The 144,179-nt window shown below is 42.1% G+C and overlaps 4 protein-coding genes across 8 annotated transcripts in view; 3 read left to right on the top strand and 1 right to left on the bottom strand.

Moving 5' to 3' along the window:
• rps6kb1a (ribosomal protein S6 kinase B1a) overlaps nt 1-8,632 on the top strand; it is a 10,109-nt gene extending 1,477 nt beyond the window's left edge. For both annotated transcript variants that reach the window (XM_086131382.1, XM_086131383.1), the window contains exons 2-15: nt 414-457; nt 785-905; nt 2,027-2,095; nt 2,732-2,879; nt 3,014-3,071; nt 3,582-3,682; nt 3,958-4,048; nt 4,276-4,366; nt 4,449-4,556; nt 4,655-4,717; nt 5,094-5,171; nt 5,257-5,364; nt 6,355-6,467; nt 6,620-8,632. In XM_086131382.1, the coding sequence (XP_085987508.1) occupies nt 414-457; nt 785-905; nt 2,027-2,095; nt 2,732-2,879; nt 3,014-3,071; nt 3,582-3,682; nt 3,958-4,048; nt 4,276-4,366; nt 4,449-4,556; nt 4,655-4,717; nt 5,094-5,171; nt 5,257-5,364; nt 6,355-6,467; nt 6,620-6,851 (1,425 nt within the window). In that variant the 3' untranslated portion in view covers nt 6,852-8,632. The remainder of the gene's footprint in view (nt 1-413; nt 458-784; nt 906-2,026; nt 2,096-2,731; nt 2,880-3,013; nt 3,072-3,581; nt 3,683-3,957; nt 4,049-4,275; nt 4,367-4,448; nt 4,557-4,654; nt 4,718-5,093; nt 5,172-5,256; nt 5,365-6,354; nt 6,468-6,619) is intronic.
• A 428-nt stretch (nt 8,633-9,060) lies between these two features.
• Nucleotides 9,061-13,836, bottom strand: rnft1 (ring finger protein, transmembrane 1). 4 transcript variants are annotated; one of them, XM_086131840.1, is made up of 9 exons: nt 13,606-13,836; nt 12,467-12,906; nt 11,773-11,849; nt 11,573-11,673; nt 11,315-11,468; nt 10,563-10,721; nt 10,427-10,492; nt 10,159-10,260; nt 9,061-9,895 (listed from the first exon to the last, which is right to left on the bottom strand). In XM_086131840.1, exons 1-9 carry the CDS (start codon nt 13,629-13,631, stop codon nt 9,761-9,763), a joined length of 1,260 nt encoding a protein of 419 aa, XP_085987966.1. In that variant the 5' UTR covers nt 13,632-13,836; the 3' UTR covers nt 9,061-9,760. The 4 variants fall into 4 exon arrangements, with proteins under 4 accessions (XP_085987966.1, XP_085987965.1, XP_085987967.1 ...); XM_086131839.1 differs by having other exon boundaries at nt 12,467-12,909; nt 13,606-13,835; XM_086131841.1 differs by having other exon boundaries at nt 12,467-12,811; nt 13,606-13,831.
• A 27,951-nt stretch (nt 13,837-41,787) lies between these two features.
• Nucleotides 41,788-124,854, top strand: med13a (mediator complex subunit 13a). The gene is made up of 31 exons (XM_086130800.1): nt 41,788-42,174; nt 42,289-42,391; nt 59,350-59,584; nt 75,427-75,595; nt 89,271-89,416; nt 94,497-94,697; nt 94,813-95,007; nt 95,140-95,302; nt 96,324-96,434; nt 97,126-97,878; nt 99,864-100,080; nt 103,351-103,381; nt 103,733-103,854; nt 103,969-104,059; nt 108,316-108,527; nt 109,106-109,302; nt 112,499-113,418; nt 113,540-113,707; nt 114,286-114,509; nt 116,290-116,479; nt 116,714-117,098; nt 117,226-117,457; nt 117,570-117,761; nt 118,261-118,484; nt 118,788-118,930; nt 119,015-119,173; nt 120,389-120,577; nt 120,746-120,891; nt 121,737-121,901; nt 122,716-122,816; nt 123,813-124,854. Exons 2-31 carry the CDS (start codon nt 42,326-42,328, stop codon nt 123,943-123,945), a joined length of 6,480 nt encoding a protein of 2,159 aa, XP_085986926.1. The 5' UTR covers nt 41,788-42,174; nt 42,289-42,325; the 3' UTR covers nt 123,946-124,854.
• A 1,720-nt stretch (nt 124,855-126,574) lies between these two features.
• ints2 (integrator complex subunit 2) lies at nt 126,575-142,596 on the top strand. The gene is made up of 25 exons (XM_086131777.1): nt 126,575-126,896; nt 127,480-127,780; nt 127,864-128,002; nt 128,765-128,867; nt 129,838-129,951; nt 130,653-130,783; nt 131,073-131,243; nt 131,840-132,060; nt 132,325-132,450; nt 132,611-132,682; nt 133,467-133,581; nt 134,047-134,115; nt 134,317-134,451; nt 134,546-134,722; nt 134,863-134,977; nt 136,187-136,291; nt 136,442-136,606; nt 137,191-137,392; nt 138,624-138,749; nt 140,080-140,281; nt 140,402-140,683; nt 141,044-141,151; nt 141,276-141,381; nt 141,607-141,783; nt 141,907-142,596. The coding sequence occupies exons 2-25, from the start codon at nt 127,488-127,490 to the stop codon at nt 142,080-142,082; spliced, it is 3,630 nt and encodes a 1,209-aa protein (XP_085987903.1). The 5' UTR covers nt 126,575-126,896; nt 127,480-127,487; the 3' UTR covers nt 142,083-142,596.
• The last annotated feature ends 1,583 nt before the right edge of the window (nt 142,597-144,179 follow it).

Here is a 144,179-nt window from a genome sequence, read left to right as displayed (position 1 = left end):
CCTCCCATGTCCCTGACCCCTAGGACACCCATCATCCAACACAAAGTAGTTACAGTTCAAAATACAGTATGAGCATCCATGTATACCTGGTGAAGACTAATAGCACCTTGTCAAGTTAAACTTTGAATATACCTTTGACAAAAATGAAGTAATCAATGTTTCGGTACATCGACATTGTCATTCCTGCAAACAGTTTACCAACACACGATTTCTAACAACTCTTTCCTCTGAACAACTTTAATATGACTACTGTTACTGTTTACACACAAAAGACCAAAACAAATGGTGCACAGCTAAGCCCGAGGCACGTGTTCCAGTTTCCATCCTACCATGAAAAGTCACATAGTAGTCCTGCCTTGCCTTTTTAAAATGTTCACATTTTCTGAAAGGTTTCCTGTTTTCTTTATTTTCAGGGTCAGATCAGTGAATACATGGACCAATGCAGCGGTTTTGAATTGTGAGCATCAACTGGTACAAAAGGAAATGCCTCAATCTGTATAATTAAAGCTGTGCAAGTATTACAATGTGTTCATTGTTTGCTATCATTTGCTTTTTTTAATTTAAAAGGTACGATTATTTGATCGGATCACTAACCGAGATTTGAGAAAAGGTGTTCACATTCGTGTAATGACCTTTAGAGCCAGGCAAAGGCAGTTTAGTCTACCTGTTCTGTCCGCATGGAACGCCAGCCAATCCTAGCACATATCCAGTGGTAATTCTGCCGCAATGTAATTTGTTTTTAATTTCTCTGCCCCACCCCCTTTTTTTATTTTTATTTTACCAGTAACATAGATGACTGTGAGAAGTTTGAGATTTCCGAGAACAGCGTGAACAAGGGAACCGAACAAATCAGACCTGAGTGCTTTGAGCTGCTGAAGGTTCTGGGAAAGGGTGGCTATGGAAAGGTGAGCCGTTATGTTCATCTCTTTCATGAAGGCAATGGAAATTGTGCCTCACTCCTCAATGCTGTTGGTCATTCAGCTGTTCCAATTCAAATACACACCGACTGGTCACAGCAGTATTACAGTGACCTCATTTAAGTACAAGGCAGTCCGAATATTACACTTGGCTCTCAGTATGATGCAGTACATTTCTACACTCGGCATAATTAACATATTGTTAAAATGGATGCCTCTTCGATGTTGTCAGGCAAAAATTAATCTTGTTTTACTTTTGTAAAGCCATATTACAGCTCCAGTGCTTTTCGTGAAAGTAAGCAACTGATAATAATGTTGTGTCTGTAAAGTATGCAGTCCCAACCCCCCACCTATTCACCATGTTTGCAATTTGCAGATTTTCAGGGGGGAACCACCACTCTATAATTTGCTGGAATAAACTCACATACTTGCTGTTTTTGCGCTCAGCCAAAGCCATGTCTAATACAAAAATTCAGAGTTTCTTTGAGGCCATTTTAAGGCCAACGAACTATGTTGAAGTGAGGGAAGAGCGCTTTAGTCACAGTATTGTCTTGTCTGTGAAATAGAAAAAAAATGTTTTCCACCATTTTGTGGCATTTTTCCGCAATCATGAACATTTTTGGGGGGGAGTCATCTGCTTTACAAGGAAATTTTGTGAAACTATTTTCCATTGCTAACTGTCATATCCATTTCGAGAAGTTAACCACAGTATACGAAAACAAAAATACATTTAAACTGGTCATGATTTGAAGACAACTTGACAGACTCGGGGAGGTCTTTGCAGAGCAATACATCACGTAGTGATGTTTAAAACGCAAAACTGGAATTATGTATGCTATGTAAACACAATTTTTTGTCATTTTGGCCTCAACTGTCAGTCTGTCGCTGTAAATTCACTAAGAGGGTCATTATTATCATTACCATATGACCATTGTTGTCACGGATATTCTTCTCCGATGGCGCCACAAAAAAAACAAACACCAAAAAAACGACAAAAAGCCAAAGAAGTGAAACGCCGGTGGAGTCGATCCTTTAGCTGCTCGATTACTTGGAGCCCCATGAGGATTGTTATGTTGTGTTTTGTTTGAATATTTTTTGTTTTTTGTTAGGTTTTTCAGGTTCGAAAGGTATCAGGTTCCACCTCTGGGAAGATATTTGCGATGAAAGTTTTGAAAAAGGTGAGGACGAATCCTTCTTTGTTTCTCATTTTTGTTTGATGTGCTTGTCCTATGATGAGCCATCGTGAGCGCTACTGCCCTCTTGTGTACATCCTAAGCAGAGCAGTGTCATCGGGGTGGCATTATGTGAGGAAACACAAGCAGCCCTTATTTGTGGAGAATTAGGTCCCTTAAATACGTAACAGTTAAAAGCACACCGCCACCTAAGCACATATTATGTTTCACATATACGGTATGCCACAATGTGCCCCTTTTTCTGTCTCGGTGACAGATTTGTGCATTCACTTGTGAAGCCACATGCGAGTAGCAGACCACCCAAAGTAATGGAAGCAGGCTTTTTTCTTTCTCTCTCTCTTCTTGAAACCTCATCGTGGCTTTTATGCTCCGCTTAACCTCTTAGCTTCAGCTGACACTAAACGATTGCCTGACTCCTCCATTCCCAGCAGTTTGAGGCTTTGGATAATGATGTGTTTATTGGCTTAATGAGGCTTCACCCTCTCCCCTCACATATGGTGTCTGATTCCAGCGCTGTCACTGGTGCGGAGACTTAATGCAGTTCTAGCGGGGTTAAAGTTATAGCTGGGATTCAAATCATCCCTTGCTTTCTGTGTTTTTCCCTCCCATCCCCTTTGTCAGGCCATGATTGTTCGCAACGCAAAGGACACAGCGCACACCAAAGCCGAGAGGAGCATTCTGGAAGAGGTCAAGCATCCTTTTATAGTGGATCTTATTTATGCCTTCCAGACAGGAGGAAAGTTGTACCTAATCCTGGAGTATCTCAGCGGTGAGCATCCACAAGCATCAGCACAGCCTTGCTCAGTAACATAAATGGATGCAATCCACTTTTCATGTCCGAGGATCGAATGGTGCAGCATTTTCAGTGTTAACACACTTTTTCTAAAGTGAATGCATTTGCAGGTGGGGAGCTTTTTATGCAACTGGAGCGGGAGGGCATCTTTATGGAAGACACAGCGTGGTAAGTTTCATGTGTACTCAGTTAACTTTTTTTTAATGTCTTTTTTTTTCATAATTATACTGTACAATCTTTCACACCCTCTTAAGGGTTTTTGAAAGATATTTATGGTTGAAAATGAGTTTGATGCCCTTTTTTGCAAGCTGTTTTTGTTGGTCTGAAATTATGGTTTCTATCGATATTTAAACCTGTTCGTCCAATTTTTTTTCATTAAAAAAAAAACTTTTACGGGAATATGGTGTCTGCATTTCAGGCATCCCGTTAACATTAAAATTCGTACCACGTGATTGTAACGTGCCATCCTTTTTAATATATAAATGTCATTGTTTCCAGAATCCATGTTAGGCTTGTGAACAGTATTGTTGTTGGGCATTTTAAGTTACCGGATGTATGTTCGTAAAACACATTTTGAAATATGCAAATCCTATGTGAGATGTGATCGTCTTAAAGAGAAATGTCTCATGCTTTTTTTTTTTCCTTTTTTTTTTTGTGCCCGTCTTCTTCCGTTGGCAGTTTTTACCTGGCTGAGATTTCAATGGCACTGGGCCACTTGCACCAGAAAGGAATCATCTACCGAGACCTGAAGCCTGAAAACATCATGCTCAACAACAAGGGTGCAAAAATCTTGTCTCTTTGTCACACGCGGCTCTTGTACAATATTCTTGTGTGATCGCTGAGAAGCCACCCTTCACAATGCGTGTTATGTCCAAAACATTTATTTTCAAGGGGACCAAAAAAAAAGAACCCCCACACACATTTCAAGCTTGTAAATATTTCGGATGGGAATCTATCACTTTTGTCAACTCTCGTGACTTTCAAGATTGACATATTGATATGCTATCGGAAGACTGTTTTGCCAAGCTTATAGTTCTGTGATTTGTACTTTCAGGGCATGTGAAGTTGACTGACTTTGGCTTGTGCAAAGAGTCCATCCATGATGGGACGGTCACCCACACCTTCTGTGGTACCATCGAGTACATGTACGTCCTGCTCATTACAATCCTACAGGCCAAGTAACCGGCAGTCCAGTTTAGTTCAGTTTGCCGGGCAATAGTTCAGAACAGTGACAGACCGGGCTTGGATTTCCATAGATTATGGGACCTTTTGCAATTGCACTGCGAAAATACAAGTAGTCGGCTGAAACACATTTTGTGGCACTGGGGCCCGCTTCTGCCGTTCGGTGTTAACCGCATCACCGTTTCCCAAGGGCTCCGGAGATTCTCATGAGGAGCGGCCATAACAGAGCAGTGGACTGGTGGAGTCTGGGGGCCCTCATGTACGACATGCTGACAGGAGCAGTAAGCGCACACGGCCGCGTCCGATTTTCTGCCGAGTCAGCCGATTCTGTTCGCTAAGATCTTTTGTCTTGTTCTCTCGCAGCCTCCGTTCACTGGCGAAAACCGAAAAAAGACCATCGACAAAATTTTAAAATGCAAACTCAGTCTTCCACCTTACCTCACTCAAGAAGCCAGAGACCTCCTCAAAAAAGTGAACCTTCACTGCTCCTCCTCTCCTCCACCAACCTCGTATTGCACAGCTTGTATCTGCTCAACATGACGTTTTTTTTATTTTTCCTCTTCTCTCAGCTTTTAAAGCGAAGCGCCTCAATGCGACTGGGGGCAGGGCCAAATGACGCCGGCGAGGTGCAGGTAATTTTTTGAAGTCAACTTTATTGTCAAATGTGCTACATGTGCAACATACAGCACAGACGAAATGACATTCCTCAGGAGAGAGAGGAGCCGCTGCGGGTGCCCGCGCTACCATCAAAAGAACAGTTACAATTCTTAGAATCATAACTGAGGCTGAACGAGTGTGAAACAGAATCTAATTGCAACCCCCCCTCCCCTCAATGTTGCGATTAAAGGTGCACTCAAATCAATTATTGATTAATCAATCGATGAATCATTTCAAAACAATGTTAAATGAAAAATTGTCCAAATCCTTGGAATTTCAGCCTCTCAACAGGAGACCTCAAATTTCTGTCGTCTCTCATGGTATCTAAAAAAATATATTGATTTCCCCCAGGCCCACCCTTTCTTCCGCCATACGAACTGGGAGGAGCTCCTAGCACACCGAGTGGAACCTCCATTCAAACCTTTCCTGGTGAGTTCATCCGGCATACAGTGCCGCCGCGCTCCCTGACCCGAACCCAAAACAATCGTCTTCACTGAGCCGCTTATTTTGGCAGCGATCGGCCGAAGACGTCAGCCAGTTTGACTCCAAGTTCACCAGCCAGCCTCCAGTGGACAGTCCGGATGATTCCATGCTCAGCGAGAGCGCCAATCAAGTCTTCCTGGTGCGTCCCGGTTGTGTCATTCTTGCCTCGTTATCCGTTGTTGTCAAAGGTTCATTCATCGCCGCACCAGATCGGGGTTATAACAGTTTCAGAATTTTCAGTTGTTTTTTTTTTTCCGAGTTTTCTTTTTTAAATGCAGAAATTTCGAAATTACTCTTTAGAGCGGCTTTGTTAGTTTAAAAAAAAATTTGTTTTAGTATTAGCTTTAGTTTTTCAAAATTGTATTTCTTGTCTGCAATTTAAAAAAAAACATCACAGTAAGTATTGTGTCGTAAAAACTCAACTATATTTTAAAAACAACCATTCATAAAACAAATAACAGGTAGTGGAAAACAGTCTACAGATTTTGAAGTACAGTAAGTGTAGTGCATGCTACTTCTTTGGACGCATCACAACACCCATGTTTTAAAACGAGGAGGGATTTGTGTCTTGAATTCTTGTTGCGAAGTATTCCATATGTAACACTACGAGCCACTTACCTACCCACTTGATTTTATCTGTCAGTCAATGCCAAAGTGGATGAAAGACGGATAGATGCATAGATTAGATTAGATGATTTAACACTGCAAATACCCACCATGCAGAATCGCTGATTTGGTGTGCGCAGAACGAGAAAAGTTTCCTTGTTGGGCCAAGTTCTGAAAACGTTACCTGGGCTTTCCTAGTAACAAGCTAACGGAGTGAGATTTTTTTTTTTTTTTTGGCTGTAAATAACATCACACAAGAGACATTTGACGCTGGAGTACTTAAGTACTTAAAATAGGTTTAAGGGGAAGAAAGTTGTGCCTATTATCTGCACACAAACATATTTTTTGTGCAACCGGGGCAACCTGTGGACGTTTTTGTCATTTCCTGTTCAGCAAATATGTTTTACCAGAATCGGCTAATGAGTCCCATCTGGTTCAGGAGTCCTCTTCCTGGAAGCTTCCCTCACTGTTCCGCCACATTGCTGGCATTCAGTTGACTGGTCATTTATTGGCTTTGTTGCAGGGTTTCACATATGTGGCTCCGTCCGTGCTGGAAAACGTTAAGGAGAAATTCTCATTCGAGCCAAAGGTCCGCTCGCCTCGCAAGTTCCCGGGAAGCCCGAGGACGCCTGTGAGGTGACGACAAATTATAGCTTTCCTCTCTTTTGGGACACACTCGTCACCCCGCCGCTTCATGTAATGTAGTAACATGAAGCGGCGGGGTGAAGAATTGTAGTAACAGTCCTAATGTTGGGAAAAATAACAGCAGCTAATTTCCCCTGTCGCAGCCCGGTGAAGTTCGCACGGGGAGACTGTTGGCCGCAGGGAGCCTCTGCGGAACAACCCATGGAGGTGTCCACAATGGAGCAAATGGACACGAGCAGCGGCAGCAGCGGCGCGTCGGAAGCCTCGGCACCGCTTCCCATCAGGCGGCCGTCGAGCGTCGGCGAGCAGCTCTACAAAAAACAAGCCTATCCTCTGAACTCCAAACGACCGGAACACTTGCGGATGAACCTATGACGCTCGGCGCAGCCCCTTCCCCGTTCGCAGAAATAATGGGCCGTCACTGTTGATGTCATCACCAGCGCTTCCATCTCTTGGCCTTGCTCCAGAATCTTGCTTTTGGTGCGAGTCACCAATGTCCTTATTGACCGTCAGTTTGGTTTCATGGTGCTCTTCTTTCCTCAAAGGAAAACTTTGAACAAACATGCCACCCGGCACCAGCTGTTTGCTATTCACAATGAACTTGCAGCGAAAAAAGTCACGCAGTTTCTTTGTGGTAAATGTAAAAACACTATGAGGTGCCGTATGGGCCACGAATAACATTTACCTCTTACACGCACCCAAAACCCTCTCACATTCAATACGAAATGCTCACCTATATCAAAAAGACAAAAAAAAGTCACACAAAAAAAAGGCACCCAAAAAAAACCTCAAACACACCAACAATCTCACTACAAGAAAGTCCCTCTCAGATAAACCCAAAAAAATACCCCAAACACTCAACAGCAACAGACAGAGGGCGGGACTTACTGCATGGCAGAGCCAATCAGCATTTGACATTGGGGAGTGAGTTTTGAGCTTCTTTTTTTCACAAACACATTTTTTTTACTTTGGCTTGAGGTTAAAAGGGCCTCATATTGTGTGTGTTTGTATGTTATGGATTTTTGGTTTTTTTTGGTGAAACTTTGTTCTATGTTTCAGTTTTTGAATTGAATTGAATACAACTTTATTGTCAAATGTGCTGTATGTATGTGTAACATACAGCACAGATGAAATTTCTTCCCTCAACATAAAACGAGGAGTCGCTGCGGGTGTCCGCGCCGCCATCAAAAGAAAAGTTAACAAGTCAGGGTTTTTATTTTTTTGCTCACTGAGCAGTTTTTTGGCTGAGTGTGAGTTTTTGGAGCGAGTATGAATGTTTTTGGTGAGTGTGAGTGGTAAATGTTATTTTTGGTCTACACGGCACTTGATGTTAAAGCCTTTGCATTTCTACATTGACTGTTACCAAGAACATGAATACTCGGTTGAGTGTGAACCATGACGCTGCTGGAGGATTGAAGCCATTGGATGCTTTTTTTTTTTTTTAATGACTCTTATTGTTTTGTTTTTTTGAATGGCTGAAATAATTGCCAACCAAATGCTTTAAACTTTTCTATAGCGTTCAAAAGATGGATCAGTGTTCAATTGATTTTTCTTCCATCGGCGGTAAAGCATCAACTGTGAATTTTTTTGCGTCTTCATTTTAGGGCCATTGGCTCACACTATGCAAACTACGTAGCTATTTATTGTTTAGTTTTATTTCGACAGCGTGACAGTATTTTGGAAGAAAAGGTTAATTGATATACATTCTCATGTTTTTTTTCCTCACAAAAACAGTTCAAATGGCCACCACAAACGCAGCTTTCAATCAAACACCTTTTCCAGTATGTAATGATTTTTGTGCAGCAATGTCATTTTTTAACAATATTTTTTTTCATTCCATATTATATGCTACTGTTCTTGACTGAATGAAACTTGAACTTTTTACTGCGCTTTGGGCAGCATGCAGAAGGTGGAATTGCGTATTTAGTCAAGAGTCCTTAGATTGTGATTGATGTGAAAGTGATTTTTTTTTTTAAGGTTGAGGATCACGAAATCCACATTTGAGATGTTAGGCAAAACGATCTAGGAAATCTATTTTGCTTTTAATCACTGTTGGGCAGTGACGAGAATTGAGTTTGTAAAGTTAGTGAATGTTGACATCTGCTTTTGAAGATGTTCTATACTGTATATATGAATAGTAAAAACATGAAATGTTATTTGGTTCGGAGCGCATTCTGTCGTTCATCCGGGGTTTGACGAGACCACCTCGAGCAGGCAAGTCCAGCTCCGATCCTCAAGAGCCGCCGCCCTGCCCGTTTTCCCATCTCTCCCTGTTGCAACACACCTGATTCCAATGTTCAGCTCATCAGCAAAGCTCTGAAGAAGCTTGATAATGATCCTGATCATTTCAGTTATGTGTGTTGCAGCGGGGAGAGATGGAGAACAGTCACGACAGCTAACATCGAGGACCGAGTTTGGACACCCCTGACTCCGAGACCACTTTTTGGTACGTTATCAAATGAAGTTACTCTTGATAAAAGTCAGATGTATTTTGACGTTCCGACATAGCCCACCTTAAGGTCCAAGAAGACATGCTGGCTCGGTTGGTTACAGCTGAAGAGGAAACAAACTCCACACACATACCTCACTCAAATGTAAATTTTATTCAGATAGTTCATGGACAAGAACGGTGACATTTTTTTTCCATTAGATAAAATATATTTCTCCAATTCTTTGGTGTTTGTAAATCATCTCTGTAAAAACATATTCCAAAATTTGTGTAAAATCTTGCTGAGCTGCAAAAATAGCGATAGCACCAGCTTACACGTATACAGTGCCTATCCCATCGCCTGATACAGGCTGCTGTTGGAGCGTTAGTAGAAGCGTTTCCAAAGGCATCGCAGTGTGCAATCTGCCAGTGGCCCCACAATTCAACTTTAACCCTTCAAGATGAAAGATGCGTCTTCACCAATCACTCCAGGTCGGAGGTCTGCGCACATCCGCGAACCTTCGGCCGACATGAAAGGATCAAATGTAGAGCTGGAAAGATTTTACACACAGCCCGTGAAACCTGAAATCTAGCAAATTGTCCAAAAATATTTTCTTGTATTTATAGTAGAAGAATAATTTCAAAGAAGCTCAACGTGTAGGCCCATGAGGAAAATAATATCATTAAAAAAAAAAGGGGTTGGGAATGTAGAATATACTTTGAGATATCAACACGGGGAAAACTACAACTAAAATTTCATGACCGTGAGTGGCCTCAGAAAATTCATTGACCAGTGTTGTACAAATTTTGACAATCAAACAACGTAACATTCATCAACGCTCCCAAATGCGTGCGATCAGTAAATCTGCAGGTGCGCCGATGTGGCGCCGTCCTTCCACTTGTACACTTTTTCCGTGATCACGGTGCGGCAGAGGGGGCAGCTCTTCTCCCGGTTGAACCACAGAGCGATGCACTGGTCACAGAATATGTGCTGCGCAGTCACAGACACAGCGGTACAATTTATTACACGTCTCCGCGTCGGGGCTGTCAACAATCAAACGGAAATCAACTTTTCCGCGTCTTAACGTAACAGTACGTTCCATCTCGTGATGCTAGTCATGTGCTGCAATAAATGCCAGAGTGGGAAACACTGCTGGCATTGACCTCTGGGGGCAACCTGGATTCAAATCCCAGTTGTTAAAATCCACCCGCCTCCAGAGCCTGAGTAAAGGATAGAATTGACAAATGTTTTACCTGACAGATGAGCGATTGAGGCTCCCTGTATTCTCCCTGGCAGATGGGACACACACCACCGGCTTCCATGCACTGACTCCTCGTGGCCGCCGTCCCTGTATGCTGAAAGGCAAGAAAAACACCCCGGTTAGGACAAGCAGCATTTCAGGTGAGTGGTAGCACTTAAATTGTTTTTTCTTAAATGACCAATCGATCAGAGAGCAATAACAAAAAATGAGGAATATTTCATTTGGGTGAATCAAAACATCATCAGGGGGTTCAAACTGACCTCGCTCTTAAGAACAATCCTCACAGTTTTCAGTAAAGACTTGCACTGCCTGTACAATCCCAAAAGCTGCAAAAGTACAGGTAAATAGTTTTGAGAAGATATTTGGTAGTCATTTGATTTTCGAGAAGCGTCATACCTTCAGTATGAGGTAGAGCAGAGCCAGCAAAACGCCCACAGTGAGCGCCGGGTTACCGTCGGCTTCCTGGTAGGTGACCAGGTAGCGGAACCAGAGCGGCGCGGGGGCGGCGGCCTGGTAGACCTGAGCCAGCTCCTCACTCAGCAGCAGCCAGCGTCCCTGCGCACAATCGCCGCGTTACGAGACCGTCGAGACAAGTCAAGCGTTTTAGAGTACGATAGTTATCTCATGGCGCACGTCAACAACTACACTCCTGCGGTGCTGCAACGGGAATATTTCAGTCGGAATTCGCGTTGGGCGCACCACGTTATTTACGGCGACTCGCACAAACACGCCCTTCAATTAGTTGAATTTCTGCAGGACAAAGGGAACATTTTAGGGATCAGTCATTTTGTTGTCCTTCAAAACTTGATGAAAGAACCTTAAAAAGAAAATATCCACGCTGAGCCTTGATGGAAACGGCAGAATATAATTCCATCCATATTACTGTACAGCCATACATTAAGAATGACGGTCGAACGGCTGTTTGAAAATTCAAGTTGACCATACTTCATCATGCAATAGTAAACTTAAAAGGAAAAAAAATAATTAGGTCACTAACCCACTCAAAAAAATGAATTGAATTTAAAAAAGAAAAAACAAACAAAAAATGTGCAGGTGAACTGGACCTAACCCAGCTGACTTTGTGCGTGAGTTCATCAGCCAAATCGCACACAATGTGACATTTTCCAAACCAAGTCACTTGCTCTCACCTGTGCTTGATAGTTGAGCAACCAAGCGGGCAGCAGCAGGAGAAGGCACTTGATCCCCAAACAGAGGAATTTGATGATGAAGTTGGTGATGCCAACGGCCCACAGGACCTCCCAGAATCCCAGTGGCTCAAAGGTTGGACTGAGGAACACAAGGCTGGGGGGCACGAATTAAATTAGGGTCCAAAACATACTTAACTTGCGTAAACAGTTTGAACATTTTTTAAATCCGAGCGTGTGCTGCTCCTACGGGGACGTTACCAGTTGTAAAGCGTCTGAGGGAGAAAAGTGTAGTAGAGAAGGAGGGTGGAGGAGACCAACAGCAGCAGCAGCCACACACAATGCAACTTGGCGTGGCAAGCCTGAGTGGGGGGGCGCACAGTCCAAATGCTTTAGAGGACAATGATTCTCAAAAGCACTGCTTTCCTACTCGCTCTTTTTTGTAACTATCCGGCTCTTACCTGAAGAAATACTTGGGTTTGGATGCTTTGATTGACATAGAGAAACGTTGTGAAGAGGCCCACGCCAACTGCAAGCCCTTTGAGAAAGAGAAGTTGTTACATAAGCCGATTGGATAGAAACAGCTGGTCACCATAGAGCGGGATTTTCACAGCACGGTTCAAGTGGCATGATTGAGAAATCTGGCATGACGGCGCAAAAAAGAAAAAACCCCGCACGGGGTTGGATATATTTAGACTTGAATCAGGCCTCTTCCAAATGTAGATACAAACCAGATGCGTATCAGATATCTGCCAATGCGAGTGAAATACAAACACGGAGGGGATTTACACCGTTAATGTGAACTTGGCGTCATCGAAAGTGAAATTGGAGACAGATGGGTGCCTGCTCCCAAAAACACAAATAAATGAAAAACTGCGGAACAATGAAATGGGATAAATGTTAGAAGTGGGTCGATCATTACATAAGCAAAATAATTGGACGTCATTCAAATCAATGACAAGAACGAGTCAGCCCAGGGCCAACTATACACTTTGTATTTATATTAACGATGTATTATTGTTTACTTCTGTGTTGCTGTCACTCCCTGCTGTTTGACGCTTGGGGCGTTGGTGCAATTTGAGCGTCAGATCAGATTAAGTTGGTCTTTTACAGTTGGTGCTGCAGAGTACAGCCTGTGAGTCTGTTTACACTTACCTAGCGCATGCTGGAGGACCAGCTTAGCGCTTAATATGATGAGAAAAGGAAGACTCTTTTGGAACCAGCGAAACAGGCAACGTAGCTCCGAAAGCGAGGTACTGGGCTCTCCGGAGTCCAGGTCTGCGGAGTCTGTTGGGTCGGCATCAGAGGTGGGCTGTCGCTGCCCGCGAGTGTGTCCGTGGGAATGAGAGTGGCTGTGAGGGTTGATTCTGGACCTCCTGGACGAGGCGGCTCCGCCTGATTCGCCCGGCGCGCCGCCGCTCAGGGCTACGCGCACCTCATTGGTATCGGAATGGATGGTGCCTGCGGCGCCGGAGGCTGTCGTCCTGCTGGGAACCTCTGCTTGTAGAGTAAGGGACAAACCATTTCTCAAATGAGTACCTTCCTGGCTGGAATTAGGCTGCATGACAGTAGGAGACTCCCTCACTTTCACAGCTCTTCTGGACACAAAAGGGAAATCTTTTTAGATTTTATATTGAGTCCTAGCATTGGCACATTAATTGTTTTTTTTCTCCCTTGATTGTTTTATGATCACAATAAGTGCAATCTGAAATCATTATTACATTTAAATTAATTATTCAGGCAAATGACGAACTCTAGGCTCCAAACGGTCGTCTCCTCGGCACAGCAGGAAATGGAGCATGGACTACCTCACTTGCATGAGAGCGCCTCAACAAAACTGATTTCAGCAATACAAGAGAAGGGTGTGTAAAGTGTACAATAATTCTTGTTTTGTTGTTGTTTTGGGGGGGGGGGATTGGCCACAATTGTCAGGCGTGAGGGAATTGTAACGGAATATGTACTCTTTAAAGACCAATGAATTATACAGTAGTGGCCTCGTTCTATTATACTTATGAAAGAATGTCTTGAAACAGAATATTGTACATTTAAAAGCAGCCATGTTGTTACACAAGAGATTAACAGTCGCACATAATCTGGCTACTTTAAACTGAGCTCCTATTTGAACTTCAGGTACCATAACGTCTGCTCCTCTGCAAACACAAGTTATGAAGACTCGTAATTACTTTTTAGTCAGGGAAAATAACAACACAAGAGTTCGCGAGCTGGCGACAGTGAAATGTCATTAGCAGTAGCGCTCAGATGTTTTGTGAAAAGCTACGAGTGCATTCACTTACCTGTCATTCTGCAACCGGAGTTTCATGGTAATCTTTTAGTCGCCATTTAATCAAATCGACCAAAACGCCAAAAGAAACAAAAGCAAAAAGAAATGCACTAAAGATGTTGACTTTCGAGCTCAGCTATAAACCTCCAGTTGACGTCACAACAAGCTTCCTCTGTGTTGTTTTGTTGTCAAATGCCGCATTATCGCCACCTAGCGTTCAATTTGTATACCTGCAATGTGTTGTAATTTCAAACGTGACACTCTTGAAGCAAATGATAACCCGATGGTTTTGAAAGTCTTCATTTTGCTTTTGTTTGAACAGAGTTTGTTCTAGATGTAAAAACGAGAGAAATAATGGTTAAGATGGTTTCTCATTGAACGGGAAGAACTCTGAGACAAGTTAAACAGGTTCAACCGGTTCTTTGTTGCAAATTTTGATTCATCCAGTTCTCTAATCGTCGTTCATTCAGTGACGCTCAACCACCAAATTGTTTTCTGAGTCATGTTGAAGGGAAAAAAATCGTCCTTTGTGCTGTGTAAACTATCCCAGCGTTTCCATTTGTTTTGTGTTGTACAAATATTTTATTAAAATATTATTCAATCCAAAAATATAGAACCAGTGTATTTTAAGTCCACCCATTATCTGATCCGCTTGTCCTTACGAGAATCACGGGCGTACTGGAGCCTATCCCAGCTGGCCGGGTACACCCTGAACTGCCAGCCAATCGCAGAACACACATAGACAAACAACCATTTACTTACAATCGCACTTGTGATCAATTAACCTGCCGTGCAGGTTTTTGGAATGTGGGAGCAAATAGCAGTACCCGTAGAATACCCACACAGGCATGAAGTGAAGAGAAATCGACAGGAATCAAACTCATGACCTCTGCAATGTGAAGTGGACGTGCTAACCAGTCGATCACTGTGTCGCCTGTCTGTTAAGTGTCTCACAAAAAAATAAAATGATGCCATAAAAAATTTGGAAAGTTGCACTTAAATACATACAGTCTATCCGGAAAGTATTTATTGTGCTTAATTCACTTCCCTCATATTTGGTTTTAACGCTTTGTTCTAAAATTGAATTTTAATGCAAATGTGTACATATAAATAATAGAAACCTAAGAGACTAAAATATATTTATAGCCTTTGCTTTTTTGTAATAGTTTACATTTGGCAAAAATAACAGCTTATCATAATGTCGGTCATGCACGTCGATTTTTGAGTGGGAAAAAAAATGATTCCAGTTTAGAAAAAGGAACAAACTAGCCCTTTTTCCAAGTGTGCACCGTATGTAAACGACGTTTTAAAACCTGTTTCCAAGTTCGTTGAAAATGATTTTCATTATCCAGCAGGTGGCGCCTCATGATAACGTCAGGAAAGCATCTCACCAAATGAAATTGATCTATCTTTAATCTCCGATGCTAAAACGAAACATGAGCACTGATGAAGGCCTATTACGTCATCATGCATGTAGGATGAAAGATGAACTTTTTTTTTTTTTGGTCCCATTGTAATTTGGTGCTAATTGGCACTCATAAATGAGGTGAATTTGTGCCAACAACATTGCTGGCGGTAATAAAGGAAAAGTGAAGTAAGACCCTCAGAGTACACAGTTGGTAAACATTTCATTTCAAAATGAACATTTGCCTGACTTCATGTTCAGGGCCTGAAGCCATATAAACCGGTTTGTTGCCAGTCCAAAGGCAAGTTGAGTTGTCCTCCTTGTCTCTTTCATTTCAACAGAAGTGATTCAGAGAGAAGGAAAGAAAAACGCCTCTTCTCACTTGTTGTTCATGCGATCAGTGTTTACAGGCTGGATTGAGGTTATTTTATTCGTGAGGACGTTCCCTTTCTCCTTACTCTCCCATCACCGCTCATATCCTGTTCCTCAACTTAAAGCTCATGACCCGAAACATTGATTTCACTGTCACAATGTCAAATGCGTGCCTTCGGGGAGTGAATTTAATATTTTGGGGTAATGGCTTCCAATAGCGACACAGTTTAAGGATATAGAGCCCCTTTAATATTCTGTTCTCTGCCGGAGCTGCTTTTGTTCCCTCCTGCGCTGGTCAAACGCCACAAGCCAGTGCTGCCAGGCCATTCCTAATAAATCCCGAGCACAGGGTTGTAGTGACTGCAGCAGGCCTGTATTATTCAGGAGCTAGCACTTCCCTGAGTTGCGGCAACAGTTGGCCTGGCTGGGTGGGAGTGGAAGAGAGCAAGTGAGGGCTCCCTGGTGACATGGAGCCCGATGTAAAAAAACTAAAAAAATGCCAGCAATATTGGAAGTGAATCTACTCGCGCTCCCTTAAAACTTGTCTGTATGAGTGCAGAGGCAGATGTTGGCAAAAACAGGACATTACCTGCCCCGCTTTTAAGGACATTCAGCTCCGTCTGAGAAAGCAGAGGAAAGGAAATGCCTTGCAGATGTGCACGCCGATGCGTTCATGCGTCAGCCAAGGGCTTTTTGTTAGCTGACATTTATTTGTTTGTTTGGTTTTTGTGTGCGTGCCACTAGTTGATTGTCAAAGTGATTTAAAGGGGTGCTTATGTCCTAAATAGGAAAGGGTTTTGTGCGATTAAATGGCTGACACATGTCTGTGTGCAGGGCTGGGGGGGAGACCACGAATGGATTCCTCGCCGCTGGTCTCCCCTTTCAATTGATTGCTTTTATTTAGCTCATAATGATTAGAATGCCCCCTGCCTGCAATTAGCACGCGCATGTGTACGTGCGTGTACTGGTGGTCCGTGTTTAATTACAGCAGCACACGAATATTGTTCGGCCCAGCGGGAGGCTGCAGAAATGGGAGCATCCGCAACTGTGCTTGGCATCTGACACCACGCTACTGTGTGTGTTTTTTTAGTGCCAAGACTTAACCGAATACCTTCCTACGTCCGGGGCCGCTCTGCAGTGTTTTCACCTTATCACTCTGGACTTTACTGTTTGACCTTGCGCATTGAGTTCTTAAGCGGGGTCTGCACTTTGTCAGGTGGAATGCACAGTACATTTTGAAATAAAATGTAGCAGACGGCAAATGCTCGGTTAAAGGTTGAACAAAATGAAAAGGGTAGTCTGAATCGGTCAGGCCAGACAAGTAAGAAAAGAAAAAATCGAAACGAACACGGGAGCCGAGCAGAAAATGATTTTTTTGTGAGCCCCATTGGGTCCTCTCTGTGCTCAATCGCATTTTAAAAGACAAACAATAACAGCATGATTATTTTTCAATTTATCTGCTAGTATAGAAAGCATATTTAATAACTGGCTTATCTGTTTGTTTGAGATCACCGGGCATCATTAATTGAATAACCAAAATTTGTTGCTCAAGAAAACTGGGACAGTTTTTGCCAGATTCTGCCATTTAAAAGTAGAGTCACCTTTAGTAGTCTTGATTTTTAAACAATAGACTGAATATGAAAACATTATCCATTCCTGCCTTTATTTCACAGATATTGTAATCTGGGTCTGATACACAACAGACTAGAATGCTTTTCCATTTCCCCCCTCCCTCACTTGACTAAAAGTACTGGAACATGATGTGGCGGGCTGGTGAGTTTTGTTATGTGGGGTGCCCTTTTTATGACTGAGGGGGAGAGAGGGGGTTAGGGGGGAGAGAGAGGGAGGGAGGGAGAGAGAGGGGGTGAGGGGGGGGGGAGAGAGAGAGAGAGACCTTGGCTCTCTTCAGACATTCGGAATGTCCTGAAGAGACCCATTAGTTACACGGGGGGAATGGTGTGTTGAAATGACTCCATTTTATTTTGTCAAGTGGCAGCACACAATAGAATCATCTGGATTTAGATGCATTTTCATAGTTGACTTAAAAAAAATGCTCTGGATATGTATACATAATATTATACTAAAAAAAAAGCAATAAGTAGACCATATAAAAACCTTCATCACACTGATATCAATATATCCAGATAGTGAGCTACAAGAATAATCTGTTTTCGATTTAAACACATTTTCCAGTTGCCCTTATTCATCTTTGTGTTTGCGTTTAGTCCCATCGTGCTTGCTCATCAGCAAAAACAGCTTGGGCGTCTCCTCTTTGAGGATGAGAGTAGCAGCAGCAGGTCCCTTGGGGCGCGGTGGCGGTGGCGATGGCTGATGCTGCTGCTCTCCGTCTGTGGAGAATGCAAATGAGGCTGTGCTCTGTCTGATATACACTCTCTGTATACCCGGTGTGCGTTGTGCATCGCTCCCTCACACTCTCTCCTACACGGTTCCCATCTATTCCAAGGTCCTGCGAGGTGCGCGGCATCCTCCAACCTTTGCTTTAAATCATGATAACAAGGTACATTTAATACCCAGCTGTCAAGCCAGTGCAGCAAAAAAGTGGCTTTATTGCCGTATTGGCGTGCAAGTGACTTTGGGGAACATCCCTGTTCCTAATCTGAATGAAAATTAGTGTTTCGCATCACCCTTCTAGATAATACTATATATATATATATATATAAAAAATTTTTTTGCATATCAATCGTGACATTTTCCACTCGGCAGAAGTCCAGGAACCATTCATTCATTCATTTTCCGATCCGCTTTATTCTCACAAGGATCGCGGGGGGTTCTGGACCCTATCCCAGCAGTCTTCGGGCAGTAGACGGGGTACACCCTGAACCGGTTGCCAACCAATCGCAGGGCACACAGAGACAAACAACCATCCGCGCTTAAACAGGGGTGTCAAACTTGTTTTTGCCGCGGACCACATTGTAGTTTGGGTTTCCCTTGGAGGGCCGGTATGAATTTTGGGAAACCATATAAATGTTTAATCCCCTCCACATTTTACATACACAGCACACCACAAATTGATGAATAACTAGTTTTAAAATCAGAAGTCAAGAATAATGACTGTTATTGTGGATTACATATGACAATTTGAAATTTTGGTTCAGACTTTAGCAAGCATCATGGAACTTGACATGCTTGATTTTCTTTCGCGGGCCACATAAAATGGTGTGGCGGGCCAGATCTGGCCCCTGGGCCTTGACTTTGACACCTGTGATTTAGGGTGTTCAATTAGCCTGCCATGCATGTTTTTGGAATGTGGGAGGAAACCGCAGTACCCGGAGAAAACCCATGCACACCCGGGTAGAACATGCAAACTCCACACAGGGAGGCCGGAGCTGGAATTGAACCTAGTACCTCTGCACTGTGAGGTTGACATGCCAACCACTGGACCACCATCCAAGAACCACAACAAAGATTAAAGTTGGTAAAGAGTTGAACGGCAAACCACAAAGATATGTGGGAAACAAACTAAATACCTTTTTTTTTTTAACTTTGTTTACACATCATTAATAATTGAATATGTTCTTCAAAAGCTCCCGTCCCACTGGGCCTAACCTCCACCTCAACTTGATTATCTTCGGCGCTAATTTGTAATGCAGGATCCTTAATGACGCTATGTGTTTGATCACTCTAAAGCTCCTCCACGAGGAGGATGGATACAATTTGTTTTCCCCAGTCATTAAGCAGATCATCTTGTGTTGATTGCCAAAAGCTAATTACAATAACCATGGCGGGAGTTCGGTGCAGTGTAGAATCGAACAGCTGTCCAGGTAGCGTCGAGGGCTTTTAACACAGATAGCCCGCTGTTCCCTTTTCCCCCCTACACGTCTTTTGGATTGCCCATAAACGGTGCACACTGTTTCCGGCACAAAATGAAAACTCAGAAGCGCTTAATTTTTATGCAGCTCATCAACTTGCAGCTCATCAACTTGTACGGGTCGACATTGAACCCGTACAAACATCTGTGTGCGGTGGTTGTGCAAGGAAACAAAATAGCGCATCACAACACCATCGACTATTTATGATTACAGTATCAAGTAAAACCGGCATTATTACAAGCCTTTCCCCTTAAGGTCGCTTGCTATTTACAGTAAGTAAAGGCTGAAGAACGGAGGAGGGCCTGACACCATTTGGTTGTATAATACCACTGTAACATTCATTGAAGTTTAAATGGGTAATAAAAGCTCATTGGAAGCGCAGTTCATGCAAAGCGAGAGTTACTCCAAAGGTTGAGGCCCTTAACGTGGGCGCTAACCTTGCAAAGCCTTCCGTTCTTCGACAAAACACCCTTTATGCTTCGCGTGAAGTCGAGACACATAAAATATGTCTCTGCCCTTGCTCCTCCAGTCTGTTGTCACAGGATCGCAAAAATGTTAATATGATAAATGACCTCCAGCTCCACCTGCGACTGCAGGGGAAAAAAAAGACACAAAGATGACTGCAGGGCGGAAGATGGCGACTCTTTGGATAACGCCACATGGAAGAAAGCTGCTCAATATCGTCTGTGCGCATGAATAGAAAATTTTTAAAAATGGTTTTGCATTTGCCTTCCACCACATTTCATTATAAGACCTTGATATATTTAAAAGTTTTCATCCACTCACATTTTTTAAGTCAATCTATATTTGAAACAGCCTGCATTAATTCTATTTCAATGGTTGTCGCTAACTCTAATATTTTATTTTTTATTTTAATATTTGGGGGCGGGTCCATCTTTAAACTGTGTCCATATCTGTTTCATACCATGTTTTCCCCCCCAAGCATCTACAATATTGGACATCTGCTGACAATCATTCATCTCGCCAGCTGGATACGTATGAAAACATGACGTAATCGCGCATATCTGTCCTCAAATTTATACGAGTTTGCTTGTGGTCCTTCAGAAAGTAACAAAGTGTTGAACAACTGCAAACTCTTAAGCCATTAATGGCGGCGCCTCCTGAGATTGGCGTGGAAACTGCAACGGGGTTTTGTCACACCTTGACTGTAATTCAAATGATGGAGATATTTTTAATGTGTGTATATATATGTATTTATGTGTGTGTGTGTGTGTCTAATCGCCTGTGGCTGCTTTTTTCCGGTCGGTTTCTTTCACAGTCAGTCCAAGTCTCCTTTCCATTTCCCTCCTTTATTGATAATGTAGACTAAGGGTGTCAAACTCATTTTTGTTGTGGGCCACATTTTGGTTACCGTTTCCCCTGGAGGACTGTTATGACTGAAACTGTATAGAAAAAGTCAATAATAACGGTTTATTCAACTATTGTTTAAGTTACTGGAATGAGAGGTTTGGTCACAAGAAAATGCTTAAAATATGTCTCTTATTTATTACATTATACAGAATTTTACATTTTGGTAAACATTTTAGTAAGCTTCATGGAAGTCAACATGTTTGATTTGCCTTTGCGGACCACATAAAATGATGTGGCGGGCCAGATCTGGCCCCCGGGCCTTGGGTTTGACACCTGTGATGTAGACTATTCCTTGACGCAATTTGATGACATAGCGTATTAACTTTTGCTGTGTACATAATCACAGGCCTCAGCTGTCGTACCTCCCCCCGTTGTCTTCGGGACCAAGACATACATGATGTTTTTATGAAAAAAACCAATCACACAAACGAGAATATTGAATTTGGATTGATGCTATGACACGACATGTATGACAACACCCACATCCAGCGAAGACGACCCAACGCACGCACTTACCACATACAGTGTATCACTAAACACACATTTTAAGGTCTCATTTATGCACCCGCTGATGTTAATTTCCATATATTAACATAGATCGTGGCACAAGGTCATTGTATGCAGAACCTCCTCTCGACATCGCAAGATAAGATTCTTGCCGCTTATACATTTACATTCTCCTTACTGTATCTGTATTTTGGTCGACGACCGCTCAAGTATGCATGAACCTTTATAGTCGCATAACTGCATGGGGGCCCCCCCCCCCCGAGTAAAAATGCCATTCTTAGGATAAGAGTCCTGAAAGCTAAACTAAGGCCTCTACTGCCAGTGTATAAGTAATAGAGAGGAGGAATACAGGAGAGGAGACACTTTACAATAACAACCCAGAATATCCATCCACCCATCCATTTTCCGAACCGCTTAATCCTCACTAGGGTCGCGGGGGGTGCTGGAGCCTATCCCAGCTGTCTTCGGGCAGTAGGCGGGGGACACCCTGAACCAGTTGCCAGCCAATCGCAGACCCAGAATATCATTTTAGGTCTCTCCACATAATGTGCCCGAGAGCATGATGCCACCACCCGGCTCATATTACGTATTACCAATGTTACTTCTGTCATTGTGACCATAAAACTTTTGCCCACAAAGCATTTTGTTTGTCCATGTGGGTAGCTGTAAATTTCAGTCCAATTAAGTTCAAGGTGTTGATTTTGAAAACAGGGGTTACGTTCTTGCTCACACTCTCTCAGCGCATGGAGATAAAAAATCTCTTTAGGGATGTGTGTAATGCGTCATCCGCACAAATCAGACTTAGGCATCATCAAAAGTCCAATATTCGCTTCCCATGGGGGGGGCGGCGCTCAAGTGTCGAGAGCCTCCTGACATTGTCCGTGAAACTGCAGTTGTTTTGATTAACTGTTGTTGTCGTTGCATTAGAATTTCATTGAGTCCCACTTGAAATGTGAAGCAAGTGGATATTTGTGGTCATGGTATTACTTCAGCCATGCAGACGGTAGATTTAGAATGTGTGGATTTAGTAGATTTCTCCATTAAATCCGGAGATTGAGGAGCTTTGCTTCCTATCTTCAAAATATTTCTACCTCCTCCCACCTCACTATTGAAAAAAATGAGACCCACACGGGTCCATCTTTAATTCCATCAACACTGCGCTATGGGATGTATTTTTTATTTTTGGTGCACATCACTTGACGTCGTGCTTTGTGCGCATGCGTGTCATATAATGGACGCTTTGCGTTGTTAGAAGTCACCTTTGTTTTTGTCATGTCAACGAGTATGTGAAAAGATTAGATGTAACAAAAAATCCAAATCGGGCATCACGCCTTGCGGTGTAAACGTTGGCTAATTTTTTTCCAAATCTGCAATGACTGCCAGGCAGCATTGCATGGCGAAACCATCATTCAATAAAATGTTAATGGTCTGATTCAACATTCCTTCTCTTCATTCACATCATTTGTTCTCTCGTAGCCACTTAGTTGCCGTCGAGAAGTGACGGGCAGCAGCAAACACAGAGGCTACTGTAAATAAATGTATCATTAAAAGCCCCGCATTAGGATGACATTCACGCACATGGTGCCTGTATGTAAATTTCTGACCGCAGTTGTCCGTGCATTTTATTTGCCAGGCCAGCTGGCAGTGAGTCATGCTCTTTTGGCTCATGGCCTGTACTCGCGGCTCCAGCTTTGGATGTGATGATTCTCCAAGATGGCAGCAGGTCAGGGCCCACTGTTTCGCTTTGCAGAGGGAGAGAGTGAGCGAGCTGCAGATAATTCACCTCTCCTTGCCCGCCTGTGTCTTACTGGCGCTTTTTATTTATTTTTTTGTACCTATATCACTGAAAGCATTGTCTGGGTCTGTGAGCGTGTGAGTAGGAGGCAGTGCGCCTGAAGCAAGGAGTGGATCGCTCTGCGTCTTTTAGACCGGGCCTGGTGAAGCAGGGGAGGAACATAATCTGATTTAAAGCATGTCAAAGATTCAGAATAATTTCCTCATTACCGCCACCCGCTTGTCATTTTCAGAGCATATTTAATTTAACAAGAAGAGAGAGGGAGAGAGAGGACGTGTGCGGTTGGGCATGTATTTTGTTGTTGTTGTTTGTTGTGTGTTTTTCTGCGTGTCACATCTGTGTCAAACACTGTCTCCTGTCTTCCCGCTAAAGGAGGGGCGACTGGCTCCCTCGCTTTCCCTCCTTCACTCTCGCTGACCCCCTGAGAGCTACAGCTGTCACAGTGTCACTTTTCCCCATCTATAATTGAGGAGTGCACACTGCACAAAGCCCATGAAACCATGTCAACCACTTCCAGTTGCTCCTGTTAAATAATCAGGCAGAACCAACAGTGGGGGGGGGGGGGGGGGGGAGATCTGCATGTGTTGTTTATATCGCCGGCTTGTGCAATCATTCAGCCTACCCGCTCAATCCAAAGCATGCGGGCGCACACTCCTGCTATCCGCTCACTTCTACACGTTGATGGCCCAGTTGCAGTAATTGCCCTCTGCAAAGTAGGCGATTGCTGTGACTGAAGACTGACCTAGGGGGAGGCAAGCGGGTCTCGGTGTCCGGCAGACAGAGATCAACACCGGTTCGGTTGTCAAGTCCTCAAAGTGAAAACAATCGTGGATGAGGAAGCACTGTTTGCAGTTATTTGTCTTGATTCAGATCCATCCCATTAATTCGACCACCGCGAGCAACCATTTACCAAGCCGCAAGGTGGGGCTCATCTCATTTCATCACGCCGTGTCTGCACCCTCCCTGGTGTCACCCCTCCCTGTACTCTTCTCTTTTTCCTTTCCCTTTTTGCTTTTATTCTCTTTTCTCTTGTTTTTTTTCTTCTCTTTCCTCTCCTTTTTTCTTCTCTTCTGTCCTCACTTTCTCCATCCCAGTGGCAGCTTCTCACTGCATCTCGCATCGTCAGGAATCAAGGCTCCCAGAAAAGGCATATGGCCGCACCTTTTCACCCTTGCGTGGATCTATATAATCAAGCATCACCTCCTTCATAGTGGGAATGAAATGACTCACGCTGTCCGCGTGCAGAGCCTCCATTAGTATCACACTACTACCTTGACGATTATCTGAGTCACACAAAAACACGTGCGCACTCTCACAGCGAGGTTGGTTATTGGAGAATATGAGGAGTATGACGGGTGGAGGGACGGACGGACGGGGGGGGGGGGGGGGGTGCTGGTTAATATGCGGTGCAATGCACACATGAAGGCAACCACTTTAAAATGCGAGAGAACAGCTTCAAGAATGGGAATTGGAATTATACAGCAGCAGGCAAGGAGAAATTGCCCCGCTGCGATCACAAGAGCTGTCAGGACACACCCGCAACTGAAAGGTAGATTAGTAAGAGGCTTAGAAGTGAAAGAAAGACTAGTAATTACTGTACTACATAGTGAGCAATGATAGTGTCCACCCACTCTCCAAGCTTTTGACAACCACAAAGCGCTCTCCAGAAGGGCAGGCATTTCTTTGTGTTATCCTGGGAGGTAACAAAAATATGTTTCGATGATCAGTAAGCAGAAAAGAAAGACTACATAGGCAAATAAAGAAATAAAAATCGGTGAATTTGGCAGCAGGCTTTCTTCCCAGTCATTCTTCAGAATCTGTTGTAGCTGCCCAGTTTTTAATTTATTTGAGACATATTGGACTTTGTTTATTTGGGTCAACATGTGTTGCCGGTTTTTAAAATAAGCTTGTAATGGTTGTAACGATGAAAATGCCTATTTTGATGTATTTACTTGTTTTCTTTAGATGGTCTAATAATTTGATTTTAGTGGAGATGCTACTTTCTGCTCTTTGATATACCATATTGGCCCGAATATAAGACGGCCCTGATTATAAGACGACCCCCTCTTTTTCAAGACTCAAGTTTGAAAAAAGACTTTTTGAACACCAAATTAATTTTCATACAGAAATTAATTACAGTACATCTGAAACAAATGATTCTAACAATATATTTGAGAGAAAAAGCATGTTATTTGGCCTCATTCAAATCTTAATATCTGAACATTTAAATATGTCAACTAAAGTGCAATCACATTCGTAAATGAATGGCTTCTGGTTTTTGAAATGTCAATTACATCATAACTTCTCAGCTGCCGGTTAACCTGGCCGATCTTCGACCCACTTTTCTCCAGATTGTCGCTACGTTTCTCCATTTTCTGTCATCTCTTCTATTATTTTCTTCTCTTTTCTTTCTTACCGCTATTTTTTATTTTTCTTCTTCGTGACAGGGATTCACTTTGGCCTGGGGAGTCAAGTTCAGCATTCGCTTCAATGATATCTGGCGCTATCTAGCGTCGTGAATGGGTATAATGTCTTGACCCCGAATATAAGACGACACCCACTTTTTCAATCTTATTTCAATGCAAAAAACACAGTCTTATATTCGGGCCAATACGGTATGTATTAAATTTTGCTGTATCAATTTGCAAATGGAGGTGAAATGCAGCAGTGCTCAACCAGATCCAATAAATGGACTGAGAAAAAAAATCGGTTTGTTTGCGCACAAAAAACAGTTTCAGACTCTTCCGCAAAGTAGTGGCGAGTACGGGTCACTCATTACACAAAAGATTTGATCAATTTTCTGGCTGCTTTTTGGCTTGTGAAGAGGTCGATATGATCCTAAGAGCAATCTAAATCCACATTTAAACAATGAAGCAGACGGACGGATTCTTCTCGGATTCTCCACTCATGGCAAACTTGTCCACCGTCTCTTTCCAGCTTTGAGTTTGAAAGCGTGTGAAAAGCTTCAGTTCACAAAGCTATTTCTCCACCAAATGTGCCTGAACGCGTTACAATTCCAGTTGTTAACTACTTTGGAGTTTCTCCAAAAATAAATCGGAAACGGTTTATTCCTCGACTCCTCTGAGAACGGCAAGTGATATTTTAGACGTTGAGCATTGTTACCGTCGGTCAAATTTTCCCTAGCACATAGTTGACGAATGAATCACTATCCTACGTCGCGACGACAAACCGCATGCAGCTGATGTCAACTTTAAAGCATGTCACAGACCCATTTGACGTACGATATGCAGAAAACAATGGGAGGCTTTCCACTGCTCATTCATTCCCCACTCCCACGTCCCTGTATTCGAACTTTCTTCACGTGCCGCATTCTGCTGAGCCCTCTGCAATGCCTGGTCTAGTCTCGCTGCCAAGTCACCACTTTGTTGATATTTGCAATGACGCGTGCACGGACTGGAAAAAGGTCAATGGCTGGAGAACTTCTAGATCATTACCTCTGTATATCTGTGAGAGAGAGCCTCAGAGGGCAGCGCTAGCTCACTTTAGTGCGTTTAGTGATTCGCATTGAAGTTGAGTCTAAATGGGGGATTTAAAATTGCACGGAGACGGCTGTTTTATGTTAATGTGGTATCTCCAGTGAGAGAGGACTATCGAGGAATATTAGAATATTATTGTTTTTCTGTCACTCGGTCTTTGTCTAATAGTCTTGGGCACCGAAAGGAGGCGTGAAACAAAATGCTGATTCAAAGTGTGCAGGACTGACAGGGGCTCAAAAACATTTTTTTTCCAATTCGTCGCATTGATGTGGGGCGGCTCAAGTGAGTTAAAAAAAAAAATGTTTTTATTTATTTTATTTTATTGTACAAGGCCTCAATTCCCAGATGAAATTTAATACTCCTGTCCTGAAGACTTTTCAATGGCTCCCAGTCAGCTTTACAATAGATTTATCGAAATTATTATACTGGTCTATAAACCAGTGAAGGGCTTAGGTCCTGCGTATTTATGGAATATAACTCGGTAAGGTTTGGAGGTCAGCAGACTTTAAATGTTTTGTAACAATGTAAAGGACATTGAGTTACCTTGTGCATGAAATGCGCAATACAGGTATAAATAAAGCCTTGCTTTGCCTTTGACAATCGGTGTTGCATCATTAGAAATCCCTTGCAATGACATCCTGTTGAGATTCACTTTTCTTTTGAGTTGCATGATGGATGAGAAGAGCGTACGGAGGCGAGGGACTGCCGATGTGAAGGAAAGGTTTTTCACTGGCAAATACCAGTATGTTGGATTGTAATTGTGAGTACTTTTGAACATGTTGCACATACGTTTGAATGTATTTAAATACACGTTTGTGAGTACCTTGGAATGTACGTGGCTGAATGTTATGAACATAGCATCCCCCCCCCATAACGCCCTACAGGGTATTGACTTGTGCACTGTTCGGGGAAATGCTGCCCAGAAACCATGCACTGGAGAAATAAACCAAAGTTTTCTTTTTAAATTTTTTGAATGTATTGGCATAGTGTCGTCACACACATGGTTATAATGGGGGTGGGGGGGGGGGGCACGTACAGTATTGACCAATTTGACACTTCTCATTGCACACTGTCAGCGACTCTCAGTTGGGTGTGGAAGATTTCGTATAGCTTGGCACATCCACCTCATGCTGGTCACCAGCTTGGTCTCATTTTGCTGCCGGATGGCAGCCAATTTCTCAACAAGGAGTTGTTGAAGGTCAACCGGCGTGGGTTGTCATGGTCACGCCCAACATCATCCATCTGGTGCCAGTCATACATCTGCGACTGGCACATCCCTGTCAAGAACAAATACCAAAAGAAGGAATACAGTATTGCGTGGGACACATTTTTAAAGCATCAAACACACTTGCAGCTCTTTTGATAATCCATCCATACACAAAAATTACAAACTCCACCATATTCTGATAAATACGTTACATTAGCTCTCTGCTTCCACATGTAAAATTAAGCATACAAAAAAAAAAAAAAACAACAAAACGCCATACCGACTGTGAAACATGGAGCAGGGTTGTTACAGTATATTCTGGTACCGCTTTGCTACATCCAGCACAGGGCGTCTTGAATCTGTCGTGTTCAATGACACCTCCAAGATATCAAAGGCTTAAAGCGTGCTGTCCATCATCAGAAAACTTCGTACCGCCTGTCATGAGTGCTCCAATAGTAAATGACCCGTGCTCAAACACACACAAAATACTTGGAGGGGAAAAAAACGGTCAGAAGCTTAGGATTTGTCAGAACACATATATATATACACAGTGATCCCTCGCTCTAACACGTTTTACTTTCCGTGGCTTCGCTGTTTCACGGATTTTTTTAGTGCAGTTTTTTTCATGCTTTTATACAGTGAATTGCGTTTTGCATCCTGATTGGCTAAGGCACTGACCAACGTGAACAGTCTCCGCACCTCGTCTTTGTACATACATTCAATGTCGACGGAATGTTCAAAGGCACCCGAGGACGCGCTCAAGCAATATTATTTTACAGTACAGTATTTCCAAAAACTATTATAGTTATATGTTGAAAACGTTTGGGGTGGGGGGTTTTTTGTGCTTGGGCCTGAAAACAGGTTTTGGTCTTTGGTTTCATTGTATACATAGTTTAGTATTATATAATAACTGTAAAAAATAAAGCTCACTACTTCACGGATTTCACCTTTAACTGGTTCTTTTTGGATTAACGAGGGATTAGTGTGTGTGTGTGTGTATGTATGTACAGTATATATATATTTGTACATTTAAAAGAGTACACCATTGTACGTCATTATACCTTTATAAATTAAGCATGCTGTGTAGCGCCACTCAAACAAATACTATTTACTATAAAACATGTTTTCTCATCATTTGCGTCACCCCCCCCCCCCAAAAAAATATAATACAAATACAATTTTTACAGCACGCTTTTCTGATGGGTTTTAAAATTTTTAAACCATGAAGCTCTGTGTTACATTGAAACACACTGTGATGTGATGTCACCTGTTCATTCAGGGACAATCTCTGGCTATCGCAGAATGATGTCATGTACTCCTTGTTCAAAGCTGATTTGCTCCTCAGGTGACATTTATCATCTTAGCAGGGCAATTCAAATTATTTTACCCTGCACAGGGAGACTTTCTTGCAGTGATATAGGTCAGGGATTGTTCTTAATGATCTTTATGTTTTTCAGCGGCCCGCCAGTCAATGTGTCCTTGACTCTGATCTCACTGCCGCTCTTTGTTCGATTTTGCCCGCATTGATTTGCAAGACACGTAGTGCTATCTCAGTATATTTATGTAATGTATGTATACATGTTTGTCTCCTTATGACCTCATGTTGTGCATGTTGTACAGCGTGCGGAGTGTTATGTGCGCGTGCATGCTCCCCAGCACTTCTCTGACGTCTTGTGTGTCTCTGGTGAGTAATCAGGTAATTGATCATAGAGACAGGTAATTATTCCTGTGCCAAGCTACTTGGCAAATGAAAACTGCAGCAAAAAGCATCAGTCTCATCCAACACAGCCGGGGGTCTGAGGGCAAGAGAACAGTTTAAAAAAAAAAAAAAAGAGTGCTCTTAGAGAATAACTGTCCCCACCCAAAATAAGAAAAGAAATACAGCTTCCTAAAAGTATAAAGTAGCATTATGATAATACCCAGTGTACTGTATATAGGGGCTTGGGAAAGTATTCACCCCCTTGAACTTTTGACCTTTTGCCACATTTTAGGCTTCAAACGTGTCAAAACAAGGCTTGGACACAGGACGAAGTTGAAGGGTTCAAAGTAAAAAAATATTTGAGGATCAGCCACTGAGAACTCAAAATGACAGGGTTGTAGAAACTGAATGACTGACAGGTCGATGTTTTAACAGTTTCAGGGACAGCGGTTACGACAGTGGACGGCTTATGTCATCAGGTTACAGGGTGCATGAAAGGGTTAAATACATTCGTTTACCATCTCAACCACACGAAATGTTGTTGTTGTTTTGTTTTTACAAGCAGAATCTCTACTGCGTGCTTACATTTGTAATCGAGCTTGCTTGCTCAATTGGTACTATCGAGGTCCGTTCTGGAGCAGTGACCAAACCAATCTACCATCCATGTACCTCGGTTTGTACTTTGCCTTGATTTTTGAGCGGAGGATAATCCAGTCCAATTTGAATCTCATCTGTCAGCTATCAGCTGGCAAAGAATTTTTCTATTCCAAATGGCGCCTTTCAGCCCCTTCAGTTCGGCTCAGAAGTCCTGTCTTGCTGCTTTTTTTGTTGAGCAAAGTGGAAAATGGAGAAAAGAAAGCAAGTCTTCTGGACTGACCAGTTTGTCTGCTTTAATTTCATTGTCGGCAAAACCGGAAGACTTTTACCCCCCTGAGGCGATGCCTCATTGTCGTTCTTCATCGTTCTTCATCATAATCAGCGAGCATGGAGTGGTATATATATATATATTTTTTACCCCCCTTTTCTCTTCCCTTCCCCAGGCACCTCCTCTGCCCTGCACAGAAGTGGTTGTGCGCTTGTGGGCTGAAACTTCAAAGCCGACACTTATTTGGCTCCAGGATAAAGCTGGATGCGTTCTGAATTGAAATACTATGAGCCTGGCATGAAACCCGCTGGCCATGGGAGACTAATCAGCTGTTGCAGGGCAAATAAGCAAATAAAGGCACTTTGTAAATCTAATTTTCGCCTTGACGTTATGAGGCTCTGACACAAAAGCCTCGTTAGTACAAACACGAGCAAATGTGTGCCCCTGTTTGTTTCAACACGGACATATGAAGTGTTATTGACTCAGGAGGAGAGGGAAGCATGATTCAATAACTGACACTGACATCGGTACTGTATATATTCTACATGAAAAGGATATTGCCTTTATCATGCCTTCCCACACTCATTGATAAATAATGAAAAATTGAGCAATGACAAAGACATGGCTGTTGCTATAGCTATATATATATATATATATATATATATATATGAAGAAATAATTTCCAACCAGATTTACCTAAACTTGTCAGTACATGTCTGTTTACAGTGACTCTATCTCTGATCGGCACATGAAAAGTCAACTCAAAGCAACTACTGTGGTTTAAATTAGCACACAGACTGGAGACTTAAATAAACATATATTTCTGCAGGGTCATATATCACTTTGAGCCACAATACAGAGAGAAATTGTTGATCGGGGAGGCCCGGACATTAATTCCCCCACCAGCAGTGGCACACAATGGAGATAAAAATGCAAGTTGACTTGCATGAAATGCCCAATGTTCTTTTTTTTTTTTTCTTTTTTTTTTTTTGCATGACCTTGAAGACAAAAGTCCATTCTGTGGAAGATGACATAATCAAGGGGAAGGTCTAAATCAAGTAGAAAGAAACTCCAATGCTAAAATATATCATCAGGTGATGGGCTGTGAGGCAGCAAGGCTGTTAGCCACATTATTTTTATGCTACATTTTCTTTCAGAACACAAACATACAGGAGTTTATACTTGATGACAGCCACCCATTTGAAAAGCATCAGCTGTACATGTCACGTCATTCTACATATTCATTTATAAATAAAATCAAATAATTTTAAGACCTCCAGGCTCTAAACTATGATTGCTAGTTGCCCTGAATTGCTGAACGCAGAGTTTTGTCATCACAATTTAGGCAACCAAAGTTGCAGCATGCAAGATCGATATTTGTGATTATTGGTGAAATTGGATATGTGAGTTCAATTTCATGTTGTCCGAAGAGTTGGCAGGGTGCTCTGTAGTAGCTTGCTGTTTCTGAAAATTTTGTATTCAAATGTAAGCATGCGGGGTGGCGCAGTGGAAAACTGGTTAACGCGTCGGCCTCGCAGTGTCGAAGTGCAGGATTCGATTTCGAATCCGGTCTTCCTGTGTGGAATTTGAATGTTCTCCTTGTGCCTGCATGGCTTTTCTCCGGGTACTCTGGTTTCCTCCCACATTCCAAAAACATGCATGGCAGGCTGATTGAACACTCTAAATTGTCCCTAGGTGTGAGTGTGAGCGCGGATGGTTGTTCTTCTCAATGTGCCCTGCGATTGGCTGGCAAACGGTTCAGGGTGTCCCCTGCCTACTGCCCGAATACAGCTGGGATAGGCTCCAGCACGCTTTGCGACCCTTGTGAGGATAAAGCGGATCACAAAATGGATGGATGGATAAATGAACCATAGAAAAACGAGTGTTTGTGAGGCGCTTTCCCACTCACTTCTTTCACTCGTTGACTCCAGAGGACAGCGAGCCAAAGTTTTTTTTGAGCCTCAACTTTGCTTACCATTGCCCCCAGCTTACCTATTTTTTTTTCCCCATTTGTGAGTCATGGTTTGACAATCTGATTATCTGATAATGCAGAGTGATCATTCGCACCTGGAGGCCCTGTTGTACTCATTTTCATATTTATATACATACACACAGATTCATGATTCCGTTTTTTTTTTTTTGGGCGACATTTTCGGTGTTTGGTCGTACGCGATGTTTCAGTTCGAAAGACACGCCAAGTCTTGGTACGTGAGGCCCCAGGTTTTGGTTTGTTAAGCATACTCTGTTTGGTATGAAAAGTACTGTACACCGATGCATTTTCCACATGGATAGAGAAAGATGAATATGAAAACCATGTCCCAGGCAGTCATCTTTTTTCCCCCATGAATCAGAGAGAAACCCCCAGTGGGAGCAGTACATGCACCCTGCATGTGCGATGAATATTTCCATGTGTGGACGGGCAGCAGGTTGAGGTGCCGGAATAAAAATGAAAGGGTTTGGTATGCCCTCATAATTTGAATACATCAACACAGCCACAGTGGATGACACTGTCCTGGTGATGTGAATCTTTACGCAGTGTGAGACTGCAGGAAAGTCATATCATCGTGCATTGGTGATGATATGAATAAGAAAGATTTCAGCTGCACAACCAGTTGAATGGGGTGAAATCTACAATTTTCAACCACCGTGGAGCTACAGTGCTGATAAAGGAAAGACAGACGTTTGACAGATGACTTTTCAGGCTTTGCATTGGGAATAACTCCATTTTATTGACATTCCAAAACAAATCCTCAGCGCGCTAGTTGATTTTGGACGAGAAGCGGAGTGCAGCCTTGGAGTTGTTGCCGGCCAATTGCAGCGCACGTGTAGAGAAACAAGCGTTCATACCTATGACGCGGATTTCACGCTTCGCCGCTTTTGCCAGTCATGACAGATTTTAACATTTGCATAGACCCACAAAAGGTTTGCTTGAGTGAAGCGGACATTCCAGTGAGGATGGTTTGGGGAAACGTTTGTCAAGAGTCTTGCAAATACAAAGTACCACACACACACACGCAGCCGCGTTGCTCATCCGAACAAAGACACAGTGAACGGAAGACACAGACGCGGATATGCATTATACATGAGTGTCGAGCAAGTGTTCACATTGCAGTGTCAGGATGAGCATGTTGAAAGCGTTATGGCATATTGCACGGTGAATAATGTCCTCCAACAAACGCGTGCTTTTGCAATCACACGCGTTTGCAAGTGCACGCGCTGAGCAATGTCATCTCTGGCATCAGTAAAGGCGCATGTGTTGTTTGCGGCAGGCGTCTTGTATGACACAACCTGTTTGGCGTGCACGAGGCAAATGGGATCTGTAATTGTATGGGTATGATAATTCACAAAAACATCATATAAATGCGCGCATTAGTGAAAATGTCCACTGCAGTATTCACGAGACAGTTTTATCCAGTGTTAATGATGAGCGGCCCTGTTTTACGCGGCTTCTTAAATCCGCAGCACTTTTAGTAGGTAACGTTTACGGCAACTGTTGATCACTTTTTACACTCTGGTCTGGATGAGTCTCTTTACCAGAGGCCTGGGAGGCAACTCACCTTCTTAACTTGAATGTTCAGATGAACCCTTCTCGTACATATTTATTTTGGGGTATTCTTGCAGTTAGAGATTAATGGCGGTATTGACGGTAATGAATGATAATACTTCTTGACATACTGTTGAATTCTATGTGGATATGTATGTAGTTTTTTTTTTTTTAATCTTATGTGAATTTCAAAATGGACTCCTTATTGATTCGCCTCCTGTAATTATAATGACTGCAAGAGTGTGCATTTGTTTGTGTTTGATGAACCTGGAATTTTTTTTAAATGAATGCTCTCATTTAAAAAATATAGTTCTGAATTTTATCAGATCAAGTTTTTTAAATGATGAAATTTGCTATGAGGACAGCACGGTTGTCAACGGGTTAGCACATCGGCATCACACTGCAGAGGTGCAGGGTTCGAGTCCGGCTCCAGCCTTTCTGCGTGGAGTTTGCATGTTCTCCCCGTGCTTGCGTGGGTTTTCTCCGGGTACTCCAGTTTCCTCCCACATTCCAAAAACATGAATGGCAGGTTGACTGGGCACTACAAATTGTCCCCTGGTGTGATTGTGAGTGCGAATGGTTGTCGATGTGTCTATGTCTATGTGTGCCCTGCGATTGGCTGACAACCAGTTCAGGGTGCACTCCGCCTACTGCCCAGAATCAGCTGAGATAACCTCCAGCATGCCCGCGACCTATGTGAGGATAAGCAGATTAGAAAATGGATGAAATTTGCTCCACTCATTCAGGGTGAGAAGCTTTTGATATAATCTGGATTTGGTCCATATTGCACAGTTAGCGGCCATTTGATTTTATTTTGCACAGCCAGTTGCCTTTTCCAAGTTAACAAAGCACATATGCACTGGTTGGCCAAACTCCTGTGGTCCAGTTTTCCAAAACGGAGTAAAAAACTTTAGACCTTCTGAATCCTAGACATAGAGCGTAAAAGCCTCATCTGCCACCTTCTTGCAAACCCTTCACCGGTGAAATGCATGCTGGGCAGCAGTCAAAGGTTAGCGCCTCTGAGGAAGAGCCTTTGGTTGCCGATTACCACTGATCCCTTGATTCACGGGTGAAGCTTTGCTGGAGGCCAGTACCCTGCGGGTTTTACAATGACAAATCTGGACTACATTCATAATAAAGTAATGGATAAAATGAAAAGAGGACTGTAGCAGATGCAAATATTTATTCTGTCTTTACAGTGGCAGGCTGTGCTGGGCGCTACATATGTGGCTTACCTAACTAAATTCATTTCTCAATACCATCACGTTGTAGTGATGGAACCCATCGGCACTATACAAACATGCAACACGACATGGAAAAAAAATGTTTATTATAAATGTTAATTTATTTGGTTGTCATCGTAGGTCAGCCCTATGATAGTGTTTAGCCTAACAGAGAAGAAACTTGTTGGCTCTGATGACCTACCGCTGTGTCTAAAAATACCATATTTTCCACACTAAAAGGCGCACTGGATTGTGGGGCGCACCTTCATTGAATGGCCTATTTTGTCATTTTTTTCATACATTGGGCGCACCGCATTATAAGACGCAATCTACAATACCTCCACTAGATGGAGCTACGCTCAAGGAAACACCAACAGAACGATCAGATGTCAGTAAAACTTATTTAATAAAGCAGCGAGACGGTTCACTTAACCAACAGCAAGTTATAACATTGACTCGTTAACGTTGAACTCTCTTGCCGCTGTTCTATTTCCGTGTTCAACTGCGTGACCTGCATGCCTTAAGTCTGAACACTGCGTTGTCAGCATGTCTCGAGCAAGGAGCTATTTTGGTGTCGGAATATTACCGTAATGAAGATACACAAGGCGCATTGGACTTTAAGGCACGCTGTGAGCTTTTAAGAAAATGGAAGGCTTTTAGATGCACCTTTTAGTGCGGAAAATACTGTAAGATTTGAATTACGGGGTCAGAGACGAATTGAATTAGACAAATTGTTAATTGCTGTGGTTGTAGTTATAGTGGTGTATTATGTTGGTTACCTGATTTCGTGACAAGAGTGGAGTTTACAATCAGACTGTCGTTATTACGTAGAGCGCGTGTCTTGTTTCAAAACCTGTTTGCGCATCCACTTGACATTTATCAACTCACATTTGCTGATAAACAATCGGACGACGGTGGTATCCGGCAGTCACAGCTCAGCTTTTACCCAATTCTGCAAGTGATGCGTTTTATTTCCAGCGTGTTTAAGGAATTGTAAGCTTCATGCCTGACCGCAAGTGTGTGTGTCTGTGTTGGTGGTGACGCTGAAGAAGCATTCACACAGGCCTCCATCCTGATTGGCTTTATGAGGAGATGAGAACACAGGGGCCTTGGAGCCTCCTCCATCCCAACGCAGCCCTCAATTAAACAATTAGGCGCCGAGGCCTCTCTAATTGGAAACGAGGCTGGCCCCGTTGTACGAAGGGCTCCGTGACATCAACAGCCCTTCAGCAGCTGTTCCCCCTCCCTCTCAACACGCCCTTGAGTTGAACTCTTAACATCCCCATTGCTCTCTGTCTCACATAACCAACCCCCCCCCCCCCCCCCCCACCTCCTGAACAGCCAGTATCTATTCTCTTTCTCACTTGGAAGCGAATGTCTCTGACTCTGACGTGAGTGTAGGAGTGCATATGGCTGAGAAAACTGCAGAGTCCTGCGGTCACTGCTGTTTCTTGTAAAACGGAGAGAACGACATCATTCCGCAAAGCTGCACAGTTGCTACAAGGTGGCTCGCCGCGTGGTGCCAGTCGCGGCTTTAATCATAGTGTTTCCGGACACCTGATTTCACAACGAGAAACACACTGTACAGGCAGACAATCTGTGCGATTGGTAAATAAAGTGCAAGTTGTGCTTTTCTGGACGAGCCCCGTGGCTCAGTGCTACTGTGAAGAAGATGACAAAGCATCGTGTCACAGAGGAATGCTGGGCATGTTGTGGCCCGCCACCCAGGTCAGAATCCTGACAGCGGGCCAGTTTTATGCTTTCGCTGACTGCTGCTTTTGATGGAAGTCATTCCGACAATGATCTCATTCATTCGCTCTCAGGTCTCGTGAAGCTTTGTGCTCTGCTTTCTTCATCCGCATGGTACGCAGTGCATATTTCATTAGCCTTCAGTTCATATTGAATGTATTAATCCCGTGCTGATTATCGGGTAGAAGGCTGCTTCGGATAGGCGGGGAAAATGATACGGCCACCCTCTCCTCCATCTGCTTGCAATGTGTTTAAAAGCATGAAAGTGGGAGGAGGAAGGAGGTGTAGTGAAAGAGACGGCGGCAACAGCCTAACAACGAGGGCTTGAGAAAAGACTGCAGCAGGAAAAAGTGTGTCAGATCATTTAGCAGCAGGGATGCAAGACTTTGGTCTTTTCTGAGGCGGCAGCCCTGCAGACATTCACTTGTCTAGTCAGCACCGCAACAAAGGCACAGCACTGCCCGTATTTGTGTAACTGGAATGTTCCCGTGCGCACAGGGGCGGAACCTCATCAACTATAACCCTCAGTCCCATTAATGGAGGAACGTGGCGCTAACCTCCGCCACCGCCAGACCTCCCTTAGCCTAGAGAGGCAAAGCATTGTTGCACCAACCGAGCTGACAAGCACTTCACACTCTTTAACTACAGAGGTGAGTGAACAAAGAGCAGCTCTCTGCCGAACTGCCTCTGAACGACACCGTTTGATGTCCCGCTGAAGAGACTCGTCTTGTAGAACGCCGGTCAAGTTACAAAGCGGCTTTATCGTGCACTTGAACAGGTGTCGCCTGACACAAAATCGACTTTTATGATGTGGCCAGACAATAGTTTGGATACGGTAAAATAAAAGCCAACACTTTGTGGGTCCACAGGTCACAGAGTGGAAGCTTTTAAGAAAATGACGTAACTTCCAAAATCTGTTCGGTGCCTCGACAAATACAGCAGTTGAATGTCAGCTCAATATTTGCCGTATATCGGTTAATGAGAAAACTATACTACACTATTTAGGTAAAGTATCACGGAAAAAAAGGCTACCAAAAATCGTACAATTAACCCCTACCTCTCCAGTTTCACTTTTTGAAAAATGTGTGTCCCATTACATTATTTAATACTTTGACACAAATTTCATTGGGTAGTTTTTAGTAAAGTACAATGCTCATAGAAATAACTTTTTTTTTTGTATGCATGTGGTTGAGTTACCTTGTGAATGGCAAGTCAACAATGTTTTGTTTTGGGTTTTTTTATTCCGGATGGAAGCATTTCTCCTGAAGTGGTGCTCTGCTCTCTCATTTTAGGATTTTGGGGGAGAAATAGGAGGTGGCGTATTTTATTTGAACAAAGATGATCGTCTCGCCATTGAGGCGAAGGATGGGATACAACCGCTTCGACACCATTCAAACACAAATCATGCGATTGAACTCTAGACCTTGGAGTCAAGCTGTGCTCAACGCTCAGATGCCTCAGTTAGGTCTTCAAGCAAAAGGGTCAATTTCTGGTCAATTTTATTGATTTGAGAGAAAATGTTTTCCAGCACATATCTTGTCTTGACAAACATTGCTCCACAATCTGTGCACTCCAAGGGCGTTATTTTTGAAGACAGGTACACGTGAGCTGGGCGTAAAAACTGCCACATATTCATTTTCATCTTTAATATATTTTTGAAAGCACCATCCGCACAATGTCTCTGTGTGGGATTGCGGGGGTAGGGGGTGTCACATAGACAAACACACGATCGGGGGTGGAAAGCGGTCTCAATGTGCTCATTTTGCTGTGGCCAAATCATCTGCAAGTGAAGATTTTCTTGGAGTTCCTCATGAACATACTTTGTGTGCGCCAATCTCATGCGCATAAAGTTAAAGGGAATGAGGCGAGTCACTTCCTTGGACTGGGAATCAAGTCAGCGGTGTTCACTCTCACAACGGCGCAAACGCAAATTTCTAACTGCGGCCGTCTATGGAAAATGCCAAAAGAAAGAGACACTCAACCCCATGCGCAGTGTTAGACCACACTTTGCGCTTCACTTGTGCTACAGCTCACGTAAATAGGGCCCCGTAAGTCAAGCAAGATAACCTCATTTGACTTTACACCTTTGACATACTTCTAGGCCAGGGAACAAAATTAGAAAGCGGCCATCAATTGCTGAGAAATAACGTCAATGAGGTCTAGGGGTGGTCGGCAATGTTGCCTAGGGCCATCCCGGAAATACACCAGCTATTCGAGAGAGTTAACATCCTTTCCCCAAACTCCCAATGGTCAACCATTCACACGAATAACCACTTAATCCTCCCGTTGTACAGATTTAAATACCACTAATTAGGTTTCATCTGGGCTTGTCACACAACTCTGACTGCTTGTACTGTACGAATGCCAGGGACCACAGAGCAAGTCGAATTTGTTGCCAACTCCGAACTATCTTGTGTTGTCTTAATGTCCAATATTGCAGATTTCTGCTAGGACAGAAAATACATGACCGAATGTTTCTCCCTGGTGTGAGATAACAGAGAGGTGGAGAAAACAATCAGAAGACATGATAGCTATCTAGCACACCCATTAGTTCTCTGTGCAAAGACGGCTGGCTGTTTAACAGTCTTACACAAGATAGTATCATAATCTAATTGTTGTTCACATCAAGTAGAGCAGAAATAAATGATGACAGTCACTCTAAGTGATTACCGTTCATTTTCCTGTGAGGAAATTTAAGCTCGAGAAAGCCGCTCAATCCCTCAACGAGGATCATATGGGATCATGAAGCTGATATTGCGGGACCGCCGAGATTGCTCAATAAGAGAACAAAGTTCCCATTGTGCATTGTACTCATGATGGCGTCATTCACGGCGGATATTTAAGAGGGATCATTCAAAGAAGGATCCTTTATCATTCAGTCATCACATCAATTCAAAGCATGTTTCTTCAGTCTTTTTTAGAACATAAACATCTTTGTATTGAAAGCTTGTTTCACCACAAGCAAAAGTAAATGAGTTCTATTCATACCCAAACAGTGCATGCTGCTATGTTGGCAACTCCATGTGGTTGCTGAACATGAGTTGCTCATAACAGTGGTTGAGGACTTAATGTGAATGCTTTTCGTGGGTTCCGCCGAACACTCTCTCTACCACAGTGCAAAAACTGAATGCGAGTGTGGTGGTCTCTGTCAGCTCTGTGATTGACAGGTGATCAGTTCAGTGGGCAAAGAGTAAGCCATATATACTTTATTCAGTTGGTCTTGTCAACACCATCAAGTCATAAATATGATATTTTTTCCAAAACATAGTTGGAAGACTGTAATTTTCTTGGGGTCTATGACGTAATTTTGGCCCCTTTACTTTCCAGACTATTTTGACTCTGACAAACACTTCGCCAGCTGTTTTCTGACCTGGCCAATTTATTTGGGCATGCTCTCACTTTAAAAGTAACAAAACATCACTAAATAAATAACGACTCCACATTAGCTAAATCTGCTTTAGTTTATGGGAACATGACAAAGATATTTATTGCAGACGTATAACAATTATGAAGCAGTAATATCATGATTGACATTTATGCACTGGTCAAAAACTACCATTGAGTATCTCGTCAATCATACTTAGCGGATACCAACCCGATGCATCGATGTGAGGGTGACATTCCCTCAGTACTATGTTGTAGGGAGTGCCTGTATGTGGAGGCTTTCCTTACTCCAGGGCCAGATTATGTTATCCTGATTCTGCTGTCAACAAAGTGAATACTGGACTGCTAGGGCAAAAATGTAGTTACAAGACAAGAACACACTTTGAACCATTTTGAAAATGTTGTTTATCAATGGCTGGTTTTATTGAAAGATCACGGATGATTTTATATTTCAACAGTGCCACAGTGCTCTGTGTGTTGTTGAAATAAATAATTAGAACAGATTGCTCTGGCTGTAATAATTGTTTGTATTCAGAGCCTATAAAACAAAATCCCAAACCAGTTTGCACATTAGTCATGCAAACTCAACTGGACAGAGATACCTGCAATTATTTTTCATTCCAATCATGGCTTTCCTCCCAGCGAATAGTATGACTCAACCAGCTCATATCTCCACCAGAAACAATGTGCTTGCATAATTGCTGCCCTTGGTGGCAAACAAATGAGAGACAAATTCAAATTTACTGTGTCAAATAATGAAGGGCTTGGCAAAAAGTGAGCGGCTGAAATGATTTCTGCTGTGCAACACAGTTTAAACATGGATGAGTTATCTTGAGGGAAATTACAAGATCCCACTTGTAAACAAAGCAACGGATCATTAAATAATTACCGTTATGTACCTCATCTTTCCTATTTGTGAATATACAGTAGAAGCGTTGAATACTAACAGTGGTAATAATTCTAAGGTAAGGTATTTTACCTTGACTTTGAATTTGCGTACCGTGTCCCTTTTATTCCATGCACGTTTCATTGAGTGTTTTTGTGCTCTTAACCGCCTATGCTCCTACTGTGCTTTGTCTCAGACATGAAAACAACGCTGCAGTTTCCCTCGCTTTCCCTTTAGATTTATAGCGTTGTCAAATCAGATCAAATTGATTGAGAATTAAATGAATGTAAGTGATTCAAATGAATGAAAACGATAACAAAGAACTAATCGATGCATCGCGAGTGCACAATATCAATTGCAGATGCAACATCAAATGCGCTAGGTGGTGCACTATGTAAAGTGAGCAACTTGATAGGATTTGATATTCAGTAACGAGATCTGTTGCTCGGTAGCGCCACTTGCGCCGGCCCAGTGGCAACACGCACCAGCACTGTGTTGTTACAGCCCTCATGACCGCGACAGTGTGAATTTCGCAAAACGCGGGATAAACGCTCATATTTTGACTTTCAACATAAAACTATTAACGAGGCAGGACACCTCTAGGCAGCCTGATATACCAATAAGCATATGTTGAAATGATGTAATATTATCGTAACGGTTATTTTTACATGGAAGTATTATTTTTATGCAAATAGGTTTTTAAACAATAAACGACTATGTGGTGAAGAATCTTTAAGTAGATTTATTTTTACCGGAAGTTAGTTTTACCGGAAGAACGTATCGTTCCAAAATGGTGAAATCCGGTGTGCTTGACAAATCTCTGACCACGAACGAGCCAATCGGCTGTGGAAGGCAGAAATGTCCCTGTGGCCGCCATTAAAGAAAGGAATCCATGAATTCAAATGGAACCAACAGGAACCGAGACAGAAATCATGATCGGAATCATTGTTCGAATCGAGGCTGATGCCATTTTTAGCGGCTTTTACGGGGATGTATTTCGCTTTTAGAATGAATTTCGGCATGGAAGAGTGCGACGGAATATTTTTTATTTTTTAACCTGAGACCGTTTTTAGGGCTAAGGGGGAGGGGGAGAGTTGCATCTGGGCTCTCCTTTTCTTTTTGTTTTATGAACATTTTTGTCTCCTGGAAATTGATTGAACTTGGGATGCTTTTGAGATGTCGCCCTGAAGATCAGCATAACCTATTTTGTCAGCTTTAAACCCCCGGCGGGTGAACTGCAATTGGAAGGTTGTTAAATAAACTATCCTCCAGCCAAATGTTGCAGAAATTATTACTCGCTGATTAAGCTTGAACATCTCAGAAAATACAAATCTGAACATTGCCCTTTTATTTCCCGGGAAGTGAAATGATGGCGAGTTGGACCTCGGAGTGAAGAAGGATGAGTTCTTGTTTTGTGCCAAACGGGGCCAGCTTGGAGGATTGCCATTCCAATCTATTCTGTCTGGTAAGAGATTTAAAACTAAAGGAAAGCAGCCATTTTTAACTAGCCGAGAAGCGGCTAAGCTAACGTTAGCCTCGGAGGCATCACTTTGGTAGCAGCTTAGCAAGGCTTACGGCCCGTCGACCTGACATCATTTTGGGACAACGAGATCCCCACTCCGCGAATGTTACAAGACAATGTTGCCATTGAACAAACACCTCGTCTCGTCTCGGGTGTCACACTACCATGCTCGTTACTACACCTCTACCGGATGTACTAAACTGTTGTGGTCACGCCACTCGCACGTTTTGTATTTTATTTACATTTCTCGTCAAAGTAAACATGGCAACAAATTAGCACGGAAATGAAGTGTGATGGAAAATAGAAAGTGCCACTTTGTGTGTAAAGTTTCAGTTTCTCTGAATGTCTTTTTTTTTTTTTACCCTCAACGTGGTTGTTGTTTTGAACTATTTCCATTCGCTTTGAGTAAGTTCCTACTGCCACAAGCGCACGAACTGCTTACTTTGGGAAAACAAAGACAAAAAAAATGCTTTTTAAAAAAAATTTTTTTTGCGGTAGTGACACGCCGTGTTTGGTTTGACTTAAAATCCTGACATTTGATTGTTTTCCGTGTGAGCATTTGTTGACCAATTCTAAAAAAAAAAAAAAAAGGTGATCTGTCATCATGTTCGCAAGTGGCTTAATCTCCTCCAGATTCTCGAGTATTCACACCAACTCGGACACAGAGGCCCCGGGCTGATTATTATATAATCTCTGGCATGCATTTCTAGACAGTACAAACATCCAGGTTGCTGCAGTTCCCAGCTTTTCTGTTGCATACTAAAAAGCTACTGGGAGTTATCTTTGGCATCCAATGTGTTTATCTGTCTCTCAATATCTTTTCCCCTCATCACTCGTTCTAAGTTGTGGCAATGTGTTTGTCAGTTGACATTAGTCCAAGTAGTTGAGGGGCTTGCTTTCCTGGCTGTATCGTGCACAGTCGACAGAAAATGGAAAGGTCTTGCTCCCTGGCTGGATATTACTAATGATCTGTATCTGTTTAGGTTTTGTTTTGCGGCTAATTGACTTGTCTCCAGCCTTAACTGATTCGCTTGTAAATTAGCCACCTTTTATGTGCGCTTCCAAATGTTCTTATTGGAAGCCGCTGTGTTTGAGTTCTTCCTCCAGAGCTATAAAAACAGCAGCCAAATGACCAGTGACCAGAAAATGCAAAAGTGTACAGTACCCATAATATTCCAAACATTGTAGTGTTATAATAGCACAGTCTTTTACCACCAATTGACTCAGCTCCAGCTGTCCACCTCCAGAAGGTAACATTTCATTGCAAGAAAATCCCCACTCTCAGTTCTACTCTGGTGCGCACGGGGTGTGCACTGAACACGTAATTACAATATTTATGACAGCACTTGAAGGCTGCACTGGATACAGTGGACAGGCGAGGTCCAGGCTGGTAGAAGCCTGTCTGGCTGGCATTTTCCTGTGCACTGAGACTAAGCATAACACCACTACTGTTATGACTCGCACACAGAACACACTCTGCTTTGTGGTTTCACGAAGAAAGAATGCATGCACATTGCGTCGCCCCCCTCCTCATTAGCGACTACTTTTAATTCAGCAGGATAACAGTACTGTATAGTACTTAGAATGACGTCGGCATCTCAGCTCACTTGACAGCTTTTCGAATCAGGTAGATATTGTATGAAAACAATGTAGTTGTTGAATCTGTTGTTGAACTTGTGAGTAAATAAGGAATGTATGTTGGTCACATCACTTGCCTATTACGTCGGAGCTACTTATCCGTTTCTTCTGGTCACGTCATAAAAACCTTATGGGCCGGGCAATGTTTGACGAACATCTCGAACTGTCAAAAAAAGTGTAAAAATAAGTTAACCACAGTGAAAACAATGCATCACTCAAGCCTAATGTTAATGTCAATTAAAAAATGTCACAAATTTGGAGTAGGGCTGAACAATTAATTGAAAGGTCATTGTGATTTTTATTTCTCTCAATCTTTAAAACATTATAATTGAAGATTTTTTTTTTGCGCAGACCAGCGTGGTGCCTTTACAAGTTCCCATCATTGTGAAAGTGCCCTGAATGCACCATGTGGCTTGTGCGGCAAGCTTGTGATGTGTTTGTGATTCTGTTCTTCCTAAGCGTAATTTAGGCAGTTTAATGATACACTGGTTGAAATTTACTGTCAAACTAAACGCGCAACAAAAAGAACTACACAGATTGAAAACATACTTTGTTTTGAAAACATCGATAGCGCTCATGCTAAAGTCAATGTAAAATCCCATTGATATGCTAATGATAAATTTGCTTTGGCGACTTTGGCAGTGATATTCCTTCATATAACTAATACAGTATTCATTCATAAATGCTGGGGAAACAGAAATACACAGGTAACATAAACACAAATTATTCACCATCTGTGAAAATTGTTTTCATTCAGAACGTTATCTCATTGTGTGTACTCATGGATGTACGGCACTACACTGCCCCTAGAGGCCAACACTTCTTATTAATATATATTTTAAAATACCATTATTGTAGTGTAGTCCTATTGTTCTTTCTTACTAATTTATATTCTCGCCATCCGTTAAAGTAATATTTAAATTGAGTTTTCAAAGATTGAAGGAATTTTGCTTTCCTCAAAATTCAAGTCTACTAATTCTAAGCACTTTTTTTTTGGGGTCATACCAACACACATTTCCACATGACATGGCCTGAAATACAATCCACTAAGTCACAGGTTAGCTCGGGAAGCCCCAAGATTCGTGAAAATAAAAATAGAATCAATATGATAAAGAGCATAGCTTGAACGTGTGGAAAAATGCAAGGCTTCAAAAAAGTGTGGCTACCGCGGAATGAGCAAGAAGCTTGAATTTCCCATGTATACAAGGTCATTATGTACTTGACAGAAGTGTTCAACATGCAGGGATGAATGGAAATGTGTCTACGATGATAGTTTTGAATAGTTGAGTTTTGGTCACTTTTATATAAATACAAAGTTTTGAAATTAATAATTGTTTTGTTCATGGTGATTTCAGTCTGAAATTAAAAAAATATATACTTTTTTTTTTCCACAATCACCCAGCCCTCGTTTTGTGAGTCATTAGATGTTTCCTGCATGGTGATATGTCTCCTGACATCTTGTTCATGCTCAAAAGCAAAACTCACAACGTGCAGGGATTTATACTTTGATGCTTGCCGGTTGAGATGCGCCGAATTCTCCCAGGGGGAGAGTATTTGACGAAATGTCCTTGATTGACCAATGGGTAAATGTCATGTTAAAAGAAGCCATTGTTTTTATATAGTAGGTTGAGACAATCTATGACCAAGTGTTCTGAACTCTGGTTTCCGTTGCCATTGTTGTATTGAGCAGAGTTGATGCTACCCTGGACCCCCCAACCCACCGCCCCCTCCTCCTTACACAAGTGGAGGCCTTAGCTGATGTAATGTTGTTGTTCTTTAGACAGCAGTCTAGTTGAATCAGAGATTGGCCTGGCATTTACCGTGCCCGCCTCACTTTTCCGAGGTTCAGAGTTTGAATCTCTGCTCCGGCTTTCCCGTGTTCGGAATTTCCATGTTGTTCTTCTGCTTGCATGGGTTCTCTGTGTATGGGTTTCCTCCAACACTGCAAACATGAATGTTAGGTTACTTACATACTAGAAATGCCAATAGTTTATGTCTGTACTCATACTTGAATATAGGGGGGTAAAAAAAAATCATATTTTTTTTGGACATTGATATTGTTAGGTAAACGCGGCAGACCGGATTTTGTCAGCCAACTGCAATTTACCCTCCACAAACGGATGCACTTTGCTGGTGATGACAAACTTGGTGGTGCAACGATTAATCGACAACTAATTGCTAATTATTTTTTAATTTATTTTAAACAATGAAACGTTAAACTCCGTTAATCCATTTTCTAATCCGCTTATCCTCACAAGGTTCGCGGGTGTGCTGGAGCCCATCCCAAGCTGTCTTCGGGCAATAGGCGGGGCACACCCTGAACTGGTTGCCAGCCCATCGCAGGAAACATTCAGATACATGTATTTCTTTTTTAATTTACACTTCTCCATATGCTCAGAATTTCAACTTTTTGAGAATAAACATCAGATTTCTGTAGTCGTCTATGAAAGTGGACTCATAACTTTGTGTTGGTGCGCGCATTACAATGAATTTGTGAACTTTAACTTGTTCGTGGGCTCATTATGCCCATAAGATTTTGTTAATGTTTCAGTTTATTGTGACCGGCTAAAAACACAGAAGCCAGCCTGTCAAAGACAAGGAACTCCTTGACTTTTTATTCTATGGGCCCATCCGGAGGTTTTACTTTGCAACAATATAATCTTATCGCAAGAGTTGCACTGAGGCAACTGGTCGTATTTGAGCAAGTTTAAGCCACACTTTTGTGTGGCGTGGGTGCGTGCGCGCACTTCTTTGGTGGTTCAAGCGGCTTCATCTATGGGTGGGCACTCTGCAGACGAGGCTCAAAACATGCTTTTGTGCTCCAAATTTCCTCTTGTGCGCTCGTAAATGTGGCACAGATCAAACAACATACTGCAGCCTGTGTCCACAGCACACAGAATGCTGGGGGCGGGGTTTTCTTCCCGATTTTTTTTTTGATGGAACGTTTTGTTGAATGCATTTTGTATTGATATTGATCATTTCTCTACCAAAATAATGTCTTTCCTTTGTTTTGGTCTAAAGAAGCACAAAAACATTAGGAAAATGTTGAAATTTAATGAACATATCTTTTACAAAGCATTTCATGAATCACCTAAGATTTCCTTAAACAAATGTGCAATTTACTTTTATCATTCACATATATGCATTGCAACACTGAGTGTAAAGAGGCACAAAACTTTAACAAGTAATTGGTATTGAGAAATATAGTAGTGCATTTTCAGATTAAACGAGATTTATAAAGAAAGGAATTTGAAAACCATTTGCACATGTACATATAAAATCTAAATGCAATCACTGCCTACACCTTACAAAGTAAGGAGAGTGCTATTAAATGTGTAAAGAATTAAGTATCCACATGTCCTTGATGGCGTCTGCTGTGTTGGGTCTGTCACAGTGACAGACTGAGACTACTGTTGTCTTCTTCTCTGATCGAAACAATGTTGTCTTCTACTCTGATCAAAACTGTGTGTCCCCTAGCGGATACTCCATGAATTGCACCTTAGTAAAAATATTCATTCCGTGTCTTTAATGCATTTTTTTCACTTTTAAATGACCCTGCGGGCCTGATCGAACCTCCTTGGGGGCCGGTTCCGGCCCGCGGATCGTATGTTTCACACCACCGATTTAGAGAGATTGCGTGGAGAGGAATGTTGGAAGTTTCCTTTTTCTGTATTCTCCCATCTTGTGAAACATGGGAAAATATTGGGTGCCGTATTGTTGGCAAAGGGGAGTTGTTGAAACACTTGCGAAGTGCGAATAATTGTAGCGCAAATGTTTGATGAAAAGTTATAATTAATGTGGGATTCTTTTATTGATTTACTTTTCAAATAAAATGCATTTGAATCTCATTTGCAAGACGTAATGACACGGCAAGATTTGTACAAGGTATCACCGAGGATGTAAACATCAAAACTCATCAATACTTGTAATTCGTCTGACAAAAATTGGTGTCACTCCCATTTTGCCTCTTCAAAACGAATCACTTGTTTACGGACATGTTGCGGGGCAGAGTAGGGGATGTTGTCAATTGTGGGTTGGTGAAGCCCTTTGAGACCTATTTTTATTTATTTTTTGCTTTCTCAATACTGTAAATTGGACATGTCGTAATTCTTAACCGCCAGTTCCATGAATGGATCTTTTAATTATGTTTGAAAAATACCAAAACTTGTTTCATGTTTGAACACGAGAGGAGACAAGTGAAACGTTGCATTGAGGGGTGAGGGAGGGGCATCCGTGACACCGTTTGGTCAACATCACCTGTTGCTCATGTCATCTTGAAAGGCAAGAAGGCAGCTGTTTGAACACACAGCCCCCCCCCCCCCCCCCCACCACCACCACCACCACCACCACTGAGATTTGCAGCAAAGTGGCCAGGGGGAAGGTGAACAGCTGGCAAATTCGGGTCGTAACCCTCAAGTTTGCATCACTCCTGCAAAACATTTTGCATGTATCCTGTGGATTTGGTTTGAAACTGCCACCGAATGCAGTAGCAAAATGGCTTTACCCTACAAACCAGAACCCGTACGCACAAGCCAAAGTTTTTTTTTGGACATTCATCGTGGGAGAAAGAGATTCCAAGGTTGCGCAGTGTTCCGACATACTCTTGTGCACACAACATCATTGTTAGCCAAAGTAATGTTTTTGCCGTCTTGCTGATTTGACCCAGTTTGAATGAGATTTTTTTTTTCTTGTCATTATCGATCTTGACTGATATGAAATACTTCAGCTAGGGGCAGTCACAAATTAATCTTTTAGAATCGGGTTTCCTATCAGTTGTTCTGTCAATCGCTTGAGTATTTGCCACCCTCCTAACTCCTCCTCACACCTGCTTTTTTTTTTGTAACGTGTTTCACAGTGATAAGCGCGCCTCTACAAATAACACTTAGGTTTGCCAAGGTTGATGTATATTAACACTGGTCCCACTTAAAAAGAAACCATATTTCCATATTAAGGCTGCTTCGCTCCCCCCAAAAAATGAACTTGTGTAGCTGACATTGATTGTGGAAATGCAGGATGTATTTGGCCTTATTCTTCAAAATCTGGCTCAGCAGGTTTCGTGTGTGTGCGTGTGTTATTTAAATGCTTCGACCTTGCAGCTTTAGAGCTCACTTGACGTTTGGCTCAACATTCATGCGCCCGGGACACAAAATGTGTGACCCCCGTGCGCTTCATCATCCAAGCAACAGAGAAGACAAGATTACTGTACTCTTAAACTGCCATATGCCAAATTTTGGAGATTGCAGGGATCAGTCTTTAGGTCTTGTGCGTATTTGTGTTCTTCCATGTGCAGTACTTTGTTCTATTAATGATATACTGTATACTGAATAGCATATTACAGTAAATATTCCCATCCCCGGAATTCTATGGAAAGGAATATCCTTCACCCGGAATAAAAACCTACGCATTAACATTTTGACTACGATATTACGCGTTACCGGAACCTGCGTAAGCGGAAATTCCACTACCCGTGACCCGGATGGAGGTGTAATGCCGCGGGAGCTTAAATACACGTAACGCCCACCCGATGCGACGGAAAATACACAACGCCGAAACAAGTTTTCACTTCGCGTTTTTCGATCATCAGATTCTAAACGACGACGTGTGAGTTTTTATTGCCGTGCGTTTTACTGTAATTGTGAATGATTTTAACTTTATTCACTTACGTCCTGGAGAACGCGGCACTATCTTAAAAGCAGCACCCACTCGACATGACCGAAGAAACGTGTTCGCTTTGCCGTTTTCATTCATCAGATTCGAAACGAAGACGTGTAAGCGCCTTTTTATTGGCGTGCGTTTTACTGTACTTGCGAAAGATTTTAACTTTATTCACTTACGTCGTGTAGATCATCGCATCGAAACGTAGAAGAACTGTTAACGACTGGAGCGGAGCGAGTGAAATGCATCCGTTTGAGCGAGGCTGGACACAAAGTTAAAAACATCCAGCAGACACTTGGAGTCGGAAAGACGCAAATCTACGAAGCTTTAAAAAACAAGGCATCGATTCAACTCCTGATGACAAGCCACCACCCAGCAAGGAAGCAATGCAAATGGCAACAAAAATCCTTCAGTATGCACAAGAATTACCAGACATCGGTGATCAACGGGACAGTTACTTGCAACTAGCAAGAAAACTATGTAAACATTGTCATAAACCAAAGAATGCATCCAACAAAACAATCCAAAATACACATTTTTTTTCCCCAAGACAGAAAAAATAAACATTAAAATACTGTACGTATTTTAATGTTGTGATTTTTTTGGGATACACCTGTATTGCAGTTTTTTGTTATATAAACAGTTTTTGGACGGTATATTTTTGTATTTTATTGATTGTGTCCTACACGTGCATTTTATCAACATACTTGCAGGTTCATAAAGGACCATGCTCATTTCCCAAATGAGGAATTTCTGTTATCAGGACAAATTGGACAGCGCAAACACGAGTCCGTACTAGAGAATATTTACTGTACTTTGATCTATTAATGATATACTGAATAGCATATTATTTGTTTTTAAATCCTGAAATGGCCTTGTCCCACCTTACCACTAGGAGCTCCTCCGCCCCTACGCACCCGCCCCGGTGCGTTAGGTCTGTGGACCAGACACTATTCGAGATACCAAGAACTAAGCGGAGGTTCAGAGGCGATAGAGCCTTTTCCATTGTTGGTCCCTCTCTTCAGAATGACCTCCCGCTGAACGTTAGGCAAAGCCCCTCGCTGTCCATCTTTAAAACCTCTCTTCAAACTCATTTTTATTCTTTGGCATTTGATTCAGAATGAGACTTGATTTTTAGTCTTATTGTTTTTGTGCTTTCTAGTGTCTTCGTAATTGTTTTGTCCCGGTAATTATTTTTGCTCCATGTACAGCACTTTGTGTAGAACGGTGGTTGTTCTCAGTTCTCAAAAATAAAGTTGAGTTCATTTTTTAAAAATGTTTTGATTCTCCTGAATAATGGTTTTACTTAAATTGTTATACAGTGGCTTTTCATAAAATGATGAGGACATCAGTACTATTAATCATTTTATTCCAGTTCTTTAATGTGAGCTGGGGGTCGTCTTTGAATGGATCCAGGTTCAACTTTTCAGTGCTCGAAAGAATGTAGTCAGTAGCTGTTTGCCTCACGTGCACTTGCACTCTGTTTACTTTATCAACAACAAGCAAAAACAAACAGGCACGTCTGTGTTTTCTTTTGGCCATCGCCGGATACGAGGCATTCTCACTGCCAATATAGTGTGGAACTGCTTGGAAGTCTCACGCTAAATATCTTTTTTTCAGTCTAATTTTCCATTGTGGAAATTTTGTGTTTCAGGGGACTTCTAATGTAATGTAATTTCACTTCAAGACAATGACAAAATGTTTGTTGTTGATGTTATGTGATGAGAATAGTGGCTGCAGCATTAGCAGTACATCTAGTAGCTCACAAAACTGAGACTACTCACATTTGATATCTTTTCACGGGACCACTCTGAAGCAATGAGACTTTGCTTCAAAGCCGTCACTGTCCCTCTTGTATAATGAAGTCAATTTACTTTTACCCTCAAAATAACACAAGAGCACCGAATGTTTAAACTGCCAGCAATAAAAGTGAGCCCACCCCTCACTGAAAATGTCAATATTAGACCCAAAGTGTCAATATTTTCCGTGGCCACCATTATTTTTCCAGCTCTACTCAAACCCTCCAGGGAATGGAGTTCACTTGAGCTTCATGGGCTGGAATCATTCGCTGGAATCTTTTACCAGTCTTTCAAGATGTTATCATGGAGCTGGTGGATTTTAGAGACCGTGGGCTCTATTTTTGGGTCAAGTGCAAGTGTAGTGTCAGGCATAGTGTAAATTTGCAGAGGTGGGTTGCAAGCTTACAAGCCAGTGTCGAGTGGCAGATCTAAAAAGGGGCGTTTTGCGCCATTAGCGCTGTGAACACGGACAACTTGATTCGCTGCCTCACGGTCCGACATCAACAGTGGCCACAACGTGACTGTGTCAGGCCACCTTAAATTCAATTATTCTCTTCAGACTGGGCCACCAGTACAAATTTAATAAATAAATATGATAAAGTCAACACATTCTTGCTTTTTTTAAAAAAAATATCCATTATTCAACATTTTTTGTTTTCTCCAAGACAAGTCAGCTTTTATTGTCAAATATGCTCAATGTGGAACATACAGCACAGATGAGATTACTTTCCTCCCTCAACCACAGTGCAAACATGTAATGCTAAAATTTATGTTAAAATTTCACAAGACATAAATATAGAAATATGTTAAATAAACAAATAGCAACAACAGACAACCCAGGGCACTTGAATTGATCAATCATCGTTGCTCCCTTCACCCCCGCTGTGCACATATCCTCGTGCCATTTGCTGACAAAAGTGTGCGGTGTGTATTTGTTCAGTGTTGTTTTTGTTCAGAGCCAGTGCCACTTCTGGCTGCGGCACCACAATTTGACCTTATGGTAGCAGGGCCACCATCCAAAAAGGCTCTCTGTCAGATCCCCTATAAAGTGGCTTCTCTCATCCCCCGTGAATGCCATGCACGAGAAGCGCACTGGTCTTGACATAGCGAAATAAGAAACTGTTTTGCTGTCGTCCAGTGGCAGGTCTCAGCATGCGAAGTGCGGTTAAAAGGAGCTGCGAGCGGACCTCCATGGGCGGGTGATTCAAAGTTTGCCAGAATAACGAGCTGATTAAAATGAATGGAAATAGAATGAATCCATTCCAGAACTAAGTCGCCTTTATGCATAGCCGGCACAAACGTACGACAGGGAGCGGACTGCGGAGGCCCCCCCGCTCCCGGGCATGGGTAAGCACGTGGCTTTGGGAACTTCCTGCAGAGCTGCCTGATGACTCGGCCGCACCACAGTTCCGGTGTTGTGACCGCCACAGCGCATGCCCATCCCTGACATGTTCCAGGGTTTTCTCATGGCACAATCACTTGACGCTTGAGAGCCTGCTTGTACATGTCAACAGATTCGTTGGTGAATATCGCCATATTTATTTACCGTGCTTCCTCAAACCTCGATGACAAAGCACCTTGAGGCTGGCAATTTTGCTCGTTCACATTGTGCATAAACAATATGGAGGAGAAAAGGTTCAATAAGGTGACTGTTGTTTACATCTCATTTGGGGAAACACATTGTAAATGAGACTGCCTTGTTGACTTCTTCTTTATTTTTTTTTTTGGAGGCTTACAAAGCTATACAAAGACATTCTCAAAGTTTATCCATGCAGACAACTCAAGCAGATGCATCTGGATTTATTTAGAGTTATCCAAAGTGCCTGTCTGGCTGCTATCCACATACCGTCCTCTAAGTATTCTAAATATGTAATTTTGCCAATTTAGATATTTTGAGCGGTGCCGTATGTTTCATGATATCTCCAGGATCTGCGCCACCTATTTCTTAGCGTTATATAGAACAGGCTCGAGGCCTGACATCACCCTGTATAGAATAAGCAGCACAAAAGATACAGTCGATCGGGGGTGTCAAACTCGTTTTTGTCGTGGACCACATTTTAATTACCGTTTCCCTTGGAGGGCCGTTATGACTGAAACCAAATAAAAAAAAAAGTCAATAATAACGGTTGAGTCAACTATTGTTTTAAGTTACTGGGGTTTGGTTACAATAAAATGCTTACAGTATGTCTCTTATTTATTACATAGGAGAACTTTAAATTTTGATCGAGATTTTAGCAAGCATCGTGGAAGTGGACATATCTGAATCGCTTTCGCGGGCCACATATAAATGATGTGGCGGGCCAGATCTGGCCCCGGGCCTTGAGTTTGACACCTGTGCAGTAGATGTATGGTGTAGTTCAGAAATAGTACTTGCATCGTAAATGGAGCATTTGTAGTGGCCCGAATTTTGTTAAGCACAGTAGCATCAGTCGTTAAAGAAAACATGTAAACACAGCAAGAAGTATAACCCAAGTGGAGCAGTGGAACTTAAGTGGTGGGAAAACAATCTTTTCTCTGACGCCGGTCGACCACCAATTGATCTGGACTTTTATTATTTGTTCCCATAAGAAGCATATGAAATTTAATTAATTGAGTTCATGGTCGAACTCCAACCAACATAAAACCTTTATTATCGGTACAGATAGTTCGTGGTTTATGAAACATTGAGTTCTTAACAGCCATGCGAGTGTAAACATAAATTACTTTTGTTTGTAGTTAACTTCTATGAAGACTGACAAGGATTTTTTTTCCCCCTGCGTTTCTTTCTCTCTCTTTAACATTAACTAACAAGGGTGTCAAAGCTAGCCGCTCTAAATTCAGTAAATGACTATATCTCATGATAGTTAACGAACAGCGAGCCAGATGGAGGTTGTCTAGTTTGCAGTTGAGCTCGCTCCCTTTAACTTGTGGGGGCCCAAAGTGATCATTTGCCGTTTACTGCCAGTTGACAAACATGTTTTGATGTGTATTAACACCATCCGCCGTAACGCACATCAAAAGATGTTTGCTCCTGCAATGTGTTAATGATTTGATGCCGGCTGAAATGATCGCAAATGGCTCATGCGCTCTGCTGATCACTTGCGTGATGGGATGGTTCAACTTCCCAAATTGTTAAACTTCGTATGTTTTTTTTTTCTGCATTAAAAAAAAAAGCAAATTGTTCAACCTTTGGTGACGTCAAATCTTGTACAGTACCACTCTGCTCGACATTTATCAGTTATGTGATTATATTTTTGGAGTCCTTATACTGCACAAACAAGTATTTTGACTAGCATGGCGGTGGTGACGCGTAAGCATTAACCAAGCATCCAATCAGAATTCTCTGACGTCATCCCTTCACAGATAACAAGCCTGTAGGGGTTATGATATGCTGTGATTGACTAACCCTCTATTAAGCCTTTGAGGGTGAGGGACAGCTGTTACCACAGTGGACAGTTTATCATGTTATCGGGTTACAGATTATCATTATGGCTGCATGAAAGGGTTAATATCCTTTTAAGCATCTCAGCATTCACACTTTCTTTCTTTGGGATTACAATTATGCTATCAGAAATCAAATCTACTGCAATGGTGGTGACGCCGTAGCACATACCGACTGATAAGAATAGTATCAAGGCTCCAGGTTAACACCCCCCCTGCCACACACACACACACACACTATTTTTATTTTTTTTTTAACTTGGAGCACAGTTGCCCCTAATTGAAAAATGTTGAATCGAGTTGCAAAGTAAATATTCACATTTCCTCTTATTTGTTGACAGTATTTCTAATCATACACAGCGACTCAACCCTGAAGAGAATTTCATGCCTTGTTTTGACAGGACTGTTTCCTCACACAACGATTTGGACTCATTATTAGGATTTGGATTACACATCGCAATGGCATGTCACAATCTCCCTGCAACACTCCAAAAAACATTTTTGATGGGCCACTTAAAGATAGAGAGCTCATGCTGTTCCAATGTTTGAAGTTCTCGATACTCCCTTACCTTATTGTGAAGTCACATCACCGTAAGTAGTTGTGTAAAAAGACAACACCCTGTCACTTAACGCATAAAACATGCGGTGTACTTCCAAGTACAAATGGAATGCAGCTTTGAACAGAACACCGGTGCTGAAATGTGTCATTCATATTGAGATTTATCACACACAGCTGCACCCATCATTGAAGTAGATCAGTGTCAGTTTGCGGCTGTACAAATTCTTTTGCAATGTATCGACGCATCAGTGGACCACTTTGGCAAAGTTTAGAGCGATGGACTCAATCCCGGGCTCCTTGTCTTAAAGTAAATGTGACGTTATTCAACACATGTTGTCTGTTTCTTAGTTGAAGTTTTTCGCTCCGGTGTCATGCACGGAGCAACATTTGCTGCCTGTGTCTATTTGACATGATGTAATATAATGGCTTTGATTTGAACAGCCTCTTAATATACTTTGCAGCAACAAACTGCTCGTTGCTCATTGTCAGATGTTGCAAACCCAAATTGGTTCCAAATGGCTGACAAAGCGATGCCTCTTAAGTAAACTACGGGACCTCCTTTCTGTTTACCGCCACGTCACTGTTCAGAGTGGCAAACCAGTTAGTCAGCAACAAAAATAAAAAAATATGAATACTCATTTTTAAAATGGCAACTTTAAAGGTCGCACAAGCTCGAGAGGATTTAAACTGTATTCTCATTGTTTCGAATTTTAGGGGTTAGGTGTAAACATTTGGGCGACCCGGTGGGCAATTGCTTAGCGCGTTGACCTCTCAGTGCAGAGGTCGTGGGTTTGATCCCGGCTCCGGCTTTCCTCTGTGGAGTTTGCATGTTCTTCCCATGCCTGTGTGGGTTTTCTCCGGGTAGTCCGGTTTCCTCCCACATTCCAAAAACATGCATGGCAGGCTGATTGAACACTCTAAATTGTCCCTAGGTGTGAGTGTGAGCGCGGATGGTTGTTCTTCTCAATGTGCCCTGCGATTGGCTGGCAACCGGTTCAGGGTGTCCCCTGCCTCCTGCCCGAGGACAGTTGGGATTGGCTCTAGCACCCCCCGCGATCCTTGTGAGGATAAAGCGGATTGGAAAATGGATGGATGGATCCAAACATTTGCGGTCAGTCTGGAGGGAGCCCTGAGTTCTACTTTATCCTCACATGTAATTGTATGCTAATGGTGTTGCCCAATCGGAGGCCTCAGCAATATCTACACCCACCCACCAGCAGTGCCATCATCACAACTAACACCGCAAATCTCCCATCTTACGCCAATCCAGGAAAGACCACTGCTTTGGCACAAACACAGCTAATAGCTTGTTCAGGCCCGCTGCTTTTGCAGTTAATATCTCACCAGAATTAAAATGGATTAATTGCTGGAATATACAGAGGGACATCCTGCTAACTCAGCCTGAACGGCATGGAAATGAGATGGCCGTATTGGCACAGATCAGTTAATATGGGAGTCGATAGCTGAAGGAGATGACATGTCCTATGTGTCTGTTTTACTTTTGCCAGTGTTCAGCCAGACAAGGGCTTTTGAGCTGCAGTGGAGCCTTATGGTCCATCTTTAATACCTCATGACCCTGCTGCTGATTTACTTCCCATGAGATGGTTTCATGTATGTTTAGTTCACTCTGTTCAAGCCAGGATACATTTGTTCAATGACAAGCGCTCCACAGCGCTGGCCAATAATGAGGATTAAAGTTGTGCGAGCATGTTTACGCTACTCACATGTTTCATACATCTTGTTCCCGGTATTCTAGATTGTCCATATCCTCTTTCCCCATGTTTAGTTGCCTTTGTACTCGGACTATTCCATTCATTGTGTAGTGATTGACGACTTAGTAATGTAATATTTAGTGATTTGTGTATTTGAGCAAGCATGGGCTATTGTATTCATAAACATCCGTTTGCCACAGAGATTGTGTGTGTGTGTGTGTGTGTGTGTGTGTGTGTGTACAGAGTAAGTGGAGGCTTTATTTGGCTCATTTTCAAGTTTTGCATTTGGAGTAGTACTTGATATCCCCCCGCGCATAACTGCACTTTCATTCAAAACACCGTTTTTACATTTCGAGCAAAAAGACAGTATCAAAAAGGAGAGTGACATTGGTTACATAATTGTGCATAAATGCGACAATGCCTTTTCAGTTTTATCAGAGAGTTTTTTTTGCACTATTCAATGAATTATGTATAAAATAGGAAAATAAACCGCAATAGGGGATGCCCCGGTAGAACTTTTTCACCTCCAATGCGCAGCCTTGTGTATTGGCCGACACTGATCTGACACGATATCAGCATGCAACTACATGCTTTTATTCATTATTTTGTAGTATGTATTGTTCGAAGAAATTTCAATCAAATTATTTTACTCAAATAGAAAACAATAGTCAGCAATTGTAGCTGTGAGAAAAACTGGGCATTTATTCAGAAGTTTTACGTATTCAATTGAATTTCAACATCAGGATATTCCACAATTGAATAGACGACATACAATATATAAGACCTGGAAAATAACCTCAATATGTCCAATAAATACAGTTTAAACCTTTAAGGTAAAAAAATAACAATTCAAGCTCACTCCAATTATTATTATAATATTTTTTTCGTGTATGGTGGGAATAACATTTGCTTTTTCCACATAGGCGGCAATAAACTTTTGAACGTCTTTGTGCATCTTCGGTATAGTGCATATTTTTATTGACAACTTAGTGGGGGGATAGGAATGCAGTGATGCTTGATGTGCCCATTTAAGTTTTTAAACCTGTGGGATTTTGCCACACTTTGAAAATGTTTCGGAGCGCGTTGGTTGTTTGAGGGGGCAAGAGTTTTGTGAGTTTTGCCTCCCGAGTCGTGGAGGTGAAAATTCTCGTGCTGTTTTTTTTCTGTGATGCTGCTTCAGTGAGTGAAGTTGGTCGTATAAAACTTGACTTGCCACCACGGGAAACAAGTTATGTACTCAGTCAGCTGCTAAAGAAAAAAATACTACCGCACGGCTGACATCTTTCGTACTCTTCGCTGCTTTATTAGCACCCTCGATGTTAGAAAACGTTTGGATCACAAACTGGAGGCCCTGCATGCTAAATCCGGGCGATAGAAGTGCTCGAGCGGGCACCGAATTAACTGCTTGTGTCGGACATTTTACATGCAGTCTGATATAATCGAATGTGTGTTTTTATTATTTTGCTGATACCTGTATTGGCCTGAAATATATCAGATTGCCGATCACAAAATGCGATCACCTGCGGCTCGTGCTTTGCAGCCTGCAGCCAACTAGAGACCAGCCTCTGTTTAGTGTTGCGTCTCCTCCCCCTTTCTTTAACACTGCACATTATGAACCAAAACAGTAAATGAATCATAATCCACACTGTTTGTTCATTTTTCTGCAATATCAATTTAAAATAATGATCTGTTTTTGTATGATAAATTGCTGAAGAAATTTGGATAAAATGTTTTTTTTTGTCTGATTCACCAATTGATTGAAAAAAAAATATTTCATTTATTTTTATATATTATTTTATTATTATTATACAAATATTGACATAACCTATTGTGAGCAGCTCTAAATTTGAAAAATGTGCAGCTAATGTGATGGGTGTTGGATTTCAGTCATGTAAGGGTCATTATGGGAATCGGCAGCATAAAACCCTGATCGGAACACCCCTCCGTGTTCACTATCAACCAAATGAATTCTTAGTCGTAGTTTACAGCCGTAATTAGTTGCATGTCAGCCCTCATACATGTGTTGCCTTGATTGTTGCATTTCAACCTGAGCCAACTGATAACTTACAACACCAACAGATATGCACACTAACCATCTCTTTTCCCCTCCCCTTGCAGGCTGACTTGACAGGAATCAAATGGAAGAGGTTTGTTTGGCAGGGTCCCACCTCTGCACCCATCCTGTTCCCGGTGACGGAGGAGGACCCCATCCTGTGCAGCTTCAGCCGTTGTCTGAAGGCAGACGTGCTGAGTGTATGGCGACGCAGCCAGCGGCAAGGTCGGCGGGAAATTTGGCTGTTCTGGTGGGGGGACGACCCCAACTTTGCTGATCTCATCCACCCCGAGCTTGCTGGTGAGGACTGCTTGATGTACATTCCCAGTATGGCGTTTCTTTACTGCACAGTAGTACGTGTTGTTCCTTATGACATCCGGACGGGCGAGATGGGACTTTCTAGGGTTTGAGTGCGCGCGAGAGAGAGTGTATAATGTACTTTGCAGCTCATATCACATCAAAGTCTGTTTACAGGTCTTGGGAAGTGCAACTGCATATGTGATAAAAGTATTTTATGGCTGCACTGGAAGCCGCAGGAATTCCAAAACACTTTAAAAATGAAAATCTGGGGTTGTGAACGTTGACTTGAAAGTGAGTTTAGCGCTACTTTAGTTGCAACTGCGTGTACCCGAGACAGTTTTATATGTATGGTAGCACTCATGTTTTGACAAGGAAGGCTTCAGTGCCAAAAAAATGCAAGCCTCTGCATCCATCAACTCTTGTGTGTTTTGATTGTGATAAAAGTGCAACCCTTTTTACTAAATCACAGTAGCTTTGGTTGCATTTGCAAATTAGGTGATTAAAGAAGACGGACACTAAATGTGATTCACTACCCTGGCAAGGAATACAATCTATGAAGATGAAATCAACACCTCCCTTATGACGTCACCATTCGTTGGGAGTCACTCAAGCCAGAAGAATGATAGCTGTAAAAAGATAACGGAAAGTGTAAAGCTTTTGCAGCTTCTGTATCATAAAAACGTGAAGATAAATCACACTGCCATGATAGGTTATTGGTTGTACAATGAAAAACGATACAGGTTTCAGTGCCTGTCAGGTGGGCACAGGGGATAGCCTATAAGTCGGCACCACGGGGAAATGTAAAAAAAAAAAAAATCTGTGACTGATGAGGCAGCCAGCAACACTGGTAGTGGCAGCACCTGTAGGGCACCGCTGTCTCCGTGGAGACGGACGGTGACTATCATGTGGTCTCATTTTCACATTAGTGTTTGAGAGGTGGGGGGGGGGGGGCTCGTATCATTGTGAGTACTGTACTGCCATGCAGCACACTAAACAGAGCATGTGTAACTATTCTACAGAGAATGAGCAAGAAATGATGCTGATGTAAAACTGCGCTCAGCTCCATCTTAACTCGAGCGCAGCAGCGCACAGGTGCAACCATGTGGAAACAAGGAAACTGCGTCCACCCCTCTTTAATTCTCCCCCTTGTCACTCACGGTAACATTAGCGCTGAGAGCGGGAAGAGGCCATTTGTATTCATTCTCTCAGCCATGTAGATTGAACTTTGGAGGCTGACCTAAGCCAAGGCTTTGTATCACTGCCCTTCATTATTGGACATTGCGGCTGAAATGGAGTCGGAATGAAACGTGAAGGCTTCGATGGGCAATCCATTCAGGTCCAGGCATTCCCAGTTATAACCTGAAGCGTATGGCTCAGGTCTAATAGTGAGTGCTTACATTTGAAGGCAGAGTGGGTGGTATAAAGGAGCTATATTAGGGATAATCTTTAAACCCCAACGAGGGTTTAACACATGCTTTGGGCAGGTTCACACCAGAAATTTGATGATTGAATATCGCCAAGAGCAGCTGTACCTCTTGGGAATTAGAAATGATGAGTCATCCTTTTTAAGGACTTGTGGCTTTTGATGTGCTTTTTTTTAAAACTAGACCAATAATCATTTTGAAAACCTATATTAATTCGTTTGATGGCACCTGATGCAAACAGACACAATTTCTGTTCCTCCAGCTGAACCCAATGATTTGAGGGCTCTCAGGCATGCGTGCATGCGTGTGTGCGTGCTTCGGCTATTTGCTGATTTTTTAAATTATTTTTTTCTTAACCCATCATCTGTTATTGGAGAGTTTCTGTAATGTGGCAAACGTGTGGTTTTGTTTGTTTTTTTAGGTGTGGCAAAATACTGTCGACAGCAGGAATGTGCAACTTCAATTATGGAGGTGGCCACAATTTTTCACTTGCAGCATGTCTCCCCTCCAAAAAGTAACATTGGGAAAAAAAAACCACTCACATTTTTTGGGGGGGAATAGTGTGGGTCGCCAGTTGCCCATCCCTGTACAGTATACGTCATATTTACTGTATCGTATGATCTCTTTAATTGAAACACCACGTTTGCCCTCAGCCATAACCACGTCTAAAAGAACAACTAAATGCTCCCTCCACCAAACTTCCACAGTGGAAGTTCTGCCTACACACGCACACACACACACACAAGCCCAATCTTCCAGTGATCTGATCGCCTATATCGAATCTTATGTTGGGCGAAGCCTACCTACAGTCATCAGAATAGAAGTTTAGCATTTGACTACGAAAAGACTTTGACAGGAAGTGAAACAAAGCTGCAGACTCGACGATTACAGCAGTCGGTATGCAAGTGTTGAGTTCCGAGCGTCCCACTGCACTTCATACGACAATGCAGAGCGACAAAAGCCACAGGTTCTTCGTTGAAATCATTTGGAAAAGGTAATTTGTGAAAATGTTTACTATTTTCAGTATTATGCATTGCATGTTTTGAAAGCAGCTACGTTGTTTCTCAAGAGCAAGCTCTGCTCGCTTGTTAACAAATGAACTTTAATATTTTTAGATTCAAATCACACATCGTCCATGTTTGTTTTTTCTCTATTTCCAGCCTTATATCAAGCTTTAGCTGCAATTTTGGTGGTTACCATGCAAATCTGCTTCTTTCCTCTCATTTTGGCAAGCTGAAGTGGCACCCGTTCCCCCTTCTCTTCAACCCTCATTAGATTAGCGGCCTGTGAAAGTCTTTTAATTTTGACCGAGTGCCATTTCTGTAAACCAGTGTGCCAGTAATCCCTTCTCTCCAGGGACATGGCTGGAGAAGGAGTTGAGCCAAAGAGATGAGGGTAGTCAAGAGCGGAAATTTGAGGAATCTTTTAACGTCGCACACGTTTAATCACTATTGAGGGAAGGTGAGGGTAACAAACTACCATGTGCTGTTTATACATCGTCGGACAATCAGCCCTTACTCTTACTGACACAATGAGAAAAAATCATTCTAATCTTCCCCTGGCCTTGCACTGAAATTGTTCCTAAAAAGTGAATACCATTGCTGGATTAAATGGCAGCCCTCCCCCTCCCATAGGTGGGGGAATATGCATGTATTCTTATGCAAATACAAAGCTCTCTTCATCGACCTCTCCCCTCCAAAGCTGTTGCAGTCTTCTGACCAGGGGCATCCAAAGCAAAAGATAAATGGCTGCCTTCCCCGCCTCCCTAAAGACACACTGATCTTTTCAGCACAGGAATTCGCAATGGATGTCTGTGTGTGGGAATAGTTTCTTCATGGTATGCCTCCTAAGTTCATGGTAGTTTGCCTTGGTTCTTTTTTTTTTCCCCCACTCGAGTCCCAGTGGTATTTGGACAACGTTTTGATTGTGGTGTACATTAGTGGTTGTAGGGCTCGACATCAATGAGTCTAGCCCGGCAGATTTGTTTCACACACAAACGCGGCCTATTGATTTCAAATTTGGTTGATGTACACATCCTTTAATTGTACAGTGTTGTCAAAAAATGATTACACAACTATGAAAGTTGAGCAATGCTAAATTTCTATTGCAAAATAAAACTATCTGGATCCCACTCCCAAGGATGACGTGAGCGTGTTGGGTGAGTCAATGTTGCTGTTGAGAAGACTGTTGAAGTCATTGTTTTGACTTTCCTTGCCATTCTTGACTTTTCTATTGTGTGAATTTCAGAATATTTGTAAGACCTCCACCACAATTGTTGTCATTACATAATTTAATTGTAAAAATCCCTGTCTGAAAACGTTCAGATCTTCCTTATTTAGAAACAATACCCCATGAGACCTACATCAATGTGCTTTTCTCCAGATCATCGGTAATGAGGAACAAATATGGTTGTTCAATTGCTATTTGTGCCATCTTAGCCTCAGCCACATTCATCGCTGCCATCACACAATCATCTATCCCACTAAAGTCTGAAGAATACGTTCACCAGAATGTCTCGGATGCAATAAAGAAGGAGACGGTGACTAAGACACGGAATGCCATTCTTCAATTTGATTCAATTAGCTCTACAATGCCCATGTTTGAGTGTTACCCACTCCCATGACATGTCTTCATTTCCAACATTTAACTACTTAAAAACAACTATTTTTTTTTTTTTTTTTTTTTTTTTTTTTTTTATGCTCATCAAGTCCGGACAGCAGTACCGAAAGATCCCCCTTGAGCAGATGCAAGTACAACATTGTTAAGAAAATATGTGGTATATACTCCACCCCTTTCATCCAATTTCCAAGCCAAGGTTGGCCAATTTTCCCAAATCACATGGCTGGTCTCATACAAGCTCTTCTCAGAGTCTAAAATGCTTAATTGTTGAAATCAGGCGCTGGTGTTTTGACTGCTCAAATACATCCATATCTTACTCATTGCATCTAAAGACATTTTTATCAAGAATTCTCTTTTTTTTTGTGGGGGGGGGGCAAATTACACACACGTATACAAGTAAATCCAAAGTCCAACGCTTTGAGTCTTTTCACACACATCTGCTGAAAGTAATAACATGCAAATGATTGCAAAGAGACGGCGAACTATGCAGTGAGAGATAAGTGCCACATTATACACTATGTCTTCAGATGTTCTCGGCTGATGAACAGTAATGCTAAGTGTTCTAGCCACAGGGCTTGGGCTCGATACTTACACACACACACACACACACACACACACACACACACACACACACACACACACACACACACACACACACACACACACACACACACACACACACACACACACACACACAGAACTTCACTGTCCTTTATATTTTTAGCTCGTTGAAGTACCCATGCGGAAATGTTACCAAAAGGGCACGAATGTGCTTCCAGTTATTGACAAATCTATACTGGACTCACTGTGTATGCAATGCAGACAAAGTTTAACTGTAGCTTCGCATGGATCGTTGCATCTAACAACCAGCTCGGCATTGCTCTGCTGCACTGAGCTGTGCCCCCCCCCCCCCCACCCTGTTACATTTCTACTTGGCCACGACGCAACAAACAGCTCCTTCCATGCCGTGACATTTTTATTTTTAATTCAATGCGAAGGGGCGGTTACCCCACCACTTAGAAAATAATGTCCGGCATGGGTGTCGGAGCACACGCATTTTTAGCACTCCTGGATGGTTGGTCATCTTAAGAGAATGCGAGGGACGGAGAAGATGATGAAGGGAACAAGGGCTGCATTTTAAAGTGCTCATCCTTGGCTACTCTTAATGATTACTTGTGCTGCATCCATGCATGTGATGATTAGGGAAAGAAAAGCTTAATTTAGTCATACACGCTTTTTTCCCTTTTTTTTTGTTGCCGCCGCTTTTAAGATACGCTTTTCCAAACGGCGTTTCATCACATCCTGTGAGGCTGAGCCCCACTTCACACTTTTGACAGGTCAATCCAATCTTTGGGTACTCAATGAAGGTCCCACTCCTATGAGCTCAAGAAAACAAGCATTGCTAATTACCCCTAGTTGTGTAAATGGTGTTTGACTGTGTGGAAAATTGTTCATTACGGATGGTACTTCAATATTTACAAGAGACACACTTCTGTATAATTGAGAGAGTGAATAAATATTTGTGCAAAGGTGGCTTCATGCTTCCAAATCATCCTTTTGTTCCTGCCGGAGCTCAGCAGACCGTCCAACTCGCGGCAATCTCATTTGGACACATTGTAAACTTAGATTCAAGTCGCATGAAGTCAAATTCATATCATTTTAATCAGCATTTTCATCTTAAAAGTAAAATTGTGCTACTTCAGTCCTGTACAGCCATGGTCTTAAAATGACAAATTTTCAAGGCGTACATTTTTGTGTGGACCAATTTTGGTGGTCGACCGCAACTGAGTTGGTCGACTTCTTTTTTTTTTTCCCCCAGCCCTCCTTCAAACAAACACATATTTGAACATAGACAAAAAGTGCCAGTCTAAAATATACTCTAGTGTCTGTTTTAGATATAGTTATATTCTTTAAAAGGCGGGCCCAGTAGGGTGCCATATAATGTCTGCGTGCGAGTGTCTCAGCATGAACTGTGGCTGACAGCAGCTTCTGCATGAGTGTGTTTTACTCCTCCCCCAACGTTCAATAAATTGCTGAGAGGTGCCTCAGCGACTGTGGGCCTCCCCTTCCTCATGTTAGGGGGCATTAAGGGCAAGTTAAGTATGCTGTAAAATCCATAAAAATGATCGTTCCTTTAAAGAGCGCCTACATACTAGTGTAGGAATGTTTACAAGCACATAAAAACATGCTGGAACACTTTTTGTGATGCAGTTGATTTTATTTAGTTGTATTTTTTTATTCCCTCTGCAGCTTGGACTATGTCTTTTTGGGTCAGTAAAGAGGATGCAATGCCTTTTGGTAATACCTTTGCATGTGGGCACAGTCCTTCCATTAGCCTAATAACACGCACACTCAAGATGACCCATAGCATCATTATAGAGGACTATCAACCTGATTTCATAAAATTATGCTTTTTTTTCTTTTCATGGTAATTTTTTTTTTTACCGTGCTTGAGACACTCTCCCATTGTCCCACTTGGCTGTGATCACACAGACACTGTTACTGTCTATCAATGATAATTCGTCATTGAGACACCCCTGCCAGAGGATACCAAGATTCACTTTCTTTTGACACTTGATGCACGACCTGAGAGTGATTAATGCATAAATCCAGTCCATCTAGCAATTTAAAAAATATATTTGAGGTTTTGTGCTCAGGGAAGGGCTGGGTGATTTGGGCATAAAATACATCTCAGGGTTTTTTTTCCACCCGTGAAAATCCACAATTTAAGATTCAAATTATTTTTTTACTACGTTAATAAAAATGAAAAAAACAGAAATTTATGATATTGTTCAAAACTTGGAGAAACTACCCTTTAAAACGCAATCCTTAAAGATCCTACAAAATCAATTCATGGATTTGTTTCTTCTCTATCCATGTTTGAAGGTAATTGCTGAAAACATGAACAGGCTAACTATTTAGTTTTGTTTTTGTTTTTTAACCATTCTGTGTTCCTAATTTTTTGGGAAGTTTCGCTACTTTTGTTGCTCGCCCATCTTTATGTTAGATTATCCTAGAACAGTAGTTCTCACAATTTTTACCAAATCCTACCAGAAAACCAGTTCGCTGTCCAAGCACCACCATCATGACCAACAATAAAATACAGTCGTGTAATAGTAGTTTTATTCCGAAAAAGTATATTTCATATTGCGTTAAGCTACAGAAAGATTCAAAACGCTGCGCTCAAAGCAAGGAAGATGAAAAACATGTACTTAACCATTCAATTTAAATGTGTTGCATTCTCACGCTGCCGCACCTGCATGTTAGCATACAGGTATTTTGCTGATCTATTATCCATTTTTTTCTTTTTTTTTTTAAACAATTTTCTTTTGTCACCCTGTGTACCGAAAACACTCTCAGATAGGGCGCATATGGATAGAGAATTATTTCTAGTCTATATTATTCAGTCTTAGGAAGCTTATCTTGTGTGCCACAATGTTTGGCTAACTTCTCAACGCATTATGAGGAAGTCACACGACCGGAAGTAGTCAGCTAAAAGTTATACGTAGTAACTTAACAGGAACAAAGCAACACCTGGCAAACAAACAGCCTTTGTGACAAGTGTAATTCATTTGGATGAGCTATAGTACGGACTATATATAGTTTATCGTAACAGTTGCTACCATCATTGAAGTGGATTCTAAATGTGGGTAACTATTCATCATAATACAAATAACTTCCAGAGGGAGTACAGTCAAACCTCGGTTTTCGAACGTTTCTGTTATCGACCAAATCGGATTTCGAGCAGAAAATTCTAGATTTTTCCGCCTCGGATTACGACCGAAAACCGGTTTTCGACCTAACTCGGCAAACCCGAATATGCCACTCCACTCCTCTCGGCTTCCTTACACGAAAATGACGCTTCCTCGTGTAACGTTCATTGTGAGCAGACGTGTTTGTTGTGATTCACACAAATCTGACTGTTTTTTTTTTGTTTTGTTATTTATGCGGTGTATGAGCCCCTAATTATGGGCTAATAAAATAGTTTCGGATTTCGAACAAATTGCTTTTCGAACAGGCTTCTGGAACGGATTATGGTCGAAAACCGAGGTATGACTGCATTTAAAATTCAACTGTTGCCTGAAAAAATGTTCCTGCCTAAAAGTTCTTCTCTTCTGCATGAACTAGCAAATGAATAAGACAGCTAAAAAAAAAAAAATTGAAGGAAATTAAAGAGGAATGTGGAAGAGGTATGTGGATGACTACTTTTACAAAGCATAAACGGGTGTCATGTCATAAACTTTGGCAACAGTGATTTATTTACTGGGCTCTTGTCATAATGGATGACATTTCTCACCATTTTTTTACAAATGACTCATAAACAAAAACTTGTGAAAAGGATTCCGCTAATATTTACTGCTTTTGCTTGGGGGGATCCTTTGAACAAAGTTTTCAGCGGCTGGTTTTTGCAGCATACCCGAAACACTTCCAAATGATTGACTGAACCGTACCTTTTCTGTAAAGGCGCTCCTCTCTCTGTCACCATATCGGCCGTGTGCTGTAAACAGTGCGCGTAAAGCCGGGACGTGCTTTCAAGAAAGGAAGACAAGGGGGAACCCCCCCCCCCCCCCCCCCTCCCCAACATTTTTGGTGATATTTGAAATTGATTAATCGATTCATCTCCCAGCCCTAGCTGTGGGATCAATTTTCTAGGGCTACTTTCCCGCTCGTAAACCACCCTCTGCTTTTCCCTTTCTTCTTTTTGCTGCACCTCCTTCTCTCTTGCTCTCCGATGGATCTTTTTTGGTTGGCATAGTGCTGGGAGTCGGCGATGCATGGCGTGCTGGCCCATGGGTGCAGTCTCTTCCCTCTCTGGCTCTCTGTCCCTGTTGTCTGCTCAGGAAATATTCATTAATTAGTAATGGAGACTTCGTAGAGCAGTGCTGGTTCTTTCTCTCCCTTTGCAGATACGGAGGAAATAGAGGAGAGCAGAAACCTTGTGACCAGGCTTGATAGAATCGCCACCAACACGGTCGATCACCAAGCATTAATCTTGCTGTTTAATGACTGCTGCGGCTAAGTGAATATACATAGATGAACAAATGTGTATGGATGCTGGATTTGGACCACCTCTTCATAATTCCACAAGCTTTTTTTTCACATTCCTTAACTGATGTATGCACATCATTTTGTGATGGACTCAAGAATTTTAGTTGACTCGATTGCCAATGCTGCTCAATGTATCAAGCGAAGTTGTGCTTTGTGTATCCTTGCATGCGGTACAATAGGTGGCGTTGTACTGAACAGAGCTGCTATGCATCCGCTTCAGAGCTTTTAGAAAGGTCACCTCATCGAGGCCTGCGACACGGGAGGCAACAACATAATAGTGCCCCAACCATCAGCTGGGCCAATTAATCTTTGTCTCAATGAGGCCACTTATCTTTCGGACCACAAAATGCCATCAAAAAGCCAGCAAAAGGTTTTGGCCTCAGCTACTAATAGTCAAATTAATGAACATTTTCAATGCTGCATCTACATTTAATACTGCCGCGATGTTTATTATCAAAAAAAAAATCATGATTAAATGAAGACACGCTTTGATGTGGATCCGAATATAGGCTTAAGATAGTACCGGTAATTTATTTTTTCATAGCACCGTTCACCACCCTGGATTGTCACTTCCCTCCATCCACCAGGAAATAGCATGCTAGCTAACACATAGCTGGACACACAAACCCAAATTCAAAGGTCTCTGGACTGCTTTCACTATTTCTAAAAAAGTAGAGGTGTACACCAAACTTAATAGGCTTCTAGTTATCTGTGATCATGGCATTGTCAACACAACAATTGTTTTGGTGACCCAAACCCTTTGTTTAGTACTGGATATACAGGTATATGTTTAAAATAGTTGAATGTTTTGTGTTCAATTGCTCCAAGTGTTAATTTTTTTTTATTTCCTCAAAAGTATTCAAATTAGTGTCTTTGTAATTGTTTTAAATTAATACCAAAAAAATATTGAAGCATTTTAACTGTCAGTTATTATTATTATTATTCATCTGCTTTTTACTTTTTTACACTTTTGCCCTAGTATTGTTTCAGTCTCACTCAGTATCAAAGTAAAGATTTTGATATCGTGAGAACACGAGGGGCTAGTCTTGGAATTTTTTTTGGAGAACATGTAAATTACAGGCCCAGAAGTAATCCTTCGGTGCCTACTGAAATGAGGTCTTGAGAGATATACAGTGTGTCACGCAGCATCACACAGCTTGACCTGCTCTGGTCAGACCGAACGCGACTTGAACTATTCTCCCAACTTGATTACATATAAATCGAAATCAATACATTTTGCGGAGAAAGCTGCAAATCCGTGCCAAGCGACACGAATAACGTTTGATGTGATGCGAGCACATTCACTTAAATTGGAAAATTTGAACTGTAAGACGCAGGTCGCGTTGTGACAGCCAATCGGATTTACTAAGTGACACACACACACGATGTCCTTTGCCTGAGCCAAAAAGGAGCTGGCTTGTTGAGTGGTGAGTGAGGAAGTTGGCAAATCTTTACTGTATGCATTGACTTGTTAACAACTGTTGCCCTGTGAACCAAGGTTGCAAAAGCATTTAGCATCAGGTGTTTATCGCAACTGCCAGCCAGCTGAGTCACGACCGATGTTCATACAATTTTTATTTTTTTCTGTCAGAGGAGAAGGAGGAACCCCTCCTCTTGTTTGGTATAGCATGGTGCGAGTGAAGCAGCTATGTTAGCATTCCGCGATCCAACTGCCGCGACATACACGAGATGAATCGTTGTTTCACTCTCGGTTTAAACGTAGCGTAAAGATCTTGGCTGCGATTGGGTGGCAACAAGTTCAGGTTGTACCCCGCTTGCTGCCCGAAGACAACTGGGGTAGGCTCCAGCATGCCCGCGATCCTCGTGAGGATAAGCAGATTAGCGGATTAGCAAATGGATGGATGGATGGATGGATAAAGATCTTGGCGATTTAAAGGCACCCCCGCCTCCTGCAAATTTGGTTTCATTTTGAATTGTATGGCCTGAGTGTCATTTAGCTTCAGAGGTTTCCCTGTTGTCGCAGTGTCTTTTTGGAGTGTTGCATCAAGCACAAATATGTGGTTAAGAACTGTTGATATAAGCCAAGCAGTTTTATTTATTTATTTATTTTTATGAACTGCTGTGACTGAAAAGGGCCGTGTGACGTGGAGGAGGTCTAGTGCGGATGTGATCATGGAAGCAGAAAATGGCATTAACTTTAGGGAGACTGACGCTTTTGAATAAGAGCCACTATTAAAAGGGAGTAGAAGAGGTTCCACAAGCTCAGTCAAAATGTGGAATCTGGTTTGCTTTAGAATGGTGCCTTGCAACTTTTTCTCAGTTACAGCTTTCAAACCTTATCAGTCTCATTGATCTATCACACCCATACCTGTCAACTTTTCGGAGCGCCAACCTGTATAAACTACCCAAAAAATCCGTATAGAGAGCAAAAAATCCTTATAACATACCAAAGCATTTTATGTCAAAATAACGGCACAGAAAAAAACCCACGAACTTTTCAATGATATTTATTGTAGATCTCCATAATACAATGCCTGGTTAATGTCTAATCATCATTCTACTTAGTGGCATTACTGTGTTCAGAGTTGTATTCTGGAAATGAAAGCATTCGAGTAGACGAGCACCGTTCTGGGCAAAAGTAAACGGAACTACCTGTCAGGGGGGGAACGGAATTTTTCAGAATCCGTATGATTTGTGCGATACATCCATATACGTAAGATTCACCACAAAATCCGTATGAACTATGGCTAAACCGTATGAGTTGACAGGTATGCACACCGACATCGGAATATTGCCTAAAAGCTTATATTTCCTTCCACCTTGTGCTTTTTCTTCATTGCCTGTCAGCACCTTGAGGGGGAGGGTGGGGGGGGGTATCTTTTCTTGTTGACTTTTTGCCGTTTTTTGCCTGCAAGGTATCTGGTCAAACCAGCTGCTAAATCACTCAAAGCAAAGTCATTTTTTTTAATGTACTGTATAATCGATCACATGTTTATTTTCCTTTTGAATTTGTTTTTTTTTCCCCTAGAGTTGGGATTCTCTTGCCAAAACAAGTGGCAATAAATAAATCTAAGAAATTGAGGAAACAACTCTAACATATACTGTATATTGTGTAATGATACACAATATTTTTCAGACCCCTTAAAGCTCAGGAGAGCCACCAGTGGCTCTTAAATCGCTTCACTTTGCACTTTAAATGACAAAATCATCATCAACTGAGGCTGACATTATGCTGCTCCGCTTTTTTTTCTTTCTACCTGCATTGTAATTTAACAATCAATTATTGTAATATATTCATGGACTGTGAATTGTGATTGTGGATTGTGCGTCTAAGAATCTATTTTGTCACCCAACCCAACTGTTTTGTTTTCTCTCTGTTGCGTTCTGCATTCCTGCTTGTACCCCTGGAGTTGTCTGTAAGCCTGATAAATTAATGCTGCTATCAAATTCAATGGGCATGTCACCCTCCTTACTTGGCAGTTTACCTGAGGTTGTTGTACTGTTCTCATATTTAAAATTTTGGTGGTGTTTTCTTTTTTTTCAAGAGCTGTCAAAATTATGCTCATAAAAGTTTTAACGATCCCTTAAAATTGTCGAGCTGGCTGACACAGGTAAAGGTGTATATTTTCAACAAATCATCCATGCATTTTCTGATCCGCTTATCCTCACAAGGGTCGCTGGAGCCTATCCCAGCCGTCTTCGGGCAGTAGGCGGGGGACACCCTGAACCGGTTGCCAGCCAATCGCAGGGCACACACAGATGAACAACCATCCACGCTCACACTCACACCTAGGGACAATTTGGAGTGTTCAGTCAGCCTGCCATGCATGTTTTTGGAATGTGGGAGGAAATCGGAGTACCCGGAGAAAACCCACGCAGGCCCGGGGAGAACATGCAATCTCCACACAGGGAGGCCGGAGCTGGAATTTAACCTGGTACCTCTGCACTGTGAGGTGCTAACCACTGGACTACTGGGCCACCTATTTTCAACAATGACTTTTAAAATGTTTTACCTACGGATACATTACAGCAGCGAGCCGCAGTTTAGGTTAATAATTCAGGACATTTTGATTCATGTGGCTTAGGCTTCCTTTGTGCGCACAAAGCTGACTTGGAAGAGTGGGTCACGGTGCTCATGCAGAGACAGCTTTCTCGGATGCTCATGTTTGTTGGAGACTTGACTCAAAGGACAGCAAATCCTGTCAGATTTGAGCAATGGCTTATCCAGGAGCCAAGTCAGTGCGGGCTGTTTGTCCTTGTGATATGGTTCTGGTGATATGTATTCATTCTCAACACAATGGAAGCTCTCATACACTCTCATCTGTTTATGATTATTATTTTCTTTTTTTGCTCGGTGTAATTCCGATTGAAGCACTCAGTCAAATTACTGTACGCTCTTTGCAGTTACTCGTCGTATCATCAATATGTTGCACGTCATGCTGCTGTTTGTACCTTGCAGATTTATTTATTTATTTGTGGTTTCTGAGTTGATACATTCCCCAGTATCCGCTGTGAAACATGCCGATATAGAAAGGCAGATTTTGGCGAAATGGAACCAAATGACTTGAAATCACATCCACATTTTTATTTTCTACTTCATTGCTTACCTGCAGTGGTTTAACCCTTTCAGGGACAGCGGTTACTACAGTGGACAGCTTATCATGTTATCAGGTTACAGGGTGCATGAAAGGTGTACTAGAAACATGAGTAATGCAGTGCACATCTGCATTCAGGGCACAGCATTTGGTCCCGCCCCACTGCATAAGTTAAACTAAGCTTCATGTGGTACCTTGTTCAAAATAGACTCAAACTTCCATCGTGTACAAATCACAGTGGACGCATCCTGCATGGACATGGTTATTGTTAGGTTTCGCATCGCGAAACCTAACCAATGTGCAGTAATGCATTTGATAGTTGTAAAATGTAACTTTACTCTCAAAATACCTGCATTGAAATATGTGCCTGTGTGGTCATTTGAGAATCACAATGCATTGCTTCCAACCTTGCCTTTCATAAGTCTCACTTGAATTTTCTGCGATTGAGTCTATGAACAGAGCAAAAGTGTTTTCCCTTGATCTTACCCCCTTTTTTTTCTTCCAAAGAACTATAACCTAATTCCAGTGCTTGGCTTTTGGATTTGTCGAAGCCTCATGTGATTTGAAAAATATGCCATGCTATCAAGTACATTGGCTGCATAACGGCCGACTCAAATCTGCTTCTTGTCCTTGATGCCTTTTTTTTCTTCCGGCAGTGTGTTTTACGTCATTATCTTGCTACATTGAGATTAAGACTGAGCTCCGGTGAGTGCCTCGTATACTGTCCTCTTCATTTTGCCGTCCTGTTCTGTTGCGACACTGAAACTCCTCTACAACGAAACCTACATGGGCGAAAATATCCCCCAATGTGAAAAAATCTTCATGCATTAACACCATTCCCACTCTCCTGCCCCCCATACAACGAACCCCTCCCCCCCTCTGTTGCATTATACAAAATCTTTTTCTCTGCTCTTGCCTCGCGACGAGATTCACTACAACGAAGTCTAATCCAACAGCGACCTCTACTGCTTTGTTCGGAAACAGCAACCACCACACTGGTTTACACATGCACAGTAGTCCAGGAAGTATGTTATTGTTAGTTTTAGACGCAGCAAGAATGTTGCATTGCTAAAATGGCTACAAAATGGACCTCTGGATGTCAAGCAGCTAAGACAAGAGCTCTGACGCTGGAAGAGGGTAAAAATGATCAAAATGAAAGACGGAGGAAGCAAAATAAAATGCATTTTCCAAGAAATTGATGGAAGTGAAAGTGAATGCTGATCGTAAATTTCGCAATTTCTTTCCCTTTTTTTCTTTCTACACTGACTATATGAAGTGTCAAATAAGTGTATGATCATACTTATGCACTATTGGAATAAAAACATACAGTACGTTTGTGTGTGCGTGTACACATTCGTGTGTGTGTGTGTGTGTGTGTGTGTGTGTTTACGTCTGAGATCAAATTTGCTACAGTGAAAACCCCCCTGTTGTGAAAAATTTCTTGCTCCAAACATGATTTCGTTGTAGAGGAGTTTCACTGTACGAACTGTACGAGCTGCACAATGCATCAGGCTCAGTGATGCATAATGTACACAACATCCCTAGAAGTTTTAGACCGTCAGGAAACAAACTGTTATCCTCTCCAGTGAGAACAATAAAAGCAGGGAGCAGCAGGTGTCTCCTCGAGCTGTCTTTCTGTCTGTCACAGTGAGCACACCGCTTACATTTTCATGGCGTGCTCGATATGGCTTTCAGATGTCACCTGAGACGCGTCTAACCGCTTTGCATTTTCAAGAAACGGTTTGTCTGGGTGTCCGGTCTCAAGTGTATGGCCCTTTGGAAAAGGTGTGGCACTCTCGTCGGATGGCCCCTGAACAACCTTTTCAAGGTTCTCCTACTGTTAATATATCTGTCCAAAATCCCGTCTCGTCTTTCAGGTAATGCAAGTGAAATAAGAATTTCATGTTGCTATGAAATGTCACCATACCACTGAATTTTTAATCCTCCTCCAATGAATGCCTGTATGCTTAAATTTTTATGTCACTGATTTAATTAATGTGCAGCTACAAAAAGGAATGTGGTATCTGCTCCCCATTGCTGCTGTAACATGATGTAATGGCAAAATACATTTTACGCAGTCACAATATGAACCTCATTTACTCTTAAATACCTTTTTGATGTTTTTTTTTTTAATGGTCCTAGAAATTGTCGAAGTGAATCTCTCCACCTCACTTTTTGCTTCTCTCCCCTCCAGCTGAGGATGACGGACTCTGGGAGAACGGTCTTTCCTACGAGTGCCGCACGCTGCTGTTCAAAGCCATCCGCAACCTGCTGGAGCGCTGTCTCATGAATCGCAGTTTTGTGCGCATCGGCAAGTGGTTTGTCAAGCCTTACGAGAAGGATGAGAAGCCCATAAACAAGAGGTTAGTGTCAGCGTGCTGCGCTTTTGATTCTTTTGGATTTGTTTTTGATTGTTGGGCTGCGATGTGGTCTAATGCAGCTCAGTGGCTTGTACAAGGCTTTCGATGACACAAGGTGAACAGTTTTATTGCCTTTGTATAAGGTTAAGCTGCAGAGTGCACGCTCGGCTTGAGTGTAAGCGTACAGTGATCTTTTATTTCAATGCTACAAATCTATATGGTCAATTTTTTAACCCTTTGAGGGACAGCAGTCACGACAGTGGACATCTTATCATGTTATCAGATGACAAGGGGCATGAAAGGGTAAAATAAGCTTCTGTCATTACCTCGCAGGCTTTGTCAGCACCAGTGGTGGTTTGCCTGGGGTCTGAAGTTCCCCCGACCCGTTTAATAGTTCTTGGGCAATAGCTAGAAGTTCCGAAAGTTAAAGTTACAGCATCGCCACGTTTGATTTCACTGACCACAGCTCAAAGCAACATGGCACAACCGCACATTATTACCACTAATTCAATTCAAATCTTTAAATCCTATGTGTTGCCAGAAAGTAGTGAAGTAGAAAGAAGTGAAGTAATAGGATAAAAAAAAAAGACCAGCTTATTATGAACTTCAAACATTGGCTTACATTTATTCTCTTCTGAGCTCTAACAACTTGTTAAAATGATGACAGCACCAGTATTCTTTTTTTTATTGTCTACCAGTGCTTCAGCGGGTGCACATGACAGACAATGAGACACGTTTTGGAGAAGGGAAAAAAAAAGTATTTGAAAAAGGTCCTATCGTGCACTGCTGGTGGGAAACAGTTGCACAGGTTGGTGAGTGCAGCCCTTTAAATTGCTACACCACCGGTCACCTCAATCAAATGTTCAAGGAGCATTTTGATTCCCTTTTTTTTAAATTAGATGTGCTCACCTGCCACCTCTTGTGTTGATTTTTCATTGTTTGTTTTTTTTGTTTGTGACTGCAAGGTTCCAATTCACATTGGCGTTTGCATGTGTCAATATGTAACTAGTTTTGCAGCTGTTGTCAGATCTCCCAGTCAAGTGACCACGGGGGCCACGCCGCATCATTATCCTTTTTGCACGCCGACATGTGTCTCTTTTGGTTTTCCTCTGCTGACAGCGTGTCACGGTTTTCCGCATGGTGAGCTTAATCGGCATGAGATGAAATAATGGGTAAAATGATGCAAAGTAGAACTAGCGGCGACATTCATGACTTGTTTAGCTCGCTTACATTATGTCGTCAAGAGAGACTAGCCGAGAGGAAAAAATGAGTGTTTTCCTCTTTCCCTTGATTGTGGATCTCTCTCTGCCTCTCTCTCTCTCTCTCTTTCACTCTCTTCCACCCCTCCCTCCCTCTCCACCCCCTCATGCTGTCTCAGAACAGACTGGACAGGTTATAAATAGTGGTGCAACCACCCTGAATTTTACTTGTTGTCAGGGATGTTCTGATTCCTTTTGTGTGTTTCGGACGCACTGGAATTTTAACGGACACGACGCCTTCTGTTGGTGTTTAGCTTTAAAACTCGGTCTCGATCAGATCCTGATTATGTTGTGTCTTCAAATGCCGGCCCAATTGTTCGTTAACTATTTAATGTTTGCAGCTTTGAATCTATTCTATGTACCTTTCCCTACTTTGGAAAATAAAAATATATTTAAGATTAGGGTTGGGCTGCTCATTTGCCATCTGCTGATGGAAAACGCTGAAAAGACCCTCAACCCCACGCCTCCCCGTTAATCATCCAAAGTCTCCAGTTGGTGGCGGCTAGAGCCAGCTGACAGTGTTCATAACCTCAACCCTAGCCCTCAGCCTGTGTTGAAATGCTTACATCATCCCCATCCCTGCACCAGCCTCCTTTATCTTTTTGTGTACTGAATACTAAGTCGTATACACTTAAGTACTGTTGGACGCATTAATTATTATAAAGAGGTCAATATCATGAAATGGTGTGCGCATTTTGTTTTATCTTTTGCCATTGTTTGCCCAAAAAAACAACAATAACCCCCCCAACTCTATGTATTTACTAGTGAGAGTCATTCTTTGTCTGGTGTGCAACGTCTCCAAGTAGTGCAACAAGGTTGTTCTGGTGAAGCTGTCAGCCACACCGGCTTTGGAAAACAGCAGGAGAGAAAAAAAGAGGGAGAAGCCGGAGAGCGATGGAGAGAGGGAACGGACAAGGGAGAGCTCATCTTGGTTGTCATGGCAGCAGAGAAATACACCCTGGGATCGCGTGTTTCCAAGGTGAAGCGGGATGCTTGCGCTCCATTGGCCAGAGTCGACTTGTCAACTTGCTCCTAATTGGCCGCGCTTGCGAAAACTAGTACGACGTTCCATCCAGTCGGCTTTGATGTCTCAATTTTGATCAGGACAAAGGGATATCATTTCGTCTGCTCAAATATGTGCCGTGTGGTTCAAAGCAGCAGTTACAAGATGTGCTCCAGCAGCGCTGCAATAATAAGAGCGATACATTTCATTTCTGTTGCGTTTGGACAAATGTGTTCCTTTGAAATCATGTTCCTTTGAATGAGAACAAACATTCAAGCACATGACACACGTGTTCCTGTCATGTGTCCGCGAACATTCTTTTGGCATTGTTGTGTCCGGCGTTGGTCGTTAGAAGTGTGTGTCTGCGTGTGTGTCCCAGTGCACCGTGAAAGCGGCAGGCAGCACTCTTGTTAAGTAGGACAGTGCGGGATAAAGGGCCATTGCCTCCAGTCTGGGGCTAAAGCGCTAAATTTATCCCCTCCATGTTCCGAGCACAAGACAAACACACAGGGAGACGGGCATACAGGCATGTGTGTGTGTCAACAACCTGCATGCGATTTCCAAAGAGAAGCCGACGCGAGCGAGGAATAATGTGCTTCGAAACAATCACAACACATTGTAGACATCCACGAAGGGGGTAAAATATCCTTTACCCCTGGCTATTTTCTTGTAATTTATTCGTCTTTCCAGCAACAGGACCATATGTCTTGCTGCTCAGGTTATATACGGCATGGGTCTTTTGTCTAAAATACACTATGTCTAATATTTCATGTACATACCAGCGTTCCTCCAGGGGCTTCCTCATCCTGAAAATACTTTAACCCTTTCATGCAGCAAATATGTTAACCTGTAACCTGATAAGATGATAAGCTGTCCACTGTAGTGACCGCTGTGCCTGAAAGAGTTCATTACAATGCAGTGTTTTCAATGTCATGACCGTGATTGTTCAGGTGATTTCGTTAAAAAAAATCTCCGTCTTTGGACGACTTATCATTGCAATGCTTTAAACGTGAATATAGTTTTTGTGTGCGAAGAAACTACTTGATCCCGGAACATAGGGGTGTAACGATACATCTATTTATTCAATATGTTCTGCCCCGCGATCCAGCAACATCGATCAGCACCGGACTTTACAAGTTATTGAATGATAAAATCAATATAATTAATGAAATAATTCCGATCGTTTAAAAAAAAAAAAGCGATACATCGCTTTGTGTCGACTCGTTAGGCCTTATATCAATCCGAATCGTATCCGTCAAAAAAAAACGCATCATGCCCCAGGTCAATTGACATGGACCATTTCTTTCAATTCGGCATTGTTATTCATATAACAGAGAACACGGCATACTTCGGAATATTTTGTCATTTATTTGCAATTTCAATATCTTAGCATCTTCATAATATTCATATTTTATTTTAATTTCTGTACGAAAGCATCATTTTTTTTGTCACCTACCGTTTCTTTGCTACATGCATGAGTCATTGCTAACCTCAAAGCAAATGTTAAGCTCTAAAATATAAATTAATGAAGACATCTGAGAGGAATAAGTTAATACATTCTCAAGTATTCAGCTATTGCTGTTCGCAGTAGGAGTGTGGTTAGCAAGGACCCAATTTAGCATGCACGTCCTTACATTTCCTCTGTGTGCTCTCAGTTCCTCTCTCCTTGCCTCCCACCTTCACATTGCTATACAATGCTGTCGTTTCTCCCCGTTTGGACTATGTGACAAGAGGCCACGGCCGAGATCAAGCAAAGGTCTGAAGAAATCGCCCCCCCCCCCCCCTTGTTTTCCAAAAGTTGTATGTAGCGTTGAAACCAGAATTTGACCATTACTATATTAAACGGTAGATAACTTTAGGTGCCAGTCCAAGCTCTAAATTCTGATAAATACAAGTTGCACCTGAGTATACATCGCACGACCAGCCTCTGAAAAAAAAAAAAAGTGCCACTTATAGTCCGAAGAATAAAGTCATTGTTTTGAAATGATTCTCACTTTGTACTTTTCTATTATCACATTAGCCCTTTGAAATCAACAGGTCACCTACAAGGTTTTTATTATGTGGGTGAATTCACAAGAGACACTTTGGATGCTGCAGGCCTTTGCTTTGAAAAAGTTAAGTGAGGCATTAATCCACCATCTGATTTTGGCTGAATGAGTTCAATTTTCCAGATTTTTCCGTAATATATATATTTTTAATGTAGCTTTTTGTGTTTTTATCTATCTCTCCATCCTTTATTTTATTATTCACCTGCCCTCTCTTCTCACACTGTTATAATATTACGGAAATATATATGATATCCCTCTTCTTCAACAGTTCCACAATATTTTTCTTTGCTTTCGTTTCAGCTGATCATATTTATATAAAACATAATTTGTCATTTGTGATGGAGTTTACACAGTATACCCATCGCGGGAATAAATTTATTTTTGGATACATTGGTTTATAGTTTTAATGTAGGAAATTGCATCTGCATGAGAGAGAAAAGGTAATCGCAACCACATTGGGTGCCGAGTTATTTGACAATGTTAATTTAAAAAAAAATTGTTCCACATCAAAGTGAAGTCATTTACAAAAGTGTGTGTATGTTTGACTCTTTCTGAGTGTGATGAGAGCATTCTGGAATCTGACATGCTGTTGGGGTTATGTCGGCCTTACCGCTCTTTTTGTATTCGTGCGCGGGGTTGATGTTCTCCAAGAGGATTGCATTCCTCCTGTTTTCATAGACCCCTCTGCCTTCCAGCTTTAATCTGACATGTGTAAAGAGGCTCTCCTGCATTTGTGGCTGAGGGAAATCAATTCCGAGTAATCAAATTTTGCGTGTGTATGTGTGTGAAAACTTGCTGGCCTTAAGAAGTTCATCTTCTTGTATTTTTTTTTTCCCAGCAACCGGTCTCTTGTGTAAACAGCGAGTAAAGGTAGAAGCAGGCACGTCTTTTGTGGCTCTGTGTGTCTTGGGTTTGTGCTATGTTGGCAGCGCAGTGTTTCCCAGTGGTCAGGTGACTTGACAGGAGGTTATATCGTCTTGTTCAAGGCTCTATATAACTATATTAGTATTTAATATTTTTGCATTGTGTTGCAGCGAGTCCAAACTTAGATTTAGGTTGCGAGCAGCAGATGAAACTTGGTGAGGTGCCCTGGTCAGAAAACGTGATGAGAATATCAGGCGTTGGAAGGAAATCTGAGCATTATTGCGGCAATACACTTCTGTCAGCAGGAGTTCACCTATGAATCTCTACAGGTCGCGACCTTCATTCTTCATAAAACGATGGTGTTTAGAACTAGAGTTTCATATTTTGGCAAGTTATCGACGTTCGCTGTTATGCTCTGCCCACGTGCTTTTTAGGAGCTGTTAGCTGGCCGTGCAGCATACATGGTTCAAATTTGGTAGCCGTTTGTGAGAAATCTTTGACAAGGTAGATTTGGAATGACCTCAGTCTTTTTTTTTTGTGCACTCACGATAAAATGATTCGATGTTTCAAAGTGAAACTGACTTAGACTAACTTTGGGATTTCGGAGAACAACGGTTATAATTCTTGGGGGTCATGTTTGGATCCTGACATGGCGTACATTGTCAACAGGATAAAATTTTTGTTCGAAGCGAAACCCATCAAATTGTGGTTAATTTAACCTTTTCATGCACCCTGTTAACTGATAACACGATAAGCTGTCCACTGTAGTAACCACCGTCCCTGAAAGGGTTAATTAAGGAACAATCATAGCAAAGAAAGCAATTTCCAGAGGGCGAATAACTTGCTGTAGTTTAAAAAAAAAAATGGAATTAACACTCTTTTTCACCATTTCCTTGTCAAAAGTTTTTCATTTGATGATTATTATTATTTTTTAACCCTGATTTTATCTGTTTGAAGTTTTAACTCCAGAAACAGCACGCACTTCTTCAAAACACGTTTGCTCGCTTGCCTCAGATGGTGATAGCAAGCAAATGGCTATCCATGAACACGTCAAAGCAGAGGTGGCAACCGTGCGTTCTCATGCGAAATGTCAAGAGATGGACTAATTGGCCCTTTCCAGTGCAAGCGACACATGTAGTTGTTGTCGTGAGGATGTGGTCTTCAACTCAGCGGATGCGTAATTCTTAGCTGCGGACACACCAAGCCCGAAAAACATTTTAGTAATGTCACAGCTCTGCAGTCTCCTTGTTTTTTTCCCTCCCATCTTTTAATGCCAATGTCCCTCCCTTGTCCGTTGCCACTCTCGTGACAACAAAATTCTTATTGCTCTTTTAACTGTGTGGCCAAATGTTACCCATTCCCTGGAATATTCTTCATGTAAGTCATATATAGCAAACAGGTAATAATACAAATCTGTAACAGTACCGGTGAAAGCTTCTATGAATTAACTCATTCACTCCCAAAGACGTTTTTAAACGTCTTTTCAGACTTGGTCTAGAATTGGGTGGTACTGAATGAGAGTAAATGTCTGACATTAGCAAACAAAAATCGTTGGACACTGGGGTACGGAATTGTTTGGTGTCAGCATCGAAAGAGTGCAAGTGAGCCTCAAATTGGAAAGAAAGCACTCTAAAGAAGGAGGTTAGGGAAAATACAACTCATTTGGCAGAGAAGCCGTGATCTCACGAGACAGAAAATATAAGGAGTGTTCATTTATAGCAGTTTAGGCAGTATATTGTTGGATTAGGATGCTCCGTTGCTTCAGGTTTACATGAACAAACGCTTCTGTTGCAACACATCTCAGATGCGCCCACTGGGAGGCTTTTCAACTAAATACGGTTGCATTTTCTCACAGTAGTAGTTTTATTTGGCGATTACAGTTTTAATCCAATATTTTATGTCTGATAAGAATTGAACAGATCCTCGCAGAATGAAATTAGTCGTTAAAGAGATTTTCTTAAGAGGCATTTGGATACACGGGTTTGGGGAAAAGAGTAACTCATTGGATGCTATTTTGCTAATCTCGGTGTCAAGATGGAGAACGTTTAGGGACATATAAAGACATCTCTGATTAAAATTTGCTGTGGACCACTGTTATTTATCTTGTTCAGAGTGCCACTGCAACAATACAAAAAGAATCCCCCACTTTCCCTCCAGTTCGACCTTCATTTCTGATTGTGGAAGTGACATTAGAGAATCAAAACTCACAAGCGAGGGAGTGGTTTTACCAAATAAATTCAACATTTATTTAGTGTAAATAAATGTGTGAATATATTCTGGCTCTGACAAACACATTCCCAAGATGTGAGTCATGTCACACATTTTCATGCTTTGTGTGTATCACTTCAATCTTGTTGACGTTTGTAACATGAATTGACCCACTCGTTGCATTACGTTACATGAAATGTTATGTTTTAATTGGATCTTTTGTTTTTGCTTTTCATACTTTCCCCATGTTTCAACATTATTTTTCTATATCATAGTATTTTTCGCATATGTCTGTAGATGTCTACCTGTTTATATACAGTACGCAAACAGATAGAGCAGTGTTTTTCAACCAGTGTGCCGCGGCACACTGGTGTGCCGCAGCACATTGTCAGGTGTGCCGCGGGAAAATATCCAATTTGTATGCCTGTGCGGTCTTTCGACCAGAAAGTAATCATGTAGTACCCTCTCCTACCGCTAGGGAGCAGCAACAGCCTTGTGTTTCGACAAGAGTCAAGCGAATTTGTGACGCATGAATGCAGGACGACGGTGAAACAATAAATATGAAAGATGATAAAACATTGTTTTCTTTGTGTTCATTTGATTCCAATTCAAGCTGTTATAACGTCATTCTTCAAGTTAAAACGGTTAGAGTAACAATATAACACGTTAATTGTTAAAATAAGCGTGGGAGGGTCACATTTTCAGCTAGTGGTGTGCCGCGAGGTTTTTTTCAATGAAAGAAGTGTGCCTTGGCTCAAAAAAGTTTGAAAAACACTGAGATAGGGACCGTGCAGCACTACGCAAAGGGATGACTTTTTTTGGAGTCCTTAATGTGTCTGTGTGGGTGACACCGATGTGAGAAGACATTCCATGCGATTTTGTTTCGGGCCTTGCTGAGTCAAAGGCTAACCACACACCTGTTGACAACGTGTGACCCACCCTTTACTCACCAATGACTGTACTTGGCTGTTCCTCATTGAATGTTGCCAGAGTGCACGATAACATAGCCTTGAAAATACATCCAGGCTTTAGCAGTCAGAAACGACCATTGACTCATTAAAGGACTTTTACCTCGACACACCACAGGTAGTAAGTAGTATGATTGTTAATCATGTTGGCGAATTCCACGTGTGTCTGTTTATGCCAGCCAGCAATTTGAATGTGCGGGTTGTGTTTGCACCTCTGCGGGCTGAGCCACAGATGGCAGCCCGCTCCCTCAAGCGCTTTACACACACAGACGCATGTGAACGTGTTGTGTAAGGTATTATATGCTGGTGAGAGGAGATTTCTGTTGAGGTCTGCAGAATACAACACGCCCCGTCTCCCCATTGTTGTCTGGCTCTGTTTTCTTGCAGCCCTAAGTTGGTCTCCATTTTGTTTTATTTCCATGCACTTGGTATAAATAAAGCAGGGGTGTCAAACTCATTTTTGTCACGGGTCACTTTGGAGTTACGTCTTCCTTCGGATGGGCCGTTACGACAGTGAAACCGCAAAAATGTTTCATCGTCTCATCACATTTTTCGAAAATTAATGGATTAGTAGTTTTGAAATCGGTCTGCAATAATAGTTTGTCAATTATTCTTCAAGTGAGTAACACAATTATAGCAAAATTACGGAATTACACTTGACAATTTGACATTTCGGGACAGAGTTTGGCAAGGATCTTACAACTTGACACACGTGATTTTCTTTTGGGGAACCAGCTAAAATTACGTGCCGGGCCGACTGTGGCCCCCGTGTCTTGACTTTGACACCTGTGGTGCAAAGCGCACCAGTTTTATTGTGCAATAACAGTCATATAAAGTCCATGTACAGGCTTATACTGTACAGCAATTGTGACAAGAGGTCTTTGACTTCAAAACTTTTTTTCCCAGCCCTTTCCAGGTGGTAATGGTTACAAGACTTAAACAGCAGTCAAAAAAGCCAAGTGTAATTTACGGCTCGATGACCGCAGCTGTCACATCACACCTCCTTAAACAAAGCCCCCATTTTGTGGGTTGGACCAGCATGTCCTCGTTGCGCAATGGTCTCTTTTTACAGCCCGAATCCTCTACCTCTCTTCCGTTCATCACCAGTACAAGATGTGACTACCCGATGATCAAAAGAACAATTATTTTCTGGGCCTTCCTCACTTGGGCCCTTGAATCCGAAGAAATGGTCTCATGAAACGATGCATTACACCCCTCTGGAATCTGTTGATAAATTCAAATATAGTGTTAGATGGCCTGTGTAAAAGTAACAATCCAAGTAAGCAGCTCTTCGTCAAAGGCCATTGTTCTTTCTCATAAAGTGGGTACTTACTACTTTTTGGTTGAAAGTGCTCCCGGGTGAGGAAAGTCGTGTTTTGAGTTTAGGTGAAATGGACGGGTGGCCGTACAGCGGTTCGTAATGATTAAGAAGTCGTCTAGCTGGAAGGCAAAGCTTTGAATTTATGTTCTGAGCCTCACCATGGCCATAATCTTTGAGTAATGACGAATAGAATGAGCTCATAGAATACGTGGCACAAGCTAATTTCCTTGGCAGGTTGGCTTGGCTGAGCATTATGCACTCAGTGAAGAGCCGAGGTATCATTTGAAGTGGTTTGGCCATCTGATAAGGATGCCAGTCGGGTGTCCCGCTCCAGAAGTATTACCAACAGAGAGGAAACTCCAGGGAAGACTTAGAGCACACTTGAGGTTAAAAGCTAGCCTATTCTGCTGGTGAATGCCGAGTGTCTAACACGAACTTGAGAAATTGTTGCTGATATATTGGGTTGACGCCGCCTATTTGACTTGCACTACGAATGTCGACCGGAGGGCTGCGGGTTCACATCCAATGGCACACTCAAAAGAAATTATTTCTACAAGTTGTTCACACAAAGACAGAGCAGTTTATTTCTTAATCCTCTTGAGATTGGCAGTTGACAGAAAGGTTTAAAATTAGATGATGTGTCTTGTCGCAGTCACTCATTTCTCCTGAGTTGAGTGGACCTGGAGCGGCCGCAAAGTGAGCACGTACTTCAATAATGTCACAATGGCTCCGGATTCAAATCCGCTCGTTTCTGCACGCTTTTGCCTTTCAAAGGCCTTTGTATGCAAGGAACCAACCGCGTACATGTCAATCTTAAACCGTGTCAGACTCATTTTGACATATGCATAAAAAAGGGGGGGAAAATTGGATTATGATGGAAGAGCACCTTTGAGAACATAAACTAGGTTTCCATGTCATACGTTGTGACTGCTACATTCCAATCTCAGGCGGAGCTCATTTGAGAATATTCATGTTTGGATTAAAGCGAGGGGGGGGGGGTCTCAAAGAGGAAGAGATAAACCATGACGGTACAGTGTTTGTGAAGAAAGCCCTGAGCAGTACAATGATCCTGTCTACTACACAATTTTATGTACTGAGCATCAATGAAGCCCCATCTCCCTTGTATTCTGCATCCATTGCATTCGAAGTATGGGGTCTTTAGGGAGAAAAAAGATGGAAGCAAATTTAACTTTCATTTAAAAGCCACACAACCCCAAATTCTATGTACAGATTTTCTGGCAGTGAAAGCACCTGACTTTTTATGTCCGTTCCTTTTGCTCCTGTTGTTCATGGATCAGGAGGTAAACCAGAAGGTTCGAATCTTACTGTCGACAAAAATATAGAAACAGCCAATTGAAATGATGGAAACTGGGACAGACTACGGGGAGACGCTTGACTGCTGCTTGAGGATTTTTGAGGTGCCATTGGGCAAGGGACTAAATGCATAGACACATTAAGCGGGTGCATGAATGGAACATACATGTAAACAGGCCAAAAATGAATGAATAAATCTGTAATGTACCAATTTCTTCCAGCGGGTAGAGCGAATGCAATTTTTATTGTTTGAGTCATCAGTGAATTGGAAATTCAGGAGAAAATCCAGATGTCCAATGAGATACATTGATCTCACCTAGAAGAATACAGTTCTTATCCTTCCAAAGGCAGCTTTTTTCATTTTTACTGTTCTCTGATTATGCAAGTTGTTGTGCTCTTTCAGTAGACAGACTTGATGTAATAGCAGTGGATGCGTAAATCTATAACGCACCTTCATCAGCCTCCTTTCATCCAGCTATAGATAGCTGTAGTGAGTGCATACATCCAGAATATGAATATCATGCATTCACTAATGAGCATCCCTACATTTTTCTGAGGAAAATGATTATAAGATTGAATGCGAGTCTCCGTGGGCACCAGCTTAGGGCATCTCGTCACTACCTCGCCGCTATTATCTTATTTGAAGTGCTCTCGCTCCTTATTCATTGCGGCGCCTGCCTATCTGCTCTTTTCTTAATCCTCCGCCGAGTAGGTGAGCGAGAGTCAGAGGGAGAAGACCGATATTTGCTTAATCAAATCCTCCAAGGAAGTAACCCTCTTTGATCCACCTCTAAGCGCACCGTGGCTGTCCGTCACTTGCATTTTTTTCCCCTGTCGCCGCATGTGTTTGTATGTCGGACAAGATCGGGGGGCTGAAAGTATGAGGGAAACCGTGTAGACCAGGGGTGTCAAACTCATTTCACATTGTGGGCCGCATATAGCCTCGGTAGATGTCAAGTGGGCCGGACCATTAAAAATGACACCATACTCTGCTGTAAATAACCAAAATAATATGTATATCCTTTGTTTTGGTCTAAAGAAGCACAAGAATACTAGGAAAATGTTGAAATTTAATGAATATATTTTTTACAAAACATTACATGAAGGACCTTAGATTTCCTTAGACAAATATGCAATTTACTTTTATCATTCACATATATGCATTGCAGCTGATCCCATTGAATGTACAAAGGCACCAAACCTTAACAAGTAATTGCTATTGAAAAATATAGTAATGCACTTTTAAGATTAAACAAGATTTATAAAGAAAGGAATTTTTAAAACCATTTACACGAGCATATAAATTCTAAATGGAATCCCTGCCTACACCTTACAAACTAAGGAGAGTGCTATAATATGTGTAAAGAATAAAGTATTCACATATCCTTGATAGCGTCTGCTGTGTTGGGTCTGTCTCAGTGACAGACTGAGGCTGGTATTGTCTTCTTCTCTGATCAAAACAAGGTTGTCTTTTTCTCTGATCAAAACAGTGTGTCCCCCTAGCGGATATTACATGAATTGCACATCATTAAAAATATTCATTCCGTGTCTTTTATGCATTTTTTCACTTTTAAATGATCCTGCGGGCCTGATCAAACCTCCTTGCGGGCCGGTTCCGGCCCGCGGGCCGTATGTTTGACACCACTGGTGTAGACAATGGCCGGCATTTTCCCCTGTCCCCCGCTCTATTTCCAACTGCCTCGCTCTTTTCCGATTTTTCTTCGGTTCACTTTTGTTGTGAGCTGTTGAGGTCAGACTGGCACAGGCAGGCATTGTCGTAACCAGAGCCGCTGCGTATGAGCAAGAAAGTAGCCTTCTATCTGAGCTCATTGTCGAAAAAACAAGAGTTAGTTGGGGAGTGACAAATGAGACACTGCAACAGTTTCACATTTGCTTGTACGCAAGGCCCTTAACACGTTTGAGTTTCATATCTAGAATCCACCCACTTGTCATGTTTCATCTGCTTCACATTTCTGAAGAGACTGCTACTCTGCTCTTCAGTGGTTCCTAAAATAACTTCTACTTTTATAACCTGTGTCAAGAAATCAACGGGTGTGTTGTTCCCTCGTAACACGCATGCCCCTCTCCCCAAAGTAAATGTGTAATCCAACCCCTTCCCTATTGTGACTGTAATTACCTCAATTCAGATGCTATTAAAACACAAGCTAACTGCTGAGCTGAGCAGAACTCTGCTGTTAGCCAAAATAGCAAGCGTCAACAGCGGTTTTAAGTTTGCATCATAGTTGCTCTATCTATCTGTCTGTCTGTCTGTCTGTCTGTCTGTCTGTCTGTCTGTGTCCAGTGTGCCTAATTTCTTTGCCGTTGTTTTCTACATTTTATATATAATCTTTTTTGGTTATAAACTGGAGTTACACTTGACATATGTTGGAGGTATGCGCGTAAAATTTCAAAGATTAATTGAGTTACCTGAAACCGGCATTATCAGACTCGTCTTTCAAATTACCCCCCTCACTCCCCTTTTAAAATATATATATTTTTTAAATCTAATACCCCTTATTTCGCTCACACGCAAGATACTGGAAGTGTGGATAGATTTTACTTTGCTTCTGAACTAAGGGCTTTTTTTTTTTAATCCAGACTTTATATTTTTGCTGTCACATATGTGTTCTTTATTGTACGTACTTAAATGAAGCATCCGAGAAGCCTCATTCTTATGTCTGTCTTCCTTCCAGCGAGCACCTATCTTGCGCCTTCACTTTCTTCTTGCACGGCGAGAGCAACGTATGTACCAGCGTGGAGATCAACCAGCACCAGCCCGTTTACCACCTGACCGAGGAGCATCTCACTCTGGCTCAACAGGCATCCAACCCCTTCCAAGGTGGGTAGAGCCGAGGGTTACAAAATAAATAAATAAATAAATAAAACAAAACTGAAGAAAAACCCTCCTGTGTCAAGGTTGCAGACATTCTATGCACACAGTCAACATCTGATAAACCGTGTTATCCTCCACTATCATATTATTTGGTCCACAACTAGAATAGTGGAGGTTGAATTATCTAAAGTTATGATTGATCTGTTCTGCTTTTGTTTTCGAGAAAAAAAAGTTGCCTTTGTAGACGTAGCGGCCTCATCATTTTGATCCATAAATCTATAATAGAAATTCGTTTAGACAATTTGCTGTGGTATACTGTTGATTCTGAGTGTCATGACACTTCTGCAGGCAAGGTAATTGCTTCAATATAAATTCAAAGGACGTATGTCAGAAGTGAATGTCTGTTTAGTTCTCAAAGAAAATTAATTAGTCATCAAAAGCCTGCCTCGAAAACGGTAATCTAATTTACATGACAGATCTAATCAGAACTATATTCCGGGGCTATTTTTGCACACAGGTACTCTGTCAGACACCGCTTAGCAAAACATATTTTAAGCCTCTCAGAAAAACACACAACGTGTTGCCCCAAGGACACACAAAAAAAAAGAGTATTTGAAGAAAATAAAAAGATGATGTGCCTTCCGATCCGTGTCTAGTGGATATTTAATTAATAAATGCTTTGTATCCACGCCTGCATAAAATTTGATGGAAGGGTGCTGTGTGCAGGGTGATGATGTATACGCCGTCCTCTACCACCTGTCATTCATTCCAGATAAATTACAATCTTGTTTACCGGTAGTTGTAGAACATCTGAGCCTATAACGGTATTCATATATCGTAAATCAATCACCGGGGCAAAACACAATGCAATCCCAAAGTCGTCATCAGTGTGCATTTTCCCGCTCAAAAAAATGCGAATGTAATGATCACATAAACTTGTACTCGTGTTATCCTGCGGAGGAAATGTTTTGCCTTATAAGCAAGACTGTCACTACACACTCCTTCATCTTATATCAATATCAGACATTAGGCAAGACTCTTTAAACAAAAAAAGGTCTTCTGCCGCACCCCCGCTGTTCTTCACTAAAAACCCTGCAGCAGAGAAGCATTTGAAAGGATCTTTCCATAAACTAAAACATGACCCTCGTGTTATACCGGACAGTTTAAAATCTGATAGATTGTTGTTTTTATTTTTTGTAGCAATCGACAGCTCTCCATGTAAGAATGGTCCAATGGCTTCTCATCAGTTCGAAAATTGTGATCCAGACCTCCCTTCTTTATGCTGCCACTCCAGCGTAATAACATGGTTCTACCTCTCTATCCATAGGTGTAATTCATATAAAGCCGGCCCCTCTCGACAGAAGGTTACAATAAACCATTTGCTGTGAGGTTGCTTGCCTTTTTCTATTTCAAGATATGGTCCAGAGACTTGGGACACTCGCTGTAATCACTTGCCGTAGCAAAACTGGCAGCCTTACTCACCCAGAGGGATTCATACAGATCATACAGTTGTCCGTTCACCAACCAGCAGATTGTTAATGACGTCATTTTATTGGTCTATAAATAAATGTCAGAACGTCTCACATAAACACATACCTCCACCATGTCCACTGTGAGAAGTCATCGCTTCAATTAAATTACTCCATCTGCTTCTGTGATTGCTGCCTCGACAGTCTTTTACTGTTGCTATGTTGGAATGAAAGTCATCATTTTTGATTGGATGAACTGCAATCACCATGAAGCACTTAAGTAATATCGTGAGAAGCGCTTATATTTATGAGCTCAAAAGAAGCGGGGTTACTATAAAGTTATCTGTACGGTTGTTGAGAGGTATCTTTTGGATAGAGTTAAAAACAAGTGGCTGTAATAAGCGTTTAAGAGATATCAGTCTTTTTTTTTTTTTGATGTGGTAATTAAACCTGAACATTTGTTTTGGATCCTGGTCCTATCTGGAATAATCTAGAGTAGAGGTCCTCAATTTTTTGGAAACAGAAAGCGGATCTTCTAAAATAGCAAATTTGCTCATGTTACCTTTATGCAACTGTTAAAAATTGATATTCATCTGTGTGACGACATTGCTCATGTTCATGATTTCTCACAATAATTATCACAATCATTTAACAGGAAACAGATAAATAATCAAAATGCAAAACTTTATTGCTGTGTTCACAACATTCAGGAAATCACAATGTCCCGTCACTGGTCAGCCATTTTTTTTAACAGTCCCACAGGCTCTCTCTCTCTCTCTCTCTTTCACTCACTCTTATCACAATGACAATATTTTTGAGACATTGTGCAGCCTTATTTTGAATGTGAAATAATGTCATAAAGAAAGTAGTGAGCACAGTTTATTGTCTTTTTTCATCTCCAAGCACAACTTTTTCCCCCACTTCTTTCAATTTGTCATTTGCAGTTAAAGATCCCTTCACAAAATAACATTTCAAAATTTGGCCGGTGCATTTGGGGTTTAACTGTATGTCTGTATAATATATATTGGTACCGGTATTTATAATGCATACATCCAGCTGTGTTGCACTGCTGCATTGCCTCTCCTACAAGCTTTCTAAGCGTTGTGTCAGGGGAGAACTGACTCCCATCCACCTAGGTCCATCCGTCTTCACTCTGTCCTCACCCCCACCCCTCCTCACCCCCCCCCCCCCACCTCTGCCGAGCTCAGTTTACTCTTCGACAAAGCAGATCTCTCCAAGATGTGACCCCATAAAAGGGCGCAGAGTGAATGAAATGAACTCTCAGCCCATTACACTGATCTGAGAACATTTGACATGTCTTCGGGGAGCCAGAGATGCATTCAAAGTGCAGAAAAGGTTGCGGGGAGACAGCATACATTGAGGGGACTATGATCAACCATATTCATAATTGTGCTGGATTTCATCTTGTTTCCATGACGAGCCCCCGCGTCTGGTGGCTGTGGGTGGAGAAAACATGCAGTGAGATTTAAGTGCTTGGATTCAATTAAGGTTTAATATGATCAACCCTAGCTGCATTTTGTTGTTGTATAGTAACAGAAACCTGACCTTGTGTTTCTTCAATGTTACAGGTCATATCTGCTGACTTTGCTGTCAGCTGGCGTGAAACGCTGAGCTGTAGGGCATTCCATACAAGATGTTTTATGCTTTACCTTCAAAAGTCTTGCTAGCAGTGAATATCGGTTAATTAATAATCCAAGAGATGGAGTCCATGAACATCTTTTCAAACTAAAGTCCAGATTTATATTAATATCGCATGATATTAAAAGCAGGTCAATTCAGTTAAACCGACTGACTTGACTGACCCACTACCAATATTTATTGGAGATCTTTTGTCACGTAAAACCTTTCTGAAATTCAATCTTTCATCCATTTTTGATGCTGCTTGTACTCACAGGTGCAATGAAGCCTAAATTTGGTCGAGAGGATGGGTGCACAGGCGGGGATTTTCTTGTCTTGGGGGGCTTCTGTCTCTCCTCAGAGCTTGCCTGTCTCTCTCTCTCACTCACACACGCACACACACACACACACACACACACACACACACACACACACACACACACACATCCTCTTGCTCCACTTCAAACTCTGTTCTGAATGAACTAATTGACGAGCTGAGTTGTCATTTGCGAGGATTTGCCGTGCTTGTGTGTGGTTTCCTGCCGACAGGACATACATTACCGTAATCACCAGAAAAGTAGGCCAAAATTAGAAAAAAAAGCAAATACATACAATAAATTAGAGATAAATAAATTACAAGAATTGTCAAAAATTGTCAAAAATAATGTCTTCTAAGTCTGAGTCCATGGAAGATGTCAAGATCTTCTCTAGTAGCCTGATAATACTCAATGTTGCTCCTTCTCCTCTACCTTGGTATTATTTTTCTCCCAACACCAGCTGCCAGTCACCTTTCTGACTCACCTCAAGACGTTAGACCTGAATGTGATAGTTTTCATGTTCCCGAATAATTAAAGTGTCAGCTATGGGAATGGAAGCTCACACCCATGCATAAGGGTTTCTTTTAGAAGAAGCCCTGAAACCTCTGTGAGAAAAGATTTGAAAGGACACACCCCTTCCGTATCCTAACTTTTCTTCTCATTATCTCCAGCCTGTTTTGGCATCCTTGAAGCTCTTCAACGGTCCAGTCACGGGATCAATACTTGAGGCTTCCAGGCCATCTAGTATCCTAATGAAAAAGAGAGGGGCATTAACAAATGCTCACTCACACACCCACCCAGCCGGTCGAACTATTTGTATAACCCCTGGTCACTTAAAACGTATGATAGATGCAGAGAGAATGGATGCATAACAAGCCAATACGGTGTATGCACATGTGCATGTAGACACACACAAAGCACACAAAGACGCCCGCGCGCGCACACACGTTGATATTCATACGGTTTTCATGCGTACATGTATGCATTATGCATGTTCGTTTATAGCGGTATCTCCATTTGCTGATGGATGACGGTCTGTTCTATAAGCAGACTGATGGGCTCTTTGTGACTCCATATGTCTGTGCAGTGAAGTGTGTTTGTCGAGGAATGGCCCTTTTTATAAGCCTCTGTTTATGGCCTCTGAGAGGCTGCCGCTTGCCAATAATTGACGTCTGGATTGCTCTGTAAGTATTTGGCAACCCCTCTGGGACTGGCTGAGCCCAGCATTGCTATGGAAAGGTCACCATGCTCCTGAATAGGCCGGAGATGACAGAGTGATGAGGGAACCAAAGCATAAAGAACGGGGAAAGAAAGGAAACATTATGAGGATATAAAGGATTAAATTATAAGAGCGGTGATGGGGCTGAAAATATTAAAAAAAGGAAAGCGGTTATTAAGTTCAGGATAAGCAAGGAAAAGGGCAAATAAGACATTTAGAAAAAGAAATGGGCAAAGTAGGGTAAAACGATAAAATCATTTTGCATATCAATATGGATGGAAGTCAAGCTGTAAGCCAAAGCAACTAAAGGATGACATTTTCGATGAGTGTAGCGACTGTATATCGTTTTGGCAGATTGATGTTCGCGTGATGTGCTCACAGCCCGCTACTGGCTAACAGTCCCGTGTGTCCTTCTGTCCTCCCTAATGGTCCCGTTCCAAAAGTCATCCTGAGTCCTTTTGGGCTGAATGGGACCCTGACCGGCCAATCGTTCAAGATGTCTGACCCGCCCACCCAGAAGCTGATTGAGGACTGGAACCAGTTTTATCCCATCAGTCCTGGTGCCAAGGATGGTGTGTTAGAGGACAAAATGGAAGATATGGACTGGGAAGATGATTCTCTGGCCTCCGTAGAGGTCCTTGTTGGTCAGTTTTTTATTTATTTATTTATTTTTATCATGTTATACCCATTGCTATGTTGATGTTTTATTGGGTTGTATCGATATTTTACTGTAAATTATCTGTGCCTGTTTCTGTATAGGTGGTGTGCGAATGGTGTACCCAGCCTGCCTAGTGCTTGTGCCCCAGTCAGACATCCCTGTTGTAGCCCCCGTGGGGTCCTCCCAATGTACTACCGTCTATTCGGGTGGTCACCAAGTGCCTGCATCCCAGCGAGAGCCTGCCATGTCATTGGTGACCCTCACCCCTCCCACGTCGCCTGAGGAGGTGCACACAGGTAGTAGTCCAAAAAGAAAAGCATTTGCAACACAAGGGACTTCACTCTATTAATGGGATCTTGTCTTTCAATTAATCGTAATCATTCAATCAGTCAAGTGGTTTGTTTAGCGTTTGATCTTTCTCTCCGTAGTGGACTCTCACTCTGCCCAGAAGTGGTTGAGGATGGCCTCTTCATGTGACACGTTCAGTGTGGACAGATCAAGCCACCACGGAGGCAAAATTCCTCGACAGCTTGCCAGTCAGGTTGTGGAGCGTGTCTGGCAGGAGTGCAATATCAACCGAGCCCAGAACAAGTAAGATTTTAATTGCCTCTGTGCAGTCCTCTTCGGCTTTAGAAGTGTCTTGTGATGCCAGCAGTGGTGAACATTTTTTAATTTGATTTGTCATTCGAAGCAAGCGGCAACTCCAAAGCTGATTTTATATTCGTCGAATGGAAACGATGCATCGTGTTCAATAACGATTTTCAGCGACACGCAAGTTGAAATCACTACATGAATACTCTTATCGCCATTGTCGCTGTCCAAAACGCAGCATTTAGCCATCACTTCTCAATACTAATCTCAGTCATTAGTTCTCAATAGGAGGTGCAGAGATGCTGCTGTCCTTATTTAAATGAGATAATCCCTGTCTGAAAAAGATTCAACTTTTCAATCATCCTGGCAGCAAAGACCCGGAGATAGATTTCTGCTGATGACATGGGCTGAGCGCACAGGCTGGCACATTAAAGTAGTATCTGCTCACTTGGACAATCGCCCTGCTAAGCAACAAGCAGCAGAATCAGATGAAAAATCAACTACTTTTAACATCTATCCTGATAGGCTGGCATTAGAATAGCTTTCAACGATTTCAACTAATGTGGACGAATTAAATAAATAAAAATACAAACGCACAAACAAATAAATGGCTAGAACATAAGCATGATTCTCCACCTGCACAAACCCTGACGCTGTACTAATATTATTCAACTGCGATATATTGCAGTGTTGTCCCTTGGTCCTGTGAATTATTTACTATCAGTGAATCTGACACATTGGGAGCATCAAGGGTTCTGTTGCCCCTGTGCAAGCACAAAATGTCAGTCGTTGTTAGCTATTAACGTGTCATCCAAAATACTATTGCTGCAAGCAAGTTTGTCAAGTCAATCTCAGCAACAAACGGCATTTACCATTGCAGAATGCCAGAAATAATCAAATGAAATGATCAAATGTGGGTGATGAACATCTACAGTTTGAGTCTATCAATAAAATTAAGAGCATGTATATTCATAAACATGTCGTGGTCATTATTATAAGTGTTCATTTGCTTCCACCACAGGCGGAAGTACTCCGCTGCAACCAATGGTACCTGCGAGGAGGACCGGACAGAGAGAGTGGGAACTTGGGATTTTGTAGAGCCATCTGAGCGGTCGTACTGCAGCTGTTCTCGGTAAATGGCTCTCTATGACCAACCAATCAGGTTTTGTTTTTTTTCCGTACAGTATGTAACCACCTAGGCTCAGCCATGATTTAGATCCTGTCAAACTAGTTATGTTTGTCAAAAAAGGACCATTTATATAGTCGTCAGATGAATTTGTGGTGTGAAATTCCGATGAGTGAGCAGGCTGCCGAAATGCTTAGCTCATCTTAGAGAAATGTGTTTAACGTGGGAAATCTTTCTTCCACCTTTTGAAAGCAGAGCTGGTTTGGACCGCCTCTGAGATCAGCATTCGTTTGGATCCGCCCAGCATTTTAATCACGTAGAATTTTGAAGCCCTGTTTATTTTCTATTTGAATGGCCCATTAGCCTTTTCTTCGTATTCCTTTGTTTTAGACGCAAGTAGTTAGTTTTCGCAGTAATTGACACGCTTGTTTTTGACAGTTCTTGTTAACTGATTTTAGATGAATTCACGTGGATGACATTTTACAGATTATAGTCATTTCTACTTGTTAGGAAATCAGATGTGTCAGTTATGTGTCGGATGACGGCTCCATTTGTGCACTTGAAAAACCTTTCTTTCTGATATCCATTGACTGACAGGTGATTTGCTTCCATCGCAGAGTTCTCTGCTCACTCTTGGTTTGTGTCACCATTGCATCAAAGTCTCATCGTATATTCATGTTCATCCTCTTTCCTCCAGACATAAATCAGCGAAGCAGCGAACAAGCGGAAATGTGGGCCAAGCTCAGTCAGTGGGCCAGGCCTCCCAGACTCCTACGAAGCACAAAGCTGGAGGAGAGAAGCCAGACAAGAGTGACAAGCAGCAGAAAAGACCCCAGACACCTTTCCATCATCGAAACCTGACCAACGAAGACACCTCGATGGAGACTGAGGCAACGGCCGGCCAAAGACTTGTGATGAGGAGTCAGGATGGAGGAAGATACTCGAGTATTCGTTCGGCAGATGTGTCAACCATCCAAAAACCACCTCAGCTCAACAGTGGGGTGGTCAGCACGGGAGGGCCGTCAGAACTTGCCAACTCCCCTCAACCACCGCCACTTAGCCCCCACCCATGCGAGCGCGGTGAAGATCCTGCGGAGGGTTTGAAGAACCCTTCCACCCCCAACAACCAACACTTTTACCAGCCTCCTCTGGAGCCATGCCTGGGCAGGGCAAAGGGTGGCAATGAGGAGCCTGTAGGCCCAGAGGGTCTGACCCAGCACTTCTCCTCACACCACCCTCAGTCTTCAGCCTCTGGTTATTCAGACCCTCCCGAACCCACTGTGTATACAGGCACAGGGGTCCAGCTAGAAGATGACAGCACTCATTCACCATGGAGGTTATTCAACCTATCCCGCAAGAAAGAAGCAGAGCTGCCCACACCACAACTACCGGGGGAAAAGTTTAGGGAAGATGGTTTAACCTCACAGGACAACCTTGTGTCTGTGACTGAGTAAGTACCAATCAATAATCGGTGCTTTCTGCCTCAGACACTCAAGATGGGCACTTGAATGGCGTTTGTTTAATTGACTGTAGGAAACGTTTATCAAGCTTTTGATGGGAGAAGCTCTCTGGAATATTCTGAAATCATCTGACGTGTTGAGCAGAATAATTTTTCCTGCAGGAGTTGCACCAACATATGTTGTGCTTTCTATTTTTCTACGACAGTGGTACCTTGACTTCCAAGTTATCCAAATTACAAGTTGTTTTTATTTTAGTGCTCCTATTCGTCACTTGGTAGATTTATTTTTTCTCCTTTGTGTTGCGAGCCGCAATTTTTGTGCCGGGCCTTAGACACGTCACAACTTGAGTATGATGGGAAAAAAGTTCCGCAGTTCCCAATACTTTCAGCATTTTATTGAATGAAATAAATACAGTTAACAGTAAAACACAAATATGAAATGAGAACCCTCTAAGTGGCTACAAAGGGCCAAAACTCACACACATACTCTTTTAACCCATGTACCTGATGTCACTCACAAGGACACACCCCTTAAAGGCGTATTCAGTAGACCCACCCCTGAAATATGGAACCGGACCAGCCCATGAATAGCAATATGATATATAATTAAATTGAGGTCTGGTCTTGGTCACAGAACGAATTAAACTCTCAAAAAGGAACCACTGGAGTTAAAACTATTTCAACAGCACATCTGCTAGTTATAGTGTAGTAATGCACTCCATTTTGCCTCAGTTGCTTTTGGACATGATTCATCAACGGATTCAACTTGAATTAAAAATTCTACAGAGTCGGGGGGGGGGGGGATCTTCAATTAATTTTGGAATTGATTGTTCTGCAGCCACACACAATACAGTTGACCCTTCAGCCATTTGCAGTCTCCCATCTTATACCTCATCTTCAGTATGTTCGGTGTAGCGCTTAGCCGCACATGGCATGTTAATCCCTTGCTATGTGCCCTTTTGACATCATACATCACCGATGTGCACCACCAGCACTACTCAATGATTCCTACACACAAGCAGCAGGCGCCAAAGCTAGGAGAGAGCAAGAGTAATCGTCGGGTTGGATAAAAATTATTAATAGTTGATATAATAGAGTCAAAGCTATGGCTATAATATTGCTTGCTTTTGGGTAAGACATTTACGCTGAAGAAGCTGTTTTAAGTGAAGGCGCATGGATGGAAAAGAGCAAGGGGTGTCTGTCGAGTTTGAGGAATAGCACTCAGGAGCAGCACCCTGAGGGGGTGGCCATAGTGGAAATTTTCTGCAATCCCGATGGACCAAAGGCTCGGATGGGCTATTCTGTTGAGCTATAACCCTTCCGGCTATGGCCCTGAATGATGGCTCATGTGTGGCCCAGGCCGCTGCATTCCATCACCTCACATCAGAATAGGACATGCATGACGAGAGGACATACGTGTGTGTGTGGGGGGGGGGGGGGGGGGTACAATTGAGGAGTGGTTTGGAGGGGGCCCTGACAGCAGCACAATCTATGATGCACCACCTCCTAAACATTCACACATGAGAAGAACAATTAGGGCACGGTCACATTGGAGATTCTGATGAGCCATCTCACAGTGACAAGTGATCAATGTGTCTGTGTATGAACAGTCCGTCGTGGTAATCGTCGCCATGTTCTCGTTAATCTGTTTGAAATGTCTGACAACACCAGGCATCCAGTGTTGCTCCAAGACAGCTGTCAGAGTTGTTTGCAGTCGCTGCCTTTGCACTTAATGCTGATAAACACAAAGCAGTGCTGACAAGGATTATCAAGCAGCAGCGCAGCACTTTAGCAAACATTGAGATGTATTTTTATTTACTCGCTAATCAAATTCAATCTTTATTGGTGTACAGTTGAAAATAAAGCTTTCGAAATTGACATGAGCAATAAATATTCATGATCTGGTGTCTTGGATTTCTCTCATCCGGCTTTACGCTTCAGTCCTCATGTGCCAGCATTTTTCTCTTCCCCCCCAGGGTGATGTCCACATCTAAATTCCTGCTGAAGGTCTCTGATGAACGCATTCAGATGTATCGCGCCAGGAAAAGCCAGTACCTGGTTGCTGCCATCACAGACGGAGATCACGAGCCTGAGGTGGACCCCTACGCCTTTGAGGAAGGAGACGTGAAATTCACATTTTCCAACAAAAAGGATAAGGCAGGCGGGGAGCGTGAGCCAGGCAAGAAACATAAGGTAAGGCTTCAGGGCTCGCTGGAACTAATGGATGTATTTGTCCTCTTTGTTAAAATGTCCTGAACCTTTTTTCTCTTCTTCTGTTGCTGTGGGAAAATACATCAGAAAAAAAAACATTTAAAATGTACAGCTACCTCAAATGTATTTTCTTTTCTTAACATGCTTTCTATGCTTGTGCCATTGGCTAATTGGTGTCCTGATTCACTCTGAACCACGATTGCAATTTATCATAAGGACTAGTTGTGTCTTCCTGAACAGAAAAGCATTACTTTACAGTATTTGAATCGATCAGACCAGTTATCTTATCACACAATAGACTCTACATTATTTTTATTCTTTGCCGAGCTTTTGTGGAAGGTCAGAAGAGAAACCGTTTCACCCGTCCTCACTTTGGCAGCGGTGGACAAGAGGGCAGGGATCATTGATGCGAGGTAGAAAAATACCATCATCGTCTCAAGCAATACTGCCCTAAAAATAACTGCTTTCCTCATCCGCTTTCACTGCCCGATGTCTATTGTAACAGGAAGCTGTCCAAAAAATCCCCATTGTAAGTTCGCCCAGAGGAACATCAATTGGTTGGCCTGTCCAGTTTTCTTTAAGTTTGTTTTTCTTATTTGATCTGGCCTCCTTCCCCTTTTAAACATACAGTCCTCCTCGGTGCTGCCCCTGCCAGACAAAGGCCACCTGTTATTGAGCGGTCGAGTCTGTCTGCGCGTCTGCTGCAGGCTTTACAGACAGTAATCTGAACACTGCACAGAATCTGACTTAGTGAACTATTATACCTCAAATGCGTTCTTATGTCTAATAGAGCCCACCCAAATTAAGTTTATAGGCACCTTGAAATGGAGGTTCTCCAAAGAATTCAAATGTACCTTGTGGGTGTGTTTGCTGATATTTATATCAAGATCCTAATTATTCCCAAGCAGATGACTAAGAACCTACTCACTGACTGGCTCAAGACATCCTTAGTAGATAAAAATACAACTGGATAAAACTGGTCGGAAGTCACAAGACACATTACAGTATTTGCCGGAATATTAATCACACTGTATTATTGGTGTAATATCAATGAATGGGTTTTGATTTGAAATTTGATAGATTGAGCACTACTATGCTAAGTTTAGACCAGACTTGAAATATTGTGTAGCGCTGCGTGTCTCGCTTACTTTTGTTGGTCGTGCAACTACACGGGGAGAAGAGGAGGGGGATCCTCAAGCAGATGGAGGAAGAAAGGAAAAAGTTTGAACATTCATAATTAATCCGGCGACTGGTGGTTGTGTTGTTACTTTGGCTAATGTTAAATCCTACCTTGATTGACAGTTTAACAGCTGTGAGCAAGTGAGTGCACCCACCAGATCCGTCAGCTTCCTCGCTCAACATTATCTAACCTTTTTTTGCTCGGTCCTGACAGCTATTGGAAGTTGGCTGTGTCTTTTACCTCACAATTCAACATTGTAACATCTGGAACACGCTGCCGGAAACACACAGCTCCCGTTCGGATTTAGCGCAGCTGGATAGTAGAACTGCATTGCCCTTGATGCTGAGACAAGGATGCAGGAAATAGTTCCAGTTCCGGTATGACCAAAACATGGACACCTGCCGATGTTTCGATGCGGATGAGAACGAGAACATGATTGTATTAAGAATTCATTTGAATTCAAGATCACATACTGAAAAACCGACATCCACCCATATGGTACGGATTAGCGGATTACAAGGTGCACTGTCACTTTTTGAGAAAAATAATAGAATTCAAGTGTGCCTTATGGTCCGAAAAATATGGTATATATATTGGACTTGCATCTGTGAATGTCTTTATTGCGTGTCAGTTTCTTTCTTGGAAAGAGTCATTGAGTGTCCATTCTCCTTGTTTTTTTGTTCATTGCATCTGCATTGGTACGTACAATGGCATAATAGGGCCATAATAAGATGTGATATAAGAGGTTAAAAGTCACATTTTTTATTGGTTAAAAAAAAGCTCTTATGAGAATAATCATATTGTTTCAAGAGAGAAGCTGTAATTTTTACTAGAGTAAAGTCATCATTTTGACGAGTTCCCACACGACTCGTAAAAGCAACGGTCTGAGACAAGTACCAGCTGTCTCTCTGTAGATATCTGTCAAATAATAACTGCTGTTTCTGTTGAGGTGCCAAAACATCACTAACTTTATTTGTGAAGTTCACATACTAAAGTGCATCGTGACAACAAATCTCATCTTAATGCATCCTGTATATACTGTATTTATATGATTTTGAGTGAGATGTGATATTGTGACTTTTTGATCTAAAAAATGTTATTTTTTTCTGAGGGAGCACATTTGGAATCCACCCACAATCATACATCAACGTCACGACACACATGCGGTAACGTGTGAGATGTCAGATTAACATGGCTGAGCAACAGACAGAGGAAGGAGGAAGTTGACTGGGGGAGAGATTTGTTAGAAGCCTCTGGGTTGAGAATAAAATGAAGCTATACAACGGTTAAAAAAAAAAAAGTTGACGGGATTCATGTAAGCATCTCGGACTTGCATTACGTTGAAGACCTACATTCCCCACATCAGCTTCCTCAGGGTGCAAGGTTAAGCAAATAGTGAAGAGCCTTGTGGCCCTGGTTGCACACTATTGTGGACTGGGTTCTTAAAGGGAGACCGATTAAACCCTGTTCTGCTGAGAAAAGCCTTGGAGCATAATGAAATCAATAGCTAGAACATAACATTCCTGTTCCTGCAGCAAGAACTGTTCGGAGTACGTACACATACACACACTGCCTGCGTGTTATAAAGAAAGGCAAGCCCTCCGAGATATTGATTTCTGTGTGGGAGCCCAAGAGGCCATTCCTTGGATCTTGATTTCCCTCTGATCCGCACTGGAAATCCCATTTGCCACAGCTGGGTATAGCCCCCCGCCCCCTAACCCCCATGAACTGTTTCTGCAACTCTCTTATATTTTCAATCTTGCTATTATAGCATCTATTGTTGGTTTAATTTTATTACAAATCAAGTGGTACTTTAAATGCATTTTGCTATCCCCCTGATGGCACGCTTTGTGTTTTTCGTATAATGGCCAAGGATTTGTTAGCAATATCATTTCATTTACAACGAGCTCGAGAAGGCCCTTTTAGATGTGACAGCGGTTTCATATTACTTTACAATAACAAATGTACGGTCAGTAACTACAAGCAGTGTGTCATGTTTACGGTTTAATCTGAGACTTCACACTGTATTTTACTTCCTCCCACTAACCTTTTCTGTTTACACTTTCTAACAGGGTGACGATGGAGGATCGGGTATATCAGATGGTAAGGCTGATTTCTTTTTCCCTTTGTATCCTTCTTGTTTATTTGCATGACTTGGCTGCTGTTACACGGACACATAATCGCCCGGGCGACCTCAAATGTCTTTAAATAACATTGCATCCTGCTTTCTATTCACATCTGAGGAATGCAACTTGTATCGGTGTCGTTTCAGTACATTCCCAGTTGTCCATATGAATGTTACTCATTCACAAATTCAAATTGTTTGTGTATTTTTTTCAATAAAAACCTCAGCTGTAAACCATGGCAAATAATCTTATTGCAAAATGTTTGTTTTCTTGTTTGCATTTTGAATTTTTTTTTTTTTAAACCTAACTCTCAAATGTTTGCCTGCAGATCCTCAGCGAGCAGGCGCTAACAATCGCATAGCCTCCACAAGCCTGATCCATGAGACCGACCTGGTGGTTTCCATCAACGACCTTGACAACCTCTTCAACTCGGATGAAGATGAACTGGGGGTTCGTGAGACATTCTCCTTATTTGTAACTCTCTTGTTTTTGTGGAAGCCACAGGAAAGTATTTTGTCTCTGGTACTGTGGTTCTAAAACAAATTTTTCTCCCTTTGTCCACAGCCTGGTTCCAGACGGCCTGTAAATGGAACAGATGAAAAATTTGGCAGCAAGGAATCAAAGCCATCCACTTTGGACCCGGTATCCTGCATTAGTAAGTATCTCTTCTCAGATGTGAATTGAGTGATGCTTCAGCCACATGCCTCAGTTTTTCAATTAAAGTTACCGTATTTTCACGACCATTCGACGCACCGTATGGTTGGGCGCAGTCTCATTAATGGGTGCTATTTCTGTATTTTACACATAGACAAAACGCACTGTATTATTGGGCGCGATTTTAAAGTGGGAAAACATACGCCAGCTTAAACATACGGCATGCATGCGCGCACGCTAAAAACACGTTAGCTTGTAGCATACGGTAGCATGCCAAGACATACAGATACAAGCTAAAACACGTTTTTAAAAAGGCAACGAAGCAAAACGGAGTTCCGTTGTATTTTATTTAGCCATCGTACAATGTACTCACGTTTTTCGATCAATCATCACCCAGAAATCCATCAAAGTCCTCATCCTCTGTATCAGAATTGAACAATTGTGCAAGTACCGGTAATCCATCAAAAACGCCGTGTTCCCTCTCGTTGTCAGTCACTCTCATTCTTTGTAAAGTTGTGTTTGCCATCGATCATTCATTGTTCCCATGCCGTTCGCAACTTTACTTTGAACGCCCGGTTGATGCCGATTTCCAGCGGTTGGAGTTCTTTAGTCAAGCCTCCGGGAATAACGGCAAGCTCAGAGTTCATTTGCTTGACTTGGTTTTTCACCGCTGCTGTGAGATGGGCACGCATGCCAAAAGCATAACCGATGGCTTGAAGTTTGAACTGAGCTTCGTAGGCGTGTCTCTTTGTAGAATTTATTTTCGGGGGTTCTTAGAAACCAAAACCGAAGTTGTTTTGCAACAATGCACATAGCCACACTCTATACAGGTGTTGGTACCTGCTTGTAGCGTCGCTTTAGCGTCCACTTACACGCCCACCCTTCACTCATTGGCGGCCTGCTTCCCCGCATGCCTGTCACTCACGTCTGCCTTTTCTCTCTCTTTCTCTCCATATATGTATATATACACGCCCACCCTTCACTGATTGGCCGACTTCTTTGCCGCATGCCTGTCCACAGTCACTTCCGCCTTTTCTCTATATAAACAGCGTGTCGGCTGTCAGTCAGATTTTGGAACTCAGCGCATAGACAAGACGCTCCGCATCATAAGGCGTCCTGTCCATTTTGGAGAAAATTTTAGACTTTTAATGGCGCCTTATAGTCGTGAAAATACGGTAATTGGAATGACAAAATGATCAGACAGTACTTTGGGGATTAAAATGATATATGATTACCCTCGGAATATGATCAAAATCAGAATCAGAATCATCTTTATTGGCCAAGTATGTAGAACACACAAGGAATTTGTCTCCGGTATAACACGCTGCATTAGTATCATCGTAAACAACAAATCATTGAACCATTTTAGAGTAACCAGTAGCAGTATTTGTAGTACAAGAAGAGTGACTACGTCAGTGACTGTTTAAGGAGTTAATGGCTAGAGGGAAGAAGCTGTTTATGTGTCTACTGGATTTGGTGCGCATGGATCTGTAGCGTCTGCCTGAGGGGAGTAGCTGGAAAAGGTGGTGGGCAGGGTGCGGGGGATCCAGGAGGATTTTCTGTGCCCTTGTCTTGATTCTTGCAGTGTGCAAGTCCTCAAGAGTGGGTAGGGCGGTGCCAACGATTTTTTCCGCCGTCCTAACTGTCCGTTGAAGTCGGATTTTGTCCTTTTTTGTGGCGGCCCCAAACCAAACCGTGATGGAAGAACACAGGATTGATTCGATGACTGCCGTGTAGAACTGTCGTAGCACCTCCTGTGGCAGGCCATGCTTCCTCAGCAGCCTCAGGAAGTACATCCTCTGCCGGGCCCTTTTCAGGATGGAGATGGTGTTGACTTCCCACTTCATGTCCTGGGAGACTGTGATTCCCAGGAACTTGAAGGTCTCGACGGTTGACACGGGGCAGTTGGATAGTGTGAGGGGCAACTGTAGAGAAGAATGTTTCCTGAAATCCACGATCATCTCTACAGTCTTGAGCGTGTTCAGCCCGAGGTTGTGTCGGCTGCACCAGAGCTCCAGCTGCTCCACTTGTTGGCGGTACGCAGACTCGTCGCCGTCTCTGATGAGACCGATGACCGTGGTGTCGTCTGCGAACTTTATGAGTTTGACAGCTGGATCTGTTGAGGTGCAATCGTTTGTGTAGAGAGAGAAGAGCAGTGGGGCTCCAGTGCTGGTGGTGCGTATTGATGATGTTGTTGCTCCCAGTCTCACCTGTTGTGTCCGTCCCGTCAGGAAGCTGAGGATCCACTGGCAGATCGTAGGTGACACACCGAGGTGGAGAAGTTTGGGGGTGAGGAGTTCCGGGATGATGGTGTTGAACCCAGAGCTGAAATCCACAAACAGAATCCTTGCGTAGGTCCCTGTGCTGTCGAGGTGCTCGAGGATGTAGTGCAGACCTATGTTGACTGCGTCTTCCACAGACCTGTTTGCCCGGTAGGCAAACTGGAGAGGGTCCAGCAGGGGTCCGGTGACGTTCTTCATGACCACAGACGTCAGGGCGACAGGCCTATAGTCGTTCAGTTCTGATGTTGCCGATTTCTTGGGAACTGGGATGATGGTAGACTGTTTGAAGCAGGATGGGACCTCACACAGCTCCAGAGATCTGTTGAAGATTTGTGTGAAGACCGGAGCCAGCTGGTCAGCGCAGACTTTCAGGCAGGAGGGGGACACTTTGTCGGGCCCCGCAGCTTTCTTGATCTTCTGCTGCTTGAAGAGCCGTCTCACATCCTGTTCGTGGATGTGGCGAGTAGAATTACTACTCACCCTTGACTTTGCCACATAGTGGTTGTAGTTGTGACGCTGCAGTTGTACTTTGAGTTTTTTTATGTGTTTTCTTCAGTTTGAGCTTAGGGAAAAAAGTCACAACTTTAAGGAGTTATTTTATCCATCCATCCATTTTCTGATCCGCTTTATCCTCACAAGGGTCTCGCGGCGTGCTGGAGCCTATCCCAGCTGTCTTTGGGCAGTAGGCAGGGGACACCCTGAACCGGTTGCTAGCCAATCGCAGGGCACACACAGATGAACAACCATCCACGCTCACACTCACACCTAGGACAATTTAGAGTGTTCAATCAGCCTGCCATGCACGTTTTCAGAATGTGAGAGGAAAGCGGAGTACCCGGAGAAAAACCACGCAGAACATGCAAACTCCACAGAGGGAGGCCGGAGATGGAATTGAACCCGGTACCTCTACACTGTGAGGTCGATGTGCTAACCACTGGACTACCGGGTCGCCTGAGTTATTTTATTCTCATTATTATTATTATAATTTTTTTATATAGGTTTTCTGCCCCAAAGCCTCTTTGTGCATTTACGTTCTATACATGTTCCGCAACAATGGAGAAATATATACTCGCTTCCAAAGCTTCGATATCAGAATGCATCATTTCTTGAAACGTACAGCCCTGATGATAAACTTCTCACTCATCAATTTGGCAGATTTATTTTTTTTCTCACGGTGTGTCTGAGAAGTTTTTGTGTGATTGGCCAACCAGTTCAAGTGGTTGCGATGAATCTGGAAATGGTTTTGTGCACTTTTTTTTCTCCCCTTGAAGTGACACATTTTTCGCTAGACGATCGCTAGTTGTCATTTGTGTATGGGAGAAACTACCACGATATCTGATAGCTTGTGAACCTCTGACTTTTAGTCTTGAATAATGTGAGTGCGTCTCAGCCTTGCGACACATGACTCCCATTGCAGAAGTGGCTAGCCACAATGAAGACTTGTTATGGAATGTCTTGGCCAGTACGAAGGGTAAAAAAGGTCAAGAGATAAAGCAAAGGTACCCGGCTGCAAATGATGGAGTATTTCAATTAATTGCAATGCGATTAATACAGTTTAGTTTAAGTATGTTTTTTTTTTATTAAGCAGGTACAGTATTTGGATTGAACCCAGGGGTTCTTTGCCTTTTATTAAGGTCTTAATGTTTTTTTCTATTTTACAGTCCCTTTTATTGAGGTCTTTTTATTGTTCTGTTGTACTCCATTTTTGTTTTTGCATTTATTGCTGTATGTTCAAGTTGAAATGACATTCTTACAACCTGTATTTTGCATTTGTTCGGTGGTTAGTGTCTTGAAATATTGGCTTGGATCATTCCTTGTGTTTTTATATGAGACTTTAAAATCTGTCCGACTCACATTACCATGCGCATGGTTTGCTAGATCATATGAGGGCATAGCTGAAGTCAAGTCAACCTTTCACAAATAGTGACATTTCATATTTTATAGTGACTATACTGTGTTCACTCCATCCTCACAGGCTCGGCAGACCTGCACCAGATGTTCCCCACTCCTCCCTCCCTTGAGCAGCACATTATGGGCTACTCACCCATGAACATGTGTAGCAAAGAGTACGGCAGCATGGAGCCACCTCCTGGCATGACCACACTGGATGGAACCTCGTCTCTGGGGGGTCACTTCAAGATCGAGGTGGAGGAGAGTTTCTGTAGCCCAAAGCCTTCTGAGATCAAGGTCAGCCTTCAGCAATTTCTTAAATTTGTTTTGTGAAATTGCTTAGGAAACTACAATGGCTGAACTGATTAGACACATTTACACTTTGAGCCAGCGATGTCATTTATAACCGATCATAGCTCAGCTTCAGAAAACGTGCGGGCCGTGATTGGTCGTTCGTTACCTGAGCCTTGAGCAACTTGTGATGTCACTTTCAGTTATCAGCAAGTGGCAAAATGGCTGCCCCAATATTAATCAGCATGCCCTGTTGAAACTCGTGGAGGCACATAGAAGATATGACTGTAAAGAACAAGAAAAATAAATCAGCTTCTTCACCCAACGTCTATGATAAATGTACTTCATCCATCCATTTTCTATACCACTTAAATTCATTTGGGTCACGGTTGAGCTCGAGCCTATGTGTGCTGACTTTGAGTGAGAGGCTGCACAGTGAAACACTTTTCAGTGTCACTCAAGTTGATGGCGAGCAAATGAATTCCCATGCCGCCTTGATTTGCTTTTCTTTTCGGGAACACTGTATATGAAATTGACTTCCTCTGCAGGTCAGTTACTATATTAATATTCTGTTTGTTTTGCAGGACTATTCATTTGTGTACAAGCCAGAACTTTGCCAGGCGTTTGTGGGCTGCTCCATGTTTGCGCCATTGAAGTCATTACCCAGCCATTGTCTGCCGCCTATTAAACTGCCAGAGGATTCCATCTATCGACCAAGCTGGACCATGGGCAGGGAGATGCTCAATCCCGTACCTGTCATGTCTGTCCTCAACAAAGACAGGTATAGCGCTTGTTTTGGATTTCACATTTTTATATTTTTTAAGCGCTTATAAGCACACAGTATCATTACACAAGACGATATTGCATGTTATCATTTTTTGGAAGAATTTGTGGAGTGTAAAAAAAGTCCCAACACTAAAAGCATGTTAGGTTTTCAGACTCCCTCCGGTTATTTGCAATTATCAAATCTGTGATTGAAAGAGCAAATAGATCAATGCACTAAAAATGATTTTAACATTCTAAATAGTACACAAGGCGGCCCGGTAGTCCAGTGGTTAGCACGTCGACTTCGCAGTGCAGAGGTACCGGGTTCAATTCCAGCTCCGGCCTCCCTGTGTGGAGTTTGCATGTTCTCCCCGGGCCTGCGTGGGTTTTCTCCGGGTACTCCACTTTCCTCTCACATTCTGAAAACTTGCATGGCAGGCTGATTGATCACTCTAAATTGTCCCTAGGTGTGAGTGAGGGCGTGCATGGTTGTTCGTCTCTGTGTGCCCGGCGATTGGGTGGCAACCAATTCGGGGTGTCCCCCGCCTACTGCCTGAAGGCACCTGGGATAGGCTCCAGCACCCCCGCGGCCCTAGTGAGGATAAAGCGGATTGGAAGATGAATGAATGAATGAATGACTAAATAAATAGTACACAAAGAAATATCTTTACATTAAAGTTTCTCAATACGACCCGTGGCAGTTTGTGGGTAGGGCTAAAGGCATTCAGGGAACTATTGACAACAACTAAATGCACATGACTACGCTTAAATGAATATGATTCTGTTCAGTAGATGCAATCATACAACTTTACTACTGCATCGTTTTCCGAAATTTTGCACATGTGACCACCGCCTCAAAGATATGCGACCGCTTGTCAGAGATTTGCTTGGGTTCATGTCCTCCTTGCATGCATACCTGAATAATTGCATCCACACACTGAGAAAGTGGATTCGTTTAGATTAATGTTAAGCGAATTGACCTTCTCAGTCAACTGAGGAGCACTCAGCTATATTGTTATTCACATCTCACACTAATAAATTAGCTTCCCCGGTCGTCAAATGTGCAGTGATGTCTTTTTCATAGATCTAAAATGCAGACGTCACTTTAGTCATTGCTCATGTTGACTCACTCAGCCGGTGAAGCATCTTTGTGACTCAAGCTGCCGCCATCTGTGCCCCGACATTCATCCCTATTTCCCAATCACTCAGATCTTTTTTTCATGCTGACTGATCCCAAATAGAGACTCGCGCAGAATTTTTATAAATGCCACAGGGTGGGATTGAATGTTAATTGCTGATTTTCCTCCCATCCAGTGCCTGTTGTGTTGCTGTGCAATTTGCATTTGTTTAAGTTATCACTCATTTGGTCTCTCCCTGGGCACTTCCTTATGAAGCCTCTTCAATTTCCCAAGCAGAGCTGCCTCAGGTCCCGCAAGGAACTTAGTAAAATGAATCTCTGTTATGAAAAGGTGTTTATCACTGGAGAGTCTTTAACACTAACAGTTTGGTGTTTATGTAGTGTTTGTCACACTGCCTCTCTTACTTGCACATCGACATGCCAACATTTTAAAACCTCTGCATATCCGCTGCATATTTAATCGAAGTACCTTGTTTTGTTCTGAACATGTTTTGCTGCTTGTTGTAAACCAATCCTGTATTTATCTTTTCATGCTTGGTCAGGGAACACAAGGTTTGCTGACTCATAAACAAAACACTAATTTGTATTTACCTGAATGAGATTACCCAAAGCACTGATCTTACAACCGGCTTGTTTTGAACAAACATTATTCAACGATTGTGGCTTGGTTTAAGTATGGATCGTGTTGCTATTTATGAACAGGGCGCAAAAATTGAGAGTCACGGAATAGGACTGATTGCAAAAAGAGAACCATAAAACGACTGCTACTTGTTTATCAATGGTCAGTTATGCGTGCCATAGTCTAATCGCTAAACCAGGTTAATAGTAAAGTCATAATTAAATATTTGGATGTAAAACACTTCTCTGCAGTGAATGTGAAACCCTTCAAACAAACAAAAAAAGGAAGTATGGCAGTAAATAAAATTCTTGTGCCACCGGACAACACATCCTTACGCAAATTAGTTCATTGTGTGATGTTGAAACATGATGTGTCGCTAGCCCCGAAATGGGCTGGGCTGTGCTGGGAGGGAAAAGTGTCTGCACTAAAAACAACTTGGCCAACATCCAAATAATCATACTTAACAATCTTGTAACAATGTGTCGCTGCCGCCTTTGAGATCATGTCCCGTTCAGGAACGTGCCCTGTCTGCATTCATGCGGGGACTTCTTTGCAATGGGCCGCTGCCAGGTGTTGTTGCTTACATGCAGCTGGGGGGGAAACAATGAGCTCCCTCACTCTCCAACTGCGTCCTCACAGTTGGTCGCCAGCCTAAAAATAAGCCTTACCTCAGAGGGGCGCTTGAGGAAATGTTTTTACAGTAGAACATCTCTCGTAGAACATATTTTTTGGGGGGGGGGGGTGGTTCAGAGTTTGCTGACGTCCACTAATAGCGCCAGTGACAATGAGCTTGTTGACAAAATCACTGCAATCAGTGTTGCCAGCTTTGTGATTGGGCGACTTGGATTTTTCCCATCTCTTTTGCGACTATTTTTCAAATCGACATGCGTGTCTTTGGAATGTGGGAGGAAGCGGGAGTATCCGGAGAAAGAGGAGAGCATGCAAACTTCACTCAGGAGGTCCTCAGCTGAGATTTGATCAAGATGTCATTCTGTTTACTGTCATTCTTGCACATAAAACATATTATATATATATATTAAATAGCTCGAATTTGCAAAGAAAGATGACTCGATATGAGTTTGCGCTCAAGCACTTCATGATGCCCGGTGGTGTATTTATGACAGGTGGGTAAATAATTGTGTTCTGCGCTGTATATAGTTAGAATAGGGACCGCACCTATCCACAAATATATAATTGATGCCCCTTTAAATGCATTGGTGGGAGCGTTTTTTTAACCCCCAAAAATTCTTCCCAACATTCAATCAATAAAATATTGAAAAACATCCATGGATGTGCGAATCGGCATGTGCTGAACCGCAAATATTTAAGTGTCCACTCAAATATAATGTGTATAATACTTTTAAATCTTCCCCTTTCTTAAAAGCAAAGTGTGTTTCAACTTTCAATTGCTGTCATTTTTTTTTTTTATGTGTTCTTTTGTCTCTCTTCTCCCAGTAATATCCCAAGTGTGGGCAGTACTCTGGACCAGGACTACAACCAGAGCTACACCCCGCAAACTCACACGCCCTTCATGTCCAACAGCGCTCCACCAAGTAACAGCGGCACTGGCATCCTGCCTTCCCCCGCCACGCCACGTTTTTCAGCGCCTACCCCACGTACGCCGCGCACTCCACGCACACCTCGAGGTCCCGCCAGCGTCCAGGGCTCACTCAAGTACGAGAACTCAGACCTGTACTCGCCAGCCTCCACCCCCTCTACCTGTCGACCGCTCAACTCAGTGGAGCCAGCCACCGTCGCTCCTGTCCCAGAGGCTCACAGTCTCTACGTCACCCTCATTCTCTCCGAGTCAGTCATGAACCTCTTCAAGGACTGTAACTTTGACAGCTGCTGCATCTGCGTTTGTAACATGAACATCAAAGGAGCCGACGTGGGCGTGTACCTCAGCGACCCCATCAGTGAGGCCCAGGAAGCCTGCAGCTGTGGTTTCAGTGCTGTGGTCAACAGGCGGTACGGCAACGGCTCGGGCCTCTTCCTAGAGGACGAGCTGGATATCATCGGCCGTGGCTCGGATGTCAGCCGCGAGGCAGAAAGGCGCTTTGAGGAGCTACGGCTCTCCTCGCTGGATAGAACCGGCGTTGGGAGGGGAGACCGTCTCCCGGATGAACTGATTCTGCTAATGCAGGACCAGTGTACCAACCCCTTTTCGCCGATTTCAGGCCCGGATGACGGAGCGACACGTGGAGCGAAGGGCGGCCATGTGCCACCCTGTGTTAGGGTGGAGGAGAGGGATTTTCACAGCGACTGCTACATGGCCCTGGAGCACGGCAGGCAGTTTATGGACAACATGTCAGGTGGAAAGGTGGACGAGGCTCTGGTCAAAAGCACTTGTCTACACCACTGGTCCAAACAAAGCGGTAAGACATCATTGCAAATGGTTTGCTCGATTATTCAATAGCATTGCATTCTTAATATTCTGTTTAATTGAAGAATTGTCCTGCCTTTTAATCGTATTGCCTTTATTCCTCCGTTCTCCAGCAGTGGACGTGAGTGCGCTGTGCTCTCAGGACGTGCTTCGAGTATTGATGTCTCTACAGCCTGTGCTCCAAGATGCCATCCAGAAGAAAAGGACTGTGCGTTCCTGGGGTGTTCAGGGCCCACTCACCTGGCAGCAGTTTCACAAAATGGCTGGACGGGGCTCATACGGTAAATCGGTCAATGTGGTGATGAGTTAGTGATTACCTGGAAACAGTATGCAGAGGTTTGACTCGGTCTATTATTTTGAAAGCCAACTCAAATTTTAGCGAGTGCCAATTATTTAAAGCGACGTGCTGTGATTGTCACATGTTCAATTTATGTAAAAAAGAAATGTCAACATAACTTGATAATGTTATGCAAAACCACCAAATGAGAGCAGGGGAAGCACTCAGTCCCGGAGCCAAAAAACCTTCAATTACTCCAAAATCTAAGATTCCTCCTCACCCACCTATCATTAATACACATTACGACTATTGTAGAGTACTGTGGTACTATACTGCACGGTAGAGGTGGTCTTAAAAATCAATAAAAATCACCTCAGTGTCACTTTCTTGTAGTGGAAGACTTAATGCAAATTGCCTTAGAGATGAGACGAGTGTGCACACGTCACGCCATCGAGTGACATAAATAAGAAGAAATGACCAGGGATTTAAAAAGAGGGAAATCAACTCCATTTTCACACGTTTGAGTCATGTTTTTTCCCCTCTTTGTGTGATCCGCTCTCCTCTTCTGTTTCATTCTCACAGGTACAGATGAGTCCCCTGAGCCACTGCCCATCCCCACCTTCCTAGTGGGTTACGAGTATGACTTTGTGGTGCTGTCTCCCTTTGGTTTACCCTACTGGGAGAAGCTCTTGCTGGATCCCTTTGGCGCCCAGCGGGACGTTGGGTATTTGGTGGTGTGTCCAGACAATGAGGCTCTGCTCAGCGGTGCAAAGAGCCTCTTCAGGGACCTCACAGCTGTCTATGAGGTATAGAAAGATGAAATGCTTTCGTGTTTGCACTGGTCTAATGTTTATTTACGTGTTCCTTCACTGGTTTAGCTGTCGTACGGCTGTAAAATATATACTGCCGCGTTCCCAGAATGTCACACCCTAATTTACATTCATCACTAATCGAATGAAATGCTACAACTTGTATTTTTGTCATGTTATTTGCCACCAAGATCTTGTCCTGATGAAGAACGGGCCGCCGTTCAGTATTTTCCAGCACATCGCACCATTGCAGTAATTATTGATGTAGTTAAATTCTAGACTTAGATCAAAGTCCATTGATGTAAAAATAAATTCATTCAATATTAAAATTTTCTTCAGACAACTTTCGGGGTAAATTTGAAGTCTACACTGTCAATTTCCCCACAGATGAATAATGTATTCTCATTCTGATTACTGCAGGCCAATAATTTGACTGTTATCAGAATCAGTCTTCGAATATTACTACTAACTATTGATCAACACACAAAAAAGACAATATAATACCTTTTCCTATGAAAATCACTTGCATCTTCCTTGACCCATTGATAGCATCGTACATCCTTTATGGAGTTGTCTGCCAGCAATTTACTGCAGGATAGGCACTGGATAAACAAACTACTTAGGAGAGCCAGCGCTGTCTTGGGTCAGCTTCTGGACACAGTGAAGGTGTTGCATGTTTGAAGAATGGCAGCCAAGCTGTCATCTCTCATACCCAACACATGTCACACCGTGCTGCACACTCAATGACAGCACTGGTTAGCTTTTGAGCAACATGGTGTGGTACCCACAGGTGCCAGAAGGAACAGTCGGGATGATGATCCTTCCTTCTAACTGCTATCAGGGTTTATGATTTAATGTGGCTCCCATCGGATCGCTCGAAGACAGTCCGACTTAGAATATTACCGTAGTGGCCCGAATATAAGACGGTGTTTTTTGCATTGAAAAAAGACTGAAAAAGTGGGGGTCATCTTATATCCGGACATTATACCCATTCACGACGCTGATGGCACCAGATATCAATGAAGCGAATGCTGAACTTGACTCCCCAGGCCAAAGTGAACCCCTGCCACGAAGAATAAAAATAAAAATAGCGGTAAGAAGGAAAAGAGAAGAAAATAATAGAAGAGATAACAGAAAATGATGAAACTTAGTGACAATCTGGAGAAAAGTGGGTCGAAGATCGGCCAGGTTAACCGGCAGCTGAGGAGAAGTTATGATGTAATTTACATTTCAGAATCAGATTCAGAAAACTTTATTTATCCCCGTGGGGCAATTAGGACATAACATTTCATAAAACATAAACATAAACATAAAACCAGAAGCCATTCATTTACGAATGTGATTGCCCTTTAGTTTACATATTTAAATGTTCAGATATTAAGATTTGAATGAGGCAAAATTACATGCTCTTTCTCTCAAATATATTGTTAGAATCACTTGTTTCAGATGTGCTGTAATTATTTTCTGTCTAAAAATTAATTTGGTGTTCAAAAAGTCTTTTTTCAAACTTGAGTGTTGAAAAAGAGGGGGTCGTCTTATAATCAGGGCCGTCTTATATTCGGGCCAATACGGTAATATCTGTACACTGATCATTGCGCAATATTTATATTATGTGTACAGAAATGTTTTCAACATTGGTTATCTGTTCATATTTGGCATGATTTCCGAGTACTTGCGTCACTTAAACTTAAATTTTCATAATCTTGCTAATGCTGCTGTAACATGGAATCCCCACTGCGGTGTGAATTAAAACAAATCTTTTGCTTCCTTTCTACAGTCGTGTCGACTTGGCCAACATCGGCCCATATCCAAAGGCTACCCTGATGGAATAGTCCTTGTCGGTGGCAGTGGAGCTAAAAGCCTTGAGGACCAGCCAGTCAGCGATTGGTTCCTCAAGGCTGCCAGCAGCAACGACGACGCCTTCACAAAGCTCAAACTCTATGCACAAGTGTGCCGCCACAGCCTCGGTAAGGGGAGCCTTATGATCTGCATCTGTTGCTCAGTTTTTGGCTTCGTCTGCTCTTCACTCTTTCCCACTCTTGACCCTACTCTCTTTTCGTTGCAAAAAGACAAGCGAAAGAGCCTTGGTGAATTGAAAATATGTCTTAAAAATGTGAAAGCTGAGTGTTCAGTTGAGGTGCTTTTATTCTCTCAAATTTAATATTTGTCACCCAGTAATGTTTCGATCTTGTTCTTTTTAGCTCCATACCTCGCATCACAACCATTGGATAGTTCTCTCCTCATGCAACCAAGTCCCCCGTCGTTATCCAACCAGTCATTATCTACGCCCCTGACGGGATCCGCCTCCAGCTCAGTTGGCCAGCAGGGTGCAATGCACAGCTCCTCGGTCCCCAACAGCAACAGCAGCTCCGTATCATCCAACAGTCTGGTGACATCATCCGGACAGCCTAACGGCGGGATGCCGTCTGCCAAAGCAAGCTCCTTTACCCCCTTTGGAACCATAGGCAGCCAAAACCAGGGGGGTGGCCCCCAGAGTGGCCAGGTGGGACCGCAGGCTGGAACCCAGAATATTAGCACCTCAGGCGACAATTCAAACAGCCAGACCCCCACAGAGCCCCCAGAAAGGTATGGCATGCCACAACAGCATATAAATATAAAAGCTGATCATATGTCACCGGTTCGCTTCTAAAGATCAGAAATAATAAAATACCTGACTTGTGTCATGAAATGGATTTGTGCGGTGCCCCCACAGCACTTTGGAACGTGAGAAGATTGGCGTACCCACAAATGGCGACTCCCACGCCATCACCTATCCACCGGCCATTGTTGTTTACATCGTGGACCCTTTCAGCTATGAGGATTCTGAAGGCAGCCCGGGCCCAGTGCCAACACACTCTAGTGTGTGGACGCTTGGTTTGTTACGCTGCTACCTTGAGATGCTTCAGTTGCTTCCCGCACCGATCCGTAATTCCATTTTTGTACAGGTGGGTCAACTTTCAATCATCGTGCGACCCTTGTGAGGATAAGTGGATTAGAAAATGGATGGATGGATGTTTTTATGCCCTTTTACATCATACCTTTTTTTTCTTGTTACAGATTGTGCCCTGCCAATATCTGCTTCAGCCTGTGAGAAGTGAAGACCGCCACATCTACGTTCAGCACCTCAAATCTTTAGCCTTCTCCGTCTTTGCTCAGTGCAGGCGGCCTCTGCCCATTTCCACCAATGTCAAATCGCTAACGGGCTTTGGCCCGGGTTTAGCCATTGACACAGCACTTAAAAGCTCAGAGGTAAAATAAATATATTTTCAACAGTTTCTTTTTCTTATGTAATTGTACTATTTTAATTAGTTGTTTTAGTTCTGCTTCTTCTTCAAACGTGTTCCTTCCATTTCTCTGGAGACATGACTTGACCTAAAATGATCCTTTCAGCCAAGCCATGTACAGTCCCTGGTCCAAAAAAAGTTGATTTTGCGCTCAACATCATTTTTATTTGTTGGAACAAGGCAGAGCAAATTTCTAACATTCTGCTACTCCAAAGTTTTCTTTCTATTTTCTGGCTAGCTTCACAAGAACCCCTAATGGGCTTTCATACAGGCTCTAATTCGCCACTGCTACATTTTCCCTTGAATACACTTGCAAAGCTTCAGTTGCCTTGCTTGAAAAAGTGCGACATAAGTGCGATTGTGTGATCATTTTTGTTCTTAATTTTGTCTCGATGTCCTGCTTCCATTTGAGCACATGCAAAATATCCTCATGTTCACTGATAAAATGTGTTGCCTTTGTGCAGAGACCGGAGTGTGTGCGTCTGTACACACCTCCGTTCATCCTTGCACCTGTTAAGGACAAGCAGACCGAGCTCGGGGAGGCATTCGGCGAGGCGTCGCAGAAATACAATGTGCTGTTTGTGGGATACTGTCTCTCCCATGACCAGCGCTGGCTCCTTGCCACGTGCACTGACCAGTATGGGGAACTCCTGGAGACCTGCATCATCAACATCGATGTGCCCAACAGGTAGAACCACCGTCGTTTTAAAACCATCTTCTTTCCGAATCCCCGCATCCTGCTTCTGTTATTTCCAATTGTCATATCGCTACTTTTATATGAATACTGTGACTTTGCCCATCAATTACATCAAAAGAGTTGTCAAATTCGCCTTTTTTCCTGAGGCATAGAGCATATAACCATCAGTCGTGCTCACTGCTCATATTCATGAGAAGTATGCGTTTTGACTAAAACTGCTGTTTTTCTACTCAACTCGGACACATTTATGAACACTGAAGAATGACTGCACGCATGTTTTTCCGCATTGCTCAGAGCCAGGAGGAAAAAGGGCTCTGTTCGACGCCTTGGCTTGCAAAAGCTGTGGGATTGGTGCTTGGGACTAGTGCAGATGACATCGGTGCCCTGGAGAGTGGTAATTGGACGGCTGGGCAGGATAGGACACGGCGAGTTGAAAGGTGACTGTCAATGTCCGGGCAAAATTCTCGACTGTTGGTTTTTCTTCATTTGACACGCATTGTGCTCTTCTCGTCACATGTCAGACTGGAGTATATTGCTGAGTAGAAGAAACCTTCAGTCACTGAGTCGCCGTCTGAAGGAAATGTGTCGAATGTGTGGCATCTCTTCCTCGGATACTCCCTGCATCCTAAGTGTGTGCTTAGTTGCCATGGAACCTCAGGGTTCCTTCATCATCATGCCAGGTAACACACAAGACGGAGACTATGAATTCACTGACGGTATCCGTTTGAGTGTGTCCTGTTCATTCGAGTCATGACAACAGCCATGTCTTGTGAGTTTTTGCGTATTTGCTTGTGTGGGTACGGCATGATGGATGGCAGAGGCACATCACAATGCTTGTCACCTCCTAGTCCAGAGCAGATTGATGGCGGGGAAGATGGTGTACTTTTTTGCTCATAAAGCACTACCTCTCAGATGCCCATTGACCTAAATGCTGTGTGGTGGGGAGCTCGATCAATAGGTTTATTTTGGGAAACCAGTGAGTGGGGGATTGTCAGTGCACCACACCAGGATTGTATGATTGAGTGTTGGAATGAAGATGCCTACTTTCTTAACTCATTCACTCCCAAAGACGTTTTTAAACGTCTTTTCAGACTTGGTCCAGAATTGGCTGGTACTGAATGAGTTCAAATCTCTTGAAGATAAAATAAAGCTGTCGGTGGCACATGTCCAAATCTACACACATGTAAATGTAAGTTCAACACCAAGCTCCAATCACTGGAAATCAATGCTCTCCATATGAAATACATATGTACATACAGTACATTTGACAATAAAGTTTATCCAATCCAATCCAAATGCCGATTTGGTATTCAATAAACGACCTTGAGTTTTATTTTGCAATCGTTCAGCATTAGAAAAAATGTATTTCATTTTGTCATTCTAGTAGACAATGTGGTAGATGATTTTTATTTTATTTTTTTGGGGGGCGGGAGAGATGATAAATAGATTTTGCTCCTCACAAAGTGCAATACTGGAAACTTCAACCACAGTGTTGCACACATTTCAAAATGAATGCCCATCCATCTAATATTGTTAGTCCAAGGAGAGCATTATATTCTTGACAGTTGGCAGGCTGACAAAGTAGAGCTATATCAAATGGACTGGCCTGTTGGCGCATTTTCACATCTGCAGCTCCAGAATTTGTATAGTGAAGATAGATTGACAGACAAGACTTTAACTGTATATAATTATTTCCACTTCCTGTTCTTAATCCCGTAAGGGAAATGAAGGTATCACAACAGCAGTACTCACACAGTATAAACACACGTATATATTAAAACACATGATAGGGCAGCAACATATGTGTGATATTGAATTTAAAAAAGCATTCTTACATTGTTTTATTCTCTTGTCACTCTGTTTATGAATCACTCTCTTTCTATCTCTCCCATTAGACTCTGTGTCGACAGGCTCAGTGTTTGGCCGCAGCACCACCCTGAACATGCAGACGCCCCAGCTGAACACGCCCCAGGACACCTCCTGCACGCACATCTTAGTCTTCCCCACCTCTGCCTTTGTCCAAGTGGCCAGCTCGAATTACACTAACATCGACACCAATATCGACATTCTTAATGCTACCACAGGTCAGATGCACGTTGCTGTTCTCTGCAGTTCACCTTTCATTGACATTCTCATCCGAATATACGTACTGCATGCTGCTCCTTCAAGCATCTTCTGTGAACGTAACATTCTAGCAGAGAAAAAAAAAAGGTATCGGGACCTAATTTTTCTTCTACTACTCTTCTACTTAGATGGATCTGACGATATCGGAGGCATCTTTGCTCTTCTGGACCCAGAGAATGAGTTGGTGGATCCCGACATCATCAACATCTCACCCAACACGTCACCAGTACATTCACCAGGTTCCCATTATCACCATGGAGGTGATGACAGTAAGGTAAGATTCTCGGATCTTCCTCACTGTATTAAATTTTAGAACAGAGGGTCTTCGGTTTATGTCTGAGTTACGTTCCTATGACAGCAACATATCAAATTTTGCTGTTTATCACGGTAGCAGAGTAGTAAAGTCAAAAATAACAAGTGCTGTATTTAGGGATCAAAAGGGCCACAGGGTAGGAGTAAAGCACGATTTTTCTTCGACTTTTTTTCCTATGGCTTATGCAAGTGAAGCTCCTCCCCTCACTTCACCCTAGTTCCATTGCAACAAGATGCCACAAGACGGCGCCAAACCAAGAACTTTATTTTACACAAGGCTTTAGCATGAGCACAGAAAGAGTGAAACGGTTAATTTTTCAGCAAATGACGTTGGCTAGTTAAAAAAAAAAAGAGCAAATAGTATGAAATATACACTTCTAGGCCATGCGTACAAAACAGCCAAATGCAAAACAGTACGACGGTAACTGAACTTACTAGTGGTAAACGTAACCAAGTGGGCTTTTTTTCTACAGCACTGAACTTATCAAGGCACTATATAAGCAAATCAATTAATCAATCAATTACTTAATTACCTCAATTACATCTATGTATAGATAGATGAAGCCTAGTGACCAACCGAAATGAAACACTTTGCTATTTGAAAATTGCACTCTACTGCAAGGTCAATTTGAATGATGCCGTAGATTCGTTGTTCAGCCCCACCTTGAATCTTAATATGTCAGGACCATTGTAAACCGAGGACCGACGCCTTTAACAGTCGATTTTATTTTGTTAACTTTCAATTTGCACACTGCACATCATCTTAAGTTACCCATAAAACTAACTTGAAATATGCTCCTTTTCCAGGGCCAGAGTGCAGACCGCATGGAGTCTCGTGAGGAGGTGCCAAACCTCCTGCAGCAACCCCTCGCTCTCGGCTACTTTGTGTCCACGGCCAAAGCTGGCCCACTGCCCGACTGGTTCTGGTCAGCCTGTCCGCAGGCTCAGAACCAGTGTCCACTCTTCCTCAAGGTATGGAGGCTCTGCTCACCCACACATAATCCCTTTTTGTTAGTTTTCCCAGAAAGGAATGGTGGAAAATGTGAGCCGCTTGCATTATAATAAGCCTATTAGAAATGTACTGACTGGTTACAGCTGTTTAAGGTCCATCTGAAAAAATAAATGTGTCAGAAATTCGGACACATTTATGTAGGTAATGTTCATTTTTAATAGACTCAGAAAGGTACCGGTATTCGTTTCAGTTTTTTTTAAACAAACCTTGCAAACATGCTTTAAAAAATGCTCATAAAAAATCCAAAATATGAAGAAAAAAAAAGTCAACAAACATGCAAATGCATGGGTTTCAAACCCCTAGATGACAGAACTGTCTCAATTGGCACTGATTGGTTCTTATTACACATGAGTTGGCCTGATATTTTTTGGTGGATTTGCAATGATATGCAGGGCAAGTGAGTTTATTTTTGTGGAAAAGAAATGTACAAAATGAGTTCTTGAACCTAATTTTTGGTTTCTTGTTTAGCAGTTTTGTGTCGTTCTTGCAAAGTAATTTTTTTGCAATGGAAAAAAAAGAACTAGGTTATTTTTTTATGTTTGCTGTATTTTGCACATATTTCGGCCATATTTCAAATGCCAGTTTTGTCATACTTATGATTCAAAAGTGCATGGTCTTTAATTTGCAGCAAACGTAACAAAAGACCTTGCTCTTTTGTGGAATCATGCCTTTATTTCAAAGAGAGTGGATGACCTTATTGTATACCGTATATATGACACCGGGTCTTTCCCCCTCCCCCTGTCCTCCCCCATACTCTGTCTCTCTCACTCCCAGGCCTCTTTGCACCTCCATGTGTCTTCAGTGCAATCAGATGAGCTACTGCACAGCAGACACTCCCACCCCCTTGACTCCAATCAGACCTCAGATGTACTACGGTAAACAGCAACCAAACATATAACTGCTCCAATTGCACTGTGGGATTCTTGGCACTGGTGGAAACTACCGTGCAACATTTTTTTTTTCTGTGCTGAACTTGATTTTTGTGTTTATACGTTGAGTATTTATTTTCCTCATAATTAATTTGTCTCTGTCAAAAGAGGCTTGTTAGGTTTTTTTTTCAATCTCTGAGGATGATAAGACGAAAAGACGACATTCATAGAGTTAGATTCAATTGCAATTGAGATATTGATTGATTGAGATCAGATGGAGCTGGATGAATTTGAACCAGGGAGCACCGATGATAATGGCTAAAGATTTGAAGCAGTTTTTCCTCATGGCATGCCAAAAAGCTACCTGCTTCTGACCTTGAAATTTTTTTGTCTCCACTGATTTTAGCAACTGTACCAATTTATGGAGGAATATTTTAACTCGGACTTGTCAAACAATCGGAGAAGGGGATCCTCGTGTAGTCAGATTGAAAGTGGCCAAAACCAACCAAACTTAACTATTTGGACAGATTGTAATTTGGGGCAAATCTTGTCATGTTGCGACAGAAAAAAACCCACAGTTGAGGTGTGGTTTTTCAGTTGTTATTGGCTAATTTAGAATGTGTATTCTACTTCGTTCACATTAGTAAAGTTGTTTCGATAGCATAAAAGTCAAGCCAAGCAGAGCTTGCTTTTAAAAAAAAGAAAATATGACGTGTAAAATAATTTTGTACTTTTGTAATTAGGTACACTTTATAGTTAGTTGATACTTTTTATATTTCTATTTAGTCACAGGAGTTGAATCACCACTGCTTTTACCGCACTTTAGCCTGTGGCTAGGCTACTTTTGCCAAGTCCCGATTCTTGAATTTCAAATGATGTCAGTGAAACAAGAATTGAGCACCGCACCTCATACACATTTTGCGATGATGAGTCATTGAGAACTTGAATGAAAAGAATATATGAGTGTGACACCATATCTATTTGTATTCTGTGCCCTGTTAGCTTTGTGCTGGAGCAGTACAACGCCCTCTCTTGGCTGACATGCGACCCGGCGACACAGGACCGACGATCATGCCTGCCCATTCACTTTGTGGTGCTGAACCAGATGTACAACTTCATGACGAACATGTTGTAGCCACTCATAGGAGAGACATTTCAAGAAGAGAAGTCCAAAGCGATAACTCTAAAGGGGTTTCACCACACCGACCGGAGCACAGCGTTGGATCTCATTCCGAGATAGATTTTGATGGTTGTCCCCTTGGCGCAAAGACATGCACAAATAGATGAGGAAATAAGTTACAATGATGAGTTAGATCAGAGAAAATGAACGTGAGAGAGCGACAGATTGGTTGTCATGTATTGTTTTGTTTTTCTAAACATGGCAGCGCACGCACTGGCCAGTCAGCATTTGGGAAAGATGTCTACGTGTAAAGAGATAAAGGGATGTACTTGATCGAGAAAATAACTTTTAAAGAATGGATTTTTTGGCTTTGCAGCCTAAAATTCCTTTTAATTCGTTTGAATGAAATTGAATCCAAACGAATAGCCTGCATCGATCTTATTTATTGTATGTTTTTAAATGTATTATTTCTTAACCGCTTTTATAAGTATATATAAAGAGAGATATATCAATGGAGAAGGCTTGTATCACCTTCTTGCTTTAAAGCAATTGGTCTAAAGATATATGTAATCATCTTACTTAAGAACTGAGAAACTATTGCAGAAAAAAACAAACAAAAGACAGTCCCGGTAGGTTGCTTTCAGAGTATTATTTTTTGTAATGGAGAAAAAGACTATTTGTATTGTCACAATGTACAGAAGTGGAGAATTATGAATTACAGCAAAGCTGTTGCTACATAGGAATTGTACAGCAATGAACTTCACTGTGTTCTAATAAAGAGGTACATTGTTGTATATAGTATTTTATACCACACATTTAGACACAAAAACCAAACTGCAATCTATATAAATCATTATATATATGAATGCCATGCCAGCAGTTGGTGCTGTGGCTTCTGTTTTAGGAATAAAATGTGTCAACATATTTTCCTGTGCTTGTTGTATTTATTGCTTTGAGGAGGAAGAAATGGTTGCACAGTTGGTCAAGCGCACCATGAGAAAGGTGGGCAAATTATGGCAAACGCTTGCAAATTGTTTCCCACAGGTTTGACTTACAGCATAAAATGATCATTCATTATATTGTTGATCTTGGCTCTTTACCTCTGATTGGCCAATGTCGGCTTTCAGTATTTGGCAGCTCCACCTATGTCACTTTTCTTGAGTGTGGACATTTTTGTGTGGTGTTAAATGAACTTCCAACTTCATTTATTTAACTTCCTATATGGAGTTTGTATGTTTTGTATGCTTGTGTGAGTTTTCTCCAGGTAAACCGGCTTCCTCGCACATTCCAAAAAAAACCCACACATTTTAATTGAGAGCTATCAATTGTGCAAAAATGCGAGTCATCAATTTTCTTCTTGTGCGATTGGTTGGTGATCAGTCCAGGGTGTAACCCACGTCTCACCCACAGTCTTGTTTTATTTTGTTTTGTTTTTTCCCCACAACTCCATTCTTTGACTGGCAAACTGTGGACATGCCCTAAAGCTCTTTGGGAGCAGCTGGCTGTCCGTTCCATGTCCATCATTGTGCCTTGCTGTCAACGACCTTTATAAATACGCAGTGGTCCTACTGTCTACTGTCATCACTCTGCAACTGGTCTCTATGCTTTTGGCAAGATTGGCTTGTGGAATTTGCAATTTGGCAGAGACGAGTCAAGTGGAGTCCACATTACCTGGATAAGCAGTAGAAAATGGATGGATTTTTACCATTCCAGTGCAGTTCTACACCACTGGAAACTACTATCGCAATAAGGAAAATCCATCCATCTTTTTCTACAGTGCTCTTCTTCATTCAAGTCTGACATCGACTTGGGACCAGTCCGCAGGCTCCCGTTCGATTGGCTGGGCATCCCTGGTGTACAGTATATGTGTCCTACATGTATTTCCTGGTCTGCAGTTTATGATGATTGTAACCAAGTACAAATACTTTGTGACTGTACTTAAGATGAAATTTTTTTAGGTATCTTGAGTATTTTTCGGACGACTTTTTGTTACTTATTTCAACCTCTGCGGACGATCAAACAACGTAAAAAATAGAGAGTAGAAATTCCTTGCAGCTGAGCTCTTAAATGACTGAGCTTTTGGGTTGAATACGTTTGAGGCAGAAAACACAAGGACATCAGCTACATGTAGGAACACGTGAAGCAGGGAACACTTTGACGCAACCGATTTGGAGAAGCAATGCTTTATATTCCCCCGTCCATTGCCTAAATTTAAAAAAAAGCACGTTTTACTTTTGTACTTACTTACATTTGAGAGACTGTACTTTTTTTTGTTTTTACCTATGCAAATGGGTTGAATCGGTTCTACTTTTACCAGTCTTTTTTGACTATTTTGTAGCCAGTCATTTTAAAAACACAATCATCTTCACTTGTATCTTACAGTATAGCGAGTGTTTTTGTCACCAGCTCGTACTGTACCAGTGTACAGTATATGATACCGTACTTCACAGGCCTGAAAGAAAAAAGAGTGTCGCATAAAGCGTTATCTCACTTCATGATTAAAAAATAAAAATATATTAAATATATAAAATTAATATGGAAATAAACACGTGGAATCACAAATGTCTCATTTATTATCAATGCAAATAAATGTTAATAACACATGTCGAGAAGCCCATACAACGAACAGCGGCGCATTAGGAATCCTTCAAGCGATCTATGCGCGAGACCGCTCCGTCTTTCTGCAGAGCGGTTTGAGCTTCTGGCATACTGGCTTCTTACTTTTCTTTCTGTGGGTACAGTTGAAGTCCGCCCGAGTGGAAATGGCAACACTTATATAGTTAGCTTATGGAAAATGTGACACATTTTGAGAACCCTGTCGGCGACCGCAAAGGAACGATACTTTCGCGGAGGCTTGCTATCTCAGCGCTCCCCTCTGGCGGCTTCGGTGCTCAGTTAAATCCGAGGTCTGGAGGCCTCCCACCTGAAAGTTAGCCAATTGTACCGCGGCAATTCTACTAATTGAGGTAAGCGTGTAACCGTTGCATTTTATAGCGTCTTAAATACGCGTATGGTGCAACGGTTTGTTGTCTGGCTCCTTATTCTAGCATTAGCATTAGCTGATAGCTGGCTAGCTAGTAGCACGCTAAACAACCGCAAAAGTGGCGAGAATAGTGTCTACGCGCTATAAATTAGTGCAAGTTGAATTACAACCACGTTTGGTTACTGGTCTGGTGTTGAGTTTATGTTTTGACCCGGAATGTGACCATTTATAACATTCACCTGTATGAATTAGCGTTTAGCCGAGCTGTCATTGTGTTTGGACTGAGATATACAGGTAAATTAAACCCTCCTCCAACTTTTTGGGCTTACAACGACTAAATACATAAGTTATCGACTCCTAATAAACACTTGATGCGATCTATTAATGAAGGAGTCCCGTGCCCTTGTGTGATAAGACTCCAGCTACTTTTGACAGCTCAATTGTGGTGTTTTGGCGTTCACGTGGTTCTATTGTTTCTGGTCTCTTTCGTTTTGATGCTATCATGAGACAAATTGCATTTACCTAATTCAGTTAACTTATGCTGCTCATTTACTTTTGTGGTGTAGTTTCAGAGATGACAGACAGTGCAGGGCTGCAGTTTGTCAGCCCTTTTGCTTTTGAAGCCATGCAGAAGGTGGATGTGCAGCGCCTGGCAGCTCTCAGTGACCCGGAGCTGAGGCTACTGCTTCCCTGCCTGGTGAGGATGGCTTTGTGTGCGCCAGCTGACCAGAGCCAGGCATGGGCAGAGGACAAGAAGCTCATCCTCCGCCTGCTTTCAGGAGTGGAAGCTGTCAACTCTATTGTAGCTCTGCTGTCTGTTGATTTTCACGCGTTGGAGCAGGATGCCAGGAAGGAGCAGCAGCTCAGGTAATCCCCTTGACACCCCATTTCTATGTCAAATCACAACATTTGCTTGTTTCTTAGATATGCCTTTTTCATTATTGGGACAGGCACAAGGCAGGTGGTTCCAATGTGGAGAGTATCCTGGTGTCACAGCTGCAGCATGGCCTTACCTTAGAGTTTGAACACAGTGATCCTCTCAGGAGACTTCGTCTGACCCTGAGTGAGCTTTTGGCAATCATGAGTAAGGTACAGACTTCATCATCTTTGGTTTTAAGGATCTGCTGATCCTATACCTCAGCCACACACAAAAAAGAGAGAGATGATGTGCACACAAATTCTCTCAAATTAATACAGACATCTACATCAGTACAATTTGCTTATTTTTATAATATGGTGGGTAACTTGTTGAGTAGTGTATGAATAAGAGAGAGTTTTACAACCTGATAGTTTTTGTTAGCTAACAAAGTTATGGCAGACTTAAATTCAAAGCAGTTGAACAAATTCAGAGGTTTCATCATATCTGTTGTTACTTTGAATCAAAGTGAAGGATGTGTTTTATTGCTTTTGTGTTTGACAGTGGTTAACTTATTTTTAGGCTTGTATGAAGGTTGCAAATGTTAGAATCTACAAAAGCCATTATTAATGAAGATTTTACAATGGTGACAATTTCAACAATAATTTGTATTTCCAAACAAATCAGAAGTTCAATCAGTTCAGGTCGCTGGCTGCATAGTTTTTGCCGAGGAGATTGCAGTGTACTGTCATTTGCGTTCAACTGTAGAGGTTGGAAAGATTTGCTATAATAATTGTTACTGCTTGTACTGAATAAATCAATCGCAGCACTGTGACCACTCTGAGTATCTGAAAAGCCGAATGGTGTCAAAATGCTCCATAACTAAGGACTGTTTATCAAGTTTATCAAAGCAGCAACAAGTTAAAAAAAAAAAGAGCAAAGGACAAGTGGATAATACTTCACTCCAGTCAGTTGTTTATCTACATATTTCTTAGGTGGTCGATTCAAATGGAGAATTCTTTCTCAAGTCGTCAGAGCTCTTTGAAAGCCCGGTCTACTTGGAAGAAGTTGCAGATGTGCTTTGCATTCTACAAGCAGGTATGTATATCTGTTCAAGATAGGATATGTTGAATTCAACAGTCTCGACTGTATTCATAAGAGAAACATCCACACAGAAACTCATCCGTTCTTGTCAGGCGCATCCCAAAAATATTCACAATAATTCACTTCTCACATATTTTGCTACATTTCAGTCCTATTCCAGAACGGAGGAACGCTCCATGCAATGTTTAAAAAGAAAAAAACCCTTTGGGGTAAATTTTTCTAATGAAAAATGAAGACGTCATAAATACTTAAGTCTTCACAGCTCACTACTATGTTGATGCACCTTTGACAACCACGTCAAGTCTTTTTGAAAGTTATATTTTTAAACTATTTTTTTGGTAATTATTATTTGTTCTATGCAGAAAATATGAGGCAAGAATACACATTTTGCTATTTTGGGAATAAAATTAATGTGAGTGAATAAAAGCTTTGGAAATACTGTTAAGTGATTTTCATTTTTTTTTTAAATAGATATTGTAAACATCAAAGGCAAAATGATGGGCCCCATAAATCAAATTTAAAATCTCGAATGCCAGATGGATTTTTAGAGGAGGTCATGGGTTTGTAATCATATTTCTCAATGAATGAAAAAACATCGGGGATAAGGAGGATATTTCATTATCATTAACAGTCCAAAGAATCTCCATTCTTTCATTGCAATATTACTTTCCCTATCAAGCGTGTTTAATAGTCCTCCCCACTCCTCACAAAACCACGGTTCACTCTTGACTCGCAAAGCAGTGCTGTACACATTTGGGTGGAATAGACATTGAAATTCTGTGGGTGTTATGTTTTTGGACAAAAAAAAATCAATTTGGCATCCCTGTTGATCTTGTATATATAGTACACTTACATCCCACACATATTAGTTGCGCATCAGAAGTCATCACATTTCCTGCTCAGCCAGCCAGCCAGCAGGAATTTGTGCATTTTGATAAACTGCATATTTATGTTGTCTCGCCAGAGCTGCCTTCCTTGCTGCCAATTGTGGATGTGGCAGAGGCTTTGCTGCATGTTCGCAATGGAGATTGGTTTCTTTGTCTGCTGGTTGCCAATGTGCCCGACAGCTTCAATGAAGGTACATGATCTGTTTTCCTTCTGTTTCTGACAAGGCAAGGAAGGGTTAATTAATTGACAATATCTGATTTAGATAAACCCGTCCAAGTACACTTTGTCTTCTCTATTTGAATTGCTTTAAATATGGTGAATTTCACACACTGTACGCTAGCTGCTAAACTCAGAGGGAGGAGTCTATCACAGCAATACTTCACTGAGCATTCTTGCTCCTAATGCTATGAATAGTGGGTTGGCGAGTTTCTATTTTACTTATCGGTTAAACAAAGATTACAATCGAACATACTTAATCTAAAAACCAATAGGATGCTTTTCTCTCGTGAGCATAATAAAATATATACAGGCTCCGTTGCGGGCCCACCACAGCTTTTGGGAATGGCTGCTCTAAATTTTGAAGGCGCCTCAGTTTAAACACAAAGTATCCGTTTTTATGGGAAGAAATTTCAGATTCAGCAGAGAGAAATGCATTTCAGTGATTTTCCCCACAATAAATTATACATATTTAAAGCTGTCAGCTCTAAGGACAATACGGAAATAACCTAATAAGATTTTCTAGGTCATCATTTACCACTGTTTTATTGAACCGAATCTCATGGAACACAACCAACTAAAAATGTCACAACAAGTATAAATACTAAAATAATGACTTGACTCACATACATTGAGACAGCCACCCTTAATGAAAATGTGTGTTTGTGTTTGCAGTGTGCAGAGGTTTGATCAAGAATGGAGAGCGCCAGGACGAGGAGAGTGTTGGTGGTCGACGCAGGACCGAAGCTCTGAGGCAGCTGTGCCAGATGAATCCTTCTCAGGCTCTCAACATTCGAGCCATGGTGGTCAGTGGCAAAACATTTGAACTCGACACCATTTTTCAATACTTACAGAAAAGATTGGATTCAAATAAATTAATTGCTTTTGAGAAAAATGACACCTTTTATGAAAAATATGGCGAGCAGTGGGCTGATGTATGAAATTGCTTTTGGTCAGAAATGTGACTGAATTTGATGAGACCATCCACCTTAATTGCAGAATATAACAGCAGGACCTCACCAGCACAGTCTACAGTTAATATGAGAATAGGCTAACACATTGTGTGTTTATTTTATGTATTCATATTGATCTTAGGTGGAGGAATGTCATCTCCCTGGCTTGGGTGTGGCTCTGACGCTGGATTACAAACCAGACACAGCAGATGAGGCCGTCAGCCCCCTTGTTTCTTATGTCAGTGGTTTACTGCTTGGTACCAACAGCAAAGTCCGCACATGGTTCAGCATGTTCATTCGCAACGGGCAACAGGTAAGTTCCTTTGTTTTGAATGCAGGACAAAGGTTAAGAGGACAATCATTATTGCACTGCAGTCACTTACACTCATCGACATTCTGATGTAGCCGTCATCCTTTTTTGGATTTACTTCATTTGCAACTTCACACCGTTTGTGACCTTTTCTTTTGTACCTGCCCTACTGTTGTACTGTGCGTCTGAATGGAATTGTGTGTTTAAAATACCACAGAGGCTGAAAATGGCCTTGCTTATCTTTCCATCTACTGACATTTCTTCTTGGTTATGGAGAACAAGGAGCGCTTCTCTCTAAATGTCATGGTGTTTGCTCCTAATATCCCTGCAATAAAGCCTTTCCCCAGCCGTGAAGAAAAAGCCTCTGTCAAATGTTTCACAATATGGCCTAACCTTCTTAGACCATCTTACAGTCTAAATTCTCAATTGCATTTCAGCAGGAGGAGAAAAAAAATGAATTTGTTGCTCTGATTGTAAGACAATAGTAAAGCAATTACCTGACAAAATGCCAATACTGGCTCATTGCTACTGGATGATTGCTCATCAGCTCCTGTGATTTAAAAAAAAAAATGTTTTTCTTCCCCCCCTCTCCCTGCTAGAGAAAGCGAGAGAGCAGCTCAGTGCTGTGGCAGATGCGAAGGCAGCTGCTGTTGGAATTGGTTGCTATCCTGCCTCGCTCGCGCAGCACCCATGTTCCCAATGACGGTGCCATCGATGACGAGGGTGGTTTCGGCTACTCGGGCCTCAGAGAGGAGCATGTGGTGAAGGCGAGTGCTCTGCTCCGACTCTACTGTGCTCTCATGGGCATCGCTGGCCTCAGGTAAATCAGCGGAAATGCAATACTAACTCTGATTTTTGTAGTGTCACTTTATTATAGGCTTTTTTTGGTTTGTTTTTTTTGGGATTGTTTGTTTTGCTGGCCATTTTTTCCCCCTTTTTTTTGCATCTCCAAAACAAAATGCTTTCGTTCAGCCGTAATTTTCTTATTTACGAAATGTATGTTTGTTGTTTCACTTGTAGAAAATAAGAAAATGCTTTGGAACTTTTGATTTAATTGAATCCTTTTACTGTGGTCCTGACCCAGACCAACAGACGAGGAGGCAGAGCAGCTACTGCAGCTGATGACGAGCCGACCTCCAGCCACTCCCGCTGGTGTTCGCTTTGTCTCCCTGTCCTTCTGCAAACTGCTCGCCTTCCCTACGCTTGTCAGGTACGCCACGTTCTCTTTACTGATCCCTAATCCCCCGGGATTAAGTAAATTTCTGTATTCTGGTTCCTCTTGTTCAAGGAACAATTGCCTGCCACTGTGTTATATTGTTAAAATCAATTGACGGAGAACACTTGTCTTGTTTCTGGCATCGTGCCTTTAGCACACCAGAGCAGGAGCAACTCATGGTCATGTGGCTCAGCTGGATGATCAAAGAAGAGGAATACTTTGAGAGGTAAAGACTTCTGTTTACAGAATTTTCTGCAACTGGGCGATCATAATGCCCAGTGGAATCGGTTAAGGTTGTCTTCAACCATGCGTTTATTTTTGTTTATGTGTGATATTTTTTTTATCAGGCACAATGCAAGTTAAATAAGCAATCAAGAGAAATTGGGCATGTCTAATTGTAAACCTTTCGTTTTTGTCAGTCTGAAAAAGAGAGTTGATATATTTGGGTGTAATTTGACATTTGAAACATGTCAGTATCCATTGGTATATTACTTTGAATGTGGAAATACTTTGCTGTTAGTGATCTAAGATGCAAAACTATCGTCTGATGCCAGTTGTTACTAGACTAGAAATACCAATGCTTGCATTGCACCGATATGTCAAATCAACAAATTCATAATTCAAGTTTTTATTGGGCTTTGTCGTGGCATTGAGACGGGCTGTTGTTTGCAATAATCCCTTTGCTGTTGTGTCTGTCATTTATTTGGCATTACAGTCGTCAGGTTTTATGATTTGCCCTCAAATTATGACATCTTTGGCACTTTGGAATTTTGTCCTGAAGAAGTCAGTGTCAGACTTCAGAGAGCGCCAAGCGTTTCTTAATTTGTTCATCTCATTCTGTGAAGTGCATTCACAATTTGACAGATAAGCAGGGAAACATTCTCAAGTGACAGTGACTAAAATTATAGATTCCGAGCATGTGTATGTTCGGTGTTTCTTTATTTAAATGTTATCTTATAAAATGCAGGTTGAGCAACCAGGCTGTCCTATGTGTGTCCTCCCCCATACAGTGCTGCAGGTGTATCCGCTTCTTTCGGAGAGATGCTCTTATTGGTGGCCATGTATTTCCATAGCAACCAGCTCAGCTCCATTATTGAGTTGGTGTGTTCTACTTTGGGCATGAAGGTAAGGTGATCGGTCGGAGGATGATAGTGATCAATATGTTAGTCTGTCTGACCAGATGCTGCCCTCCCTCCCCCACTGCTGCAGTAGCAGCACATGAAAAGACTCCACCACTGATGAAACCCTTCCAGCATACATACGCAGTTTCTGCAAAGACACTCCCATGTCCCTGCAGCATGTTCACTGTTTTATAACTTATTAAGTGCACTATTTTTTCCCGCCTGTGTGCTAAGTGGTTTTCCCGTCTCAGTGTATGTTCCGCTAAGATGTGCAATGTAATTGGATTTAGAGTCTGTTTGTTTCCGCCCCTAGGGCAAAACTATCAATTCAGCATTGTGCCTGCCATGAAGAGTTTTTTTTAATGAAATACGAAGAGAGGAAATTGAAAAATAGCAATACCTGGACTGCTGCCTTCAGGTTGTTTTCACTCGAAGTAAAGCTGCCACTTTTCATCTTTTTCTTCTGTAGATTGCCATCAAACCAAGCTCTCTAAGCAAGATGAAGACCATCTTCACACAAGAGATCTTCACAGAGCAGGTGCTTTTAGAATCCCATGTCCATTTTATAGCACTGTCTTTTTGCAGACTCAAGTGCTAAAGTATGATTTTTCAATTGACTATTTATTTGGACAATCATGGTATATATTTTGTGTTATCTGGAGCTGCACAGAATGTGGTCGTCTTTTTTTCCCCCTTCAAATTTCCATAGTTTTATTGACAGTGTGTGTTTTGTGTGCAGGTGGTTACAGCCCATGCAGTGAGGGTTGCGGTGACCAACAATCTAAGTGCCAACATCACAGGATTTCTCCCCATTCACTGCATCTACCAGCTGCTTCGAAGTCGAGCTTTCACCAAGCACAAAGTGTCAATCAAGGTAGACATTTTATGTGAGATAATTGGTCCGACTACTCTTTCAGTGCAATGTTCAAAACATTCACGCCTTATTGACGTTGCCTTTCACCTTCAAGGACTGGATCTACCGTCAGCTGTGTGAGACAAACACCCCCATCCACACTCAGCTAATACCTCTGGTTGACGTTTACATCAACTCAATCCTCACTCCAGCGTCAAAGGCCAACCCCGAGGCCACCAACCAACCTATCACAGAGCAGGAAATCCTCAGTGTCTTCCAGGCCTCTTCTGCCGTAAGTCATTCTGAGTACTTCACAGTGACTGATTCTATTTTATTACGTTATTCAAGAGAAAATAATTTTTAGGGTGGAGGGGGGTGGGTGAGAGGGGGTCACAGAGATTATCATGTAGAGTTTTTTTTTTTCTCTTTTAGCAAGGAGACAGTAGTCGAGGAGGACGACAACGCAACTCCATCACAACCCAACTCCTTATCCTCTACTACATCTTGTCTTATGAGGAGAATCTGTTGGCTAGCACCAAACAATTGGGTGTGTAAACATTTAACTTTGCCTGTGTCCATTCAATGGCTCTCTTCCTTTTTATCCTCTCAGTTGTCGGGATTTCTCTCTGTGGACATGCAACCACTCATCCTTTCCACTCTGGGCACAGCATGTTGGCTACTTCATAGATAAATGATGGCCTGACAAACAGCCAAGTGAAATTATTCTGCAAGATAACTAGGACAGCTCGAGGTTAGATTGTAGCATGAGCAGTTACAGTGCTGTGAAATAGGATTTGACCCCTTCATGATTTCTGTGTTATTTGCATATTTATCACATACAAATGTTTCAGTTCAACAAACCAATTTTAATATCACACTGAAAAAGCTCAAGGAAATACAAAATGCAGTTTCTAAATGCCAATTCAATTTATTAAGGCACAAAAATAAATAAATAATCAAAAACCGCCTGTCCCTACGTGAAAAAGTAATTGTCCCCCCCATGTTAAATCACAAAATAACTGTGACGAACGACCGTTTTGGGAAAGGTGAGTTCAATTAAACAGGCAACACCCTGGCACCACATTTGTTGAATCAATAAATCACATCAATAGAATCTGTTAGATAAAGTGAAGTAGGGCTACAAGAGCTCAAGAAACAAATGCATCATGCCAAGATCTAAAGAAATTTCAAGAAAAGTTATTGAAATCTATCAGTCTGGAAAAGCCATTTCCAAGACTCTGGGCCTTCAGCAATCCACTGTCATAGCCATTATCCACAAATGGATAAAACTGAGAACCGTGGCAAACATTCCCTGGAATGGTTGACCAGCTAAAATTACTCCAAGAGAATAACCTATAACAACACCCAAAGAACTCCAGACCTCGCTGGCCTCAGTTTAGGTCAGTGTTCACGACTCTACCTTAAACTGGCCAAAAATGGGGGCAAATACTTTTTCACTGCACTGTAGTCTTGGTAGTTTGTATACCCATTTTATGACAAGCGCTCCTTTTGCCCTTCATTAGGCCACATTTATGAGCGTTATGTCCATCCCTTAAATTGATCTGTTTCACTAAGTGCTACCGTAGCCTTCAAGAAAAGAGTAATGAAACCGATCAGCAGCAGTACTGAACTTGTGTCAGTAGAAAGTCACCTGCGGGAGCCGTGCACGATTCTCTACTGAATTTTACAACCTTTTTAAGAATATTTATTTATATATTTTTTGTATGCGAGCTCTTTTCACTTTGTTTTTTGACAGCTTTAATGCAAAAGAAGCCCAAGTCATATTCAGCAGCACTGATGGACCAGATCCCCATAAAGTACTTAGTTACTCAAGCCCAGGGGCTGCAACAAGAGCTTGGGGGTGAGTTAGAACAAGATTCTATTCCAAGATCCATCTATATTCGGTTTTATGAAGACATTTCAAAAATACACAAAAGAAAAATAAACCCACAACAATTCTTACCGGGAGTAGACTGGTTCACAATCTCGTTTTCTTGTTCCATGTCGCCAGGTCTGCACTCTGCCTTGTTGAGGTTGCTGGCCATCAACTACCCTCACCTGTGTCTTGTGGAAGATTGGATGTGTGAAGAAGTAGTAACGGGTACTCTTCCCCTGTTGAGGAAAATGATGCTTCCCAGCAACACCTGCAGATACACTCAGAGCCAGCTCCACCAAGGTGCGCATCATATGCCGCTTTTTGTCTTCAAATGACCATAGTTCAAGACGGTTGTAAACTGTCAAGAGACTGCAAGGCCTTCTCATCTGGCTTGAACTGACTTACAGTCTAAATTCCAATATTTGTTTCATGTTATTGTAATAATTTATTTCCAACAGTCTCTTGTTTTCATTTCTCTTTTAATTTAAGACAAGTGAAATCCTAAACATGAAATAAAGGACTTAACACCTAACTGGTTCACCTAATCTGATTATCATGTTGCCTTTTCGTTGGTTCAGTAAAATATGACAAGGTTAATGGAAGAACGGCATTGAAGTTATGGTGTAATTACTGTTCACATCTTTAGTTGAGACAAATTGGTAACAAAACAATTGTTCATTACAACTATGCCACCCTGCACTTTTTTCTTTCTCTCTCAAAGTCAGGCTGTATCTTAATTTATGCATGATAAGTAATTTGTTTGGCAGATGCTTCATCTGTTTTTATGCATTGCACATCGATTCAAGGAAACACAACGAGACTTCACAGTTCCAGACTTTACAAATGACTCCGTCATTTTTTTTCTTCTTCTTCTTTATACCCAGCTTTCCAGAAGTTGCCATCCAGCAGTCCAAAGCTGATGCGGATCCTGGAGCAGTTGACACTTCTCACACCGGGAGACCTTATCCCTTATTCAGAGTCCCTCACCGCCAGCATGGCTCTGCTGCTGGAACCTGCTGTTCCTCGCCGCACTCTGCAGACACTCAACAAGCTCTGGATGGGCCTCAACACTGTGATGCCTCGCAGGTATAATGTGTGAATACAATTAAATATTGGAGACCATATGTTGCAGAGAAAATGCTGCAATGACCCTTTGATGTCCAAATAAAACACAGGCGAAATTATTCAAAATTGGGACACCATTTCTCTGTCTACCTTTGTAATGATTTTTTATATATATATTCAGTATATATATATTTGCCTTTTAACTAACATAAATTATAGGTAATGTATAGTATTACTGTAATTGCTTTCTCTCTACCTTGTGCCTCCAATTTGATTTCCAAGAAACCACCTTGGCCGAGGATAAACAACCAAGCAGAGACATTTCTTGTGCCCTCGTAGCCCCCCGCACCTTGTGGTTGTTTTGTTAGTTGGCTTTAATGTAAAGGAAATGTTGAATTGGAATATAAGTCAATCACTTTACCCTCTGAATACTTTGAATTTATGCCCTTATTTGGGAATTGAATCTCAAAATCCATTCAGTCATCAAATGCTATTTTCGTATTTAAGTATACCTGTTATCTCTGTAAAAAAAAAAATCCCTCCAAATAACACAAGTGTAATTTTTGGGGCCTTTGCTGAATGTGAAAATCGCTGTGTGTGTTGTTTCAGTGAAATCGCTGTGTGTGTTGTTTCAGTGAAAGGTTATCAGCTGCTCTTGAGTCAGTGGCATTTCTCTGAAAGCTGTGTAAGTTGCTGTGAGACAGAGTAAGTGGATTAAAGGAAGACCTGTGGAACGAGAGTTGTTGACCCTGAGCCACTTGCTCAAAGATGATTGTGTGAATAGATCAGAGGTACCAAGCAAGGCAAGTCTTGTCAGCCCTCACCCAAAGCTCGGGACAGAAGAGCCCCCCCAAATGACCTCTGGCTTCACAGGAGCACAGTTACAAAGCACTGAGCAGACATCCTATTGATCCGAATGGGTCTCTGCAGGACAAATGAAGTACATTTCCTGAATGGGGGATGTAACGGATTGTTGCCAATGACAGCTTTTATTAATTCGGAAGGAAAACACAGCAATTTTGCTTTTAAAGCTTGCGTACCCTGAGGAGTCTGGAGCTCACTATGAATGGATTATGCGATTTAAAACCCCACTGGATGGCTTACTTTTGCCGTTGATGCTGTTATCTTTTTTTTTTTTTAATTTTTAAAGAGAGTGTTTTTATAATCAATAGATGTTCCACGGTGCACTGTCAAATTCTTTCCAAACAGCGGTGGGATATTGGGAGCTAAAACCGGCGCATTTGTGTTGCAGGCTGTGGGTGATGACTGTGAATGCCCTCCAACCTTCAGCAAAGCTGCTCAGACAGCAGACGTACACTCAAAATGACCTCATGGTGGATCCCCTCATTGTTCTACGCTGTGATCACAGGGTGTACAGGTACAACTCAAGTTCAGCCCAATATTGAAATATGGTTGCCCTTCTTTACTCTTTTCAATGCTTACCCATTAAAAAAAAAAAAAAAAAGAGAACCTATTGAGTCGCAGTCCAATTAAGAGCATTCTGACTGACATTTCTGGGCTCACAAAAACATTGTGTTTTATGACTATGTAAACATTGGAACTACCAAATGAATGATGAGACTATCTTCTTTCCTCACAAAAAAAGTCTGTTTGTACCTTATTCCGTTCTTTTTGTAATCAGTTATAGTTTATAGTTGGCTTTCACCCAAATCACCTATTTTGGACCAAACAAAAATATAGAAACCAAGCTTTTTGTGAAAAGATATATAAATGTTTTATGCACAACAGTGACATTTATGCTGATAATTTTTTGCTTTAGTGCTATCACAAGCATCTGAACATTTTTTTTCTTCGATAGAATACCAACAGCAACAATGAAAACATGCTTTTGATGGCAAAATTATGTGTTTACAAACCAGTGTAACCATTTTATATTTGACAAACTTTGCAAACTATTTGCACACTATTTAGTAGTAGTAGTAGTATTTAATAGTGTGTGCGCTTGTTTGTATACGTCATCGCTTCTACTTCTAAATTTAAATAATCTCCCGTCATCTTTTTTCCCCTCAGTTTGTGACGCTATATGGGGGGGGGGGGGGGGTGGCTTTAACGTGACAAACACTTTGATCAATCACAAGCTGCTTGTAACGACCAAATTTCCAGGGCCATGTTCACAACCATCAAGCACTGTTCGTCAAGCATTGTGAGGGATGATGGATGGATTGATGGATGTTTTGATAGGGAGTGGTCTCATCCAAAAAAGACCCAGTGCTGTCATCTTCTGGCCATACTGAATGATCAAACCAGTAGTTCTGCAGTTAGTACAAAATGCAGTAGCTTGTGTTTGAACTGGGACATTGAGGTATGACCATATTACTGCAGTATCGGCCTCCCTCCACTTGCTACCTGTATATATCAGAGGGGATTTTAAGATGCTGCTTTTATCCTATAAGATTTTCAATTCTTTAGCACCATCTTATTTTAACTGATCTTGCATGTTTATACCACATGGCCTCTGCGCTCAGAACGAAACAGCCGGCTAAATATCCCAAGAGTTGGGAAACTGTTTGATTCAAAGCGCTCTTTTAATACATTTATTATTATGATTATTATTATTATTACACTTGTCCCTTAAACATTGCCATTGACACTGTTCAAAGAGTTAATTGACAATAATGCACCTAAATCGCAGAAACAAATCATAGATTTTTTTATTTGTGAGTGTAATTTGTTTCCTCTTTCTTTAGATGTCCCCCTTTAATGGACATTGTCCTGCACATGCTGAACGGCTATCTACTAGCATCCAAAGCCTACCTGCACAGCCATTTGAAAGAGACGGCAGACTTTGATAGACAGAACCAGACCGTCTCCAACCTGGGTGTACCTGGACAGCCAGATACACCTGAGGTCACCAGGGAGGAGCTCAAGAACGCCCTTTTAGCGGCTCAGGTATTTCTTACATCCTCATATAATTTGTTTATCCTCGATATATTTTCCTCAAGAATAATTCCATGCTCAGTTTGTTGGGTTGCGATACGAACAGCTCCTGATAATTCCTTTTCAATCCAGGATAGCGCAGCAGTCCAAATTCTTCTGGAAGTGTGTTTACCAACCTCAGAGGAGCAGCAGCTGGGATGCAGCACACAGAGCCTTCTAAGGGCCATCAGGGGCCCGGTGCCAGCAAAAACGGAACAAAGCAGCCTACTGCTGAGAGCCAAGGGGGGTGTGAGAGATGCTGAGCCAGAGGGAGGCCTGCTCAGTGATTTGAGGGAGGTGCAGTGTCTCATCTGTTGTCTCCTGCATCAGATGTTCATCGCTGACCCGAATATTGCCAAACTCGTCCACTTTCAGGTAAGCGGAAGGTTTGTGGATCCATGAAATATTACGTACACACTTTTTGGGGGGGGGGGGGGGGGGCGTTCACAAAAAAATTACTGTCCTCGCCTGTGGGTCTGTTTTTCCACCGTTTAGAAAAGATTAATTTTGACTCCATTATTCATCAAACTCACCAGCTGCATTAGCAGTCAGTGGCCGCTGCTCTCCCAGACACAGCAGATGGTCAATATTATTGAATATTATTGAAGCGAGCCTCTCCAATTCTGCAGTGCAAAAACCTGGCACAAGCTTCGATCAATATAAACTCCTTTTTAATTACTTCAAGCCCCGTTGCACTCCGATTAGTCATGTTTTGACATACATGGTCTCTTTCAGGGCTATCCTCAACCTCTGCTGCCTCTAACAGTGTCGGGCATCCCTTCCATGCACATCTGCCTGGACTTCATCCCTGAACTTCTGGCCCAGCCTCAACTGGAAAAGCAGGTGAGACATTCCGGCCTTGTCTTGACTCTCTCTGGCCTGGCTCGTGCTGAGCATCTGTGTTTGCAATTTTGCCCCATTAATATTTCTTATATATAAATTCAGCATGAATGTTGTCTCTTGACAGATTTTTGCAATCCAGTTGCTCTCCTACTTGTGTATCCAGTACGCACTGCCCAAGTCACTCAGTGTGGCTAGGTTGGCTGTCAGTGTCATGGGTACACTGCTCACAGGTCAGGAAACAAGTTTTCTTCCCTATGTTACATACCTATTTTGTTTTAAAAAATTTAAAAACATTACAATAGTTTTGTTATTCCCTGCAAGGGCTGTCCTGAAGTCATTCTATACATTTTGCTACCACCATCTGGCCAATGTCTGATAGTGCAGCATTACGACCTGCCTTTCGTGAAGGTCTGGTAGGGCTATCAATGTTTGTTGGTGTGTTTCCCTTGCTTCAGTGCTGACTCGCGCCAAGCGCTTTGCCTTCTTCATGCCCACCCTGCCGTGCCTGGTGGCCTTCTGTCAGGCCTTTCCTCCACTCTACGAAGATGTGACAGCCCTGCTGGTCCAAGTAGGGCAGGTCTGTGCCTCTGATGTGGCCACCAAAGCCAGGGACATCGACCCTCTCATAGCTCGTAAGTAAAGACAAACGCTGATCTGTCAAAATTCAAAATGTGTTAATTTTTTTTCGAGAACGATATTAAGCAAATGCACACTTCTATAAAATATACCTTTTCATTTTCTTCTTTGTTTTTTAGGTTTGCAGTATCTAAAGGAGAAGCCGCGGGATACTTCAGTCGAAGGTTCCAGCAAACTGGAATTACCCCAAAGGACAGCAGAGAAACTTGGAGGAGCCGACCCGGATGTCCAGATCTGCTACTGTGTCGAAGCCACATTCATGGACATCATCAGCTCCACCCTTCATGGCCTATAAAGTAGACAGACAATCAATACAGTGTGTACTCATGCTTTTCTCATTCTGTGATCTCATGTATTTAATCTGGTCCCTCAGGTGGTCTCAAGGTTGGAAACATTGTCTTTGCGTGAGGAGATCTAGTTATGGAATCGTACACCCCCAAAAATAATAGTCTTGTGAATGAAGCGATTGTGATTTTGATTTCCGTGAAGGTTATTGAAGGGCTATCTTAAGTAAAGCCTTTATTTATCAATGCTTCATCTTGAGGGGGGATCCCTTTGCACCATCTGCCTTTATTTTTGCATTCTGTGAATAAATAATGATTTTCAGTTCATGTTCAACAGGTAAGATAAGTCCTCTGTTACAAATGTAGAAAGTGAATCACTGAAAGGCTAAGGGCCAATTTTGTTGACCGCTGTTTTTAATACATGTAAATATATATATATATTTTTTTTCAACTAAAAGGGGAAACGAGTTTTTGTACTGTGTCGTATGGTACTTGTTTGTAATAAAACAAATGCTCAGAGTATAATCAATTCCTTTGCACCTACAATCCAACTTGAATATCCTGCGCTGTCAGTTCTAATCAAATACATTATAAGCCCCCTACAAACTCCAAAAGCACGCTTCTGGTTTTGCAGTGCGTTGTAGAAAACGTTGGCCTGTGGGATAAAATGAGAGATACTTCTCACATTTCCCTCTAGAAATCCTGAGGTGTTTTGACGCTTGCACTAAAACTTTTTTTTTCCACAAGTAACTAAATGGTTGTATTCTGTCTCTGTGTTTCCAAATCGGAATGCCTTTTGATGAAGACTAATTGCTTGTGTTCACAACGAGAAATTCAATGAGATCTTTGCAAACCAAGTAATTTTTATGCCAAAACAATACGTTTGGAGCTGATTTTTTTTTCTGGCGCACTTTAATGTCAAACTAAATGTCTCTTGATAATGTACTTTAGCATTAGGTAAACAAACAATCTCACATTGCTATAGTGTTTATTACTCTCATAATTTTTGTCACCGTGTCATTTATGACTTTGATAAATGTATTTATTGTGAAATTGCACAGCTAACAGCTGAACCATCACATCAGCTTCCATATCGTGACTTAATTCTTTAAAACCAATAGCTGACAGTTGTACAAGTACAGTAGCTGAGTGGCAAGTGATGACAAAGATTCTAATTTCGAGGACTTGCTGCTCACATTTCTTTCATACTGTCATTTTGCGCGCTCAAACTATTGTATGCTTATGCTCATATCCAGGTAATTCACCAGAGGGCAATCTTGCCTCGGAAAACAACAGTGTCTTTCCATTTAACAGGAACACTTAAATCAGGAGTTCCCGACCAGTCGATCTAATTGTGTCTTTGGCAATGTTTAAGGTATATTATAATTGCAGACCACGGGGATTGTTGGAGGAAATGGAACAGAAAAAAAAAGTTAGCATTTTTGTGTGTCTGTTATTAATATATAAGTTGTGTTGTGCACACTGCACCCTAAGCATACTACCATTTACACACCTACAAAAAACAAACAAGTATTTAACCAAAGGTGGCGCATGACCTGAATCACAGATCACAGTAAGTTGTTAGCGGCCAGCGTCTGTAATTGCAGCTATAGTGATTGTCATTCCAAGTGTGTTTGACCTGCAATGCACCGATGGCAAAGAAAGGGAATCTGGAGCAGTGTTTTAAAACGGTACACATCAGCTACCGTGGTGGTATTTCTGCACTTATCGTGCTACAAAAGTGCATCCCTGCCTCCCTGTGTCAGTTCTCCCACTAAAGGCAGCCGGTGATTCCCTTTTTACAAACGCAGTCTTGCCTTGCGTCTAGTTTATTTATTTTTTCCTGTTTCGTTCATGTTAGGGTCCCTTAATGGCTGTTGCACATCCTGGCGTGTGTGTGTGTGTGTGTGTGTGTGTGTGTGTGCGTTGACCTGCGGTAGCGGGTCGATCGCGGGAGGTGGGCTGCTTGAAAAGTAGATCTTCAGCTCCGATCCCACTGAGGGGCCAACTATAGGTCAACAAAGTTTAGACACTCTGGTCTGAAATAAATCAATGAAAGTCACAAAAAAAATTATTTAGATTTAAAATCATGGTCTGCATCCAAATCT

This window comes from Hippocampus guttulatus, chromosome 15, assembly GCF_054856545.1.
Source record: "Hippocampus guttulatus isolate MCC_2025c chromosome 15, RoL_Hgut_1.0, whole genome shotgun sequence".
NCBI classification, from domain to species: Eukaryota; Metazoa; Chordata; class Actinopteri; order Syngnathiformes; family Syngnathidae; genus Hippocampus; species Hippocampus guttulatus.
Note: the sequence above shows the minus strand (reverse complement) of the source record. Positions and strands in the feature narration are given on the sequence as shown.

Bases quoted from the DNA above. Each gene is read 5' to 3' on its own strand.
- med13a (XM_086130800.1), top strand. From the start codon at position 42,326: ATGAGTTCTTGTTTTGTGCCAAACGGGGCCAGCTTGGAGGATTGCCAT. The intron at 117,458-117,569 runs GTGGGTCAACTT...TTCTTGTTACAG, and splicing joins GTAATTCCATTTTTGTACAG to ATTGTGCCCTGCCAATATCT. The intron at 117,762-118,260 runs GTAAAATAAATA...GCCTTTGTGCAG, and splicing joins CAGCACTTAAAAGCTCAGAG to AGACCGGAGTGTGTGCGTCT.
- ints2 (XM_086131777.1), top strand. From the start codon at position 127,488: ATGACAGACAGTGCAGGGCTGCAGTTTGTCAGCCCTTTTGCTTTTGAA. The intron at 128,868-129,837 runs GTATGTATATCT...TTGTCTCGCCAG, and splicing joins GCTTTGCATTCTACAAGCAG to AGCTGCCTTCCTTGCTGCCA. The intron at 132,451-132,610 runs GTACGCCACGTT...TCGTGCCTTTAG, and splicing joins GCCTTCCCTACGCTTGTCAG to CACACCAGAGCAGGAGCAAC.
- rnft1 (XM_086131839.1), bottom strand. From the start codon at position 13,631: ATGAAACTCCGGTTGCAGAATGACAG. The intron at 11,674-11,772 runs GTAAGAGCCGGA...CCCCCCACTCAG, and splicing joins AAACCCAAGTATTTCTTCAG to GCTTGCCACGCCAAGTTGCA. The intron at 10,722-11,314 runs GTGAGAGCAAGT...GATTGTGCGCAG, and splicing joins TGCTCAACTATCAAGCACAG to GGACGCTGGCTGCTGCTGAG.